Source organism: Pinus tabuliformis, chromosome 5_1 (assembly GCF_031772625.1).
Source record: "Pinus tabuliformis cultivar Carrire ecotype Pingquan chromosome 5_1, CPIR1, whole genome shotgun sequence".
Classification (NCBI taxonomy): Eukaryota; Viridiplantae; Streptophyta; class Pinopsida; order Pinales; family Pinaceae; genus Pinus; species Pinus tabuliformis.
This window is the reverse complement of record NC_142305.1, coordinates 466413614-466557792: the sequence shown is the minus strand read 5'-3', so window position 1 is coordinate 466557792 and position 144179 is coordinate 466413614. Positions and strand designations below refer to the sequence as shown.

Here is a 144179-nt window from a genome sequence, read left to right as displayed (position 1 = left end):
TGGGCCTAGACAAAGCTCAAGAAAGAGGGTCATCTAGTTCCCACAGAGTGAATTTTGCAGCTGCTCAAAGGTGGAAATAGATAGAACACGTTTAAACCCATAAAATATGAGAGGGAGTAGTAATGTTGAGAGGAAAGGAATGAATAACATGAGAAGGAAATTAATATTAACACGAGTCAATCTTTGGTAGGCCTTGTGAGGTAACCAATATTCAATATTAGTGGCATAATTCATAATGGTTCAGGTGGCTAGTGGTCCAACCTCGAGTGATGAGATAGATGACATGTTTATGGGGGACATGCTTCTACGTTCGCTAGCCACTTGGCTTAGTGGGGAAGTGCTAGCCCACACCCCCCAATTTTGTAATATCATCACCCCATTAAGGAATTATTTTTATTAGTTCTTTAATAGAGTTGATGTTATGTATTATTATTATAATTTTTTTATCTAATAATTCACCTCACACGACACTAAAACATCTCCCCCATGCTATGTCATAGAGTGAAAATTGAATAATTTTTTTACTAATTAATCATCATCATTGTCATCCATCCTTTTCGAAAATCCTAAAAAAGTTGGGTTAAATACTAAGAGAACATTCCATGAAGGAAGATATTCTCATAGAATGTTGACCTTTACACCAACTAATAATGAATATATAATGAATATTGGTGAGATGTAGATCTAGATATGAGGGCACTGAGAATGGATAAGGTTTTTCTTCACAAGGAATAATTGTCCCCCACTCTCAAACTTCAACTTGTCCCTTACACACATGACATTCACAGTTTAGGTGCTATGTGTTTTCATCAAGTGAATGGTTCATATCTTATTTCTTTAGAAGTGATTTTGGATAAGGTATGGTTGTTTCCTTGTTGTCTAGCAGTTTTCACAATCATTATTATTGTAGGAACGGAGGAGGGGCCTTTCTAGGCCGCATAGGCATGGAGGATTGCTCCCTAGCTGATGGATCACCTAATGCAGACTTAAAAAGGGGGTTTTTCCATTATTTTTATATATTCATCATATTTTCCCACAAATATAGTTTATATGTTGATTGTGCATCATTGGTTTTGTCCACACGTGGATCCTATCATTAAGCAGGATGGGGGAATTGAAGTGCTAGAAATTAATTAATGAAGAAATGAAATACATAAAATAATGCGGAAATAGAGATATAGAAACACATAAACCAAGAGAGACAAATATATATGTGGTTCATCAAATTTGGGCTACTTCCATGGAGAAATAGACAGACCTTCCTTTTATATTATCCAACAAAATGAAGAGATACAACCTATAATACACCCACTGTAATTCCCTCTTTGCTCTGACACGACCTCCTTCCTCTCTCTCTCACTTAGAAAAATAATACACAACCACAATACAATTCCCTCAGATAAACTGAGGGTTTCCCTCTAGGGTAAAAAACCCTAAATTAACATAAGTTCTATCGTCAGATCGTTCGCCTAATGAACGACCCAGATTGACTATGAAATTACAATATTTTACAAGGAAAATTTTCATCAATTTTTAGCTTTGGGAGTGCTTCCCCCGAAACCCCGCCAAGGGGGGCTTAAAAAGGTCGCCATCACCCCCCCACTCTCCTGAGACCCCATGACGATGATTAAATGAGAAATTTTTCACACCATTAGGAACATGAATCCATTGTAGCTGAAAGAAAAGACCTCTGAATAATTAGGAAGATAATTAGGCTCCACACCCAACAATCTCCCACTTGGAGACCGATTATATAAAATCCATCATTTCCTCACTTTTTGTACAATGATTCCACTTGGACTTGGCTATTTATCATCTTCACCCTCATACTTGAATACCAATTGAAACTCACCATAATGTCATTTTCTCCCTCGTTACAAATTTTGTTAACATATCTGCGAGATTGTAGCTAGTGTGTTTCATCTCGAGCTTCAACTTTCCATATTCCAATAGTAACCGTATGAAATGGTACTTGATCTGTATATGTTTACTATTGGAATGAAATGTTGAATTCTTTACAAGATGAATGACACTTTAACTATCACTTTATAACCTGCCCATCTCATGCTCCTTGCCTAATTCATCCATAAACTTTTGTAACCAAATTGTTTATTTACTAGCCTTTGTAGCATCAACATACTTTTCTTCCATTATTGAAAGTGCAACAATTTTTTACAATTTTTAAACCCAACTGAATGTTGTTCCACCTACAGTAAAAACATACCCTGTGGTGCACCTCCTATTATCTCTATCACCTACCATATCTACATCAACATATCCTCGTAGAGCAATATTTGAACCACCAGAGCATAATGCTTAATTTGTGGTACCTCTCAAATACCTTAGAATCCACTTCACTACCATCAATTTTTTTTTTACTGCATTGTTCATATATCTACTTACAACTCCCACTTCTTGTGCAAAAGTAGGCCTTGTGCTGACCATTGCATACATTAAGCTTCCAACTGTTGAGGGATATGAAACTTTACACATATAATCCATCTCTTCTTGAATATTGGGACACATCTCCTTACTTAGTTTGAAATGGCTAGAAAAAAGTGTACTAATTGGTTTTGCATTATGCATATTAAATATTTACAACACCTTTTCTATGTACTCACTTTGAGATAATGTTAATTTATGCTTTTTCCTATCTCTAGTTATTGTCATACCAAGGATTTGTTTTGCAGCACCCAAATCCTTCAATTCAAATGAATTTTGCAATTTTCCTTTGAGCACATTTATTTCCTAGATGTTAGACCCTGCAACAAGCATTCCATCTACATACAATAAAAATATAATATAGCTGCAATCATTTTTCATTTTAAGATAAACACAGTGGTCACAAGGACATCTAGAATAACCTTGCTCAAACATAAACCTGTCAAATTTTAGGTATTGTTGCCTTGGAGCCAGTTTTAAGGCATATAATATCTTCAATTTGCACACTAAATTCTCCTTCCCTTTGAACTCATAGCTTTGTTGTTGCAACATATATATTTATTCCTCCAAATACCAATGCATGAAGGTTGTATTTACATCTAATTGCTTAAGATGCAAATCTTCTCATGCCACAAGACTTATAATAGTTCTGATTGACATCATTTTAACAATTGGAGAAGAAAATTCATCAAAGTCTGTACCTTTCTCTTGTCAAAATCCCTTCACCACAAGTCTACCCTTATACCTCTGTTTACCTCCATCTTCTTCCTTCAACCTATAAACCCATTTATTCTCCATTGTTGTTTCATCTACAGGTAACTCTACTAAGTCCCAAGTCTGGTTATGCATCAAGGAGTCCATCTCTTATTCCATGGCTTGCTCCCACTTCTTCATGGTTTCTGCCTACATTTAATCACATATTTCCTATAGGTTTTAACCCTATACAAAAATTACCTGCAAATGAATTCTAAAAATAGAAAGTAAACAATGATGAGAATATAAACCAAATATACAAATATTTCCCCTAGATCCCAAAACCAGTACTACCAGATTGATTTTTCATTAGGTTTCTTTCAATGTTTCAATATATATATATATATGTGTGTGTGTGTGTGTGTGTGTGTGTGTATATATACATGTCGAAGCATTTATAAAACCCAATCCATTAACCCTAGATTAGGACATAACCATAGTTCCCTTGACCGGATCTACAAAAAACCATGGGCAAAAAACCATCATTCCCAAAAGCATGTGCAAAATCCATGCAAAAAACCATAAGTAGGTTTGCCCACATAATATAGGGTCCAATTTGTTTTGCCTAGGGAACTACCCTGGATCCTGTATAGGGGGCTATTGCCCCCCTTGAAACCCCTTGATGTGGGGGTTGCACCCCCTTATGATCCCACTCCTGCGCTCAGTGCAATGAAAATGGTGGGCTATTTCCCCCCCTGTGACACCCTCACATGTGTGACTCGTTGTAGAAATAATATAACACACAGCCAACATTTCTAGTTCACAGAATCAATCAACAATAAATAATATAATGAAGGAGATTATTTTTCAGGGGGTCTACTTATCCTGGTAGATATTCTAACACCACTTTTAGGTGTTTGAGGTGCCTATTGTTGTTGTGGTTGTTGTTGTGGATGTTGATCATTATGATTTTCAGACACCCTTCTGTGATCTCATCAAGCACTACGTATTCTTTGTTTTCGTTTTCATGTTTCCTTCCCTGCATCTAATTCTTATACAAGACCTTTTCATTGAATATGACATGTTTTCTCATAATGATTTTGTGATTTTCATAATCATATAAGTGATAAATAAAACTATTTACACCATATCCAATGAAGGTACATTTGTTTGATTTTGCCCCAATCTTTGTTCTATTTTCATTATTGATGTGGACAAAGGCTTCAAAACAGAAAGTATTTAGAAATGTGTAGTTTACCTTTTTACCTGTCCATGCCTCCTATGCAATACCACCCTCCAATTAATGAAGGCCCTCTGTTTATTAGATTAAAAACAATATCTACAACATCTTCCAAAATTGTAAGGGCAATCCTACATGAAATCTCATGCACCTTGCATGCTCCATGATTGTATTATTCATCCTTTCTAGCATACTATTTTCCTATGGTTCTCTTGGAGCTGTCTTATCTCTACAAATTCCATGCTCTAAAGAGTATTTATCAAAATCTTTTCTGCATTCACCTCCATTGTCTAACCTAAGACACTTCAACTTCTTTCCTATATCATTCTTAACCAAAGGCTTCCCTTTCTTGAAAGTATCAGATACACATATTTATTTAGAATACAATAAATCCAGGTTTTCCTAGTTGCATCATTAATAAAAGTAACATAATAGTGAGAGCCACCGAGAGATGATACGAGAGTAGCTCCCCATACATATGTATGTGAAACCTCTAATTTTCCGCTCTTTTTTTCCTTCCCAGCTCTGATAAATCTCACCCTCTTTTATTTTACATAAACACATTTTCCACAAAAATCTAAATCAGCATGCTTCGAACCTAGCAACAAATATATTGAGTGAAGAATATGCATCCCCTTCTCACTCATGTGCTCGAGACTATGATGCCAAAGTGTCGTATCTACTTGTGTGCAGGTTAAAGCATTAACATAATTATAAATACTATTGCATAAATACAATGTACCAACCTTTTCTCCTTTAGTTACCTTGCAAGTTTTGTGTGTAAAAGTATTTACACGTATTTACACAACATTCACCTCCAAACTACCCTATATTATATTTTTCTTTAGATCTGGAACATGCCTTCCCTCCTTCAATAGCCATTGGTTCTGTTAGGTTCATATACCAATAGGAATTATAATTTTAAATGACTAATGTTAAGTGTTGTAATATTGTACACACCTTTGCTTTTTGCAAATGTTTTCGATATTAAAAAATAAAAAAATGTAAAGAGGGTATATCCTAAAAGAATAATCAAAGGACAAAAAGAATAAGAAAAGGTAAAAAAAAAATGAAAATATATGAACCTCAGAAAACAAAAGAGACCATGAAAGTGAGCAAGTCAAAATGCCACTACTATTTACTTTTATGCATAATAATGATTGTGTGCAACTTTTTGTTCATGCCACAACCCATGGTAGTTAAATTGTTTAATCCTGATTATACCATGCCTTGAATTTTATGTTTATAGTTAGAGAATAAAATTTGACCAAATAGTTTAACCTTGGTAGATCATTAGATAGGTAGAGTAAATAAAAGGAGCTCATCAGTTCAATCTGAGCCCTTGGATGATATAAGGTTAGAATTAGATAGATTACTTTGTAAAATAAAAGGATTTGGTAAGGGTTTGCTAGCCTGAATGAACCCAAATAAAGTGAAGAAAAAATGGTAGGGTAAGTGAATGGGTAATTAGAAGAAAGGTTGTAGAAATATCATGTTCATTACATAGAAGCACTTATGTCATGTTTAGATACAAATTTCAATGTGCATAAACAGTAAACAAAGCAGGCACAATGGTTCAAAATATGTTTTATTTAACATCCCCTCATTCATTTCACCCCTTCACTTTACTAATTTCCCATAAATAAATTCTAGTACTTAAATCCTACAAGTCAAAGAGACTCAGAGAATTTCTATGACTTTTGGAGGGACCGTACCCTCGGCTTGATGACTTATGGACAACAAGTACTAGAACCACCTTCATGAATACACATCCCCCCTTCATAAAATCCATTTCCCCTCATTTCCCTAATAGAACCCCCTTTTCCTAAGGTTAAACTCTATTTACCTAGGAAAAGTGGAAATCCCCATGTAAATCCCTTTTCACTCAAAAACACACAAAAAACCCACAAAAAATCCTTTTTCTCCTAAGTATAAAGCTAAGTGCGTGAATGTTTTACTTTACCCTTGTACTAAGGAAAAACCCACTTCGCCATCACATTTTCATATTAATCACTAACATTATTATAAATTCCTTGAAATCCTATTATCCCATATAATAATTAAATCCCTATATAAAATACCCCAACCTTCATATTTAATAAAAAATAATAGAAATTACCCATACCCCAACATAACCTTACATAGTTTACCTAATCCTGGTAAACTTAAGTTAATCCCATTATTAACCTCACCTGACTCCCTGATCCCTCATTAAGCCTAGCCTGATCAGTTTAAACCTATGATTTATCCCTAAACTAATCCAAAACCATCGTGATTAAACCACTGGGCCCCCCCATCAACTCTCGCTCATTCCCCTCGCACAACTCTTCCCCCCGACTATCGTTTGATCATCGCCCCCCCTCATCCAACGGCGCATAGACATATCAGTTGCGCTCGATGACTGAATGTTAACCACCTGATAAAGTGGTTTCCCTGGACCCCCCATTTGCTACATGTCATGTTGTAAGGTACATTAGGTGACCCCTTCCAAAAACCATCCGCACCACAAAAGTGGTGTGATAGCCCTCCAAAACCACTTCCCCACTTATCCGAAAAACTGTTAACTTTTCATCCAAAAGTGAACCTGAAAAAACTAATCATTTTCTCCATAAAAGCCATGGATACCTCTTTCACCCTTTTTTCATACATTCTCTTTGTAAACTCTGTGAACCATTGCAACCCCTGCAAATGCCAAATTTACCAATAGAATTCCAAGTCTGCTCCAGGAGATGTTGCAGACAACCCAACTGACCTTTTAGTCCATACCAGGACTACGCCAACCACTACAGCTACCGTGAAACATCATTTTTAAAGTCCAATTTGCCCAGTTCTAGGTAGTTCATCACGAATTACCTCTTAACCCTACAAATTTAGAAACCTTTAGCTTGTGTAATGTTTTAATTTAAAAATTGATTAAGAATACTACCAATTTAAGAACTGCTTGCCTAAACCCTCTGAAAATCTCAAAACCTTTGATAAAACCCACATAGCCTAATTCAAATCCACAAGAACTGAATTATGGTTGCCCCTATCACCATGGAAATTAGACCCATTACTAGTCCACACTTAGACCCGCAGCACCTTCCCTTGGCTGACAGGGATTTCCAAATCAAAGATATAATTTGAACAGAGCTCCTACTCAGAATTCATTGCTTAATAAAAGACAAATACCTGAACCATACAGATGATATTGGCCTCCGGAATTCCAATTTAACCAACTACCAGCTACCCCAAGTTCATATCTTTCCAGAAGTTCTTCATATGTGTTATACATGCTACGTCCCCAGCCATAGAGGCATAATGTATCATGACTAGAAGGTTCTATTCACTATCACAACTGAGTCCATTATTGAGATGTTGCAATTCCAACCAAGGCCAAACCTAACCCTTCTCTCAATTGGAGACCTGTTGGAGCAATATCCCAAGCTAAGCCCATCAAGATTGTCCGAGTTGTTCCAAACCTTCATTATAGAGGAAAAACACATCCCTAAGGACCCCCCTCCATATGTATAAGCTATTTTCTCTAAATGGGGCTAGTACATTGTAACCATGATATCATGTGTTTTTGGGTTACACTACAAGTGAATACATTGACGAACTTATTCTTGCCTTCATGCCCATTTATACCACAGGGAAACCTCCTGCAACCACATATGACTTTGCCAAATTCATAGCTAATAGAATGCATGAGAAGTTCACAATAATGGGCAATGAGAAAGTATTCAAATACTCCTTTGTATTATACCATCTATTCTTGTATTATCAGTCAAATAAGTTTCCTTTTATTCTCCAGAAGCTTGACAATAGGGGCCAGCTCAGATTTGTCATTTTTTGGACCCCACTTTTCTATGAATTTAGATCACCATATAAATACTTAGACTTCATAGATTCTTTTGTGTATCCAATCATGACTATGCTCACTGGAAATCCTCCACCTAGGATAAGTCCAGAGATAAAAAGAGTCCTCCAATTTTCCAAGCAAACCAAAGTGGGAGATTGGTACCTTTAATGAAACCACACAGAAATAAAAATATACGGTTGTTTGCTTGCACCATATAAGTTGCCAAGATACCTCCCTATGAGGTTGTTTGCCTTAGAATATTACAGACAGATCATCAATGCAGATGAAGTCAACTTTGTCACTACCAAGAAGAAGGCCTATTTCAAAATCAAAGACCAGTTAGGTCCCTTCATATGCAATTCCAGAGAGGCAGGGAAAGAGGCAAACCTAATCCTACAAGGCATGAAATTCCAAAGGAGTTTTGTATGGAGATATGACCCTTTAGAATTCATTACCAAGAAAAGGAAAAAGGTCAAGCTAGGACCTTTTATCCACCACCCCATACCAGAAATAGAGGCATATGAAAATCAGACAGATTGGGTGGAAAATACCTTAGTAGACAGAGATAGCACAAGGGTAGATGTAGAAAATGCTCTGATTGATTTGGAAAAGCATCTTGATGAGAGATATTTTCTGTAGGTACCAGAAGATCACGAAAGAGCCATGAGCACCCCTCCAGTCATGTAGACTCCTCAGATCAAGGAGAAAAATCCTAAAATAAATAGAGAGGGAGCTTCCACTTCAGGAATGGACACCTCTAATTTGCAGCAGGAAACAAGTCACAACAAGAGGCAAAGGCTCAATCCAACCTTTGAACAGTAATATGCAGAAAGATCATCACAGGTAACCAACATAGAGGTAGACAGAAGTAGGCCCACAACTCCATCTGAGGACATACAAGAGCCTTCCACATCACAGACTCAAATGATGGAAAGGCATCTTAGTGTGGAATTGTATGCATTTAGTAGGCCTGCTGAGAAGGGCCAGGACATAAAATACAGGTATAAAGACATCGAAATGAGAAATGAGAAGCTTAAAGCCCAAACATATGCTCAATCCTAAATCTCACTCCCACAAATCAAACAAGGTTGATATCAGCCTTTCACATCAAGGAGGGAAAGCTGCAAATGTCCTTCATCAAACCTACAACACAATAGCTCAAGACATCATCAGATTTCAAAAGAGTTGACTTTGAAGTATTGGCAAGGGAAATTCATCCCATAGACCAAATAGAATTGCATAAACATGCTAGAGAAATGATATACTGCACCCTTACAGGTAAAGCCATAGCTTCCCATCAGCTACAAAACTCATTAAGCAACATCTCGGCATAGTTTCAGTTGGAGAAGGCCTCCTCATGCACCATGGATATGCAGATTAAGTCTTTGGAAGACTTGGTTATTGAGTTGGGACATGATCCCAAAGATATAAAGGTTACTGAGTAGTTGATAAAGAAGAATAACGATGATATTGCTGCATTGAAGAAGAAATTGAAGATACCCCAGCTGCAACATCCTCAAACACGTGAAGTCATAGAGAGCCAAAACAGACAAGAGGAGTTGATGGACTTGGTCCTAAAACTCAATGATCAATTAAAGGAAACAGAGAAAGAATTGGATAATTTAATCCAAATGAAGCAAACTGGCATTGCATCAACTTCAGCAAATGCCATCCATATAATGTCTACAATAGTCCCTTCCACACTGGCAGCTACACTAGCACCTACAGCTCCACCTGCCGCAGCATTTCCAGTTACAGCAGAGTCTAGAACAGTAGGTGCATCAGGAGAAGAAGCAGCAAAATTAGTTAGAGCCATGGAAGAGATGTCAATTCAACCTACAAAAATGAATAAACTGAAGTAAAAGGTGGCAAGTTTAGAAACTGACTACAAACTTGCCCAAATTATGCAAAAAGAAGACGCACAAAAGGCCAACAGAATGATGAAAGCTATATAGAAAGAATTGACATTAGAGAAACCCCCTGGGCAAGCCAAGGAACTGTTATGGGCCAATATCATTGACTCCGTCAAGAATATTTGGCCATATATTCAAGTTATTTTTGAGGAGACAAAATTGATAAAGATAGCTATAGTAGCTATTTAGAAAGTCAAGGAGGAATTGGGTGACATGACAGAGGATGCCAATAGACTCATCCACTTCCTTAACAACAAAAACAGATATGAGCTTCAAGAGCTAAATATAGAAGACAGGACTGAAACCATTTTGGAAATAAGGAAGGTCCTTTCCAAGAGAAACCTAATGCTGAACTTAGAAGAAAAGTGCCACAACATGCAGGTGGCCACTGATAGATTCATGGCCAAATTCGAAATTTTGAGGGAGAAAGGATTGCCCAGTCCATTGGTCATTAATGAAAAACTTATGACACAACTGGACTATGATAGCAGACTCAGGCAGTTGGCTAAAGAACGAGCTAGCACCTCATCCATAAAAGCATTGCCAACAAGAAACGTTTTGTATAACACCTTCGAGAACTTTTTTTCTCTAGCAGAGATTAAACACTTTTTCATCACTAAGCCCATTTTTTCCAGGTATACCGAAGCTGATGAGATATATAGGCGAATGACGAATGTCAAATTACCTGATATAGAATGGTGGGAAACGATGACTGATTTACTGTGAGAAATTTACAGTAAAATGTTATTGCACAGTAAAAGTAGAACAACTAGGTAAACAGATGAAAACAGGACAGCATGGTTAAAGAGTATTAGGCTTAAAGAGTATCAGGTGAAAGATAAAAGTTAAAGAAGATTCCAGTGCAAAAGACCATAGCTACAAGCCAGCATAAAGGGCTACAAACCCAACCATAAAAGCCAATAGTACCACATAGAAAGGGACATCATGAAATGGTTCAATAGCTATCTCTATCTTCTTGAAAGAAGATATTTGTATTTCCTAGATTTAATCTCAAGTTAGCTTGAGATATTTTGTAATAATTTTTATATAAATACTTCACAATTTGAAGTATGTAGGGTGGATTCTTAGAAATTTCTATAGATCTTTTTTATCAAAAGACTATAAGCTAGTGTATCACTGTTTGGACCAACATGCTGGATTAATGAATAAAGACAATACATTTCACAAGATTCATGTGTAGAGCGAAGTGAAGATAAGTATTTTCTCTTGTGTTGTTATCTTTCTTTAAAAAAAATTCCACAATATTTAATGCATCTGAAATCTGAATGCTATAATATGGAATGATATTTCAGAATCTGCTTCACTACACTCTGTTTTAACTATTATGCATTTTAATTTTTTTTGCTAATTCTTGATTGCTCCTTAGTTTAGGTAGTCTCCCTATAATCTATAGCAAATGATTCTTAATTGCCATTTGTTCATGATTATCCTCTGTTCCTCATTTTAATCTCGGTCTAAGAATTCTTAAGTGCTCTCTCACCTTGGTTAAGATCATTTCACCCATCTGGCCCAAAGACCTACACTTTACTCTACTAGCTTCCCTTTGAACACCCCCTTTAGTGAGTTAATTCCAATTCTACTACCCTTCTTTGATTCCATCTCCCAATGGTCCAAAGACATAATTCTATCCATCTGTTTTAAGGATTCCACCATCCAACCTTCAATACAAATCCAAACCCCCTGAACCTTCTGAACTAGCCTAAAGTCCTAGTAAACAAAGCTAAATCATATAGAGAGAGCCCTCTCTGAGCCATAGGTTGGCTAGAGCCTATGTTTAAAAGTTGGTTTGTGGTTACCTTGGTCCTTTCCTTCTTCTGAAAACTTATAGGAAAATTTCTGAGTGACAACGCAGTGGCGACCATATTGGGGACTTTGAATCCTCACTCTTAATAAAGCTTTAGGAAAATCCTAAATTTTTATTTTAAGCCTCTTAAAGTCATTTGTTAGATGTTCTCTTGAAAAATCTCACAAAAACAATTAAAAAAGTTTGAAATTCTGGCTTCCAGGAAGACTCATTTTACTAGGGCTAATCCATACCCAAATCCTTCCCCAGTAGTTGATAATCCCAACCTAGTTTCAATAAAATCCAAAAAAGAATAAAGTTTAGTTAGCCAAAAACCTTTAGTTAAAGCTAATTCATGTCCTGATGAGTGGTTATTTCTAGAAGAACTTCCCTTTGATGAGTCATTTGATCTTTAGCTATTTAGAACAGTATCTGAAATTGCACTCAGTGAAACTATTCTAGATCTAGAATTCATTGCAGACCTCGAAGTTCAACAAGACAACAAATCAATTGATGAGTACATTCTCAAATATCCACAATCATCTGTTAATAATTCCACAACCCTTGAACTTTCTGGACAATCCTCCATCACTTTGAGTTCACCATTGTTCCCTTCAACTTCATCAATAATACCTTGTCAAGTCCATTCTTCACCACCATTTGTACCTACCCTTCCTGTCATGCGGAAAGAGTCAATTTTGCGGACAAAACCGACCTCCCTAGAAGCTAAGGCTTTCTAGTGACAAACAAAACAATCAAGCACTATCTTTCCCTAAATATGCGTTTAAAATGCAAGCAACCAGGTGTTTAAAGCATACCTTTAGTCCAACGTTGTTTGTAGCAGTCCAGCCTCTCCGATCTAGATGAGCTCCTCCTTCTCTTTGAAACCTGCATTCACTAACAAGCAAACGACTACATAGCACCTGAATAAATCATATAATAAAACATATTCATCATAAAGACCAAGGAGTATATGAAACAAATTATATATAACAACTTGTTGAGAAAAATGAACTTAATTGCATTAATTGGAAATAAAAGAAACCATTACAACCAGTGCCTTGGTGTTGTGCAGGTCCCTCCCAGGGTCCAGCAAGAGTTCTCCTTTACTTTGATCAGCTCACCCACTTCCAAATGAAGCTAAGAAAGGATTGGAATCTCTCCTCTCAAGCTCTAAAAGGGAGTCCTAATTTCAGTAGCATCTACCCTTAGGAATGTTCAGCTTTCAACCTCCTCTCCCTCTGGCCCAATGCCTGTATTTATAATGCTTTGGAGGAAGTTAATCAGGTCCACCATCAATGGGATAAGCCCCTCTTTCAATGGGATAGCTCCCCTCTTGATGGGATAAGTTCCTCTTTCTTTGGGATGCATGAACCATCTGGAGGCGCTCAAAACACGGCAAACCATCTTCTAGAATGCTCTAGAATTGACCACAAGTAACTTTTTTGGAGTAAAACTTGTGTCTTTTGACCTTTACGGGAGTACGCACCCACCCCTTTACAGACAGAGCATACAAATACGCAGGTATTGTGAACTTGAGGTGCGTACACGCAGGTAAGGCTAAGAGAAACTGCGTACCCAGAGTTATATAGATTTTTAAAGACTTTCTCTCTTTCTTGGAGTTTGACATGAGTAGCAGAGGTATAAGACTTGCCAAGGAGGATAGTATGATGGTTGATGGAGCCATACTAACTGAAAATAGTCATGGTGACAAATTTTAGTGTAACAGATTGCCCCCTAACGTGCGAAGCCTGTAGTAGATTAGGGTTTCATATCATCTAGGAAGGGTGAAGTACTTTATCATTTCAAGGATTATCTCGTGGAGAGCCCAGTCGGAACCTGCAAATATTCAACACAAAATACATATATGAGATCATATCATCGCTGAGGTAGGCATTCCCATACTCAGATCAAAACTTTAACTAATAAACTAACTACTGCTCTGATATAGGAATGATTTCGCAGTACATCATAATCATAGACTCTTGTAGACATAGTATGGACGCAACCATCTGTTTAAGATTAGTCTACTATATAATGAATATAAAACTCCTCGCAGCCTGGATGGTGGAAACTAGATCCAGGGTCTTCATTTCTACTTCCCGAAATAGTACGATTCTATCCATGCGAATAAATGAGTTGATGTCAAACATGGTAGAAACCACTTGATTACCAGTCGATGATGTAAACTGTTAACAAGTGTGAGAGAGACCACCAGTGATGTCAATGGTTCTCAAAGTACCCAGTAAAATCCATGAGATGTGAATGAATGTGTTGATGTCGAACATGTCAGGGAATCCTTCGATCGAAAGTAAATGATGTAAACTGTCGTCAAAGGCGAGAAACCTACCATTGATGCATGCAGACTTCAAGGTACTGACGATTTCTAGATCATCTTTCTAGATAATGTGCTGATGTCGATAGAAAGCGATCCGTCGTAGGCGAACCCACAACACGAAATCATAAATCAAGTTGAAGAAATGTAGTTGTAAGGACTGACTCAGGGATGGTCAAGATGGATGACAGGTATTTTGTAGATGAATGGTTTATTTGCAGTGACCTCTTGAACACATAACGACATGAAAGATGGCTTGGTGACAATTGACCCTAAGTTAATACCCGGCTGAAGACTTTCAATGTGGTTTGATCAACTGTGAGGTAAAGGATTTCCCAACCCAGTTGAATGAAAAGTGTCGTGTTCAAGAGTGGTGATAAGGTTTCTCTGAGACAAAGGATAACAAATAGGCTCACTTTTCTCTCTTTTCCCCCACCATTTCTGGCAAGTACCTCTTTATTTTTTACAAGCTTGAGGAGGATAACATTTGCTTGATTATAAGCTCATCCTTCGGATGAGTCCAACTTAGTTTAGATTCGAAACCTAAGAAGGAGTGGTCCATTCCTGTTTGTAATCGAACAGGTCCTTTATTGTGAAATTTTAACGAGTCCAGTATAGGAGAAACTCGGCGTTTTCAATTTTAGAGAGTCTAAAAAAACTTAAGAAGACTCCAGGGTTGACCTTTTTCGTAAATTTGTGTCTCCCAAGCCCGAAAAAGTATAAAATAATACTTGAGAGAAACGCTTGATATTTACAACCAAGGAGTACTTTCATGATTAGTGTCTTTGACCTGAAAAGTAAAAAGTGATCAAGGACACGTCGTTTTATTTCCAATATCGAATTTGAAACGACAAAAATCCGGCAATCTTTTCATGTTTTTACGGTCAGAAAAGGGCTATAAGAGTACCGTCTTTTAATTCCATTTTAACGAGTGTAAAAGAAATGCTCGGCAATCTTTTCATGTTTTAGGAGTCAGAAAAGGGCTTAAAGATGACTCTGGTGTTTTTGTTTGCGAAAACATGACAGTTTTCCCTGAAAATCCTTTATCCTGCACAAAAACCAACACATTACTCATACCTGTTTAAGGATAGATAAAAATACTTTGAAAAATACCTTTTCATGGTGAAAAATAAACAAATTTACCGTTTATTTACCCAAAAAACCTACAAAAACGGCTTTTACCAATTCATTTTTACCATTTTATTGTTGAGGAGAGAAAAAGGGCTTTTAGCAAGAAACTTCCCGTGGACATTGCGGAGAATCCGACCGTCGAAACCAAACGTTGTCTCTTTCAGGTATTCTACAACATCCTCCTCTTCATTTCCATCCGTTTAGAATTTGTTTTTAGGCCCTAGATGTCATTTTTTGGAGGCTTTGGGGTTTCAAGATCTACTTTTCGGGGTACGCAGGTGCCACACTAGGGACCTGCGTACCCCGACATTTTCTCAGTTGGGAAAATGGCAGGCGTACGCAGCTTGCCTTAAAGGAACCCGCGTACCCATGCTCTGTTCCTAAAGGCGGGGTGCGTACTCCACGCAAAGGGTTTACAAACCCCAAATTCTCCAAATTGGACCAAAAATTTTAAATTTCATTGTTTTTTGGTGTGTAGATTGCCCACCATGCTTGATTGGCGTGAGAGAGAGCACGAAGATGTTGATTTCACTGCCATTAATCATCAACCTTCCATTGATGCTTTGAAGGCATGCGTCCTTTACAAATACTGGGCCATACCTGGCATGAGGGCCCAGGTGAGATTTCTAGAGTGGCTGGTAGAAAGGTGGAATGTTCAAGATCAATGTTTTTACATTGGAGGGCACCAGCTCGAGATATAGCCCTCAGATATTTACTTTCTCACTAGTTTGCCCAAGAGAGGCGAACACTTGACTCTGTTCGGGACTAGGCCGGGTGGCCAGTCCATCGCTAGTCTCCGACTAGAGTGGTGTAACACTCAGAACCAGGAGAAGGGGATAGAGATTAAAACTATATCCCGACCTGAACTTATGGTGATTGCCTTTACAGTTACCAGACTTTGCGGGGCTGTTGCTTTGCACATTGCCACCGGGTCCCAGATGCAGATGGCGATTGATTGCTATCGAGGCACCATTTTCAATTGGTGTGATGCTGTGTTGGCCAATTTAAAAGGCCAACTGACTCGAGCCAAAAACAGGCAGCTGAAGACTTTTGGTTATGGGCCTTTAGTTGTCAGTTTTGGCTTAGAGAGGGTTCCGATGCTAATCCCACAATAGCTCACTGTTGAGGCTGGGCTTCCCCGAGAGCCTAAATTGATGTGATGGGTTGCGGTTATGGCCCGTCATCCTGATGAGGGCACGGAGGTTGTTCGATTTACTCCGGAGTACATTCACTGGTTAGAGGACTAGGTCTTTTTGATACAGGATTTCCCTTATGCCGGAGTTGATTTTTTTGGAGATCCGGACATGATTCTTCCACCGGGAGAACAGTGGGATGACACAGGTAATTCATTTTTCACAAGTTTTTAAACTATTTATTTTTTTCTGTTTGTTTTTATATCGTCTCAAAACTGACAGGTAACAATTTTCAAAATGCAGATGTAGGCCCACGTCGTCCAGCCAATCTCCGGCCTTTCGAGAGGAGACTACCAGTTGCAGCGGCACCGGCCCCACGGGACGAGGCCACAAAGACCCTAGCTGAGTTGGAACAAGACCTAGAGCGTCTTACAGCAGATATACCAGAGACTACTATAGATGATATTCCTATCAGGCTTTAGCGCTATGTAGTCGCAGTCCTAGGACCTTTTAGGAGGTTCTTGTGTAGGGTGGTCGTGCAGTGGTGTCGTATAGAGAGCATCACCAGTGATTAGATGGTCGTTTTGTAGACACATGCGACATTTTGGTTTTTTGTACTTATCATTTTTGCCGATCATAAGGTGTTTTTCAACCTATGATCGAAGACGATGTATTTTTTGACACACTCCTATATATATATATATATCATTATTACCGGCTTATCTTGTTAAACATGTGTGATGAAATGTTTTTAAATTTACATGTGTGATTATTGCAAATGTCTATTTAACATTCGAGAAGCAATTGCATCTACTAATGTATTTAAAGACCTTGGAATATGCTGATATTCAATGTAATCAAATTCACGTTCCAAGAGACGCACTCTCAAAAATAACCTTAATAACACTGGATTTCTAATGGCATACACTCTATTAAGCTGTAATACAACGAGTTCAGAATCTAACCTCACTATCAAACTCCGAATCGCAAATGAAATAGATTCAGACAATAACTCAATCACTGCACTGTATTCTGCAATGTTGTTTGTTGTTTGACCGAGGCTCACCCCATGCATAGAAACTAACTTGTCAGAGGGCGAATAGATAACCCAAGCTGCGGAAGAGATATTTTGTGTACTACGGCAAGCACCATCAGCGAAACCAATGTATGTTTGGAGAGGCATCGACATCTGCATCATCAAGAGTGAAACCAAGATAAGCCAAAATAACAACGAAAACACACTTTCTAAGCTAAGCACACTGTCTAAACTAACAAACACACCAGCTAGAAAGAAAAACCTAATCCTAACTAAAATCTCCATACCCAACTTTTAAGCATAATACCTCTTTAGGTAAAGTCCATTTCTGGGTTTACCCAAAGAGTCCCCGTCAATGTCTACCAGCTCATAGGCCCCTTTTGCTAGCTTTCGCTTGACAATATAGGGCCCATGCCACATAGGAACAAATTTTCCAGCACCTAATTTATCATTAGCTTGATCATATAACAACACTAGGTCTCCTTCCGAAAAATTTCGAGGGGTCACATTTCGATCATACTGAGCTTTCATACGTTTTGCGTGAGTCTCGATCGCTAATGCAGCATCACATCGAGTCTCATCTAATTGAGCTAAGTATAATAAACGCTTTTCCTCTTCAGAAGTAGCTGGAAGTAACTCGATGCCCATTTGCAGTGACGGGATTTCGCATTCAATGGGTAACACAACTTCCAAACCATAAACTAGTTGGAAAGGAGTGAACCCTATTGATGTTTTCACTGAGGTTCGGTACGCCCAAAGAGCTGAAAATAACATGTTGTGCCAATTTGATCGATGAATACCAATGATTCATCGGATCATGATAACTAAAACTTTGTTGATGGACTCAACCAAACCATTCGCTTGTGGATAATAAGGAGTTGAGCTATTGTGATGCAAACCAAGCTAGCCTGTAAGTTCTGTCATCATAACGTTTCGAAAATGGCGCCCATGGTCAGTGATTATCGCTTGTGGGACACCAAACCTAGCAATAATGTGATTGAACACGAAAATTACAGCTGTCTTGCCGTCTGCCTCGAATGTAGGCATCGCCTCGGCCCACTTAGTAAAATAATCTACCGCAAGAATGATATACGCATGCCCCCCGACCGAGTGAGGGTTACATGTAATAAAATCGATACCCCATTTGGCGAAAGGACCAACGGAAATTATAGGGTGGAGAGGAGCAGGTGGAGCGCGCATCTTGCGATCAAACACTTGACAGTTGTGGCATTTCCGGACTGCAGTAATACAGTGTTTAAACAAGGATGGCCAGAAGTAGCCAGCGCGCAATATCTTTTGGACTGTGGCATACCTAGACATATGACCGCCACATGCTCCAGAGTGATAGTTATTCAGAACCCTTTCAGCTTCCTCGTGAGTTAAGCAACGTCGGAAAACCAAGTCTGCCCCACGACGATAAAGAGTATCTCCAATAATTTTGTACTGTTGGGACTGGAATCGAATTTTGCGACATTCTGACTTTGAAACTTCGGGTCAAAAGGATTGGGTCTAGAGATAGACGATGATATCTCCATACCACGGATCTAAAGTGCTGATGAGAAACAAAGATTCGTCCGCAATGGGCTCCTCTGCCACAGTTTCTGTGTCAGCACGCGGGAAGTCACACATTAACTCTGCAAAAACTAAAGATTTCTTAGACTTAGATTTCTCAAATTCCAAGTCGAACTCCTGCAGTATAACAATCCATTTGGAGTACTTGCCCCCTAGCAATTGTTTTGTCAAAATGTAGATCATAGGGTTGCAATCCGAAATAACAGTAGTTTTATGGAGTAGAATGTAGTGACGAAAACGTTGGACAGCTTGAACGGCTGCCAATGCCAATTTCTCCACATGTGAATATTTGAGCTCAGTTGGGTTTAATGTCCAACTAAGGTAATATATCACATGTTCCGTTCCGAATTCATCTTCTTGTACTAAGACCATCCCGATGGTGGAATGGGTGGCGGCGAGGTACAAAAAGTAATCCTGGTTGTAGTTGGGAGGATGCAGCAACGGTGCATGGGTCAACGCGTGCTTGAGTGCATCAAAAGATTTCTGAGCTATCTCATCCCAAGTGAATTGAGCATTCTGTTTCAACAACCGGGTAAAACCCTTTGTAACTTCGGCGTAGTTAGGAATGAATCGTCGTAAAAAGTTTGCTTTCCCCTGCAAACTTTGGAGTTGGCGAAGACTCGAAGGAGGAGGCAATTTAATGATAGCTTCGACCTTCGAGGGATCCACGCGAATGCCGGCTTTTGATACTACAAATCCCAGCAATCGTCCCACTTCTATACAGAGGACACATTTTTGTGGGTTCAACCGAATTCGATAATGCCTACACCTCATGAAAATTGTGCGTAAATGGACAAGGTGGTCAGCTCGATGTAATGAATGAGCGGGCAAATCATCAAGATACGGTTGCACAATGTGTTTGATGTCATGAAACGCATAAGACATCACCCTTTGAAAAGTTGCTCCGTCATTCTTTAGCCCAAAAGGTAACTTGCAATAAGCAAATTGCCCCCATGGACAAATGATCGGCAGGTAGAATATTGATTTGATTGTAACCAGAAAAACCGTCCATAAAGGAAAATATTTCACTACCGGCACAATCGTCAATTATTTGATCGATATAGGGTGTTAGGTAGTTGTCCTTTGGACAAGCTCGATTAATGTCCCTATAGTCGATGCATATTCTTATTGTTTCTTGTTTTTTGTTAACCGGAACAATATTCGATACCCAATCCGTTAACGGGATCGAATAAATGAACCCTGCTTTCAACAGCTTCTCAACTTCTGCTTTAATTGCAGCCACTTTTCGTGGGTGAATCTGATGCAAACGTTGCTGGACGGGTTTAGCGTCCGGGTAAGTCTTGATCTCATGGACAACAATTGCGGGATCAATTCCTGGCATTTCCTCATAGGACCAGGCAAACACGTCGCGGAATTCTTGAAATAGGGCCTTGTATATTTGAATTTCGTCATCTGTACACGAGGCACCTATATGAATGTTCTCAACAATTCCGAGCTTAACTGAAATGTCTATGGGAATAGTTCGAGAAATATTTCCCAAATTCAACTTTGAATCAGGATGTTTCATGGGATTCTGAGCTTCCTTGACATATTCAACTATAAAGACTGATGAGAAATCATTTTCAAAACGATCATCCTCAGGTAAAAACGAAGATCTATGATGGAGATCTTCCCATGGTAAATCGTCTACACACAGGACTTCACGAAGTTGCTCATCAGATGACACAACTTCGGGAAACGCTATTAACTCCGAGGTTGATGTGAAAAGTGACTCCTCACGGACCACATTCATTTGGTCGATTTTGGTTGAATGTGGGTCGGTAAAAGACTGCACGGCCTCATAGGCAATTTCATATGGACTCAAAGGCATAGCATCACCAAATGAGTCTATCTCAGATTCAGAAGGAACGATCCAAGGATCGTCATAAACGATAGTCTCTGATGTAATCATATGAATGGATGCAAATGAAGACAATGCGTTGATTGGAGGAAAAGGAAAAGTTCCTAGTAAACCGACATCTTTAACTAATCCTACACCAACATCCTTGTAAGGGATAGTCGTTTTACCGACATGCTGGATACTTTCTGAAGAGGCTGGGTCGGATGAAAAGTAAGCCAGCTGGTCTATTGTTACGATCTTGCCATTATATGGAAACTTTATTACTCGGAAGACCGATGAAACGATCGCTGTCATAGCGTAAGACCAACTTCGACCCAAGAGAAGGTTATAGTCTAGAGGGGCATCAACCACCTCCACATCCAGACTAACGGTTTTTCCTTCGACCCCTATAGGCAAATCCTGAAGAATGTCAAAAGGATGAAACCCACGGCCATCAAAGGCCTTAAGAATTGTCGGGGATTGATTTAGTGAAGGAGAACCAAGCGATCTCCAACACTGTATCAACATAATACACGTGGAAGCTCCCTCATCAATTACAGTCCGATGAATAGGCCTCTTTTTGACTATCACTGGGATCTGGAAGGCCATTTGATGAGGTAAACGCGGTGTAATATTTTCTAGATCAAAGATTATTAGGTTCGGGTCCTGAACATCAACAGCTCCTATAGCCGACAAAAGTAATTTGCGCTGTGCTGGGCATGATTGCAGCACTTCCAAAGCCGACATTGCTGAGGGTGAAACAGCTAAGTCCTCAACAATGTTGTAATTCTGGGCCGCTCTCACATGTGGATTGAAAGCAGACCTTCGAAGTACACCCTTGGCAGGCAGTTTGATTACTAAGTTCGTGTTAGGTTTCTCGATCTGTAGTGGATCGAAACTGGGAGCTGAGGTTGATGGATTAGAATGAGAAGATTCTGCTTCCTTGCCATCAACAGGACTTTTACTACCATAATCTTGCGATCGAGTCGCAATCCTTACATGAGACATCATCAATATGGGTTCTTCACTGGCACTCAAGGAAGAACCTATCATCTTACTCTCCTGCTTTGGAAATGGATCTATCAAAACAGCAGGAGTTGGGGAACCCTTGACGATTTTCACAACCTTGGCCCGATGAGGGCAATCTCTTGTAAAATGATCCTCTTCACAAATAAGACAAGGATATCGAGGTTTACGTTTTTCGTCATTGGTTTCCGACTTTTCAGTTTTCTCCTTTGGAGTTTTGTCTGCTTTATTCTTCTTCTTGCCTTTCGTTTCCCCACCGGTTTTTGATTTAGCCGTAGATGACTCTACAGCGTGAATATCGGCAGAAACTTCAGCAGAAGAATCTCCTGTAGGGGAGTCTGGTAAGGTTATAATAGGAGAAGAATTCTTTGAGGATTTCTTCTTACTTTTAGTGTTCACCGTACCAATCATGCCATCATCAGCATGAGATCCCGAAGGAGCAGCAACGATTTGATTTGACTTAGGAAGATCTGGGATATTTTCGTGTAACGTACCTGACTGAGTATAAACTAAGTCAAGGTACTGTGCTTGAGCAATCACTTGCTCCTTAGTAACTACCCCGGCCTTAGCTACGTCTTCAGTAATCTTCGGTAACAATGATTTAACAAACCATTCAGCTAAGATCTGGTCCGGGATAAAAACTTTCACTAATCGCCTTCGACGTCTCCATTCATGAATGTGATCGGAAATATATGTGGACGTCGATTGTTTTAATGAAGTTAATAACTCCGTGCGATTATCATATCTAACCGGCAACTGAAAATGAGTTAAGAACGAGGTAGCTAACTGGCTAAAATTATAAAAAGAGGCCCGTGGTAACTCAATGTACCACTTGGCGGCGAGACCAATGAGAGTACGCTGGAAAAGACGTAAGCGGATCGAATCATCCGAGATTGAATTAGAGGCACACCAGAGGTGGTAAGTCATCACATGATTCGACAGGTCCTCTCCAGACTTACCTTCGAACTTGGGAATGTCACTGGGCAACTTATTTGGCATTGGCGGCCAAAACGAAAGATAATTTATTGGATCGTTCGTTAGGCGCAACAAGTCTGGTAAATCCAAAGTTGCGATAAACGGTAATTGTCGATTAGGATCCCTAAAACTCTGGGTCATGAGACCAGTCCCAGGAGGAGGATATCCAGGATAACTAGGAATAGGAATCGCGTTCGGGATATTGTATCCTCCCGAAAAACCAGGATTAACCGGACCGTACTGGGGTTGTTGTGGTTGTTGATAAGTGTACCCAGGATACGGTTGATACTGGTAAACTGGCTGCTGGACAGCAGGACCGTATTGGTACTGTCCTTGGTACGGTTGATAAGTGAATTGTTGTTGACTAGTGACAACCGTACTTAGACCAGGTTGTCCTACAGGCATCTGAACCGTAGTTTGAATCGTGGATCCGGACGATGGTAAAGATGTCTGAGGAGTAGTTACAGAGACAGTAGAAACCGGAGCTGTCGATACTCCAGAAGTAAGTGTGGTAGATGAAACAGATGTTGCGATAGTTGCAGCAGTCGTTTGAGATGGAGTACGAGGCGAAATAGGCCTGGACTGAGAAACTACCGAAGGTACAGAAGTTTGAATATTAGACTGGACTGGTTGCTGGGATGAACCAGAAACTAAGGGTTGTCCAGTTTGAGATGACAACTGTACGCTTGGCTGCAATACCTATTGAACTTGCGATGGATCCCACACTATGTTCATTCTGGGGTATTGACTCATAACAGGTTGAGGATATTGAGATCCATAACCGGATTGAGGGTAGGACTGATAATTGAAAGGTACATTTCACGTACCTTGAACATAAGATTGACCTTGGGGTGGTTGGTAACCTTGACTCGAGTACTGACCTTGGGGTAGATACCCTTGAGGTAGGTACTAATACTGGGGTTGACCTTGAGGTATAAATTGATACTGAGGTTGACCTTGGGGTACATATTGAGGCTGGGGTTGACCTTGAGGTATGTACTGCACCACGGGTACATACTGTCCTTGAGGTTGCCCCCCAGACGCAATTTGTGTACCTTGAGGTTTCCCCCCAAGCGTTAATTGAGGCTGCTCCCCAGGCGGTAACTGGCCACCTTGAGGTTGAGAACTGGGAATTGAACCTGACATCATGTAAATGTCTCCTACGCCCAACGGTTTATGACCATTGTTTCCAGTTAATAACCCATGTTCAATGAGTTGAGGAGATGCTCCCGAAGAAGTACCAGAAAGTGACTGATACCCAGAGGGAACAGAAGGACCGCCATACAAAAAAGATTCAGGAGATTGAGTAAACATAGACGACTGACCTGATATATTTACAGGAGTATAAATACCTCCAGGTGGATAAGGAGCACGAGGTGGAGAAAAACTTAACCCTGAGTTGTCCAAATAATTAGTTAAAGAAAGATACCAAGTAGTACTTCTAGGTGGACTGTAAAAAATGGATTCACGCTCCCTTAGATCAATAGTAGGTTGATTTTCAAGGATAGGGACGCCTATTTCTTCTTCTGGAGCATGTTCTTTAATAGCTATCAAACCAGAAGGAAGATTTTCGGTGATGAGTCTTTCTACCCTAGGTGAATCAGGAACACTATAAGTTGGAGTAACAGGTTCAGATATCTTAGGTTCTTTGCCTATATCACTAGTAGATGAAAAACTACCAGCAAGCTCGGAAACTGCAATAGCTTTGGGATTATAACCTGTTTCTAGACTTTGGTAATCAGGATGAACTACCAACGAAGACTCTCCTTCTTCAGGTGAACCTACTTTACTGCCACTAGGAGTTACAAGGACTTTCAAACCTTCGTAATGACCCGGGACGTCTTCAGGAACTTGGCCCCGAAGTCTACGGGACTTCCTCAACAAATCGGCCATAGTTACAATCTCAGGAGACTGGCCCCGAAGTCTACGGGACTGTCTTGGTAATTCAGCCATAGTTAAAAACTTTTAACTACTGCACATACAAACAAAGTAAAATCTCAAAGCAAACCGCCTAAAGTCTCTAAAGAACCAAACAAATTCGAATCACACGCCTAAAGAATCTAGGGCGTCAAACCATACACAAACAGTAGCCTTCCGGACCGAAAACATTAGTTGGTGATGAAATCCAACATCGCCGAATTTAGTATAGAAGTGGCGGGTGGAACAGTTACCCCGGCAACCTGCTTAATGAATAGACCGGCACAAGTTCCTCCACTTTAACCGTCTCGAGTGAAGTGAACCCCCCAGAAAATCCAAGTGAGTCTAGCCGACGTCTGCTCCAGGTATAGTGGGATCTTCCCTCCACCGTCACCTTGGGTAGAACCCTAAAGATAATGGTCACTAAGGTCACCAACAGCAACAAATACACCTAGGGGAACAGTCTACGATCCGATAGCATGCAAGGGCAGAGTATCAAGCTCAATTCGCTTGCTGGCTCCTTGACAATAATTCAAGGTTTACCGACAAGTGACCCCAGGCTCCTCGACAATGGTCAATCCGAGGTTTACCGTTTGTAGTACATGCGTATCTAGCGTCATTCCCAATGAAGGAGGATTGATCCCCTCACTGGTTCGGACACGATCTCGTGCTTCTCCTTTAAGAGGAGCTTTCCCAGAGCATAAATGTAACTATTGGATTTATCCTACCACAAGATGAGCTACTTGTTTGGTTTTTTTTTCCTGGAGAGTTAATTACTCTCCTACTCCAAGACACTAGCCTGATCTATATTGGTGTTTCAGAGCCCTAGTAAATAAAAAGTTACTACGTTAATTTTACTTTAAGCATTAATTTTATGGCTTTTCTTTAGGACAAAAGGTAGTGGAGATGAAACTGATGGTGTGTAGACTCGACTCAAATCCACTAAAAAGATGCACCTAGGATGATTTATACTATCTTTCCTTTTCAATGAATTCCCTAGTTAAGAGAGTTGGAGAATGCAAAATTGATATAAAGACAACTTTATTGGCAATGAAAATCAAAGAAACAATCTCTTTATCTTTTCCAAAGCATACAACACATGACCACTAATTATTTCACGAAAACTTCCTTTCTCTTTTCAAAGACGTCAGACGCTACTAAAACAAATTTTTCTTCAAAAGAGATTTTTGTATTTTTCCCTATTTAACAAAGCATGTAAAACTACTTAACAAAAATCAATTTTAAAAAATCTATGAAAATCAAATCAATTTACCTAAAAGCAAATCTAAGAGAAATTTACCTAAAAGCAAATCTAATGAGGTAAAAAGCCTACAAAATATAATTCCAGGATGTTTTACTCAGTTACAATTCAACCAAGGACTAGTTCATGCAGAATCATAAACTAGTCAAAAACAAAATAAAAAGTTTTTGTTCTTTTTCTTAAGAATGAAATTCACAGCTTAACCAACAAGCCTTCTTGAAATTTCGCAAAGAGACAACATAATGGTAGGTTTCTCACAAAGTTGGATTTTACGAAAGGTCCGACTCCTAAGAAGACTTAAAAGACCCGGGAGATCCAAGGTGTTTACAACTTCTAAAGCCAAAGTCACTACAGGACCAATGCAAAAATCAAACCTAGGGCTAGAATCTCTATGAACTTCACTAAAACCCTTAACGCTAATGAAATAAGCTTAGATGAAAACTTTTGACAAGTAAACAGTGGATTTGGGTAGCAAAAAGAAGCTATAAATAAAATCTAAGAGGCAAAAAGGAAAAAATTGGAATTTTCTCAACTTTTGACAGGGTACGCAGGAAGCCTGTTTGCACAGGTGCGGCCATGCTCTGTGTACAAAGCTGCAGTGCGTACAGGTACGCATTGTGCTTAACACAGAGGGTGTGTACTGCTAGCAAAACCAAGAAAAATAAAAACTAACTTAACCCTAAGCTATTCCACCCAAATTCACAGTCAATCAGTCAAAAACCAGAAAGAAATTGACTTTTCTCAAACCAAAGTATCAATCAAAAGAGAAATCAATCAAATCCATGGATTCCCCAGCGGAGTCGACATTTTGTCATGCGGAAAGAGTCAATTTTGCCGACAAAACCGACCTCCCTAGAAGCTAAGGCTTTCTAGTGACAAACAAAACAATCAAGCACTATCTTTCCCTAAATATGCGTTTAAAATACAAGCAACCAGGTGTTTAAAGCATACCTTTAGTCCAATGCTGTTTGTAGCAGTGCATCCTCTCCGATCCAGATAAGCTCCTCCTTCTCTTTGAAACCTGCATTCACTAACAAGAAAATGATTACATAGCACCTGAATAACTCATATAATAAAACATATTCATCATAAAGACCAAGGAGTATATGAAACAAATTATATATAACAACTTGTTGAGAAAAATGAACTTAATTGCATTAATTGGAAACAAAAGAAACCATTACAACCAGTGCCTTGGTGTTGTGCAGGTCCCTCCCAGGGTCCAGCAAGAGTTCTCCTTTACTTTGATCAGCTCACCCACTTCCAAATTAAGCTAAGAAAGGATTGGAATCTCTCCTCTCAAGCTCTAAAAGGGAGTCCTAATTTCAGCAGCATCTACCCTTAGGAATGTTCAGCTTTCAACCTCCTCTCCCTCTGGCCCAATGCCTGTATTTATAATGCTTTGGAAGAAGTTAATCAGGTCCACCATCAATGGGATAAGCCCCTCTTTCAATGGGATAGCTCCCCTCTTGATGGGATAAGTTCCTCTTTCTTTGGGATGCATGAACCATCTGGAGGCGCTCAAAACACGTCAAACCATCTTCTAGAATGCTCTAGAATTGACCACAAGTAACTTTTTTGGAGTAAAACTTGCGCCTTTTGACCTTTACAGGAGTATGTACCCACCCCTTTACAGACAGAGCGTACAAATATGCAGGTATTGTGAACTTGAGGTGCGTAAACGCAGGTAAGGCTAAGAGAAACTGCGTCCCCAGAGTTATATAGATTTTTAAAGACTTTCTCTCTTTCTTGGAGTTTGACATGAGTAGAAGAGGTATAAGACTTGCCAAGGAGGATAGTATGACGGTTGATGGAGCCATACTAACTGCAAATAGTCATGGTGACAAATTTTAGTGTAACATTTCCTCACCAACCTATCATCTCCCATTTATCACCTACTAGTCTTGGTTCTTCATCGACTCTTCATCCACATCTTAACCCCTCCGAGCCTACAGCCATGGCAAATAGATATGCTTCTCTTGTTTTACCTGCCCAACTTGGTGCTATTCCAGCAGACTACCAAAGTAAAATTGTTCAATTTGATGGCATAGGACATTACACTATTCAGCAACATGTCAACAAGATAACAAATTACTTTGAGTTGCACGAAATTGATACAGTTAATGTTCAGATGAGACTCTTTGCCCAGACTCTAGCTGGTGATGTTAGTAAATGGTTTAGAGCAATTCCTGTTAATAGTATCGATAGTTTAGAAGCATTCCATCAACAATTTTTAATAGATGGGAAAAGAAAAAGAATCCCCTACAAATCCTTTCAGAATATGAGAAAATTAGAAGGGGACCAAATGAAATTGTTCAAGATTACTGCACTAGATTCAATAGTATATATAATGCCATCCCAGTTAATCTTAGACCCCCACCTAACTTAGCATTAATAAAGTTCCCTGATGGTTTTCACAAAGATATGGAATACCAACTTAGGGAAAGAAACCCCCCAACTTTAGAAGAAATGCAAAGTGTAGCTGTTAGTGTTGATGCTAATTTATTAGCTAAAAGGGCTAGAGTTAGAAATGAAAAGGGAAGAACTGCTAAGGACGAAGTTTCACCATCTAACGTTAAAATAAACAGTTTAGCCAAAAGTATGGAAAGACTACTGGATAGGATAGATAACAAAGAAAGGAAACCCCAATGGGATAACCAACAAGCACCTCTAGTTATAAACCCGAATTTAAAAAAAAAAAACCAAAATCAAAACATTGGGAAAAAGTGACCAGATCAAAACATTACGCCTCCTTTTCAAGAAAATTGTGCAGAAACATCCCATCTTGAAGACTCGGAACAAGACACACAAATAAAATTAATGGGAATAAATGATGAGGTCACTGTTTTTCGTACCCAAGATGAGTAGGAACTGCATATGTTGCAGTAATTACAAATCTTGTTCGGAGAGTCATTTGATTACAAATAGGGATATGATTCTCTCATTTTCGAAGTACATAAACAATATAATCTAAGAAGTAGAAAGAATGTCGATGTCCCTAAACAAGCCAAGAAAATAGTGCAAAATCAACCTAAGAAAATAAAAGAAGCCCATGTTTCAAAGATCCTCCAAACTCTCCCTAGGCAGAACCCAAATCCTTCTAATCCCACCATTGTAGATGTACCCTCTGATCATCCTTCTGCTGATCAACCGTCCACCTCAATTCCACCTAAGGACCAGTGGACAAAACTCAAAACACCAGATCTGAAAATCCACATAACAATATCCCCAATAAAAGAAAGGAAGACAAGTCTACTCAGATTCCTGCTTCAAAAATCCAAAACCTTCAAACAGAAAATGTTTCTTTACCATTCAATCTGGGAGCAAAGATAGAAAAATGAAAGATTTCAGTTCCTTTAACAAAACTAATCAAGAATGAAACTTATAAATCACAGATAAACCAGACCTTAAACATTTCTGAAAATGAGGATTCTGTTAACTTGTTTGATGACCAACCAGAACTCATATTTGGTCCAGATGTTAATGTCAAACCATTGGAAGGAGGAGTTCCACCTTTTTACACTAGCCTTAGTATGCACGATAAAATTCTACATAATGCAATGTTGGATTCTGGGGCCTGTCACAACTTAATGCCAAAATCAGTGATGAAGAAATCAAACCTAGACATCACAAGGCCTTATAAAGAATTATTCTCATTTGACTCCAGTCAAGTAAAGTGTCTAGGATTGATTAAAGATTTGTGTGTTACTCTAGTCAAATATCTTGTCAAAATCATCCTTATGGATATTGTAGTTGTTGACATCCCACCGAAGTATGGCATGCTGTTATCTAGATGGGGTAGCCAAACTTCAAGGATCCTTACGACTAGATATGTCATATGCAACAATCTCTGTTTTTGGACAACCTAAGACATTATACCTATAAACCTTAATGAAATACATGGTAAGTAGCTAGGATCGGCCTCAAAACTTTGCCATCTACTCGATACACTTAGACATTGATTCTTTTATCCTATAAAATGCTGATCAAACACCAGAAGAAATTTCAGACAATATTAATACAAAACCAAAAGAAATTGTAGTTTCTACACAAAATGAAACTAACCAAACTTCAAAATTTTTCAATGAACAAGATGGGCAAACTATTGTAAGTGATGAAAAGTTTGTTGCACCAGATAGTGAAAATTATGAGCATGAGATATTATGGCATCTTGAATTTGATGGGTCAGTCAATAAGTTTGGAGCAAGAGTAGGAGTGTGGATATACAATTTGGAAAATAATAATTCAGAAGGCCATGCATATATATTGAATTTTAAATGTACGAATAATATGGCCAAGTATGAAGAATTAATTTTAGGTCTTAAGTTAGTTAGGAATCTAGGAGCTAAGATAGTTTTTGTCAAGGGAGACTCTGAACTAATGATAAAATAGATTGTTTCTGTATATATGACAAAGGACCCTAGATTAAGTTGTTATAGAGGAACTATTGTAGAAATACTTAATACTTCCTAGAAACAAAGCTTGCAGTAATCCCTAGAAAACACAATATGCAAGCCCATAGTTTAGTAATGTTTGCCAACACTTGCAAATTACCCTTCCAACCTAACCATCAATACACTGCTGAAGTTAGGCATAGACTTGCAATTCCAGATAATTTAAAGAATGGGCAGGTATTTTCTAATGACAAATAGATAGATAACTTTTTAATTTCAGAAGAAGAGTTTGTAAATAATAATATAGATACTGATACATCCATATATCCTGACTCTACGGATGAGTTAGCAATAAATGAGATAGGAGGTGATGAACTAGATCCATTTAACCCAAACAAATTTACTAAATTAGATATAGATAACTTAAAGAAATTGAGATTGATGAAATAATCAGTGAAGAAACCGAAGTAATTAATCTCAAGGATAACTTCTTACCAAAGGGATTAACCCCTCTAGAACATTTATTTGATTCGAGTGATGTTCCTAGGAAACCTAAAATGGAACCAGTAAGGTTTGATATAGAGGAATGTAATATAGGCATCGGTGAAAATCTTAAACTAATAAAACTTCAAAAATCATTACCTCCAACTGAAAAAGTAAAATACATTGAGTTGTTGAAAGAATTTCAAGATGTTTTTTCTTGGAGTTATGAGGACCTCAAATCCTATGACACCAACATCATCCAGCACACAATTTCCATTAAAGAAAATCAAAAGCCTTTCAGACAAAAACTTAGGAGGATTAATCCTGAATTTCCATTAAGGAAAATCAAAAGCCTTTCAGACAAAAACTTAGGAGGATTAATCATGTCTTATTACCTTTAATTGAAAAAGAAATTCAGAGGATGTATGATGCCAAAGTAATTGCACCAATCCGGATTTTTTATTGGGTCTCAAACTTGGTGCCAACTATGCAAAAATTCTCACTGTAGATCACCTGATAATGTAATGTAACTAAAGAAAAATACTTGATCTACTTCTACTATCAAACTTGCAGAAGCTTAATTGATATTGAGCAAGATCAACCAGAACACATATAACACAGAAGAAGATTCAATAACACATGAAATACAAAAGAATACTCTAGGGAAAGCCTCAGCTAAAAACCCTGCTATCTATTTTATCATATAAGTGGAAATATCTTAGATTACATAAAGCTTTAGCTCACAAGCTATCCAACTCTCAATACAATCCCTCACTACTAATCATAGACAGAATAGACAACACACATGCCTTCCTTCGGTCCTCCAAGCCTCCTATTTCCTTGCGGAGTTTCTCTTGGGCCCTCAAGCTACCACCTGTGTGTAATAATTCCTCACACACTACTCAAACCTCTGAAATAACTGTGTAATCCTCAAGGAATGAATTCCTTCTACATGCAAGAGATATTCACATGGGAATATTCTAGCAATTGATAGTACATTGTCCCTTCCTTTAATCTCAACTGGGTCTCTTCCTGAACTGACATGCATGAGTTATTTATGAGATAATATTCAGTTATCTAGAGAACCCTACTTACATGCATGCATGCAATAACTGTCTGAACTCACAATTACTTCCTCAAATTGTTTCGAACTAATTTAATTGGACTTAACTTATTTAACTAAGCTAACTAATTACAACTAAAATACAACTCATCCTTATTTCCTTAATTAAGGGATAACTTCCTCAATCAAAGGGATAACTGTTGCATGTCTTCACAATATCCATTTAACTCAAGATTAATTAATTAATTATTTTTTCAAACAACTGGTGAGACTAAATTCGAATTTTAATTCTCAATTTTAATTTAGGGACAAATTATAATTGAAATATATCCTGAAATGCTATCTCTAGAAATGATATTTTTAACATTTCGTGTTCTTATTTTCAACACTCCCTCTCAACAAGAAAGGGATTATCTATGACCCCGATCCTTTCTCTGTGGAACTCAAATTTACACTTTGAAAATTCCTTAGTCAAAATGTCAGCATCTTGCTCATCAGTCAAAACATACTGCAACAATGTGATCCTCCTCACCACACAGTCTCTGAGTTGATGATAACGAATGTTTATGTGCTTGGACCTATCACGAAATACTGGATTTTTAGAGAGTTTGATACAACTATGATTATCACAATAGATCACAGTTGGATCCATCCTCTGATGAAACAAACCAACCAGAATTTTCCGCATCCAAATGGCCTCACATGTTTCCTGACTTGCAGCCATGTATTCAGCCCCTGCTGAGCTAAGTCCAACTGACCTTTGTTTCCTACTATACCAAGAAACTGCAGCTGAACCAAGTTTGAAAATTCCTCCGAATGTGCTCTTCCGATCTGATGGACTCCCTGCCCAATCCAAATTTGTGAAGCCCTGTAACTTCACTCCCTCTGACCATTTGTACCATAATCCAATCTGAGATGTGCCTCTGAGGTATCTCAAAACATGCTTTGCTGCCTTCCAAAAAATCTTGGTAGGTTGAGCCATAGCTTGACTCACTTGGTTCACCGTAAAGCACAAATCTGGTCATGTGTTCACTAAATATATCAATGAACCTAAAAGATGTCGATATATAGTAGCCTCTACCACCTCACCTGAAGTAGCATCCTCCTTCCTCCAGTTACCTGCTAGAGGAGTTTGCATGGGCTTGCACTTCCCCATGTGTAATCTCTTGAGTATCTCATTGGCATACTCACCTTGAGACACAAACACTTCACCATCCTTCTGCCACACTTTCATGCCTAGAACGTAGTGCATGAGACCCATGTCTTTCATCTCAAACTCTCTTGCAAGGTACTCCTTGTAAGACATGATCAACTGATCATCACCTGTCAATATCAGATCATGAACATAAAGAACAATGATCCACTACTTACCTTACACCCTAATGTGGTACAAAATTCCCATCCACTTCACTCTTTGTGAAGTCCAACCCGATGAAGTAGTTGTTGATCCTAGTGTACCAAGCATGAGGTGATTGCTTCAACCTGTACAAGGCTATCTTGAGTCGGCACACATGTGACTCACGATCAAAGGTATCAAATCCTTCCAGCTGCTCTATGTACACCTCTTCCTCAAACTTGCCATTGAGTAGTGCAGTCTTCACATCCATATGATGGATCTTCCAACCCATCTGTGCTGATAGTGATAACACCAATCTGATAGATGAGTACCTTGCTACAAGAGAACAAGTCTCATCATAGTTGATCCCCTCGACCTGTGAGAAACCACAGGAAATGAACCTTGCCTTATGTTTCTCCACACTACCATTAGTGGCATGCTTTACCTTGTAAAGCCAACGGGAATTCACAACTGACTTGTTCTCCGGTCTTGGAACAACATCCCAAACACTGTTGCAAACTATGGAGTCATACTCCACCATAACATCAACCCAAACTTTTTGCTACACTACTTCCTTAAAGGAAGATGGTTCGGTCTCAACACATTCCCCAACAAGGGCAATGTAACAATTGTACCGATCAAGTGACCTCCTCTGTCTGCACTGAGAAGATGGCTCTCCCACATTCTCTCTAGCATCCGACAATAATTTGTCAGCGTCCCATGTGTGTTTCCGCCCATCTCTAGAAGACTCTACATGAGTGGATGTCTCCACTCCTAGAACCTCTGCATGCAGTTGCTCCACATTAGTCTGAGGCTCCTCCTCCTTAGGAACCAAAATTTCCTCCTCTGCATGCATCTTGAGCTCCCTCTCAAGGGAAACTCACATGGCCTTCAACTCATCAAACTTAAGATCTCCACGAACCATTGTCCTTTGACAGGTAGGAAAATACACCCGATAGTTGTGGGGAGTATCACTGTACCCCACAAGTATCCCTGACTCTGCTATTGGCTTTAGCTTCTTCCGGGAATCTTTGGTCACATGGCAATAAACCGATGAGCCAAAGATCCTAAAGTGACTCACATCTGGTCTACTCCCAGAGAAAGCTTCCTTTGGTGTCTTCATCCCAAGTATGCGGTGCAAGCTTCTATTCTACAAGTAAATGTTTTATTGCATGCCTCAGCTCACAAATGAAGTGCTAGGTCTTGGTCATGTAGCATCGCCTGAGCTACTCCCACAATCATTTTGTTCTTCCTTTCGACCACCCCATTCTACTATGGGTTATGAGGTATCGTCAACTTTCGTTTAATTCCTTCTGCTGCATAGAAGTCATTAAAATCTTGAGAGACATACTCTCCAACATTGTCGCTTTGCAAGGCACTGATCTTCTTTCCTGATTCTTTCTCAACCAAGGCTTTGAACTCATAAAACCTTGAGAAGGTTTGATCCTTCTTCTACATGAAATAGATCCAGCATATACAAGAAAAATCATAAATGAAAGAAACATAGTACCTTTTCTAGTTGGTGGAGGCCGTCGAGAATGGTCCACACGAATCTGTATGAACTCGCTCCAAGATTGCTTCAGCTTGACTGTCTCGATCCTAAAAGGAAGATTTTGCATACTTACCGAAGGTACAACCTTTGCATGTGTCCACTTGCTGAAGTTTACCTCTGGGAAGTCTAGTAGAAATCTGTTGCATTATCCTCTAGGCCCCATGATGCAAGTGGTCCAACCTTCTATGCCATAACTCACCAATATCTTGGCTTTGCAACAATTCTACTTTGGAACTAAATGCAGCATAGCCATCTACCTCCAACTTGTGGAGATTCTTCACTCGAATCCCAATCCTCTTGGTCTGACCTATGGCTATGTGTCTGAGGATTGCCTTTCCTTTACCTTAGACTACATCATAACCTCTATCTTCCAACATCGTGACTGATACCAAGTTTTTCTTCAGTCCAGGCACATACTTTACATCAGTCAGGGTGAGAGGAGATCCATGCTCCCTATGAAACACAACCATACCCTCACCTAAAACAGAGTACTTTCCATCATCGCCCATATCTATGTGCATGTGGAGGTCCTTCTCCTCCAAGGTACTGAATAAACTCTTATTGCCGGTCATGTGGAATGAGGCTCCATAATCTGAGTACCAAACATAACCCACCATCGATGAAACCATGCATGTGATGAGGGTAAAATAAATTTGAACTGTGAGGCTAGTACCTCAATATTTGATCCTTTCGAGGATCCCTTCTTGGATTTCTTTTATGGATAATTTGTTGCATAATGGCCCACCTCATGACAATTAAAGCATCACACTTTAGATTTGTCAATCTTCTTTCCACCATGGGAAGAAATTGATTTGGAATGGGAAGCCTTCCCTTTCCCTTTACTCGGCTTACTTGCCAAGGCTAGATTTTCTTCATCATCATGCTTTGATGAAGAACCATCTCTGGTGCTTCTCCTGATCTTCTCTTGGATAAGATCCGACCATAGTCATTCCCAATCTGGCAGTTTATCTCTTCCATTCACTGAGTCTTGGTAGCTATGCCAACTCTTAAGAAGATCGAGGAGAGCAAGACTCACCATGTCATCATCGGCTATCATGATTCCTACACTTCCAAGCTCATCTCTGTAGGCGGTTAGCTTGTTCAAATATGTAGAGATCATGTCGCCCTTTTCACACTTGATTTTCGGAAGCTCGTCCTTCAGCGCCAGCTTCCTTTGGTCACTACTATTCTGATATAGGTCCTTCAATGTATTCCACATTGAGAATGGTGTCTCCTTCCCATGGAGACTTGAGACAATATGGTCTCGAACTCCTTCTAGAAGAATCCTCCTCGCTGTCGCCACACATTTCTTCCATTCTGCCAATTCTTAGGCATTAGTTTCTGCTGGCTTGGGCACTTCTTAATTAATGAATTCATTCAACCCGTTGTCCTCTAATACCACTTTCATGTGATCCTTCCAAGCTATGTTCGAGTTGCCATCGAGGGCATACTCGAGTCTCAAGCCATTGAACGCCATTGGTGAATTTTGAGATGTGATAAGAAATCGATTCTGTACCTATAATCAGGAACTTCAACCTTCGAGATTTTCCCTTCTTTGTATACTATTCTCTGCTTGATCACCTTTGCTCTGATACAAGGTAGAAATTCTCACTGTAGATCACCTGATAATGCAATGTAACTAAAGCAAAATAATTAATCTACTTCTACTATCAAACTTTCGGAAGCTTAATCGATTTTGAGCAAGATCAACCAGAACACATATAACAGTGAAAAATATTCAATCACACATGAAACAAATAAGAATACTTTGGGGAAAGCCTCAGCTAAAAACCCCGCTATCTGTATTATCATACAAGTGGAAATATCTCATGATTACACAAATCTTTAGCTCACAAGCTATCCATCTCACAGTGCAATCCCTCATTGCTACTTATAGACAGAATAGACAAAACACATTCCTTCCTTCAGTTCTCCAAGCCTCCTATTTCCTTGTGTAGGTTCTCCTAGGTGCTCAAGCTACCACCTGTGTGTAATAATTCCTCACACACTGCTTAGACCTTTGAAATAACTGTGCAATCCTCAAGGAAATAATTCCTTTTTCATGCAAGAGATATTCACATGGGAATATTCTAGCAACTATTAGTACACTGTCCCTTCCTTTAATCTCAACTGGGTCTCTATCTGAATTGACATGCCTGAGTTATTTATGAAAGAATATTCAATTATCTAGAGAACACTAGTTGCATTCATGCATGCAATAACTGATTGAACTCACAATTAGTTCCTCAAACTTTTTTGAACTAATTTAACAAGACTTAACTTAGTTAACTAAGCTAACTAATAACAATTCAAATAAAACTCATCCTTATCTCCTTAATTAAGGGATAATTTCCTCAATCAAAGGGATAACCGTTGCATGTATTCAGAAAGAATTCATGTTTGAATTTCCTCAACTAATTAACTCATGATGAATTAATTAATTATTTTTTCAAACAACTAGTGAGACTAAATTTGAATTTAATTCTCAATTTTAATTTAGGGACAAATTATAATTGGAATATATCCTAAAATGATATCTATAAAAATGTTATTTTTAGCATTTCTAATTTTAGCATTTCTTGTTGCTATTTTCAGCAAACTAGGAAGAAAACTAGTGAGATCAGACTCTGTGTGGATCTCAAAAACCTCAACAAAGTGTCACTAAAACACAATTACCCTCTCCCCAAAATGGATCACATTTTACAAAGGGTAGTTGGATCAACCAGAATCTCATTGCTCGATGGGTTTTCTGGTTACAATCAAATTTTGGTTCATGCAGATGACCAACCCAAGACTGCCTTCACTACTCCTTGGGGCACATTTATGTATGTAAAAATGCCTTTGGGCTAGTGAATGTAGGAGCCACTTTCCAAAGGGCTATGGATATATCCTTTCGAAAAGAAATCCATGATTTCCTTGTGATATACCTAGATGACATTACTATTTTTTCAAAACTTGACAATCAACATTTGGATCATCTAAGACAAGTTTTATTAAATGCAGGAAATATGGAATCTCCTTAAACCCTAAGAAGTCTTTGTTTGGGTTAGAGGAAGGAAAGTTGTTAGGTCACATAATTTCAAAAGATGGTATAAGAATAGACCTTGTGAGAATAGAAGCCATCTTGCAGATACAACACCCGAGGAACATTAGAGAGTTACAAGCTTTTTTAGTAAAAAATAATTTTCTTAGAAGATTTATATCTAATCTAGCAGAATTAATTAGATCACTTAACAATATGCTGAAAAAAAGTTCGACCATAAAATGGACGGTTGAGGCTAAAAATCCTTTCAAGACATTAAACTGGCCTTAACTAAAACATCTGTGTTAATCATTCATAAATTTGACAGAGAATTCATCTTGTTTTCCTTTCTTTCTGAGCACACAATACCTACAGTTTTACTACAGAAAAATGACCAGGGCTATGAACAACCTATTGCTTTCTTTAGCAAAGACCTGAGAGATGCCCCCTTAAAATATAATATACTGGAAAAACAAGCATTGGCTTTAGTCAGCCATTAAGGACTTCAGGGTTTACATTTTATATTCTCATATAATGGCCCACGTTCCTAATTAAGTATTCAAAGACATCCTAACTTAGGAAGGTCCAGATGGAAAGAGGGGAAAGTGGATTGCTACTATTTTAGAGTATGATATAGAAATCAAACCTACTAAGTTAATGAAGGGCGAAGGTTTAGCCAAGCTCATGGCTAAATCAAACTCTTAGGCCTTGGATATAAACTTTATTGTAGCAATAGATGATGGAGAGGAGATGGCGACTCCACTAATCAGCTAGGCCTTTACTGAATTACCTTGGTATGCTGATATTATTCATGGTTTATAGAACTTACAAGCTCTTCCTAAGTTATCTAGGACAAAAAGTAGGTTTTTAAATATGAAATCCTTGAAATTTTATATATTGGACAATTTTTTGTTTTGGAAAGACCATGAAGGTATTGTTCTTAATTGCTTGTTAAAATATGAATCTAATAGAGCTTTATACGAGTTTTATGTAGGTGAATGTGGAGGACACCTTTACTAGAAGACCATTATAGATAAAATCCTTAGAGCTGCTTTTTACTGGCCTACCTTGTTTTTTGATGTCAAGAAATATGTGACCTCCTATCACAAATGTCAATTTTTTAGGGAAAGAGGAAGCTTTTACCTTTACCCCTCAAGCCAATCTCTGCTGAAATACCTTTTCAAAAATGGGGTCTAGACTTCATTGGTGAAATTCACCCACCCTCCTCTACCCAACACAAATGGATCCTCACAGCCACATACTATTTCACAAAATGGATAGAGGCCATACCTTCAAGGCAAGCCACAACACTATTATCATAACCTTCCTTAAAACCAATATTATATAAAGATTTGGATGTCCAACTAAGCCCATTATTGATAATGCAATAGCCTTTAAATCCAAAAGAATGATAGGTTTTTGCAATAAGTATCATATTACCTTGGGCCATTCTACGGCCTATTACCCTCAAGGAAATGGACTGGCAGAATCCTCAAACAAAAGCCTGGTAAACATCATCAAGAAGTTACAAGAGGAAATAACAAAACTTGGAATAAAAAGCTATTCAATGACTTATGGGTAGACAGATTGACTACTAAGAAATCAATTGGTACTTCTCCCTATCAAGTAGTTTATGGGATGGAAGCTGTCTTTCCATCCTCTTTGGGAGTACCAGTAATGAAGATGCTTCAAGAATTGCTGGTTGAACCCAATAGTATCCAAAGAAGAATAAACCAGACTATTCATCTTCAACAAACCATGGAAGAGGTCTATATCAGGTCTCAAGTTGTGCAGGAAAGGGTTAGAAATATTTTTGATAAGAGAACCAAGACTGGAAATTTCTACCTTGGTGACAAGGTGCTCAAGTGGGATTGAAGGAGAGAAGACAAAGGTAAACATGGGAAATTTGTTTTCCTATGGAAAGGCCCCTATGTCATCTATGATTACAAAGGAAATAATGCTTTCTTCCCGAGAGAACTTGATGGTACAGAAGCAGAAGGTGGGCCAGTGAATGGTAGAATGTTAAAACATTACTTTGAACCTAGTTACTAATTGTCTTTCCCATTTGTACATATTCTATTTTCAAAAGTCTAGTTTGGATTGGATGGTGATCTTTGAAGTTGAAGCCTGAAGAGAAGGCCCTAAGCTTTAAAAGATCTACTATCATGAGTATCAATAATGCAAATTGCATAGAGGAACACTTTGCAAGGTAACATCAACAACAATTCAGGGGCCCTTGATCTTGAAAGTTCTTTAACATTTCACTAGAAAATTCCATCCCCAAGTGGAGCCACTATTAGGTTCCTATATCAATAGGAGTCATAATTTTGAATGACTAATGTTAAACCTTGTAATATTGTACATATCTTTGGTTTCTGCAAATGTTTTCCATATTAAAAAATTAAAAAATGTAAAGAGGGGATGTCCTAAAAGAATAATCAAAGCACAAAAAAGAATAAGAAAATGTCAAAAAAATGAAAATATATGAACCCCCCCAAAAAAAAGAGACCATGAAAGTGAGCAAGTGAAAATTCCACTACTATTTACTTTTATGCATAATAATGATTGTGTGCAGCTTGTTGTTCATGCCACAATCCATGGTAATCAAACTGTTTAATCTTGATTATACCATGGTTTGAATTTTATATTTATAGTTAGAGAATAAAATTTGACCATACAGTTTAACCTTGGCAGATCATTAGATGGGTAGAGTAAATAAAAGGAGCTCATCAGTTCAATTTGAGCCCTTGGATGATATAAAGTTAGAATTAGATAGATTACTTTGTAAAATAAAAGGATGTGATAAGGGTTTGCTAGCCTAAATGCACCCAAATAAAGTGAAGAAAAAATGGTAGGGTAAGTGAATGGGTAAGTAGAAGAAAGGTTGCATAAATATCATGTTCATTACATAAAAGCACTTATGTCATGTTTAGATACATCTTTCAATGTGCATAAACAGTAAACAAAGTAGCCACAATGGTTCACAATATGGTTTATTTAACATCCACTCATTCATTTCACCCATTTACTAATTTCCCATAAATAAGTTCTAGTACTTAAATCCTACAAGTCAAAGAGGCCAGAGCATTTCTCTAACTTTCAGAGGGACCGGATCCTTGGCTTGATGACTTATGGACAACAAGTACTAGAACCCCCTTCATGAAAACACATTCCCCTTCATAAAGTCCATTTCCCCTCATTTCCCTAATAGAACCCCCATTTCCTAAGGTTAAACTTTATTTACCTAGGAAAAGTGGAAACCCCCATGTAAATCCCTTTTCACTCAAAAATGCACCAAAAACCAACAAAAAATCCTTTTTTCCGAAGTATAAATCTGACTGCGTGAATGTTTTACTTTACCCTTGTACTAAGCAAAAACCCACTCGGCCATCGCATCTTCATATTAATCACTAACATTATTATAAATTCCTCGAAAACCCATTATCCCGTATAATAATTAAATCCCTATATAAAATACCCCAACCTTTGGATATAATAAAAACTAATAGAAATTACCCATACCCCAACATAACCTTACTTAGTTTACCTAATACTGATAAACTTAAGTTAATCCCATTATTAACCTCACCTGACACCCTAATCCCTCATTAAGCCCAACCCGATCATTTTAAACCTATTATTTATCCCTAAACTAATCCCAAACCTCCGTGATTAAACCCCTGGGCCCCCCCATCAACTCCTGTTCATTCCTCCCTCCGCGCAGCTCTTCCGTCCTACTACCATTTGATTATAACCCCCGCTCATTCAACGGTGCACATCCATATCAGCCGCACCTGATGACCAAAGGTTAACCACCCGATAAAGTGGTTTCCCTGACTGCCCATTTGCTACATGTTGCACTCTAAGGTACATCGGGTGACCCCTCCAAAAAACCTCTTACACTATTATAGCCTAAATCTACCTCAAGCTGAGAAAGGTAGGTCTAGGGTAACATCAAACCATGCTTAACCTGGTAGCTAGCCCTACCAAGTCAGGAGAGGGCTCTCTCCTTGTCAATCTTAGGAAAATATAACAAATGAGGCTTGAGATGACTAATGTAGAGACTAATTTTAGGCTAGGTATATGGTCAGGGGAGTTTGATTGAGTTTTATGTTGGTTTGTTGGATCAAATGTGAAAGGCAGTTTTGGGTTCGGGGAATGGACTCAGTCTTGCAGAGGTTTCTGTGGGGCGAGATAGGAAAATGCTTTAGTACTTTGAATTAAATGAAATTGAGATTCTTAAGACTGGTGAGGAGTTGGAGAGGGCATGAAAGTGTCATGAGCCCTCTTCAAACAGTAGAAAACATGTAAAGCTAGACAAACCCTAAGGTAGAGCACTGAAATGTCAATGATTTCCACCTTTATACTTGATTCATTTAGTTAAGCTGAAAAGAGAGAGATGATGGCATACATAAACATATGATAAGTTGAATCATATAAGTAAAAACAATACTAAATCACCTTGCCACAAGAATCCCACAAAATGCTGCAAACCCCAGTGTATTTCCTTGCCAAACTAGAGAGATGAATGTACAATAATTCTCAAAGCATTCACAAGAGTCCAACCTTGACAAATGACTAAGAAAGTACAATATATGGGCAAAAAACCACGCATGCTAGCCTTTAGGGGTCGAATTCATGATTTTAGGAGCTATTTCAATAAGATCTAAACTAGGAACTGACAAATAGGCAGTGGAACAACTTACCTCTAAAACTATACAAACTGATTCATTGAGTTCAAAACCACGTATACATGATGTATCTACCTCCTTGAGTCAATTTTCATCATTTTTACATCAAAGTAAATCAATTTACATCAATTTTCAGCATGAGTTTGACCATGAGAGAGAAAAAGTCAAACTGAGAAAAAACTAGCCGAAAATTTTGAGTTTTGAGCAAAATTGAGCAAATTGTGCTTGATGCGTAGCACCATCTGTCTAATGCGCAACACCTATTCCCATATGAATTTGGAGGCCTTTCCCTTCACCAAATTTGCTCCAAGTTGGCTTTTTAGAAAGACTTGGCTATCTACTTTCTAGGAAAAATGGAATGTTTGAATTTGGTGTCCATTTGCCCCTCCAAAAATCAGTTCTCCCAACACTATGTCCCATGGGTCCAAAAAGTGGCAGAAGGAGCAATTTTGAGGTGTTTTTTGCCGTTTTGGTGACCAAAAACTCCACCAAAATTCATGAAATTTTTTTGGTTTTCATATCTTTCCATGAAAAATTCGAAAATATAAGCCATTCTACAAAATTCCTTACCAGCTCAATGCTCAGCACCAGTGGCGTTGCCCATTAGAGGAAAGTCCCTGTGTATTGAAATTAAGAATTTGAAAATGACAAAACGTTCTCCAAACTTCTTCAAAATTGGCATGAAGCAAGATGATCAACTACTTTGCTGAGGCAAGGTAGCTTCAGGCAAGATTCTAAGTTTGTCTTGCTGCTTTTGGCCTTTAATGCTCTCCCTAGCTTGGCTTTTAGTCTTCTTATTCTTGCCTTACAAATTCTTTTTTGGGCCAAATAGTGATATGCCATGTGTCGCAACTTTTTCTTCTTGTTATTAGCCTTGTTAAGAAGCTTCTCAAGGTGGGCATTCACTCTTTCCAACCATGATTCTCGGTCAGCTTCTATTTCTTGCTCTAGTGAAGTCAGCTTGACTTTCCTTCCTTTTGCCATCTGTCAGTTTTCCCTGATAGTTTGGAGCTCCATGATCATCTATTTATCCTCCAATTTTTTGTTTTGTTGCTCAAGGTACTTAATAATCCACTTAGCCCTCTCAAGATTGGTGGATAAGGTATTGATATCCGCTTCTTGTTCTCTAATGACCTCCTTGAGCCTTGAGTTTTGGGAGATCAAATCAAAGCCCTCCTCTTGAATCAAAATAAAGTCCCTCTCCTGACCTTTAGAAGGCCCTTCATCATGCAATGGTTTCCTTCCTCTATCCTGTACCTGCTCTGCTAAAGAAGAAGGAAAATCCCCTTTCACCCTTGGTGAAGATAACATTTGCATGTTGTCCGGTGAAGAGAACGAGACCCCTTCCACCCCTGGTGGAGAAAATACTCATTTTTCAGTTGCAAAAACTCTTCTTGTCCCATTTTCATAAGTGATAAAAATAGGAATGTGAGCCTCTTAAGTTTTGCTTTCATGTTCTCTTTGTTGCCCGGAAGGTCTAGCTTCCTCTTGAGGTTCTGCAAATATTTGAGGTCCCTTGAAAATATCATGGGAAATGAAGGTTTCCCATGGCACTCCCAACTGAGTCAACTGGTGCAAAACAACAATTTTAATGACAGCAAAGTGATATATGCTATTGAGCTACAATGGGTAGGGTTTCCTCTTTGCAATTACATTCATCCTCTCTATGTTTTTGCAAATGAAGTATGGTGTATTCATCATTCTAACCCTAGTAAAATGCATAAGCAACTTGATATGATAAGCATAGAGCCAGGAGAACCTTCCCTCACATGTGAAGTATTTAATGATGAGTTTCATTAATGGCACATACTGGTTGTCCAAAAACTTGAAAGGAAACACCCTGCCCAATTGGCTATGATATCTAGCTTTAATGTAGGGTTCATAGTTCTGTTTGCTAATATTTTTTCTCTTATTCCATCTTTCCCCCACATCTAGCATCTTAGTTGCTTCTGCAATACTGGCTAGTGAAAGAGTGAAGTTGATGTTAGCGAGTTGTACCATATTGTCCTCCATGTTCATGACAAATTGTCTAGCCAATTCATGATCATACCTGACCCTCTCTACCCTCTCACAAAACTCAAAGAAAGATTGATATCTGAAATGAGTGGTGGCAAAAGGACAGGCAAGAAGTTCAGTAATATTAATAGGCTCCTCTCTGATGATATTCCCACCCTTGTGAGGTCTCCTAGGCTGCAAATTTTTGTCTCCTGAACTATCACTTTGTGTTTCTTGCTCATAGCTTGAGTCACTATTTCTTGCCATTGTGCTTGTTTTAGGGGGAATGATGAAATGAATGTATGATGAAAAATGGTGATGAAAAAGGAAAATAGTGATGAGTATGAAGAGATTTTACTCTTGGGAGATGAAATTGGGGAATGAAAGGAATGATTTTGGGAGATTAGGGTTTAGTGAGGGATTTAGGGTTTGGTGAGGGAAATTCTTGCTTTAGGGGAGTGGGGTATGAGAAAATGTGATGAATGAAGTGTATTAGGGTAGATAAAGAGTAAAAATGGGTTTGATGAAGTTTTTGTGAACGTGGAATGAAAATTGCACAATTGGATGGTGAACAATGAAGAGAAACTAGGTTTTCATTCTTCACATGCAAGATCTATGAAAAACACCAATATGACTTCAATTTCAACCTTAGGAGGATGAGTACTTACTTGTAGAGGGGAAATTTATCAAATTTGAGGTTTGTTGAGCAATGTGGCATGATTTGGGAAGATTTGGAGCAAACTGGACTGATGCGCAGCACCTCTGGCCCAATGCGGAGCGCACTCTTGATGCACAACGCCAGTTCAATTTTACACTGCAGTTCTTCCTCTGATGCACAGTGCTTGCCTGATGCACAGTGCATTGCCTCTGATGCGTAGCGCCAGGCCAAGTTCCCTTAAAAAACAGGGATTTTGCCTCTGTTGCTGTAAATCGCGATTTTTGACTCTCCAAGATAAAATTTGCATAATGAAATGACCAAGAGGACCCTTTTCACTTTAAATATGAATGAATTTAATTTTTCACTCATGTTAAGCCCAATTTTGTAATGTTAAAGTCACTTTTGGTATTGACTCTGTTTTTTCATTGAAATTGACTTTTCCTAATCATTTGACAAATTGATGCTTTGATGCTTGTGTTTTTGCTTGCAGTGGCTGGAATTAGCAAGGTTACCATGGGTAGCAATTCTGAACTTATTACATATAGGAAAACTAAAATTACATGAAATTTTTATACCTAGAACATAAAAACTCTATTTTACCTCAAAACAAGGTTTTGAGGAAAAAATCAATTACTAAGTATATCATTATTGAAATTTTGGTCTTGAGACCTTATTGTACATCTTCATCAACCTGTTTACCATTATTGAGCTTTTACATGACTATTGTGGCAAACCCTGGACCTAATGAGACCTAAAACCCTAAAAATGGCTTTTGCTAATTTAATGAAAAAGGATGACTGTAAATGACCTGAACTTGTAAAAATAGGCCAGCAGGTAAAGATCATGAGGGAAATTTGATAATGCTCCACTACCATCAAATGATCCATGATCCTAATGGAATGCAGCCGATTGGATGAGACACCTAGAATGCATGAAAAAAGAGAATTTTAATCAATAATGGAGGGATGAAGATACTGACACTAACATTGGCTCCAATGGGGATGGTAGCCCTGGGAGGTACCAAGAACTACAGATCTCTAGAAAGCAGACAGTTCCTCTTCCATTGGGCTAAATGGAGTCAATAAATTCAAAAAACCAAAACTAATATCCTCACTAAAAAATGACTTAAATACCAAAATAAAAACTGATTTAAAACTGACTCAAACAATCCACACTAAGTAATCAAAAATTGACATCAGACCTGTAGTTTTATAGCCTTCACTTTGGGCCCCAAACTGAATGAATGATGACAGTACATACTTTGCAATGAGGGAAATAATATTGTATGTACAATGATATATGTGACAACAAAAAGTATCTCAAAGATAATACCGTTTTAGCAGTCGACCATTGACTGGCCCTCATGGACAATTTTCCCTGTTCATTTCTTTTAGTAGGAAAGCATTTTGACCCCAATATGCAGCAATTTTGAATGGTCCCTTCCACAAAATCTCGAACTTGCCATGCTTTCCTTTGTCCTCGTTTCTAGCATCCCATTTCAGCACTATGTCTTCAATCTGAAACTTGTCTGCCTTTGCCTTCCGATCATAGATTTTCTTGATTCTCTCTTGCAGCCTGAAGGTATTCTGAAAATGATCTTCCTCTCTGCCAGCTTCTTATAGAAGTTTAACAACCAGGACTGTGAGAGATGTTGGGAACACATTGTCAACACCATATACAATATCAAAAGGGGACATGCCTATTGATTTCTTTTGACTTAATCTATCTGCCCTGTTGTGCTCTACAACAACCCCCCCATTTCATGTCATTTTTATTCACAAAATTATAATATGAAATGGGTCCCTTTTTATTTTTGGTATCAATTTTGTATTACTCAAAAAGGTCCGAAAACAAAGTGAAAACATTATAAAACCTTTTTGATAAACCAATTATTTGGTCTTATAATATAAATGATTAATCTTTTATCATTGCAATAAAGCGATCGCAAGATCGCATGTCGCAATGACATAGGAGGCATAATTTAAAGACCCATTGGTTTTCTCCGACGCGACAACATGCAATAGGCTATCAGATATCGGCAATAATAAGTTACCATAACAAAAGTGCCTTTCGCTCTGATGCGATGCGATATCGCTATCGGCGATCAGGGATGTACCATGCATGCTTTTCAAAGTGCTCAGTTAATACTCCCGATGCGATGCGACATCGCTATCGGAAATCGGGGATTCCAAAAGGAACCAATATAACGATTTAAGTTTTCCCCCAACGCCCGAGTGCGATAAAGCCAAAAGCGCGAACTTCAAAGAATTGTTAAAGCGGGGATATTACGATTAATTCGTATTAAAGGACGTATCTTCCAAACAGTGATTCACCTACGCTCAACCGCCAAAATATCCAAGGCACGCTTAAACAAATCATTCGGCCAATAAACGATATGATGGGCATTTAAGGGATTGGCAGGTTTTAATGGCCATTTAATGAAATAGTAAGCTTAAAAATATTTTCACAGATTGTATCCGCGGCCACTTTAAGTTAATCCTTCATCGTGCATTGATCAATATATCTCGCTCGTATTTGGTTTTCGATAGCAATTCTCTGTATTACGTTCATTTTCACTCCTGTGCAGCACTCTTCCGAAGTAATAGATTCAAGAAGAATGGGGAAGAAGTCTAAGAAAAATGAAATCGCTTCTGCTTCACCAGCCACAGGACAACTCGTCGCAGATCCAGGAACTAAAAAAAAGGGATTGATATCCGATACTACATGTCTAGGACTCGGCAAAACTACTTGGCAAAGTACCTATAATTTGATTGAGGCCGAAGAACCAGAGGTGATAGCAGTACAAGCCACAACAGATACCAATCGAAAATCTGATGCTACTTTAAAGGACTTAGCCGACTCTTTCCTTCATCGGATAGCAGCTCGAGAACAAATTCTCCCATATACGGATGTAGTGAGGTGGGAAATTGAGGAAATCCCAATCTCAGACAGAACCTTCTGCACCAGAGATGGGAGAATCTTCAGTTCATTTCAGGCTAATGATTTGAGGCAAATGTATCATTTGCCTGTGCCAGAGAAGAAGTACAACAAGGAATTTCTGAAGAAATTCCGAAATGAGAACGAAACTAAATCCGAACCCATTCAGAATTGGAGGCAAAATCCGGCAAAACACAAGCATGAATCTTCCGGTAAGTACTCTGTTGATTCCCTATGTTCTCCTTATTGTTATGTTGGGATAATGATGTGTAGATTGTGGGGGTTGCACGATTCCGCTAATTTCACTATAGAAATGGTTCCCTTGATGGAAGCGGCATGTAATAGTGAAATAATGGATTGGGAAACTATACTGTCAGATAAGCTAGCAACAGCAGTTCTTGATTTTAGAACCAAAACCCGCGTCACTGAAAGGCTTATTCCCCCATTCTACTACAGTGCTTATATACTAGACACCCTGTGTTTTAATTCTGAATTTCCCGTGCTCGGCTGGAGGTGGACTTCACAAGACCCCATGCCTATTCACATATACCATCAGAAATTGTGGAAAAATTCTTATAAGCACCATTTATACCAAGTCTGCAATGGCTTTATGTTACCCATTCATTACTCTATTTTTGATAAACCTGCTCCCAAGATTTCCTACCAAGTAGGGATTGATTTGACATCAATAGGAAGATGGTTCGGAGAGGAAAAATTTACTTATATAAGAATTTTCGGCAGCCAAGCCAAACCTCATGTCCTTCCTTTGTACATACCTGATAAACTGCTGGCGAGGGAGATAGCCTATTAGATTATCTCCGAAGGAGTTACACAAACTCTAAAGAAAAATAAGAAGCAGGTCTGGCCCCCTTTTCTTCTAAGATGTGGTGTCTACACTTTGCATGATTTCAAACATGCACAGAAATAATCTACAAGGATGAAGTCATTAACTCTAGAAACTCTCCCTAATAGGCGATTTGATCCAAACAAAGTCACCTATAATGCACTTGAACAGGCCAAATTGACAAAGTTTGATCATAAAGAAGATAAGTTTGATGACCTGTTCTCCTCAACTAAGTCGATGTCCCAAGTTAAATCACTGGCCAGAATGGAATACAAAGATGATGGGTTAGTTGAATTCAACAGACTTAGAGAACAAAGGTTGCAAACTCTGCCTCTAGATCTGTTAGCAACAACCCCAGCAATAGAATCAAGCAAGCCTGAAGAGTGACTTACTAAGGAACCTCCAGTTACATCAAAAGAACAGGAGGAAGTGCATATGAAAAGACAAGAGGAAACCTAGACGAAAGAGCAGGAATAGAGAAGCATAGAGGTGGATGTAGATACTCAAATTGACCCGAAATTTCTCCAGGAATGGCAGCAATTCGATTCAATTATCAGTAATCTTGAATGCTCTAAGGACGCCGAAACATCAAAAGCGGCAGATACACAGGAGACCATTTCAAAACAGGTTCCAAGTGGAACCAGTGGCCTACCCAGTTCGAAAGAAGTAGAAATAATCCCAAAGGATCCCTCCGATCAGATTATTTTGCAAATAGAAGAAATTCCTCCCTTAGATGTCTTCTATAGCCCAAGACACAAAGTTGTGGTAAAACGACAGAGGAAGAGAAGAAGGACTGATCAACCTTCCCTATTCCCAGAACAAACGGTGACGGGCAATGTGGTTTGGAAGGAGGAATTTGACCCCTCTGACGACCTAACAAAACTATCACAATATGTTGGAGCCTATTCGACGGCAACAATAGATAAGGCATCATAGGTGAGTCTTTTATTAAAAACAAAAGACCAGGAGACCTTTTCATTGCAAGCACAACTATCAGAAGCACAACAGAAGGTGGAGCAGGAAGAACGACAATTGTTAACACAACAACAAATAAATAATCAATTAACTCAACAATTGCAGGAAGAGAAACAGAGGATTGATCACAGTGCAGTCCAAAAGCAGAAAGAGTTGTCTGAGGCATTGGCACAATTGAAAGCAGCGAATGAACAAATGCTGAAGTCAAAAGATGAGCAGATTGCTCAACTATCGGCCCAGCTAGAGAAAACAAAGAATCTTCCATAGATAGCCGAATTCAAGGTAGAGGCATTACAGATAAATAAGGCATTAATAACACAGATAAAGATTTTATGTCAACAAATCGCCTAGGTGGAACCATTATGCGATTTGACGACATCAATAAGTGAAAAATCAGAAAAAGCTAGAACAGACTTGGATCAAGCCGATGAAACATTAACTAATTTTCTTGAGTGGCAAGATATTGATTAGGGACAGGCGGCTAATTTACCAAAGATTTTAGAATCACATAAGGAAATATTATTTACAGAATGGCAGTCCCAGTTAATGAAAGCAGAGAGAGCAATTTCAAGATGCAAATCAACCACAAGTAATTTGGTTGAATTGGTTAATAATATTCTCTACTTGTTTAACATGATTTCCCAATGTACTCCAGGTAAATTGATAGCGGCGAGAACATTGGAGCAGTCATGTTATCCGGAACTAGAGAAAAATGGGAGATTAATCGCAGGAATTAACAGTTTGACATGGGATGCCTATTGGTTCTTCTTAGTCAAACCACACAGCCAGAGAGCCGCCCTCAAATGCCTTACAGATGCAATCCGGTATATCATTCCCGATATTCAAGATGCCACCTATGCCGCCCAACTCAACTCTCGCCTCAACAGACCACCCAAAGTGGAGCCAATGCTTGCGATATGTCAGCTCTGGTTTAAAGGCAAACAACCTAAATGATGATTCATGCCACCGACTTGCCAGATTGCTGTGAAGGAGATATTCAAGATCAATTGATACCAATTAAGTAGGATTTCAGTTTCATAGATAGTTAGCTTAATTAAGTATTTATAGACCATTTCATTGTATTTGGAAAGGGTCGTAAGTTTTGTACATGACTTAAAGCCTGAAGTTGCACTACTGTACTTCAGGCATATTCTTTTATAAAACTGGACCAAAAATATTTTTATTCTGACAAAGGAGCTTTTATGCAAATGTGCACTACTGTCTTTGTTTGAAAGTATTTCTGCGTTGGAAGAAGAATTTCAAATAGCGATTGATATTGGAAGTGCTAAGCAGCTCATATGGTACTATTATGTATGTCTGAATTCATTCTTTTTATATGAATTGTCATTTGATCACTTTTTTCTATTATCGAATATATGTATGTGTTTTAACAGCATTCTTTATTCTTTCCACTATTGGATGTTTATATTATGCTTTTCTTTTGATCATATATGTATCGATGATATAAATGATAAGTGTAGCAATATTGTGTTAATCACTTTGTTTAACTATTTAAACAAAGTAATCATTGAATGAATAAATGTCTATATTTATTAGATAGAGTCATCTATATGCCTGTCAATAGACATAGATCATCAAGCACTACATTTCAAAGTACAATAGTTCTCGGGATTAGTAGTAGTTCTTTTATTTTTCTGATAAATTATGTTATTCGCCTATCATTAGATTAGATAATCAATCATTCATCCACCCCTTTTTTTTCATTACTGGGAAACTGGTCCCATTATCCCCAGTTGGAGCCACCATTCCAAACGGAAAAGGAGTTGTATTAAGGTTCGGACCAGGTGGTTATCCCCCAATGTTGATACAACGATTTTCGGGGCAAGTAACATTTTTGGTGCTAGAAGGAGGGCCATCAACTGTGAATGGCAAGCAAACCCAAATCTACAGACCATTCTAAGAGTAATCCTCCCTTCGCATCACCTTGTACTTCCCAATTGCATGTTGGTTCTCCAGTATCCAAACAAGAAGAAGAGGAATCAACTACCACTGCTCAAACCCATCATACTCCAGAACAACTAAGTCTTGAATCTCCTGAAGTCCAGTCTCTTATCCACAAACTTCAGAGTTTCTCGATATCACCATAGAAATCTGAGGTATCTCAAAGTAGTGCGACTTCGCAGTTCAATTTACCTCACCCTCTCACCAGACTTCAGAGTGGAAAGCTCGGTATTGAACCTACTGAGTTCCCTTTACCCAAAAGGAAAAAGGCGAAGAAAAACACTGAAGGATCTGACAGTGAAGAACTTTCATCCACATCCTCCATCTCACCTTCCCCAGTGCAAAGTCAACCATCCACTCCCTCATCACACATTGTTGTTCATCAGGGATTAGCAACTTCAACATCCCAACCTGCGCAATCCTTAATATCAACTCCATCCTAGACTTCTGGAAGTTCAACAGTAATATCATCCCCTACTATGGTTACAATGGCAGATCCATGGACCAGGCCTGGTGTAGTCAATATGCCTGCTCCATTGCATGCATTACCTGATGCACCTGAGAAATGGCTACCCAAGTTTAATCCAGATGATGGAACACAAGCTGAGGAACATATTAATAACTTCATGTTGGCAGTTAATTTGAAGGGAGTAACGGAGCAAGATGTTGTCGTTAGGCTTTTCCCTTATACTTTGCAAGGATCAGTAGGATCCTGGTATTTTTCCTTACCTTCTGGTTCCATTACTAGTTGGACGACTTGCCAAGAACAATTTCTTACTAAGTATGGTGATGATAGGTCTTTGGCTACACTAATAAGTGATCTCTCCAATCTTAGGATAGAGCATAGGGAACCAATTCAAGAATTTAATGCACGATTCAATAAACTCTTGAATAAAATCCCAACGGCCTCTAAACCAAGTGAGAAAATCTGAAGTGAATGGTATATAACTGCCCTACCTTCCAATATAGCTATTTTTGTAGACAGGGCTGGAAAACCAACTTTAGCTGAAAACATGAAAGAAGCACTTGCTGTGGAGAAACGTATTAATGCTCTAGAGAAGAAAGCTGCTCTTGAATATAGAAAAACCAAAAAAGTTTCTTTTAAAGATGATTCAAAGAAGAAAACCCCTAAAGATCCATATGACATGGAGGGTCTACAAAAGGTCCTCAAAACTATGTCAAATGAAATGGTTGAAATCAAAAAACAGGTAGCTGAAACCTCAACCAAAAGACCCTTTAGGAATTAGAAGAAAACTGAATCAAAACCACCAAATGTTATATCTAATGTAGATTCAGATCTTGAAGAAGGAGAAGAAGAAACAGCTTCACCAACTGATGAAGAAGAGGAATTTGTTGAATGTCATGGAATGTGGGATTTTATATTGCCTAACTCTGATACAAAAAATGAAGAAGAAGCGTTACCTGTCACTACCAGGAGTAAAGGTACCTCCGAACCTGTTCAGACAACTTCGAAGAAAAGGAGTGCAGGTGCTGCTGCAACAAAGGAAAAGGTACCCCTGAAGAAGCCACCTGTAACAGTTCCACAAAACCAACCTTCAACCTCAACTATCCCATCAACATCTAAGACATCGGTAGTGTCCGATTCAATGGATTACAATATTGTTGATGACATGAAAAGGACTAAGGCAAACATTACTATGTTTGAACTTAGTAAATTGAAACATCAGCAAAAATTACTTCTCAAAGAATTAAATGTTGTTCCTACTTCACCCCTTCCCAGTGCTAAAGCTGCAAATGATACAGGTCAACCACCTTCTGGTATGGTCGAAGCTACTGATGCAGTTCTGATAGGAGATAGATCAAATTCTCATACTCCACCTTTCCTTCTAACCTATGAGATCTACAATAGAAACCTGCACAACTGTTTGATTGACTCAGGGGCATCCTCTAATATAATGCCAGCTTCAGTTTGTTCCAAACTGAACATTGAACCCCAAAAGTCCGCTATTCATATTGTGCAGTTGGACAGGACTAAAGTACAGGTTTTAGGAGAAATCAACTCAGTAACTATCAGGCTATCAGCTGATCCTAGAGTAGTACAAAGAATTGATATCTTGATCACCGATATACCTGAATTTTATGGTTTGATCTTGAGTAGGGATTGGTCTGAAAAACTACATGGGTATATTTCTACCGATTGGTCCCATATGTGGCTTCCCTATAAGGGAAAGCCAAATCAAATAAAAATCGATCGGGAAAAACACATGACCCATACAGTTACAGAATTTGAACAAGAAAACCAACCAATAGCATTTAATAACAACATTTTGGGGAATTATTCATCAGAGTCATTCTTTGGCAACTTCGCTGCCCAACCATCTCCTTTCTCAGTAAACCATTCTACATCTCAGATCAAAAATTATTCACAAACAGATAGGTCAAGATGTTTTAATGATACTGAGGAAACTGTAAATAAAATTGTTAATACTTCTTTATTTTGATCATTATATTTCGATGGGTCCAAGTCTAGCGAGGGCTCAGGAGCAGGATGTATTTTGATTAGCCCATAGGGAGAAAAAACAATGCTATCCTGTAGGTTAGAGTTTGAATGCACGAATAATACAGCTAAGTACGAAGCCTTAGTCCAAGGACTATATAAAGCTATTGGCCTCAAGATCCAATATTTGAAAGTGTTTGGAGATTCTGAAATTATTATTAAACAGGTAAGGAATACAATTCATTGTCTTTCCAGCCATCTCAAACATTATCAGTCGCTGGTACAGGAACTCACCTCCCACTTTTCGGCATCCAATATTTCTTCCATTCCCAGGTCTCAAAATTCAGCAGCCGACCTGCTAGCCAATGTTTCTTCCAAGCTCCTCCCTTCCGAATATTATAGCCCAAATAGATTTTCAGTAGAATTACTTTTTAGGCCATCAATTCCATACAATATCACTAATTGGAGAGTATTCAACCACGATGAAGACATTTTATAGTTTTTAACTTCCGAAAAGTCCTATGATGATCAAATCATTGAGGAAAATGAGCATGACCTTCAAATGAGAGGTAAACACGAGGAAAATTCAATCCCAAATTCTGTGGTGAAGCTTGAGGATCTTTATGATATTAAAGACAGGTTTAAACCTGTGACCAATACAAAGCTCCAAAGTTCTACCTTAAGGTTTGAATTGATAAACCTTGGCACTGAGCAAACTCCTCAAAACATTAATTTAGGATTAGGACTTTTCGTGGAAGAGAAGGAAGCATTCATTAGACTGTTACGGAAAAATAAACATGTTTTTGCTTGGAAATATGATGATTTAAAGACATATGATACATCCATCATCTAGCATACCATTCCAATGCTTCCCGAACAGAAACCAATTCAGCAGAAGTTGAGGAAAATACATCCGAACTTAGAGAGTCAAATAAAATCTGAACTCAATAAACTCTTGAAAGCTAAGATTATTTTTCCCGTTCGGCACTCAAATTGGGTCTCCAATATGGTGCCAGTCAGAAAGAAAAATGGCGACATCAGGATTTGTATAGATTTCAGAAATTTGAATAAGGCGAGCCTAAAAGATAATTTCCTATTACCTACTATGGAGCAGATACTCCAATCAGTGGCAGGCTCTGAGTTAATGTCCTTTTAAGACGGTTTTTCAGGATATAACCAAGTTTTGGTCCATCCTGATGACCGACTCAAAACCACATTCAGAACAAAATGGGGAACATATGCGTATCAAAAAATGCCTTTCGGACTTATTAATGCAGGAGCCACGTTCCAAAGAGAGATGGATATAGCTTTTAAAGGGTTGATTAACAAAACAGTAGTTGTCTACTTAGACGATATTACTATATTTTCTAAAGAGAAATCCAATCATTTGCATGATTTAAATCAAATCTTTCAACGCTGCAAAAGGTACGATATTTCACTTAACCCTTAAAAATCCTTCTTCGCTCTTGACCAAGGAAAGCTCTTAGGCTTTATTGTTTCTAAAGATGGCATTTATATTGATCCCAACAGGATCAAAGAAATCTCTGAAATCCCTTTCCCTCATAATAAAAAATCCATGCAGTCATTTTTAGGCCAAATCAATTTTGTCAAAGGATTCGTTCCAGTGTTTTCTCAAATTATTTTGCCACTTCAAACTATGATTAAGAAAAATTCAGTCTTTAGATGGGGATTAGCAGAAAAGGAAGCATTTGATTTAATCAAACAATCAATAATTAATGCCCCCGCCTTAAATACTCCTAATTTTTCTAATCATTTCACATTGTATACTATCGCATCCGATTTGTCTTATGCAGCAGTACTCACACAGATTAACGATCACAATTTGGAAGCACCCATTTCATTCTATAGTTCAAATCTTTAGGGTGTTGAATTGAATTACTCCGAAGTAGAAAAACAAGCCTTTGCTGTATATAAAGCTGTCAAACATTACAGATCCTTCCTTTTAAAAGCCCATACAAAAGTTATAGTTCCTTTCCCTGCAGTAAGGCAACTATTAATCCAAAGGGAACTAGGTGAAAAAAGCGCAAATTGGGTTACAACACTTCAAGAATATGACTTAGAAATTAAACCAGCAAAGATTGTTAGAAGCCAAGGTTTTTGCATGTTATTGGCAGGAGCATCCAACATTCTAGAATCAGGTGATACAGATCAAAACGAAGAAATCAACCAGATAAGTATTACTGATTCTGAATCACAATATGCTGACTTAATCTTTTATTTGAAAAATGGATATGCACCTCCTAACCTCTCTTACAAAAACAAAAGGGCCATTGGATTAAAAGCAAAAAATTTCACAATTATTGATGATGTGCTTTTTAGGCAAAATTATGATTCAATCTTATTAAGATGCCTAGAAAAACCTGAAGCACAAAAGGTTTTGCAGGAATTACATGATGGACCAGCAGGAGGACATTTTGGAGCTGATACAACAGCCCACAAAATCATTCATGCTGGATATTATTGGCCCACTCTGTTTAGAGATGCTCATGAATATGTAAGGAAATGCCGAAATTGTCAAACTTCTAGTGGAAGACAAAGAAAACCATCTTTCCCTTTGCAACCAGTTAACATTGAACAACCATTTGAGCAATGGGGATTGGATATCATTGGAGAAATTACTCCACATTCTTCCAAACAGCATAAGTATATCCTTACTCCTACTGATTATTTTACTAAGTGGGTTGAAGCAATTTCTTTAAAGACAACAAATTCTAAGGCAACTATTGAATTCATAGATCAATTCATCATTACCAGGTTTGGTGTCCCAAATGCTCTTGTTTTCGATAATGCATATTACTTCTCAGGTAATGCTATGTTTGATTTCGCTATTAAAAGAGGATTTAAATCAAAATATTCTGCTAATTACTATCCCCAGGGTAATGGTTTAGCAGAGTCTACAAATAAAAATCTGATTAAAATTATTAAGCGAACTATCGAACAGAATCATAAAAAATGGCACAAATCCTTAATATTCGCACTATGGGCTGATAGGATAACACATAAGGCTTCTATAGGTTCTTCCCCATTCAACCTTGTATATGGAAAAGAAGCAGTGCTACCAACAAATCTTGTCCTTCCTTCTCTAGCCCTAGTTCAGTTTATTGAGGAAAGCCCTTCTTCTTCTATTCAACTTAGACATGACCAAATTTTAAAATGAGAAGAGGAAAGAGAAAAAGCCAAGGTTATTCATGCAAAACATCAGCAAATCATCAAGTCATCCTTTGATTCTGTCTCATCCGGTTCAAAACAATTTTAAGTCGGTGATTTAGTTCTGAAATGGGACAAAGCCCATGAGGACAAGGGAAAACACACCAAGTTCCAGAAGATGTGGCTTGGGCCATTTCAGATCTATGAGAAGATAGGCCATTCGACCTTCATATTACAAGATTTATCAGGTTTGAGAGATTCTCTCCCTGTTAATGGCCTTATCTTAAAAAAATTCTTCAATTGAGGAGGTAACCTCTTCTCATTTTTAATAGAATTTTGTAGTTTGTAGGACCATTAGAAAATAAAGTTGTGAGGTATCTTCCATTGACCTTTGCTATACTTAAAAGTTGCTCAAAACAAGTAGGGTTGATATTTACTTTTAAAATAATAGAAGTCTTAAACAAAAGGGATAATTTCTAGGAAACTAGGTGTAATTGCATTCTGAAACCACATTTCAATTTTGTGAACGCTTATCAAAGTTTAGAAATATTGTAAATCATTTTATGTTTTCAGATTGGTCACAAAAAAGGTTATCAATATCAAAATAGGAACTAATCCAAATTCAGCATCTTTAACTCTTACCTTGTCATCCATTTACTCTTAAGGAGAAAATTGTCCATCCCACTCACCAAAGCTTATGATTACTCAGAGTGTAATTCTAAAATATTTGATATAAAAGATAAGAGGTCTTGTTATAAGCCTGCTTACCATGATCATAGGGAAATAGTTTAACCGACATTACCAATACTGCATACCAAAACAGGGTAATGGCTTAGAATTATAAGACAAGGGGTCTCATCACGAGCCAGCTTTTTCGGTTAAATTACTACCAGTGAATTGCATTGTCACTCAGTTGGTCACCAAACCAGGACAATGGCTTTTTATCTTACAAAATAACATAAAGGTAGAAAAGAAATGCAAAATATGAAAAGCATGTTTTGAATTCATTCTGTTAATCATACTCTGAAATGAATGGGACAATGGACAAAAACCCATTATCCTGTATAATAATCAAATCCCTATATAAAATACCCCAACCTTTGGATTTAATAAAAACTAATAGAAATTACCCATACCCGAACATAACCTTACTTAGTTTACCTAATACTGATAAACTTAAGTTAATCCCATTATTAACCTCACCTGACACCCTAATCCCTTATTAAGCCCAACCCGATGATTTTAAACCTATTATTTATCCCTAAACTAATCCCAAACCTTCGTGATTAAACCCTTGGGCCCCCCCATCAACTCCCATTCATTCCTCCCTCCGTGCAGCTCTTCCGTCCTACTACGATTTGATTATCACCCCCCCTCATTCAACGGTGCACATCCATATCAGTCACACCTGATGACCAAACGTTAACCACCCGATAAAGTGGTTTCCCTGACTGCCCATTTTCTACATGTTGCACTCTAAGGTACATCGGGTGACCCCTCCAAAAAACCTCCTGCACTATTATAGCCTAAATCTACCTCAGGCTGAGAAAGGTAGGTCTAGGGTAACATAAAACCATGCTTAACCTGGTAGCTAGCCCTACCAAGTCAGGAGAGGGCTCTCTCCTTGTCAATCTTAGGAAAATATAACAAATGAGGCTTGAGATGACTAATGTAGAGACTAATTTTAGGCTAGGTATATGGTCAGGGGAGTTTGATTGAGTTTTATGTTGGTTTGTTGGATCAAATGTGAAAGGCAATTTTGGGTTCGGGGAATGGACTCAGTCTTGCAGAGGTTTTTGTGGGGCGAGATAGGAAAATGCTTTAGTACTTTGAATTAAATGAAATTGAGATTCTTAAGACTGGTGAGGAGTTGGAGAGGGCATGAAAGTGTCATGAGTCCTCTTCAAACAGTAGAAAACATGTAAAGCTAAACAAACACTAAGGTAGAGCACTGAAATGTCAATGATTTCCACCTTTATACTTGATTCATTTAGTTAAGCTGAAAAGAGAGAGATGATGGCATACATAAACATATGATAACTTGAATCATATAAGTAAAAACAATACTAAATCACCTTGCCACAAGAATCCCACAAAATGCTGCAAACCCCAGTGTATTTCCTTGCCAAACTGGAGAGATGAATGTACAATAATTCTCAAAGCATTCACAAGAGTCCAACCTTGACAAATGACTAAGAAAGTACAATATATGGGCAAAAAACCACCCATGCTAGCCTTTAGGGGTCGAATTCATGATTTTAGGAGCTATTTCAATAAGATCTAAACTAGGAACTGACAAATAGGCAGTGGAACATCTTACCTCTAAAACTATGGAAACTGATTCATTGACTTCAAAACCACGTATACATGATGTATCTACCTCCTTGAGTCAATTTTCATCATTTTTACATCAAAGTAAATCAATTTACATCAATTTTCAGCATGAGTTTGACCATGAGAGAGAAAAAGTCAAACTGAGAAAAAACTAGCCGAAAATTTTGAGTTTTGAGCAAAATTGAGCAAATTTTGCTTGATGCGTAGCACCATCTACCTAATGCGCAACACCTATTACCAGCTGAATTTGGAGGCCTTTCCCTTCACCAAATTTGCTCCAAGTTGGCTTTTTAGAAAGAATTGGCTATCTACTTTCTAGGAAAAATGGAATGTTTGAATTTGGTGTCCATTTGCCCCTCCAAAAATCAGTTCTCCCAACCCTATGTCCCATGGGTCCAAAAAGTGGTAGAAGGAGTAATTTTGAGGTGTTTTCTGCCGTTTTTGTGACCAAAAACTCCACCAAAATTCATGAATTTTTTTGGGTTTTCATATTTTTCCATGAAAAATTCAAAAATATAAGCCATTCTACAAAATTCCTTACCAGCTCAATGCTCAGCGCCAGTGGCATTGCCCATCAGAGGAAAGTCCCTGTGTATTGAAATTAAGAATTTGAAAATGACAAAACGTTCTCCAAACTTCTTCAAAATTGGCTTGAGGCAAGATGATCAACTACTTTGCTGAGGCAAGGTAGCTTCAGGCAAGATTCTAAGTTTGTCTTGCTGCTTTTGGCCTTTAAGGCTCTCCCTAGCTTGGCTTTTAGTCTTCTTATTCTTGCCTTACAAATTTTGTTTTGGGCCAAATAGTGATAGGCCATGTGTCGCAACTTTTTCTTCTTGTTATTAGCCTTGTTAATAAGCTTCTCAAGGTGGGAATTCACTCTTTCCAACCATGATTCTCGGTCAGCTTCTATTTCTTGCTCTAGTGAAGTCAGCTTGACTTTCCTTCCTTTTGCCATTTGTCGGTTTTCCCTGATAGTTTGTAGCTCCATGATCATCAGTTTATCCTCCAATTTTTTGTTTTGTTGCTCAAGGTACTTAATAATCCACTTAGCCCTCTCAAGATTGGTGGATAAGGTATTGATATCAGCTTCTTGTTCTCTAATGACCTCCTTGAGCCTTGAGTTTTGGGAGATCAAATCAATGCCCTCCTCCTGAATCAAAATAAAGTCTCTCTCCTGACCTTCAGAAGGCCCTTCATCATGCAATGGTTTCTTTCCTCTATCCTGTACCTGCTCTGCTAAAGAAGAAGGAAAATCCCTTTTCACCCCTGGTGAAGATAACATTTGCATGGTGTCCGATGAAGAGAACGAGACCCCTTCCACCCCTGGTGGAGAAAATACTCATTTTTCAGTTGCAAAAACTCTTCTTGTCCTCTTTTCATAAGTGATAAAAATAGGAATGTGAGCCTCTTAAGTTTTGCTTTCATGTTCTCTTTGTTGCCCGGAAGGTCAAGCTTCCCCTTGAGGTTCTGCAAATATTTGAGGTCCCTTGAAAATATCATGGGAAATGAAGGTTTCCCATGGCACTCCCAACTGAGTCAACTGGTGCAAAACAACAAATTTAATGACAACAAAGTGATATATGCTATTGAGCTACAATGGGTAGGGTTTCCTCTTTGTAATTACATTCATCCTCTTTATGTTTTTGCAAATGAAGTATGGTATGTTCATCATTCTAACCCTAGTAAAATGCATAAGCAACTTGATATGATAAGCATAGAGCCGGGAAAACCTTCCCTCACATGTGAAGTATTGAATGATGAGTTTCATTAATGGCACATACTGGTTGTCCAAACACTTGAAAGGAAACACCCTGCCCAATTGGCTATGATATCTAGCTTTAATGTAGGGTTCATAGTTCTGTTTGCTGATATTTTGTCTCTTATTCCATCTTTCCCCCACGTCTAGCATCTTAGTTGCTTTTGCAATACTGGCTAGTGAATGAGTGAAGCTGATGTTAGCGAGTTGTACCATATTGTCCTCCATGTTGATGATAAATTGTCTAGTCAATTCATGATCATACCTGACCCTCTCTACCCTCTCACAAAACTCAAAGCAAGATTGGTATCTGAAACAAGTGGTGGCAAAAGGACAAGCAAGAAGTTCAGTAATATTAATAGGCTCCTCTCTAATGATCTTCCCACCCTTGTGAGGTCTCCTAGGCTGCAAATTTTTGTCTCCTGAACTATCACTTTGTGTTTCTTGCTCCTATCTTGAGTCACTATTTCTTGCCATTGTGCTTGTTTTAGGGGGAATGATGAAATTAATGTATGATGAAAAATGGTGATGAAAAAGGAAAACAGTGATGAGTATGAGGAGATTTTACTCTTGGGAGATGAAATTGGGGAATGAAAGGAATGATTTTGGGAGATTATGGTTTAGTGAGTGATTTAGGGTTTGGTGAGGGAAATTCTTGCTTTAGGGGAGTGGGGTATGAGAAAATGTGATGAATGAAGTGTATTAGGGTAGATAAAGAGTAAAAATGGGTTTGATGAAGTTTTTGTGAAGGTGGGATGAAAATTGCACAATTGGATTGTGAACAATGAAGAGAAACTAGGGTTTCATTCTTCACATGCAAGATCTATGAAAAACACCAATATGACTTCAATTTCAACCTTAGGAGGATGAGTACTTACTTGTAGAGGGGAAATTTATCAAATTTGAGGTTTTTTGAGCAATGTGGCACGATTTGGGAAGATTTGGAGCGAACTGGACTGATGCGCAGCACCTCTGGCCCAATGCGGAGCGCACTCTTGATGCGCAGCGCCAGTTCAATTTTACACTGTAGTTCTTCCTCTGATGCACAGTGCTTGCCTGATGTACAGTGCATTGCCTCTGATGCGTAGCACCAGGCCAAGTTCCCTTAAAAAACAGGGATTTTGCCTCTGTTGCTGTAAATCGCGATTTTTGACTCTCCAAGATTAAATTTGCATAATGAAATGACCAAGAGGACCCTTTTCACTTTAAATATGAATGAATTTAATTTTTCACTCATCTTAAACCCAATTTTGTAATGTTAAAGTCACTTGGTATTGACTCTGTTTTTCCATTGAAATTGACTTTTCTTAATCATTTGACAAATTGATGCTTTGATGCTTGTGTTTTTTTTTGCAGTGGCTGGAACTAGCAAGGTTACCATGGGTAGCAATTCTGAACTTATTACATATAGGAAAACTAAAATTACATGAAATTTTTATACCTAGAACATAAAAACTCTATTTTACCTCAAAACAAGGTTTTGAGGAAAAAATCAATTACTGAGTATATCATTATTGAAATTTTGGTCTTGAGACCTTATTGTACATCTTCATCTACCTGTTGACCATTATTGAGCTTTTACATGACTATTGTGGCAAACCCTGGACCTAATGAGACCTAAAACCCTAAAAATGGCTTTTGCAAATGTAATGAAAAAGGATGACTGTAAATGACCTGAACTTGTAAAAATAGGCCAGCAGGTAAAGATCATGAGGGAAATTTGATAATGAGCCACTACCATCAAATGATCCATGATCCTAATGGAATGCAGCCGATTGGATGAGACACCTAGAATGCATGCAAAAAGAAAATTTTAATCAATAATGGAGGGATGAAGATACTGACACTAACATTGGCTCCAATGGGGATGGTAGCCCCTGGGAGGTACCAAGAACTACAGATCTCTAGAAAGCAAAAATTGCCTCTTCCATTGGGCTAAATGGAGTCAATAAATTCAACAAACCAAAACTAATATCTTGACCAAAAAATGACTTAAATACCAAAATAAAAACTGATTTAAAACTGACTCAAACAATCCACACTAAGTAATCAAAAATTGACATCAGACCTTTAGTTTTATAGCCTTCACTTTGGGCCCCAAACTGAATGAATGATGACAGTACATACTTTGAAATGAGGGAAATAATATTGTATGTACAATGATATATGTGACAACAAAAAGTATCTCAAAGATAATACCGTTTCAGCAGTCGACCATTGACCGGCCCTCCTAGACAATCTTCCCCGTTCATTTCTTTTAGCAGGAAAGCATTTTGACCCCAATATGTAGCAATTTTGAATGGTCCCTTCCACAGAATCTCGAACTTGCCATGCTTTCCTTTGTCCTCGTCTCTAGCATCCCATTTCAGCACTATGTCTTCAATCTGAAACTTGTCTGCCTTTGCCTTCCGATCATAGATTTTCTTGATTCTCTCTTGCAGCCTGAAGGTATTCTGAAAATGATCTTCCTCGCTGCCAGCTTCCTATAGAAGTTTAACAACCAGGACTATGAGAGATGTTGGGAACACATTGTCAACACCATATACAATATCAAAAGGGGACATGCCTATTGATTTCTTTTGACATAATCTATCCACCCATAGTGCATTAACGAATTTCTTATGCCAACTCTTTTTGTTTGTTTCCAGCTGCTTTTTAATGATGTTGACCAATGATTGAAGATTCCACCAATCCGTTACCTTGTGGATAGTATGCAGTAGAATTCCCCAAGGTGATTTGATATTTGTGACAAAAATAAATCATCTTGTCAAATTTGAAAGTTGATGCATTATCTATAATCAACTTATTAGGACAACCAAAACGTGACAAAATATTATTTTCAAGAAACTGAATTATTACCAAGTCGGTGGCCTGCCGAGTGGGAATCGTCTCAATCCATTTTGTGAAATAATCTGTCACTGTGAGGATCCACTTGTGCTAAGCTGAAGATGTAGGATGAATCTCGCCAATAAAATATAGACCCCACTGCTGAAATGGAGCACGAGCTTCCACTGGCTTGAGAGGTAAAGGCTGCAACATTCTCCTTCCTTGAAAAATCTGGCATTCGTGACAGCTTGTGATAGTTTTATATACATCAGCAAAGATGGTAGGCCAATAATACCCGGTCTCAAAATATTATTGGCTGTTGTCTTCCAAAATAGGTGACCTCCACAGTCTCCTTTGTGACAGTCATCCATGACCTGTTTTGCTTCCTCCTCAACCAAACAATTCAGCAAAATACTGTCGAGATCTTTCCAATAGAGTGCATTATTCATAATACAAAATTTGGCAGACTTTAATTTTAGAGTTCTACTTTTACTTATAGCCATCCCCAGTGTCAGTGAAAGATGCTGGAGCACATATACAACATCTGAATACCAAGGAGAATGAAGAAAGATTTCAGATACCTGAACAAGCGAACTTTTTTCATCTTCTTCGGACATAGCAGTAATCAGATTTATGTCCAAGGCATGCAAATTAGACTTCGCCATCAGTTTTACTAGCCCCTTCCCCTTGATGAGCTTTGTTGGCTTTATCTCCACATCATATTCTAACAAAGCTGTGATCCATTTGCCTCGTCTCCCTTCTGGATCTGTTTGTACTAAGACATCTTTAACGGCTGCATTAGGAACATAAGCAAGAATACGAGAATGCATAATATATACCCAAAAATCTTTCAAAGCTTTTACCAAGGTAAGAGCTTGCTTTTCAATAATGTTATACTTTAAGGTTGCATCTCTTATTGTCTTGTTGAAAAAGGCAATTGGCTTCTCAAGTTGATCTCTTTTTTTCATTAAGACCGCTGCCATAATATGATTTGAAGATAATGAAAACAATATAAAATCTTGAGAATAATCTGGGCTGATTAAAATTGGAGATGAAGAAAGAGCCAACTTTACCAAATTGAAAGAATTGATAGCTTCTTCTGTCCACTTTACTACACTATCTTTCTTTAACATGTTTGTGATTTCCCTCAAATGTTCAGCTAGATTTGGCACAAAATGACGTAAGAAGTTCGTCTTACTGTTGAATGCTTGGATCTCCTTTTTACTATGTGGAAATCAGTTTTCTGAATGGCTTCCAATCCAGCAGAATCGATGTAGATGCCCTCCTTGGATATGATGTGACTGATAATCTTCCCTTCATCCATGGAAAACAAGCTCTTTTTTGGATTAAGAGATATGCCATACTTTCTACATTGCTGAAAAACAATCTTCGAATGGTAAAGATGCTCCTCATGTAAATTGGAAAAAATTGTCAAATCATCAAGATAAAGTACTAAAAATACATCTTTCTCATTTGCAAAGGTGATATCCATAGCGCACTGAAAAGTTGCACCAGCATTCTTTAATATGAATGGCATATTGGGATAATGGAAAGTCCCCCACGGAGTGGTGAATGCTGTTTTGTCCCTGTCATCCTCATGGACCAGAATTTGATTATAGCTGGAATACCCATCGAGCATCGACATACGAGATGCTCCAACTACTCTTTGAAGTATGTGGTCCATTTTTGGCAATGGATAGTTATCTTTCAAAGACACCTTATTTAGATTTATGAAATCAATAGATAATCTAATCTCACCTGTCTTCTTCCGCACAGGCACCAAATTGGAAATCCAATCTTAAAATCTTATTGGAATGATTATACTAGCCTTGTACAATCGATTCACCTCTTTCTCTATTGATGGCAACAACTTTGGATTTATCCTTCTTAACTTTGGTCCAAATGGCTTATGGTTTGGCATGATTGGAATGATGTGCTGAATTATACTCTTATCGTACTCCTTCAAATCTGAGTAGTCCCATGAAAATACATCAGTAAATGAAGACAATAAACTAATGTATTTTCCCTTTACCTGAGGAGGAAATTCCTTTGACAACTTCACCATCTTTGGATTTTCTGCTGTTACAATATTCACATCCTTAACTCCCTTCTCGGTCGGCACCAAGCTTGGTTTCTAGGCTACATCATCTTGATCAAATAACTCCTAAGGTATTAGGCCTTTATGAATGACATTATCCTTCAACTGCAAAACTTCCATCTAATTTACCTCTATGTCTGATTCACCATCATCTTTCTCTCCATCAATAGAAGTATCTTTGTATTTGCCTTCATTTTGCAGAAATTCTTCAATCTCTTTGTCATCCTGAAACACCTGCCAATATCTTTGATTATTAGGGACAACTGGGTGATGTTTCACATGAATTTCAAACTTATTGTTTGAATTCATACGGATTTTCAATTTACTTGCAGCTGTTGCAAGGGAATCTGCAATTACATTTTGTACACGAGGGACACATGTCAAAGTATAATCTGGAGACAACCTCAAAATATCTAAAACCACGTTACAGTAAGCCTGCATTCGAGGATGTTTGGCTTGGTATTCACCCTTGACTTGCTTGATTACTAATTTAGAGTCACCATAAACTGAAATTCTTTTTGCATTCAACCTCTTGAGGATTTTCAAACCAGCAATTAAAGCCTCATATTCAGCTTCATTATTGGAACAGTCAAAAGCCAATTTATACGAACAAACTCTAACATTACTCAGGACGTTATTTGGTAGGAAAACAGGGCTGCATACCCAAATACCAATTCCAGTACCATCCTTACCTACTGGTCCATCAAAGTCCATACTCCACAAACCGGCTTCGTCCTCCAAGTGCTAAAATTTTGCCTACTCTTCTACCTTTGCTTGTTGTCCATTAATTTTCTGCCACTGGCAGAAGGTTGATTGTTCAGTACTACTATCAAGCCTTTGTCTTTCTTGATCAAGTATGGCTCTGAAATTTTCTGTAATCTCTGGAATATCTTCAACTTCAACTAATTGACTATTTACATAATTAAAACTATCAGAATAAAGAACAAAATATTCTAACCCTGTACGTACATAATTGATTAGATGACTCAAAGGTTTCTCCTTGCTTGTGATCATATATTTCATCTTTTTCTCTTGATATAATTTCCTCAACTGACCAAACACTGGAATAGTGGCATAGGAGAAATCTAGTTACAATGTCCCTTTGAGTTTTGCACCCCATGATCTAGATAGAATCATGCCAAATCTAGTGGGAATGTCAGCCACAACCACATCCAAAAGAACATTCTTTGCTGGAATCTGATCTAAAGTGACAACCAAATATTTAATGAGACCAATAAATCTAACCCTACCAAAATCAAAGGAATAAAGATCATGGTACTTGCGAGTGATATCTAAACCCAATTTTTCCATAATTGCCTTTGGCATCAGATTATGAGATGCTTCTGAATCAAACATGGCGTTGTGCAAGACAAAATCATGCAATCTAAGGCTGATGTTAAAAGGAGCTACATCACTATCCTCAGATTGACCTTCTAATGCCAAACTAAGGATAAGCTCAGGCTGGTCATCCTCCACATTAACCATATCAGATAATGGATCTAAATTCAAAATCTTTGACACGTGACCTTTGTAGTTGCTATTCTTCATTAATTCATTCAAAGTTATTGAAACTTTTAACTTAGCAATCTCATTCTCTAAGCTAAAGGATGTATTTTTTTCTACCTCTTTGAGCAGAGCATCTTTCTTCTTAGTCTTCTCCTTTGATGAACTTGGTTGATTTGACTTTTCATTTGCTGATTGTGTTTTGTTGGTGGTAGGATCTGCTGCCTCCTTTCCCTTTTTTTTCACATTTGGAGAATCATTCTTTGGTGGTGTTGCTTCCTTCTTCTTTTGAATTGGATTGATGGGTACCTCTCTATGCCTGAGTGAATATTTTTGTTGTTGGGCTATTAAGGCATTCATGTATCCCCTTTGATATTCATCAGATTCTTCTTCTAGGAATGTTTCATTTGCTAAGATAAAATCTTCATCCTTTTGTATAGCTGGGATTTCTGAATACTCTTCATCCTTCATGATATAAATTGGAAAATCATTAGGTTTCAAGAAATGATTCTCCTCTCCTGCTATATTCTCATCATCATCTGATTGCAGACCATGTATAAAATTTTATTGTAATGGTGTTTTAACTTGCTGTTGTGCTTCTTGGTCTTGTGCTCTTTGTTCCCGTTGTTTGATTCTGAATTGTTGTTGCTACTGACCACGGAAGTTTCAATTTATAATCTGTGTCTTAGGTTTATCTAAAATAGTGAGTCTATCAAACATCTTATCAATCTTGTGAAGCAAGTGATCTGAGGAAGAAGCTTCCTCCTTTATGATCACTTTCTTCTCGGTCTTCATTCTATCTCTCTTAGCTAGCAAATTTGCCTCCACACTCACTGCAATTTTCTGCATATCCTCCAATGTGGCCATGACTCTTTCTCTCAATTGATATGCCATGTCGGGATCAAGCCATTGAGAAATTTAATCAAAACTAGCCCCATTGGTGGCTTTATATCAACTGGAATTGCGTTATAAACAGTATTGAATCTAACACAATAATCCTAGACACTTTCACCAACATTTCTCTTTATGTTTTCATATTCGGAAAGAATTTGAAATGGATTTTTCTTTACCTCCCAACGATCCAGAAAATGTCTATGAAGAATTGCCAATGTATTAATATTCCTATCTAGAAATGCTCTGAACCACTTCCGCACTTTGCCTCCAAAAGTTTGCACCAATAATCTCATGGTCACATTTTCTTCATCTATCTCATGAAGGTCAAAGAAATTTGTCATCTTATTTGCATGCTACTATGATGTGATACCTTGGGTACCATCAAATAATGGAATTTTTCTTTGGTAATCAATAGGCATAGCATCCAAGTTTTGTGGAAAAATGAGAGGTGCATATCGAGTAGCCATTGCTCTAGGTGGATTTGAAACTGGCCTTGGGTATGTAGGAGGAGTCATAACAACACTAACAGACAATGTGATGGGTGTATGAGGTGTAGAAGGATGGGATGAAATATGAGATGTTTGAGGTGTTGAAGGGGTTGATGGGGGAGAAGAGACAGGGGGTCTCTGATCAGATATGGTGGGTTGCACGGGAATGGTGGGGATAAAAGGAGTTTCAGTAGGAATTTCTGAACTAGTGTCACACGGAATAAGTCGATCTTGCGGACAAGATAGACCTTCCAAGAATCTAAAGAAGACCTAATGACAAGCAAACCAACCAGACACTATCTTTCTCTAAATATGCTTTAATAAACAATAGCAAACAAGTGTTTTAGGGCCTACCTTAGGTCCAACGCTAGCTTGTGGATGCCTTCGCTCCTTTGATCCAAATGAGCTCCTCTTCGTGAATCTGCAAACACAAACAAGGCAAACGAATTAAATAGCACCTGAAAAGCCAATTTCATAAAACATATTTAACATGAAAGTCAAGGAGTCCATGAAACAAATAACATAAGATACTTGTTGAGAAAAATGAGTTTGATTGTATTAATTCAAAAGAAGAAGAACCTTACAACCTTTGCCTTGACACTGTACAAGCTCCTCCCAGGGTCCAGCAAGAAGTCTCCTCTACTTTGACAAGTTTCACTCACTCCCCAATGAAACCAAAAAGGTATGTGATCTCTCCTCTTTAGGCTTAACTAGGAAGTCTTGATTTCACCAGCATTTACCCTAAAAAAATTTCAGCTTCTACCCTTTCTAGCAACCAGCCCAATGCCTGTATTTATAGTGCAATGGAGGGAGGTTACTAGGTCCTCCTTCAAAGGGATAAAGCCCTCCTTGAAAGGGATATCTCCTCTCATCAAGGGATTAGCTCCTTCTCTTTTGGGATGCATGAACCACCTCAGAGCAAACAATCCACATCAAAATTCCTTCTAGAAACCTCTAGAATTAACCCAAAGTGAGTTTTTTAAGATAAAACTTGCACCTTTTGACTTTCACAGGGGTTCGCACCTACACCGTTAGGGACAGAGCGGGTAGGTCCGCAGCTTTTGTACACAGAAGGTGCGGGACCGCAGGTGAGCATGAGAGAAAGTACAGAACCAGAGTTACATTGATTTTTAATGTCTTTCTCTCATTTCCAAAGCTTGATTTGAAGAGCCGAGGTCTGAGACTTGCTTAAGAGGACAGTACAAGTGATGATAGACCCATATGAAATGAAAATAATCATGATGACGATATTTTTGTGTAATAGATTGCCCCCTAAAGTGCGAAGTCTATAGTAGATGAGGATTTCTTATCATTTAGGAACAGTGAAGTACTTTATCATTTCGAGGATCATCTTGTGGAGAACCCGGTTGGAACTTGTAAAAACATTCAATGCAAAATATATATATGAGATCATATCATCGCTGAGGTAGGCATTCCCATGCTCAGATCAAAACTGACTAGAAAAACTAACTACTACTCTGATACAGGAATGATCTTGTAAAACATCACAAGTATAGACTCATGTGGACAACGTATGGGCACAACTATCTGTTTATGAATAGTCCATTATATAATGAATACAAAATTCCTCGCAGCCTGGATTGTGGAAACTAGATCTAGGGTCTTCATTTCTACTTCCCGAAACAGTACGATTCTATCCATGCGAATGAATGTGTTGATGTCGAACATGGTAGAAACCACTTGATTACCAGTCGATGATGTAAACGGTTAACAAGTGTGAGAGAAACCACCAGTGATATCAATGGCTCTCAAAGTACCCAGTACAATCCATGAGATGCGAATAAATGTGTTGATGTCGAGCATGTCACGGAATCCTTTGATCGAAAGTCAATTATGTAAACTGTCGTCAAAGGCGAGAAACCTGCCATTGATGCATGCAGATCTCAAGGTACTGACAATTCCTAGATCATCTTTCTAGATAATGAGTTGATGTCGATAGAAAGCGATCCGTCGTAGGCAAGCCCACAACATGAAATCATAGATCAGGTTGAAGAAATTTAGTTGCAAGAACTGACACAGGGATGGTCAAGTGGATGACAGATATTTTGCAGATGAATGGCTTATTGGCAGTGACCTCTTGAACACATAAGAACACGACAGATGGTTCAGTGACAATTGACCCAAAGTTAATACCCAGAAACCAGCTGAAGACTTTCAATATGGTTTGATCAACTGTTAGGCAAAGGATTTCCCAACCCAGATGAATGAAAGTGTCGTGTTCAAGAGTGGTTACAAAGTGTGACAAACAGGCTCATTTTCTCTCTTTTCCCCACCATTTCTGGCAAGTACCTCTTTATTTTTGACAAGCTTGAGGAGGATAACATTTGCTTGATTATAAGCTCATCCTTCGGATGAGTCCAACTTAGTTTAAATTCGAACCCTAAGAAGGAGTGGTTCGTTCCTTTTTGTAATTGAACAGGTCCTTTACTGTGAAATTTTAACGAGTCCAGTATAGGAGAAACTCGACGCTTTTCAATTTTAGAGAGTCTGAAAAACTTAAGAAGACTCCAAGGTTGACCTTTTTCATAAATTTGTGTCTCCCAAGCCCGAAAAAGTATAAAATAATACTTGAGAGAACCGCTTGATCTTTTACGACCAAGGAGTACTTTTCGTTATTAGTGCCCTTGACCCGAAAAAGTAAAAAAGCGATCAATGACACGTCGTTTTATAACTAATATCGAATTTGAAACAACAAAAATCTGGCAATCTTTTCATGTTTTTACGGTCGGAAAAGAGCTGTAAGGGGACCGTCTTTTAATTTTGTTTTAACGAGTTTAAAAGAAACACTTTGCAACCTTTTCATGTTTTAGGAGTCAGAAAAGAGCTTAAAGATGACTCTACATGTTTTTCTGTTGAAAATGGTAGATTTCGCCTGAATAATCCTTTATTCTGCACAAAAACACAAACATTACTCATACCTGTTTGAAATGGATAAAAATGTTGCAAAATACCTTTTCAAAGTGAAACAAAAATAAATTTGCGATTTATTTACTCAAAAAGCCTATAAAAAGGGCCTTTGTAAATTCATTTTTACTGTTTGAGTTTGGGTGAGAAAATAGTGCTTTTGCTCAAAAAACTTCCCGTGAAGATTGCGGAAAATCCAATCGTCGGAATCGAGCGCCGTCTTCTCCAGGTAATCCACATCATCCTACTCTTCATTTTCAACCGTTTAGTTTTTTGTTTTAGTCCTTTATTTTCACTCTTGGGAGGGTTTTTAGGCGCAAAACCCGCGCGCGGGGGTCCGCAGGTTTACCATTGCGGACCCGCGGACCTCGACTTTTTCTCCGTTGGGAAAAAGCTCGAGGTACGCACCTTCCGTGTAGACAAAGTGCAGTCCCACGCACTGTGTCAAACCCGGAGGGTGCGTACCCTGCCGCAAGGGTTTTGAACCCAAAAATTCTGAAAAATGGACCAACCAAAATATTTTCTAGCAATTTAATTAATCTTTATACTTGATGCAGAGAGTACATCATGCTAGATTGGCGTGAATGAGAGCACGAGGACGTGGATGCTACCGCATGGAATCATCAGCCTTCACTTGATGCTTTGAGGGCGTGTGGACTGTAAAAATTCTGGGCCATTCCTGGCATGAGGGCTCAGGTGGATTTCTTACAGTGGCTGGTTGACAGATGGAGCATACAGGACCAGTGCTTCTTCATTGGTGGCCACCAGCTCGAAATCGAGCCGGCGGACATTTATTTCTTGATTGGTTTGCCTAAGAGAGGCGAAGACTTGACTCTGCACGGGACTAGGCCAGGTGGCCAGTCTGTCGATAGCCTCTGGCTAGAGTACTGCAACAGCCAGGCTAGAGACAAAGGGATAGACATAAAGATGATATCCCGTCCTGAACTCATGGTGATTGCATTCACTGTCACCAGACTTTGCGGAGCTGCTGCATTACATATTGCCACCGGATCCCAGATGCGTATGGCAGTTGATTGCTTTCGAGGCACCATCTTCAACTGGTGCGATGTCGTGTTGGCCAATGTGAAAGGCCAACTGACCAGGGCCAAGAACGGACGACTAAAGACCTTTGGTTATGGGGCTTTGGTCATGAGTTTTGGCCTGGAGAGGGTTCCTATGTTGATCCCACAACACCTTACTGTTGGAGCTGGGCTTCCTCGAGAGCCCAAACTGATGCGATGGGTCGTAGTCATGGCCCGTCACCCGGACGAGAGGACAGAGGTTGCTCGCTTCAAACCTGAGTATTTCCAATGGTTGGAAAACCAGGTCTTCTCCATTTAGGATTTCCCTTACGCTGGGATAGATTTTCGTGGTGACCCAGACATGGTTCTTCCACCAGGAGAGCAGTGGGACGAGTCACGTAAAATCCTTTTCAACATTTTTCCTATTTTAAATTTTTTTATTTTTCCATCGTTTCAAAACTGATAGTAAAATTCTAAAATGCAGATGTGGGTCCACAGTGACGAGCCGCTCTCTGACCTTTCGAGAGGAGGCAACCAGTTGCACCCGCGCCAGCCCCACAGGACGAATCGGCAGAGGTTTTGGCCGAGTTGGAGGGTCATCTTGAGTGCTTGATAGGAGATATTCCTGAGACCACTATAGACGACATTCCTCGCCGACTTCAGCGCTATGTGATTGGAGTCCTGGGACCTTTTAGGAGGTTCCTTTGCAAGGTGGCACGTCTAGTGGTTTCTTATAGAGATCATCACCAGTGATAGGATGATTGCCTATTGTGGGCACATGTGACATTTTTGTTTTTTGTACTTATCATTTTTGCCAATCATAAGGTGTTTTTCAACCTATGATCGAGGACGATGTATTTTTGACACACTCCTATATATATATCACTATTACCGATTTATCTTGTTAATCATGTTATGGAATGATTTTAAATTTACATGTATGATTATTGCAAATATCTATTTAACATTCGAGAAGCAATTGCATCTGCTAATGTATTTAAATATCTCGAAATATGCTGATATTCAATGTAATCAAATTCACGTTCCAAGAGACGCACTCTCAAAAATAATCTTAATAACACTGGATTTCTAATGGCATACACTCTATTAAGCTGTAATACAACGAGTTCAGAATCTAACCTCACTATCAAACTCCAAATCCCAAATGAAATAGATTCAGACAATAACTCAATCACTGCACTGTACTCGACAATGTTGTTCGTTGTTTGACCGAGGCTTAGCATAGATACTAACTCGTCAGAGGGCAAATAGATAACCCAAGCTACGGAAGACATGTTCCATGTATTACGACAAGCACCATCCGCGAAAACAATGTATGTTTGGAGAGGCATCGACATCTGCAATATCAAGAGTAAAACCAAGATAAGCAGGAGTAATGATGAAAAGACGCTCTCTAAGCTAAGCACACTGTTTAAACTAAAACACATCAGCTAGAAAGAAAAACTATCCTAAATAAAAATCTCCATACCCATTCTTTTAAGCATAATACCTCTTCAAGTAAAGGCCATTTCTGGGTTTACCCAAAGAGTCCCCATCAAAGTCTACCAATTCATAAGCCCCTTTGGCTAGCTTTCGCTTGACAACATAGGGACCATACCACATAGGAACGAATTTTCCAGCGCCTAATTTATCATTATCTTGATCATAAACTAACACTAGATCCCCTTCCGAAAAATTTCGAGGGGTCACATTTCGATCATACTGAGCTTTTATTCGTTTTGAGTGAGTCTCGATTGCCAATGCAGCATCACGTCGATTCTCATCTAATTGAGCCAAGTATAACAAACGCTTTTCCTCTTCGGAAGTGGCTAGAAGTAACTCGATGGCCATTTGCAGTGACGAAATTTCGCATTCAATGCGTAACACGGCTTCCAAACCATAGACTAGTTGGAAAGGAGTGAACCCGGGTGATGTTTTTACTGAAGTTCAGTACGCCCAAAGCGCTAAAAATAGCATGTTGTGCCAATTCGACCGATGAATCCCAATGATTCGTCGGATCATGATAACTAAAACTTTGTTGATGGACTCAACCAGACCATTCGCTTGTGGATAATAAGGGGTTGAACTATCATGACGTAAACCAAGCTGGCCTGTAAGTTCGGTCATCATAACGTTTCGAAAATGACGCCCATGATCAGTGATTATCGCTTGTGGGACACCAAACCTAGCAATTATATGATTGAACACGAAAATTGCAGTTGTCTTGTCGTCTGCCTCAAATGTAGGCATCGCCTCGGCCCACTTAGTAAAATAATCTACCGCAAGGATGATATACGCATGCCCCCGGCCAAGTGAGGGTTACATGTAATAAAATCGATAGCCCATTTGGCAAAAGGACCAACGACAATTATAGGGTGGAGAGGAGCAGGTGGAGCGCGCATCTTACGATCAAAAATCTGGCAGTTGTGGCATTTTCGGACTGCCATAATACAATCTTTAAATAAAGACGGCCAGAAGTAGCCAGCGCGCAATATCTTTTGGGCTGTGGCATACCCAGACATATGACCGCCACACGCTCCAGAGTGGCAGTCATTTAGAACCCTTTCAGCTTCTTCGTGAGTTAAGCAACGTCAAAAAACAGAGCCCGTCCCATAGCGATAAAGAGTATCTCCAATAATTCTGAATTGTTGGGACTGGAATGAAATTTTCCGATGTTTCGACCTTGAAATTTCTGGCCGAAAGGATTGGGTTTGGAGATAAACGATGATATCCCCATACCACAGATCTAAAGTGCTGATTAGAAACAAGGATTCGTCCACAATGGGCTCCTCCGCCACAGTTTCCGTGTCAACACGCGGGAAGTCACACATAAATTCCGCAAAAACTAAAGATTTCTTAGACTTAGATTTCTCAAATTCCAAGTCAAACTCTTGCAGGATAACGATCCATTTAGAGTACTTGCCCCCTAGAAATTGCTTGGTCAAAATGTAGATCATAGGGTTGCAATCTGAAATTACCGTAGTTTTACGTAGTAGAATGTAGTGACGAAAATGTTGGACAGCTTGGACAGCTGCCAATGCCAATTTCTCCACATGTGAGTATTTTAGCTCAGTTGGATTTAATGTTCGACTAAGGTAATATATCACATGCTCAGTTCCTGATTCATCTTCCTGAACTAAGACCATTCCAATGGTAGAATGAGAAGCAGCGAAATACAAGAAGTAATCCTGGTTGTAGTTGGGAGGATGCAACAACGGTGCATGGGTCAACGCGTGTTTGAGTGCATCAAAAGATTTCTGAGCTATCTCATCCCAATAGAATTGAGTGTTTTGTTTCAACAACCGGGTAAAACCCTTTGTAACCTCGGTGTAGTTAGGAATGAATCATCGTAAAAGGTTTGCTTTCCCCTGCAAACTTTGGAGTTGGCGAAGACTTGAAGGAGGAGGCAATTTGATGATAGCTTCGACCTTCGAGGGATCAACGCGAATGCCGGCTTTTGAAACTACAAATCCCAGCAATCAACCCATTTCTATACAGAAGACACATTTGTGTGGGTTCAACCGAATATGATAATGCCTACACCTCATAAAGATTGCTTGTAAATGGACGAGGTGATCAGCTCGATGTAATGAATGAGCAGGAAAATCATCGAGATACGGTTGCACAATGTGCTTGATGTCATGAAATGCATAAGACATCGCCCTTTGAAAAGTTGCTCCGGCATTCTTAAGCCCAAAAGGTAATTTGCAATGGACCCGTTTTTGGTTGATTGGTAGGTAGAATGTTGATTTGATTGTATCCGGAAAAACCATCCATAAAGGAGAATATTTCGTTGCCGGCACAAGCATCAATGATTTGATCGATATAGGGAGTTGGGTAATTGTCCTTTGGACAGGCTCGATTAATGTCCCTATAATCGATACATATTCTTATTGTTCCCTGCTTTTTGTTAACCGGAACAATATTCGATACCCAATCCGTTAACGGGATCGGATAAATGAAACCTGCTTTCAACAGTTTTTCAACTTCTGCTTTAATTGCAGCAGCTTTTCGTGGGTGAATCTGACGCGAACGTTGTCGGACGGGTTTAGCATCCGGGTAAGTCTTGATCTCATGAACAACAATAGCGGGATCAATTCTTGGCATTTCCTCATAGGACCAGGTAAACACGTCATGGAATTCTTGAAATAGGTCCTTATATAATTGAATTTCGTCATCTGTACACGAGGTACCTATATGAATGTTCTCAACAATTCCGGGTTTAACGGAAATGTCAATAGGAATAGTTCGAGAGATGTTTCCCAAATTTAACTTTGAATCGGGATGTTTCATTGGATTCTGAGGTTCCTTGACATATTCAGTTGTAAAAATTGATGAGAAATCATTTTCAAAACGATCATCGTCAGGTAAAAACGAAGATCTGTGATGGAGATCTTCCCATGGTAAATCATCTACACATAGGATTTCACGAATTTTCTCATCAGCGTGAACAAGTTCAGAAAACATAGTTAAATCGAGGTTGATGTGAAAAGTGATTCCTCACGGACCACATTCATTAAGTCATTTTCGGTTGAAAACGAGTCAGCAAACGACTGCACAGCTTCATAGGCAACTTCATATGGACTAAAAGGCATGGAATTACCAAATGAGTCTATCTCAGATTCAGAAGGGATGATCCAAGGATCATCATAAATAATAGTGTCTGATGTAATCATATGAATGGTTTCAAATGAAGATGATGCGTTGATTGGAGGAAAAGGAAAAAGCTCCTAGTAAACCGGCATCTTTAACTAATCCTACTCCAACATCCTTATATGGGATAGTCGTTTTACCAACATGCTGAATACTCTCCGAAGAGGCTGGGTCGAATGAAAAGTAAGCCAGCTGGTCTATTGTTACGATCTTCCCATTGTGTGGAAACTTTATTACTTGAAAGACCGATGAAACGACCACTGTCATAGCGTAAGACCAACTTTGTCCCAAGAGAAGGTTATAGTCTAGAGGGGCATCAACCACCTCCACATCTAGACTAACGGTTTTTCCTTCAACCCCTATAGGTAAATCCTGTAGAATGCCAAAAGGATGAAACCCACAGCCATCAAAGGCCTTTAGAATCGTCGGGGATTGATTTAGTGAAGGAGAACCAAGCGATCTCCAACACTGTATCGACATAATACACGTTGAGGCTCCCTCATCAATTACAGTTTGATGAATGGGCCTGTTTTTGACTATCACTCGAATCTAGAAAGCCATTTGATGAAGCAATTGCAGTGTACTATTTTCTAGATAAAAAATTATTAGGCTCGGGTCCTGAACATCAACAGCTCCTATAGCCGACAAAAGTAATTTACGTTGTGCTGGGCATTATTGTAGCACTTCTAAAGCCGACATTGCTGAGGGTGAAATAGCTAAATCCTCAATAATGTTATAATTCTGAGCCACTCTCGCATGTGGATTGAAAGCTGACTTTCGAAGTATACCCTTGGCAGGCGGTTTGATTACCAAGTCTGGATTAGGTTTCTCGATCTGTAGTGCATCAGAATCGGGAGCTGAGGTTGATGGATTAGAATGAGAAGATTCTGCTTCTTTACCATCAACAGGACTCTTACTACCATAATCTTGTGATCGAGTCGCAATCCTAACATGGGACATCATCAGAATGGGTTCTTCATTGGCACTCGAGGATGAACCTATCATCTTGCTGTCTTGAGCCGGAAAAGGATCCTTCAAAACAGCAGGAGTTTGGGAACCCTTGACAATCTTCGCAACCTCTGGACGATGAGGGCAGTCTCTTATAAAATGTTCATCGTCACAAATGAGACAAGGATAACGAGGTTTTCATTTTTCGTCATTGGATTCCGCCTTTTCAGGTATCTCCTTTGAACTTTTGTCCGTTTTGTTCTTCTTCTTTCCTTTCTTCTTCCCACCAGATTTTGATTTGGCTGTAGATGATTCTACAACGTGAATATTGGTGGAAATATCTGCAGAAGAATCTCCTGTTGGGGAATCAGGCAAGGTTATGGTAGGGGAAGAATTCTTGGAAGACTTCTTCTTACTTTTAGTGTTAATCGTGCCAATCATACCATCAGCGGCATGAGATCCCGAAGGAGCTGTAGCGATTTGATTTTGCTTGGGAAGATTGGGGATTTTTTCATGTAACATACTTGACTGAGTATAGACCAAGTCAAGGTACTGTGCTTGAGCAATGACTTGCTCCTCAGTAACAACTCTGGCTTTAGCAACATCTTCAGTGATCTTTGGCAACAAAGATTTTACAAACCACTCAGCCAAGATATAATTCGGAATAAATACTTTCACTAAACAATATCGACGTCTCCACTCATGAATATGATCTAAAATGTACGTGGATGTCGATTGTTTTAGCGAAGTTAACAATTTCGTGCCATTGTCATATCGGACTGGCAACTGAAAATGAGTTAAAAATGAGGTAGCTAACTGACTAAAATTATAAAAAGTGCGTTGCGGTAACTCAATGTACCACTTGGCCGCGAGACCAATTAGAGTGCGCTGGAAAAGTCTAAGACGGATTGAATCATCTGTGGTGGAGTTAGACGCACACCAGAGGTGGTATGTCATCACATGGTTTGACAGGTCCTCTCCTAATTTACCTTCGAACTTGGGAATGTCACTGGGCAACTTATTCGGCATTGGCGGCCAAAACGGAAGATAATTAATGGGATCATTCGTTAGGCGCGACAAGTCAGGCAAGTCCAAAGTTGCGATAAACGGTAACTACCGATTAGGATCCCTAAAACTCTGGTCATGAGACCAACCCCAGGAGGAGGATATCCAGGATAACTAGGAATAGGAATCACGTTCGGGATATTGTATCCTCCCAGAAAACCAGGATTAACCGGACCGTACTGGGGTTGTTGAGGTTGTTGATAAGTGTACCCAGGATACGGTTGATACTGATAAACTAGCTGCTGGACAGCAGGACCGAAATGGTAATGTCCCTGGTACGGTTGATAGGTGAATTGTGGTTGACTTGTGACAACCGTACTTAAACCAGGTTGTCCTACAGGCATCTGAACAAAAGTTTGAATCATAGATCCAGACGGTGGTAAAGATGTCTGAGGAGTAGATAAAGGAACAATAGAAACCGGAGCTGTCGATACTCCAGCAGTAGGTGGGGTAGATTGAACAGATGTAGCGGCAATTGTAGCAGTCGTTTGAGGTGGAGTACGAGGTGTACTGGGCCCAGACTGAGAAACTACCAAAGGTACAGAAGTTTGAATGTTAGACTGGACTAGTTGCTGGGGTGTACCAGAAACTAGGGGTTGTCCAATTTGAGATGACAACTGTACACTTGGCTGCAACACCTGTTGGGTTTGCGATGGATCCCACACTATATTCATTCCGGGGTACTGACCCATAACTGGTTGAGAATATTGAGGACCATAACCGGGTTGAGGGTAGGATTGATAATTGAAAGGTACATTTCCCGTTCCTTGAACAAATGTTTGACCTTGGGGTGGTTGGAAACCTTGGTTCGAGTACTGACCTTGGGGTTGATACCCTTGAGGCACATACTGATACTGGGGTTGACCTTGAGGTATAAATTGATATTGGGGTTGACCTTGGGGTACATATTGAGTCTGGGGTTGACCTTGAGGAACGTACTGTCCCGTAGGTATGTACTATCCTTGAGGTTGCCCCCCAGATGCAAATTGTGTACCTTGAGGTTGCCCCCCAGGCGTTAATTGAGGCTGCTCCCCAAGCGGTAACCGGCCACCTTGAGGTTGAGGATTGGGAATAGAACCTGACATCATAAGAATGTCTTCTACGCTCAATGGTTTATTACCATTGCTTCCAGTTAATAACCCTTTCTCAATGGGTTGAGGAGATGCTCCCAGAATAGTACCAGAAAGAGACTGATACCCAGAGGGAACAGATGGACCACCGTACAAAAATGATTTGGGCGATTGAGTAAACATGGATGACTGTCCTGACATATTTACGGGAGTATAAAAACCTCTAGGTGTTGAGTGATAAGGAGCACGAGGTGGTGAAAAGCTTAACCCCGAGTTTTCTAAATAATTAGTCAAAGAAATATACCAAGAACTACTCCTAGGTGGACTGTAAAAAATTGATTCACGCTCCCTTAGTTCAATGACAGGTTGATTTTCATGGATAGGGATGCCTACTTCTTCTTCTTCCGGAGCAAGTTCTTCAATATAAATAAGTCCAGAAGGAATATCTTGAGTGATTACTCTTTCTACCCTAGGTGAACTAGGACCACTAAAAGTTGGTGAAACAAACCCTGATGTGGGAGTAGCAACAAATTCACTTTGGGGCTCGGATATTTCAGGTTCTTCACCTATATCACTAGTAGATGAAAAGCTACCAGTGATTTCGGAGACAGACACTGACTGTGGATTATATTCCGCTACTGGCGTTTGAAAATCAGGATGTAGTATTAGAGAAGATTCTCTTTCTTTCGGTGACCCAACTCTACTGTCTCTAGGAGTTACGAGGACTTTTAAGCCTTCAAGTTGGCTCGGTACTTCCTCAGGAGGTTGCCCCGAAGTCTACGGGACTTCCTCAGTAACTCAGCCACGTTTATAATCTCAGGAGACTGGCCCCGAAGTCTATGGGACTGTCTTGTAATTCAACCACAGTTAAAGACTTTTAACTACTTCACACGCAAACAAAGTAAAATCTCAATAAAAGTCACCTAAGGTCTCTAAAGAACCAAACAAATTTGAATCACACGCCTAAAGAATCTAGGAGATCAAACACACACAAACAGTAACTTTCCGGACCGAAAAAACTAGTTGGTGATGAAATCCAATGTTGCAAAGTTCAGTACAGAAATGGCGGTTGGAACAGTTACCCCGGCAACCTGCTTAATGAATAGACTGGCACAAGTTCCTCCACTTAACCGTCTCGAGTGAAGTGAATCCCCCAGAAAATCCAAGTTAGTCTAGCCGACGTCTGCTCCAAGTACAGTGGGATCTTCCCACCACTGTCACCTCAGGAAGAGTCCTAAAGAATATGGCCACTAAGGTTACCAACTGAGACAAATACACCTGGGGGAACAGTCTACGATCCGATACGCACGCAAGGGCAGAGTAGCAAGATCAATCCCCTTGAAGGCTCCTTGACATAATCCAAGGTTTACCAACAAGTGACCCCAGGCTCCTCGACAATGGTTAATCCGAGGTTTACCGTTTTTAATACGTGAATATCTGGCATCGTTCCCAATGACGAAGGATTGATTCCCACACTAGTTCGGACACGATCTTGTGCTTCTCCTTTAAGAGGAGCTTTCCCAGAGCATAAATGCAACAATTGGATTTCTTCCCTACCACAAGATACATCTACTTGTTTGTTTTTACTGTCTTGGAGAGTTAATTACTCTCCTACTCCAAGACACTAGCCTAAGCTAAGTTGGTGTATCAGAGCCCTAGAAATAAAAATGTTACTAGGTGAATTTTACTTTAAGCGTTAATTTTAGTGGTTTTTGTTTAAGTCCAAAGGTGCAGAGATGAAATTAGTGGTATGAAGACTCAACTCAAAATCACTAAAAATGCACCTAAGATGATCTAAACAATCTTTTTCTCTTCGATGAATTTCTAAACTAAGAAAGAGTTTGAGAATGCAAATACTTTAGAAACACAAATCTTTCTCAATTAAACAAATTAAAAGAAGAGCTTTTCCTTTCCAAAGCACTCAAAAACGAGACAACTAATTATTTCACAAAAATTTCCCTTCTTCATTTCAAAGCACTCAATCACTACAAAAACAAACTTTTCCAAAAGAGATTTTTTTATATTTTGTAAATAAAAAACTCAAAACTAATGAAAATGACTAACTTTGAGAGCTACAAACTATAAAAACCTATTTGAAGTCAAAGCCTACTAAAAGTCTTTTTAAGGATGTTTTACTCAGCTAGATGCAAGCTAAGGACTAATTTATGCAGAATCACAAATCAGTCAAGAACAACCAATTTCGTTTTCTTTTTGAAAATGAAAATCCAAACTCTCAAACACAAGCTTTTCGAAGTTTTGTAAAGAGAAAACTCAAAGCGGATTCCTCAAACAAGGGGAGATTTCATACATGGTCAGACTCATAAGAAGGCTGGTAGACACTAAGGTGATCTGAAGTCCCTACAGCTTCTAAGCTCAGAGCCACTACACAACCAAAATGAAAAACAAACCCAACAAGCAAAACTCCTAGGAATTTCACCTAAAACCCTAACGCTAGTGAAATTAAACCAAGGAAAGTTTTTGACAGGGTACATGCAGGTCTGGGCAATGGATAAAACCTATAAACAAATTCTAAACTGATAAAAAGGAGAAAAATTTAAAATTTCTCAAAATTTTGACAGGGTACGCAGGCAGCCTATTTACACAGGTGCATTCACGCTCTGTGCACAAAGAAAAAGCGCGTACAGATACGCACTGTGATTAACTCAGAGGGTGTGTACTTCTCCCAAAACTATGAAAAATAAAAACTAACTCAAAATTAACTTAATCACCCAATCCCACAATCATCAAGCCAAAAACAGAAACAAAAAATACAGTTTCTCAGGTCAAAGTATAAACAAGGAAAACAGTCAAGTCCCCAGTGGAGTCGCCATTTTGTCACACAGAATAAGTCGATCTTGCGGACAAGATAGACCTTCCTAGAATCTAAAGAAGACCTAATTACAAGCAAACCAACCAAACACTATCTTTCTCTAAATATGCTTTAATAAACAATAGCAAACAAGTGTTTTAGGGCCTACCTTAGGTCCAACGCTAGCTTGTGGATGCCTTCGCTCCTTTGATCCAAATGAGCTCCTCTTCGTGAATCTGCAAACACAAACAAGGAAAACGAATTAAATAGCACCTGAAAAGCCAATTTCATAAAACATATTTAACATGAAAGTCAAGGAGTCCATGAAACAAATAACGTAAGATACTTGTTGAGAAAAATGAGTTTGATTTTATTAATTCAAAAGAAGAAGAACCTTACAACATTTTCCTTGACGCTGTACAAGCTCCTCCCAGGGTCCAGCAAGAAGTCTCCTCTACTTTGACAAGTTTCACTCACTCCCCAATGAAACCAAAAAGGTATGTGATCTCTCCTCTTTAGGCTTAACTAGGAAGTCTTGATTTCACCAGCATTTACCCTCAAAAATGTTCAGCTTCTACCCTCTCTAGCAACTAGCCCAATGCCTGTATTTATAGTGCAATGGAGGGAGGTTACTAGGTCCTCCTTCAAAGGGATAAAGCCCTCCTTCAAAGGGATAGCTCATCTCATCAAGGGATTAGCTCCTTCTCTTTTGGGATGCATGAACCACCTCAGAGCGAACAATCCACGTCAAAATTCCTTCTAGAAACCTCTAGAATTAACCCAAAGTGAGTTTTTTAAGATAAAACTTGTGCCTTTGGACTTTAACAGGGGTCCGCACCTACACCGTTAGGGACAGAGCGGGCAGGTCCGCAGCTTTTGTACACAGAAGGTGCGGGACCGCAGGTGACCATGAGAGATAGTGCGGAACCAGAGTTACATTGATTTTTAATGTCTTTCTCTCATTTCCAAAGCTTGATTTGAAGAGCTTAGGTCTGAGACTTGCTTAGGAGGACAGTACAAGTGATGATAGACCCATACTGACTGAAAATAATCATGATGACGATATTTTTGTGTAACAGATTACCCATACTGACTGCAAATAATTATGATGACGATATTTTTGTGTAACAACTAGATACAACAACAAATGAACCAAGAGTTGCAGATGCAGATTCTAAGAACTTGGGAATGTTTGTAGCCACAATGGAAGTTTGAAGATTCAAGATATAATCATCAATTGATATTTTATCCTTTTTAGTTTCAAGATCTTTGACAAACTCTGGATTTAGAATAGTAGAACCAACTTCACTTTCAGATTTAATTTCAAGCAACGATAGATCAAAATGTTCATCAAACTCAAGATCTTCAAGGTATTCAAAAACAAATGGACATGAATAAGATCTGAAATGGGAATCAGAAAACTTTCTTGTTGGAGAATTCTTGGGATGAGATTGGGGTTTTCATACACGAGAGGAGGATTAGGATTAGGATTGGCCCTGGGGTATCATTTGGAAGCCATTATGTTCAATTATTCCCAAAAATAAAATGGACATTATCAATTTGTCAGCCTATCAAATTCTAAACTCGTCATCCAAAGTCTAGATTTGCTTTAAGATACCGAGGTAATAGTTTTTAGTTCAGATGTTTAGTTCATAAACTAAACCGGAGATTCCCTAAAGTAGCATTCATCTACTTATGCACTTGCAAAGCAAGAGCAGTTCAAAGGCTACCTGACTAAATTCGGGCGCCATCTGTAGTCTACAAAGCAAACAATAGTAAATAAACATTTCTTCCCTAGTATGGTGGCCAATATGTTATTACCTAAATCTACCTCAGGCTGAGAAAGGCAGGTCTAGGGTAATATCAAACCACACTTAACTTGGTAGCTAGCCCTACTAGGTCGAGAGAGGGCTCTCTCCTTGTCAATATCAAGAAAATATAGCAAATGAGGCTTGAGATGACTAATGTAAAGACTAATTTTAGGCTAAGTATATGCTCAAAGTAGTTTGATTGAGTTTTATGTTGGTTTGTTGGATCAAATGTGAAAGACAGTTTTGGGTCTGGGGAATGGACTCAGTGTTGCAGAGGTTTTTATGGGGTGAGATAGGAAAATGATTTAATACTTTGAATTAAGTGAAATGGAGAGTCTTAATACTGGTGAGGAGTTGGAGAGGGCATGAAAGTGTCATGAGTCCTCTTCAAACAGTAGAAAACATGTAAAGCTAAACAAACCCTAAGGTAGAGCACTGTAATGTCGATGATTTCCACCTTTATACTTGATTCATTTAGTTAAGCTAAAAAGATAGAGATGATGGCATAGATAAACACATGATAACTTGAATCACAAAAGGAATAATAATACTAAATCACCTTGCCATAAGAATCCCACAAAATGCTTCAAACCCTGGTCTATTTCCCTGCCAAACTGCAGAGATGAATGTACAATAATGCTCAAACATTCACAAGAGTCCAACCTTGACAAATGACTAAGAAAGTACAAGATATAGGCAAAAAACCACCCACGCTATCCTTTAGGGGTCGAATTCATGAGTTTAGGAGCTGTTTCTATAAGATCTAAACTAGAAACTGAAAAATAGGCAGTGGAACAGCTTGCCTCTAAAACTATGGAAACTTATTCATTCAGTTCAAAACCACCTATACATGATGTATCTACCTCCTTGAGTCAATTTTCATCATTTTTACATCAGAGTATATCAATTTACATCAATTTACATCATGATTTTGACCATGAGAGAGAAAGAGTAAAACTGAAAAAAAACTAGGCTAAAATTTGAGTTTTGAGCAAAATTGAGCAAATTGTGCTTGATGCGCAGCGCATTTTCCCAGCTGAATTTGGAGGCAGTCCCCTTCACCAAATTTTCTCCAAGTTTTCTTGTTGGAAGGGTCCGTATGTCAACTTTCTAGGACAAGTATAATTTTTGAATTAGGTGTCCATTTGCCCCTCCAAAAATCAGTTCTCGCAACACTTCATCCCGTGGGTCCAAAAAGTGGTAGAAAGGGAAATTTTGAGGTGTTTTTTGGCGTTTTGGTGACCCAAAACACCTCCAAAATTCATGAAATTTTCTGGGTTTTCATATTTTTTCATTACAAATTCAAAAATATAAGCCATTCTTCAAAATTCCTTACCATCTCAATGCGCAACACCACATCAAAGGAAAATCCCTGTGTATTGCAATTAAAAATTTAAAAATGACAAAAAGTTCTCCAAACTTCTTCAAAATTGGCATGAGGCAAGCTGATCAACTACTTTGCTAAGCCAAGGAAGCTTTAGCCAAGATTCTAAGTTTGTCTTGCTCCTTTTTGGCCTTTAAGGCTCTCCCTAGCTTGGCTTTTAGTCTTCTTATTCTTGCCTTACAAATTTCGTTTCAGGCCAGATAGTGATAGGCCATGTGTCGCAACATTTTCTTCTCCTTATTAGCCTTTTCAAGGAGCTTCTCAAGGTGGAAATTAACTCTTTCCAACCATGATTCTTGGTAAGCTTCTATTTATTGCTCTAGTGAAGTCAGCTTGACCTTCCTCCCTTTTGCCATCTGTTGGTTTTCCCTGATAGTTTGCAGCTCCATGACCATCTGTTTATCCTCCAATTATTTGTTTTGTTACTCAAGTTATTTAATAATCCACTTACCCTCTCAAGGTTGGTGGATAAGGTATTGATATTAGCTTCTTGTTCTCTAATGACCTCATTAAGCCTTGAGTTTTAGGAGATCAAATCAGTGCCCTCCTCCTGAATCAAAATAAAGTCTCTTTCTTGACCTTCAGAAGGCCCTTCATCATGCAACGGTTTCTTTCCTCTATCTTGTACCTACTCTGCTAAAGAAGAAGGAAAATCCCCTTTCACCACTGGTGAGGATAACATTTGGTTGTTGTCCGGTGAAGAGAACGAGACCCCTTCCACTCCTGGTGTAGATAATACTAGTTTTGTAGCTGTAAAAAGTCTTCTTGTCCCCTTTTCATAAGTGATAAAAATAGGAATGCGAGCCTCTTTAGTTTTGCGTTCATGTTCTCTTTGTTGCCCAGAAGGTCCAGCTTCCTCTTGAGGTTCTGTAAATATTTGAGGTCCCTTAAAAATCTCATGGGCAATGAAGGTTTCCGATGGCACTCCCAACTGAGTCAACTGGTGCAAAACAACAATTTTGATGACAGAAAAGTGATATATGTTATTGAGCTGTTGTGGGTAGGGTTTCCTCTTTGCAATTACAGTCATCCTCTCTATGTTTTTGCAAATGAAGTATGGTATGCTCATCATTCTAACCCTAGTACAATGCATAAGCAACCTGATATGATAAGCATAGGTTCTGGACAACCTTCCCTAACATGTGAAGTATTTAATGATGAGTTTCATTAATGGCACATACCAGTCCTCCAAAAACTTGAAAGGAAACACCTTGCCCAATTGGCTATGATATCTAGCTTTAATGTAGGCTTCATAGTTCTGTTTGCTGATATTTTGTCTCTTATTCCATCTTTCCCCCACATTTGGCATCTTAGTTGCTTCTGCAATAATGGCTGATGAAAGAGTGAATTTGATGCCAGCAAGCTGTACCATATTGTCCTCCATGTTGATGGCAAATTGCCTGGCCAATTCATGATCATACCTGACCCTCTCTACCATCTCACAAAACTCAAAGCAAGATTGGTATCTGAAACAAGTGGTGGCAAGAGAACAAGCAAGAAGTTTAGCAATACTAATAGGCTCCTCTCTTATGATCTTCCCATCCTTGTGAGGTATCCTAGGCTGCGAATTTCTGTCTCCTGAACTGTCACTTTGTGTTTCTTGCTCATAGCTTGAGTCACTATTTCTTACCATTGTGCTTGTTTTAGGGGGAATGATGAAATGAAGGTATGATGACAAATGGTGATGAAAAAGTACAATAGTGATGAGTATGAAGAGATTTTACTCTTGGGAGATGAAATTGGGGAATGAAAGGAATGATCTTGGGAGATTAGGGTTTAGTGAGTGATTTAGGGTTTGGTGAGGGAAATTCTTGCTTTAGGGGAGTGGGTGTTATAGACATATTTGGGCATTGTGACCCCAATCAAATATGTCCATAAACCAAGGGCTTCTAAACACCTAAAAGTGTTGTTTCATACCCTAAAGAAACAAGGTCAGCTGATTACATCATCTCCCAGAAGTTCTCCATGAAAATCTACTCAGAACTGGTCGAAACAGGACCGTATAGACTACTCCATGCATAGGGTGCAATGCATCTCACCTATTACACACAGGGGGTGCGATGCATACTAGAAAGCCCTTCTATAGGGTACAATGAGTGAGAGCAAACAAATGGCAAAAGCAGTTTGCTAGGTGGAAACCCAGAGAATCTTCTAGAAACTGTTCATATGACACTTGCCTCCCTAAATTCGCCCAGGGATGAGTAAGAGATCTGAAATCTCTAAGTGGAACCAAGAACTATCAGTGAAATGATACTAATCAAAATCCCAGAAGCTGACTCACTCTCCCGTAAACATCTATATATGGATCCCTCATCCAAGAGATCCAAAGGCTAGAATTGCAAGGAAGTGTTGTTGGTTTCTCTCTGAAGACATTGTTCGGTGATCTTCATTTGTATGAGGTGAAGAGGGTTTTCATGTTGAGAGGATGATGTTGGATTAGACAGCCTGGTTGTAATCCACTCTTCTACTACTTCTATCAATAAATCTATTTGAGTTTTCCTCCATATGCTTGTATATTTTTGAATCTTGTTTGTGTATGCATTTATATGGTTAATGTACATATAATCCTACATTATTTTGGTTGTATATCTCTATGCTTTGATGGTATTTTTCTACCTTGACTCTACAGGTGTTCTTTGAAGCGGGACAAGCGAGAAAGGAGTGGTGAAAGCTCTATCAAAGGAGAGAGAAAACAAGCAAGGAGACTAGCAAAAGACTGAGGTTGGTGCTTTCTGCTTCTCTCTCATCTATCTCTCATAAAGGAAAACACAAGTAACTTTAATCTATTTGTTTCTAAGATAGTTACCTGTCTTAGTGGGACTAGCAACACTGAATGGAAACTAGTTTTCCCAATAACAAAATGGTGACTCCACTAGGGATGTTATAGTTTGTTTGTTTTGTTACTGTTGTTTTCTTTATAAACCACAGACAGAGCCTGAAGTTAGGCCAGCTAGCCTTCGAACTGCTTTTGCTATGCAACTGCAAAGTAGATCAACGCTTCTTCAGTAAATCTCTGGGTTAGTTTATGAACTGAAAATCTAGCTTTCAAACATCCTAAGTGCCCTGGTGGTAGCTGAAATAACCTCATTATATCAGCCCCTATACTTTGTGTTTACTGACTATCATTAGCTAAGCTTAAACCCCTAAACTCAGCTGCAAACTGTGAGTGAAAACCATGCACAATCTTGTCCCTAGTCCATCGCACTATCTCTTCTTGGCAACCTAGATGCATCGCACCTCCCATGTGTTTCAAGTGAGATGCATCCCTGTTTCCCTGTGTTACAGGCGCAATGATTGAATGAGACTGTTTCTGCCTCCAAATTTTGGTTTTTTCTTCATTGTCTTCAACTTTATTCAGAAGTTTTGCTATCTGTGATTAGTATATCTCTATTGAAACCATCTTCGTTTGCATTATTCAACCTCCATCAGAAGGCATTGTGAATGTTTCTTAATGTATTTTTCATCATTTACAGTTCTCCTTTGTAAATAGTTGCTTAATCAAACTATCGTCTTTTGATTTGAAAGTGTCGCAAGAGTCGTTTCCAGTCAAGAAAAAGAGTGTTGCAAAGAATTCCTCTTTTATATAGTCGATTACACTTTTGTAATTGTATTTTATTTGAATAATTAGTATTTCAAGTGTCGAAGGTAGTTTAAAATTCAAAATTGCAAAGTGTTGTCTTGACCTTAGTTTCGTTTTTTGAAAAGAAAATTGTTAATATTATCGCTTTGAAAAAAGATAATTCAAATCTATACTTTGTTTTCTTTTTGTCATTCTCACATTAAGGAAACTGAAAAACAATACATGCATGTGAATTTTAATTAAGACTACATGCTGAAGTTGATTTAGGAAAAGTGCTTCTAGTGTGTGCTCTTTGCTCTATGTTGAAAGAATTTCATTTCTCTTTCCTTAGTAGCTAGGATTTTCATTGCAAAAAGAAAATAAACAACTATTTATCATCTTAGATTGCATATTTGGCAATTTTTTATTTACATCACAAGGTGAACCTTAAAAGAAAACTTCTTAAGAAAGATCAACTATAAAATAAACTTCAATGAACATAAAAACGCTTTGCAACCTAAAGCACAACATTTAGAAGTCTAGGCTAGAGACGTATTTTGGCATCGTAAAGCCTGGTAACTATAACTTTCATCGTAGGTTGGGTGATTCCTCCTCTTTGAGACGACAAGTTCTAGTACAGACTTGTGCTCCAATGTACCATCGAGTATATATTGGGAGACCATAATAGGCTACATACTTTATCCTTAGGAAGCCATGCCTGTCGCCCTATCGGTTAGAGTCGGTCTTTGTAGCCCTCCATCAGAGATAAAAACTCTTTTTGCATTTCATTTTCAGGTGTCCCATTCTACTCGATCACCTGCATTCCATTTAGGAGCATGCCATAATCTGATAGAAGGACTTTGTCATTTATTCCCCTCATGTCTTGTACCTGCTGGCTTAGGTCTTTTCATCAATGTTTATTAAAATCCATGACAGTCAATGTTTGATCTTTTAATGTGTAAAGAGTCATGCCAATCATAGGTCTAGGGTTTCATAAGTTGTGTCTTCAAAGTGCCCAATCATGCCAGCAGGCCAGAGGGAGGATCAATAAGTTTTCATTTCAAGATTGCCATCGTCAATAATGCTCAAATTTGATTCCTCTTCAAAACTCTTTTTTGAAGAGGAAATCGTCAAATAAATGGTTTTTAATAGTGTTTTTTTAAGTTTTCCGCCATGAAGAATTTCAAATGCAGGCCTTGGTCACCTTATTATCTTCAGCAGCTTCAGCGACCCTGCAACAGATAGACGAGATTCATCATTCAGTCCAAAAAGTCAAAGACATGTAAAACATAGTCATTTCAAAATGAGAAAGTACCAAAAGTCCGGCAGCATTGTCAGGACAGTTTCTGTTGAAGTGCCTACTGACTATGTTGTGGAAATTAAGGACACAAAATTCTTGTTGCACAAGTTTCCACTGCCTTCAAAGTCTGGTTGACTGCAGAAACTAGCTGCTGAAACTCATGAATCCATGAATGACAATGTGTCCCTTAATGATATTCCAGGAGGTGCAGAGGCATTTGAGTTTTGTGCTAAGTTTGGATGTGGGATCATAGTCACTGTAAGTGTCCAGAACATCGTGTCTACACGTTGTGCTGCAAACTATCTTGAAACGATTGACGGAATAGAGAAAATAAACTTAACATTGAAATTGGATACCTTTCTCAATTCAAGCCTCCTTAATGGCTGGAAAGGTTCTATCATTACATTGCATACTACAAAATCATTCTTTCTCTGGTCTGAAAATCTGAAGATTAATGGTCGATGCATTGATGCTGTAGCTTGGAAAGCATTGACAAATCCAGTAAATGTAGGCTGGTCATTCAATTATACAAGAACTTATATGATGCACGATAAAAAATCTTTCAAAAGCATATTGAACTCTACATTGAATGAAATTCATAGCTAGCATTATCACCTTGTACCTAAACATTGGTGGGTTGAAGACATCATTGAAGTCATGACACATTGTGGAGGAAACAAAAGTCAATGTGAAAATCGAAATTGTTGGTGAAATTGCAGGTGTGACACATAGAAGGGAGGTCACGGCGCATCCACAGCGCGTGCGCATAGAGCCGTATACAGCAGTGCAAATTTGGTCTTGCGTGGCGCATCCAGCCTGCGCGGCGCATTGGGCTGGGGCACGGCACACATCGTCGACACACTAGAAAAAGTCATCATCAGTGTTCCAAAATTAAATAGTTCATCACAGATCGTGGGCACAAGAAGCAGACGGAGGAGGACATTATTGTTTGCAAATATGTACATGATGATCCAGAGAGTTTGTGTGGAGAAAGATGCCTAAATTTATTGACAAATACAGAGCGCACACCTGAGTATTGCCTTTGTGGAGATCACCGCAAAAACTAGCGATTTAAGTGATATGTGAAGACAAAATTATTCCAGACAGATGGACATGGAATTTTTATTATTATGATTAATGAACAGCTGGACATGAAGACTTCTAAAGAAATGATCTTTGGAAAACCCACACCGTTAGTTAGTACCTTCAGGTTGAGCTATTTGAAATTTAATGAGTCACGCCGAGGGACAATTTGAAATTGAATGGTTTCCATCAATTTCAACATGATAAGGCACTACTAGAAGTTGAAAGCATTGGAGCAAAAGTTGCTTGCTCATCCCTGTCATAAGTCTGAACAGGATGAACACCAGTTGAGGTCTTTTCAAAGAAAAGAAGAATTAAATAGCGCAGCTCAGCAACTTCAACTGAAAATGCGTGACTCTCAGCTTCACAAATTTAGGGAAGAGTTAAAAAATCACTCAAGATTGCTTAAGTGACTTGGACACATTGATTCTAATGGTGTGGTGCAAGTGAAAGGTCAGGCTACATGTCTCATTGACACAGGGGATGAACTTCCGGTGACAGAGTTGATGTTCAATGGCACATTCAATGAGCTGGATCATCATCAAACAGCAGCACTTGCAAGCTGTTTCATTCCATATGATAAATCATCTGAACAAATACATTTGACTAATGAGCTTGTGAAGCCATTATGTCAACTTCAGGATAGTGCATGTTGGATTGCACAAGTGCAGCGTGAGTGCAGTTTAGAGGTTGATATAGAGTAGTATGTTGATTCAACAACCCGTCCATTGGTCCAAGGGTGCCCCATTTTCAGAGGTTATCAATCGAGCCAGATATATTTGTTCTAGGTTTCTCAGGTGATGTACTACAAATCAACTTTGCTATTGGAATACGAAAGCTTTGGGATGGCTTATGGTGATTTGGGAAAATCCCCACTATATGTCTATAAAAGTACTTTTGATGGAAAGTTACGTAGCTATATGAGTGAAGATATAGTCTTTGGGGTCTTTTCATTAATCTTTTGGATGTTGACCTTAATCCCTGTTGTTAAGTATGTTGTCATAGTTTTGAGTGCAAGCAACAATGGTGAAAGGGGAACATTTGCATTGTATTCACTTCTTTGTAGACATGTGAAGTTGAGTTTGATTCCAAATCAACAAGCAGCTAATAAGGAAGATTCTACATATTATAATACACGGCAGACAACTCAGAATATAGGAACCTCTCCTTTGAAGAGATTTCTGGAAAAGCATAGAAGACTGTGCACAAGTTTACTAGTTGTGGTTTTATTAGGCACTTCCATGGTAATAAGTGATGGTGTTCTCACGCCTGCAATATCTGTTCTCTCATCAGTATCTAGACTTCAAGTACACACTTCAAAGCTTCCTGACAATGTGGTGGTGGTTCTTGCCTGCATTATATTGATTTACCTTTTTGCTCTACAACATTTTGGCACTCATAGGGTGGCCTTTACATTTGCACCTATTGTGATTGCTTGGCTATTCTGCATTTGCGTAGTTGGCATATACAATGTTGTTTATTGGAATCCTAGTATATTACATGCCCTCTCTCCTTATTATGCATACAAGTTTTTTTGGAATAATGGTAAAGATAAATCGATTTCTCTCGGAGGGATACTCATATGTATTACAGGTACAAAGGCGATGTTTGCAGATCTTGGACACTTCACTCCTTTCTCCATCTGGACTGCCTTTGCAGGAGTTGTCTAACCATGTTTGATACTCTCTTACATGGGACAAGCCGCCTTTCTTTCGAAAAAATTTCGTTTTGTTGACAGAACGTTCTACGATTCAATACCTGAGCGTGTTTTTTGGCCTGTGTTTGTAGTGGCCACCCTTGCTGCTATTGTTGGAAGCCAGGCTATTATTTCAGTGACCTTTTCAATCGTCAAGAAATGCCATGCTTTGGGTTGTTTTCCACGTATCAAGATAGTCCACACTTCGAGGCATATCTGTGGTCGAATTTACATACTAGAAATAAATTGGATTCTCTTGGTTCTATACCTTGCCGTCACTGTAGGATTCATGGATACCACCTTAATTGGGAATGCTTATGGAATTGCTGCTATCACTGTTATGCTTGTGACAACATGCCTTATGTCACTTGTTATAATCATTGTATGGCGAAAGAATTTTGTATGGGCTATTGCTTTTCTTCTCTTCTTTGGATGGATTGAAGGATCCTACCTCTCAGCCTCTGTTATGAAGGTGCCACAGGGAGGCTGGGCTCCTCTTGCTTTGGCAGCAATATTTATGGTTGTCATGTATGTATGGCATTGTGTTACATGGAGAAAATACATGTTTGACTTACAAAACAAGGTTTCTATGAAATGGATTCTCACACTTGGACCAAGCCTTGGAATTGTGTGGATTCTTGGTATTGGATTAATCTATACCAAATTGGTCATAGGGGTTCTAGCTATATTCTCACATATTGTCACAAATCTTCCTGCATTTCATCGACTACTTGTGTTTGTGTGCATCAAATCAGTTCCTGTTCCATTTTCCCTACTCAAGAACGGTATCTTATTGGTCGCATTGGCCCAAAAGTATACCATATGTATAGATGTATTGTGAGGTATGGGTATAAAGATATCCCGAAAGATGATAAATGATTTTGAGAATCGACTTATTCTCAGTATTGTTGAATTTATACATATGGAAGCTGAAGAATCACAGTCTACAACTATGAAAATACTTTTCTCAGGATGGCCGTGACTTGACAAACCAATCAGCACAGCTGCAGTTACAAAGAAATCAAGTGTTCCATGCTCCCCGTGTTAACACGATGCTTTTGTGTGCCAGAGCCTAAAGGTTTCAAACTGACAATTTTTATTCAAACGGAAAAAAGGAAATGAACGGTCGAAGATCGAAACACCTAAATCTAAAACGAAGAACATCGACTGTATGTAGTGAAATAAGCTACGTGGTCTACTTTTGTTTTCAGTTGCGAATTAAAGGGAGTTACAACTACAGTTTTCGCCTTCCCAGTGGTCATCAATAGAATAGAGTAAAAAATGTAACGCTGCTCCTTTAGCGATGGTTGGCTTTTCATCTTCAGTTAGTAATCATTAAACAATCCCCTATTTTGGGTTGATCCATTTCCTGAGGGTAGAGTTATTTATTGTATCAAAAATAATTTTGTAAGGGTTGGAGTTTCTGGGATACAGCGTGGAGAAAAAACTCAGTGTTTCATTGTACATCTTGGCTAGGAATTTAATAAATGATGCAGCTTTGATTCATGAGATTCATGTGGTATGAAGTTTAGCAGATGTTTCCTCTTTCAGTTTCATATGTGCCTTGTTATGTTTTACATTTCCTTCAAAATCATTTCCAGTTGAATGATCTTAAGTAGGAAAGGTAGAATCCATCTTTATGCTCTGCCTTGTAAAGCATTCATACTTTGTGTGTTTTCCTCTGTCTGAGAAGGATTCATGTATATGCCCTTTTCAGATTTCTTAAATGTCTTTCCACTACATATTATTTCAGTTTAACTGCTAAACCTCCTGCCTATCTTGCCCTATGAAATACTCCGCGTCTTTGATTTAATTTCCCATCTCAGGCTGCCCTTTGTCCCCATATAGCCCAGAAAGTTCATTCATTCAATAAATTTCCTTTTTCATATCCATTTACTAGCCTAAAATCAGCATTCGTTTTGAGTCATCTCAGATCCTATTGTCTATTTTAACTAAGTGTGACCTGGAGAGAGCCCTCTCCTGTTCTGGTAGGGCTAGCTACCAGACTGAGCGTGGTTTGTGGTTACCCTGAATTTTGCCTTCCTTCAGCCTAAGGCAGATTTAGGCTCTAACATAGTGGCGACTCCAATGGGGAGGAAATTGGTTTGCTTGTAGATTGTCTTGCCCCAGTACATATCTCAAGTTCAGAGCTGATTGTTGATGGTGGACAACGATCAGACATAAGCAGGCTTACATCATTCACCTGGCGCCACCATTCACTAAAGAATCCAGTAATCGGTGCTTCATGGTGACTCCACTACAGAGAGATCAGTAACTTTGACATTTTCAAGATGGAATGGGGTTCAAGAAGATACACTCCCATGAGCCGAGATCACATCCCAGGTTTTCAAAATAAAATGCCCAAGGTGGATTGGCTTCAGAATTTGCCTATGTTCATAAATGTGGAAGGTAAGGACGCCGCTCTTCATTTGGTGAAATTTCACATTCATGTGCATAAATTAAAGATCAATTTTCCTGAAGACTGTTTGATGAAAATGTTTATGGCTACTCTGGAAGACGAAGCCCAATCTTGGTATGAAAGTTTGCCACCTGCTTCTATTTATTGTTTAAATGATTTTCATGCAATATTCTTTGAAAGGTATAAAGAATCATATCCATCCTTGGCTTTAGTTCAATACAGTTGTAGCCATGTTCATAGTTTTATTGAAGATCTTGAGAATTTTTATGGGCGTGATGACTTGGTGGATGGAGAAATCATGGAAGCATTGTATGAAAATTCATTTTAGCAGCATAAAGACGATCATGAAAATTTGCAGCATGATCAAGATCTTAGTACGGTGGAAGATGAAGGAATTTTTCATCTTGATAGTCAACAGGAATTACATGAAATGGATCAGCTGTATGAGGAAAATTTGTACACTCCTTCACTTGAAATTAATGAAGACAATCACTGTTTGAGCAAGAGAAAACAAAAAGTATTATCTCCTCTATCTGAAGACAAGATAGATCAACTCTTGAACGGTCATGTTCTAGCTCAAGTTAACGCAGATCTGCAGTGTGCACATGGTCAAGAAGGTGATGGTGAATCTTCTTCCTCTTTCGAAAATGATGACAGTCCTGTAAGTAGCTTTATAGATCAGCAGGTTGAAGATTTTCATATGGCTGAAAGTGATGAAAGAGAAAGTGTCATTTCAGATCTGTCCATAGAAGAAGACAACATGCAGAGAAATCAAGTGTCAAATTTAGAATGTGATAATGTTAAGAGAGCCATTTCAGATGTAGATTCAGATTGTGATGACCAAGAAAACCTTGTACTAAGTCCCATGAAGGAGAACCCTGCTGTTGAAATCATCTGGAATGAAGAAGACAGAGTTATGGATCCAAATGTTCTCATGCCATCAGAACAAAGCCTTCATATAGAGGAAATACAGTCAGCTCATGAACAGCAAGATGAGATCTTTGTTCAATTAAGTGAAACAGTTTCTCTGGATGAATTTATGGTAGATTATATAACTTTTAGTGTCAGGTTTAAAGAATCATCTAAAGTTGCTTTTCTCATGATTGATGAATGTGATGAATGTAATGAGAATCTGGCTATCATATCATATGAAGATGACCTACAATATATTCAGACTATCGAAGACCAGATCATTCAGGATTCCATTTTAGATTCTTCTTCCTATGTTTCATGTTTTGAATTGTTCTTTGAAAAGGAAATCTGCTCATCTATTTGTTCAGAATCTTTTGAGGACCATGAACATACTCTTATTAAAGTACATTATGAAGAAAGACCAGAATCAAGAGAAAATGATACCTTGTTTTTCCAGCAGGAGGTCAATCTTCATGCTTTTCAGGATCCAATGGCAAATCTGTTGCAATCAGCAGTGAAGTTGATTATTGCAGTATTCAGTGATGAAGGAGATCATGGTCAATTATGTTTTTGGATGCCCAGTTACCAGTGTCTGTTGTTGACCGGAATATCTGATTAGGAGAATCAGTCAGCAAGGCATCTACTTGATTGGTTACATTGGCATTTTGATATAGTTTGATCATATATTGCCTTGTAAGAAACATAGGTGGTCATGTACTACCACCAAGCTTTAAGTTTTAAGTTCAGGTCTTAGTATTTTGAGTTATTTTGTTAGAGTCAAGTTTTTTCAGTCATTCTAGTTTGCATCAAGTTAGTTTGAGTGAAATTTTCAGTCAGTAAAGTAGTTAACAGACTGGTGTTGATTTGGACTCCATTGCCCAATGGATAAGGCACTGGTCTGCTCTCCCAAAGCTCTGCGGTTCTTGGCACCTCCAAGGAGCTACCATCCCCATTGGAGCCAATGTTAGAGTCGGTCAGTAGCCCTCCATCAGAGATCAAAACTCTTTTTGCATTTCATTTTCAGGTGTCCCATTCTGCTTGATCATCTGCATTCCATTTAGGAGCATGCCATAATCTGATAGAAGGACTTTGTCATTTATTCCCCTCATGTCTTGTACTTGCTGGCTTAGGTCTTTTCATCAATGTTTATTAAAATCCATGACAGTCAATGTTGATCTTTTAATGGGTAAAGAGTCATGTCAATCATAGGTCTAGGGTTTCATAAGTTGTGTCTTCAAAGTGCCCAATCATGCCAGCAGGCCAGAGCGAGGATCAATAAGTTTCCATTTCAAGATTGCCATCATCAATAATGCTCAAAGTTGATTCCTCTTCAGAACTCTGTTTTGAAGAGGAAATCATCAAATCAATGGTTTGTAATACGTGTATTTTTAAAGTTTTCCGCCATGAAGAATTTCAAATGTAGGCCTTGGTCACCTTATTATCTTCAGCGGCTTCAGGGAACCTGCAACAGATAGACGAGATTCATCATTCACCCCAAAAAGTCAAAGATAGGTAAAACAAAGTCATTTCAAAATGAGAAAGTGCCAAAAGTTTTGCAGCATTGGCAGGATAGTTTCTGTTGAAGTGCCTACTGACTATGTTGTGGAAATTAAGGACACAAAATTCATGTTGCACAAGTTTCCACTGCCTTCAAAGTCTGGTCGACTATAGAAACTAGCTTCTGAAGCTCATGAATCCATGAATGACAATGTGTCCCTTAATGATATTCCAGGAGGTGCGGAGGCATTTGAGTTTTGTGCCAAGTTTGGCTATGGGATCATAGTCACTGTAAGTGTCCAGAACATCGTTTCTACACATTGTGCTGTAGACTATCTTGAAATGATTGACGGAATAGAGAAAAGAAACTTAACATTGAAATTGGATACCTTTCTCAATTCAAGCCTCCTTAATGGCTGGAAAGATTCTATCATTACATTGCATACTACAAAATCATTCTTGCTCTGGTCTGAAAATATGAAGATTAATGGTTGATGCATTGATGCTGTAGCTTGGAAAGCATTGACAGATCCAGTAAATGTAGGCTGGTCATTTACTTATATAAGAACTTATATGATGAAAGATCAAAAATCTTTCAGAAGCATATTGAACCCTACATTGAATGAAATTCAGAGCCAGCATTATCACCTTGTACCTAGACATTGGTGGGTTGAATACATTATTGAAGTCATGACACACTGTGGAGGAAACAAAAGTCAATGTGAAAATCGGAATTGTTGGTGAAATTGTAGGCGCGGCACATAGAAGGGAGGTTGCAGTGCATCCACAACGTGCGGCGCATAGAGCCGTATACAGCAGTGCAAATTTGGTCGTGCGCGGTGCATCCAGCCTGCGCGACACGTTGGGCTGGGGCGCGGCACACAGGGTCAACACACTAGAAAAAATCATCATCAGTGTTCCAAAATCAAATAGTTCATCATAGATCGTGGGCATAAGAAGTAGACGGAGGAGGACATTATTGTTTGCAAATATGTACCTAATGATCCATAGAGTCTGTGTGGAGAAAGATGCCTAAATTTATTAACAAATACAAAGTGCACACCTGATTATTTCCTTTGTGGAGATCGCCGCAAAAACCAATGATTTCGATGATACATGAAGACAAAATTATTCCAGACAGATGGACATGGAATTTGTATTATTATGATTGATGAATAGTTGGACATGAAGAATTGAAAAGAAATGATCTTGGGAAAACCCGCACCGTTAGTTAGTACCTTCAAGTTTAGCTATTTGAAATTTAATGAGTCGCGCTGAGGGACAATTTGAAATTGAATGGTTTCCATCAGTTCCAACATGATAATGGACTACCAGAAGTTGAAAGCATTGGAGCAAAAGTTGCTTGCTCACCCTTGTCATAAGTCTAAATAGGATGAACACCAGTTTAGGTCTTTTCAAAGAAAAGCAGAATTAAATAGCGTAGCTCAGCAACTTCCAATGAAAATGCGTGACTCTCAGCTTCACAAATTTAGGGAAGAGTTAAAAAATCGCTCAAGAGTGCTTAAGCGACTTGGACACATTAATTCTAATGGTGTGGTGCAAGTGAAAGGTCAGGCTACATGTCTCATTGACATAGGGGATGAACTTCTGGTGACAGAATTGATGTTCAGTGGTAGATTCAATGAGATGGATCATCATCAAACAGCAGCACTTGCAAGTTGTTTCATTCCATACGATAAATCATCTGAAAAAATACATTTGACTAATGAGCTTGTGAAGCCATTACGTCAACTTTAGGGTAATGCATGGTGGATTGCATAGGTGTAGCATGAGTGTAGGTTAGAGGTTGATATAGAGCAGTATGTTGAGTCAACAACCCGTCCATTGGTCCAAGGGTGCCTCATTTTTAGAGGTTATCAATCGAGCTAGATATATTTGTTCTAGGTTTCTCGGGTGATGTACTACAAATCAGCTTTGCTATTGGCATACAGAAGCTTTGGGGTGGTTTATGGTGGTTTGAGCACATCCCCACTATATGTCTATAAAAGTACTTTTGATGGAAAGTTGGGTAACTATATTAGTGAAGATACAGTCTTTGGGGTCTTTTCATTAATCTTTTGGACGTTGACCCTAATCCCTATTGTTAAGTATGATGTCATAGTTTTGAGTGCAAGCGACAATGGTGAAAGGGGAACATTTTCATTGTATTAATTTCTTTGTAGACATGCGAAGTTGAGTTTAATTCCAAATCAACAAGCAACTGATGAGGAAGTTTCTACATATTATAAAACACAGCAGTTAGCTCAGAATACAAGAACCTCTCCTTTGAAGAGATTTCTAGAAAAGCATAGAAGACTGTGCACAGGTTTACTGGTTGTGGTCTTACTAGGAACTTCCATGGTAATAGGCGATGGTGTTCTCATGCCTGCAATATTTGTTCTCTCATCAGTATTTGGACTTTAAGTACGTAGTTGAAAGCTTCCTGACAGTGTTGTGGTGGTTCTTGGCTGCATTATATTGATTGGCCTTTTTGCTCTGCAGCATTTTGGCACTCATAGGGTGGCCTTTACATTTGCACCTATTATGATTGCTTGGCTATTCTGCATCTGCGCAGTTGGCATATACAATGTTGTTTATTGGAATCCTAGTATATTACGTGCCCTCTCTCCTTATTATGCATACAAGTTTTCTTGGAATAATGGTAAAGATAAATGGATTTCTCTCGGAGGGATACTCCTATGTATTACAGGTACAGAGGCGATGTTTGCAGATCTTGGACACTTCACTCCCTTTTCCATCCGGATTTCCTTTACAGGAGTTGTCTATCCATGTCTGATACTCTCTTACATGGGACAAGCCGTCTTTCTTTCGAAAAAATTTCATTCTGTTGACAAAACTTTCTACGATTCAATATCTGAGCGTGTTTTTTGGCTTATGTTTGGAGTGGCCACCCTTGCTGCTATTGTTGGAAGCCAGGCTGTTATTTCAGCGACCTTTCCAATCGTCAAGAAATGCCATGCTTTGGGTTGTTTTCCACGTATCAATATAGTCCACACTTCGAGGCATATTTGTGGTCGAATTTACATACCAGAAATAAATTGGATTCTCTTGGTTTTATGCCTTGTCGTCACTGTAGGATTCAGGGATACCACCTTAATTGTTGTTATAGACATTTTTGGGCCCTATAACCCCAAGCATGAAATGTCCATAAACCAAGGGCTCCTAAGTCCCTAAAAGTGTTGTTCTAACCCCTAAAGGAACAAGGTCAACAGATTACAGCTTCTCCCAGAAGTTCTCCATGAAAAACTACTCAGAATTGGTCAAAACAGGATCATTTTAGCTGCTCCACTGGATAGGTGCGTTGCATCTCACCTAAATAAACTGTGTGGGTGTGTTGCATTTCAAAAATCCCTTCTGTGGGGTGTGATGGGTGAGAAATGACAAATGGCAGTATCATTCCGCAAGGTGGAGAGGCAATGGAAGCTTCCAGAATCTTCTCCTGCGACACTTGCCTCACTGAATTCGACCAAGGATGAGTAAGAGGCCATCAGTCTCCAAGTGGAAGTAAGAACTATCAGAGAGAAGACACTAATCAAATCACAAGATGACTCATCCCCCTTACAGATATCTATATATGGATCCCTCATCCAAGAGATCCAGAGGCTGGAATTTTGCATATTGTAAGGAATTGTTGTTGGTTTCTTGAGACAAACATCAGATTGTTGGGTGATATAAGCTTTGTTTGAGGAGAAGAGGGGCTTCTTTGCTGGGAGGTTGATGATGGGTCAGAACAATTGGTTGTAACTCCTCCTGGCTCTTTTCTTGTTTATCAATAAAAGCTATTCGAGTTTTCCTCCATGCTTTTGTATCGTTGATGCTTGTTACATTTGTATGGTCAATTTACATCTGATCCTAGATTGTTTATGATTATAGATCCATGTATTTGTATAGTGCTATGCTTCTGTGATCTTACAGGTACTTTGTGAAGTTGGGCGTGCAAGTGAGTAGGTGGCTGAGGACTATCAAAGAAGAGAGGGATCAAATCGGGAGATTAGCGCAAGACAGAGGTTCGTCTTTCTGTTCCTCTCTATCTATAATTCATAAAGGAAAAACTAAACTAGCTTTTCTCTGTTTGTTTCTAAGGCAGTTGTCACACCTTAGTGGGATAGAGCAGTTCTATATAGACACTTTTCCCTATAACAAAATGGCGACTCCACTGGGGAGATAATTAGTTTGTTTGTTTATCATTCTTTGTTGTTTGTTTCATAAGCTTACAAGTAGCATTCGAACTGCATTTGCCATAACAAATGCAAAGTAGATAACTGCTACTTCAATCCATCTACTGGATCTGTTTATGATTTAAACAACTGATTCACAAACTATCTGATTTCCCTTGTGATAGCTCTTAGATCCTCCTTAGATCTACCCCTGATTGTTGCATTACTGATTGCTTTTTGCTCGGCCAAAACCCAAGAACTGAACTGCAAACTGTGACCCAGAACCCGAACAGAGTCTCGTTTCTGGCCCAGCATAGGTACTGTTCAGAGATTCTGAATTTCAGCGCACTTCCCAAGTGGACAAGTTGCGCTGCATTTCAGATTCTCTGTGTTACATGTGCACTGATCAGACTAGCTCTGTGCAGTTGTGGCTTCTGGGATTCATTCTTTCCAGTTCTATTCCTAAATTTTGCTGCCTGTGATCAGTATATGTCTGTTTGAAACCCCTTTTCCTTGCTGTTATTCCGCCTCCTTTGTACAAAAGAACTGTAGATGTTTTTGTGTGTTTGTTGAGTCATTTACAGTTCTCCTTTGCAAAAGTAGCATAATCGTATTGTCGTCCTTTGATTAGAAACTGTCGCAAGTGTCGATTTCAATCGTAGGAAAGAGTTTGATTGCTGTTGATGGTCGATTATCCTGTTACTATTGCTTTTGGTCTGAATTTGTAATTTTCTAGTGTCTAGAACAAGTATTCATTTCAAAATCGTAAGGTGTTGTGATCGTCTCCATTTTTGATTTCGAAAAGAAACTTGTTGATATTTGCTGCTTGAAAAGAAATTCAGATTTGTGCATCAACTTTCTTTTTAGCATTCATGTACTAAGAAAGTCGAAAACAAATACATGCATGTGCATTTGCATATAGACAGTCTGATTGGCTTGATTTAGGAAAGTGCATTTCGAGTGTGATCTTTGCCCTTTGTGAAAAGATTCTGTCTTTCTTTCCCCTAGTAGCTAGGATTTTCATTGCACAAAAGAGATAAAAAGTTTGTTTATCATCTTAGACTGCATTTTAGGAATTACATCTACATCTCGTGGTGAACCTAAAAGGAAAACTTCATAAACAAGATCAACTTAAAATAAATTCAATGAATCTAACAACGCTTTGGAACTTAATGCACAACATTTAGAAGTCTAGGCTAGAGACGTATTCCGGCGTCGTAAAGCCTGGTAACTGTTGTTCTCACTGATGGTTGGGTGATTCCTCCACTTTGAGATGATAAGTGCCAGTACGGACTTGCACTCCCACGTACCGTCGAGTATATTCTGGGAGACCCCAATAGGCTTAATCCTTTATCCATAGGAAGCCGTGTCCGTCGCCCTATCGATCGCAATGCACTGAACACAGCATTCGGGAAGATTGACTGCCATACCGTAAAAAGTATTCTGCAGTTTTGTGATTGGTTTGGTAGTCCCTCTACCTAGATTTCCAGAGCAGTCCCTTTCATTCCTTTTCAGACTCCTTAACGGAAAAAGTCCATCTGAGCACTTGTCACTTCAGGCTCATTAAAAATCAAACGAGACTAGAGTCATCTTTTATTTTTTCTCGACTCTTAAAAACTGAAAAAACAAGTTGTGTCAAAGCGTCTAAAATTTATTTTAAATGGAATATTCATTACCCCTTTCCTACGTTGATCTTGGGTTGAGAAAATGGAATCCACCAACCAAGGAATTCCCCTTGGAGGAAATCCTAGTCCCTTCTCCTCTTGGGGAGATGTTGGTGCACCCCATATGGCCACATTGTCACTTCCAGGACTGACAATTGGTTTGCATGTATGGCTCTTCTCAACCTCTGTCGTTCAGAACACCACAATTCCTAAACAATCGAACCAGCAACTAGACGAGTCCAGAGTTACCCACCAACCTTCTACTTCCTCTAATTCTTCCTCTCCTCCTTCCTCTTCGCTTGATGGGGCTAGTAAAGCCAAAAATCAAGTACCTAAGGAGAAGAAGGAAAAGAAGAAGAAAGAGAAAAAGAAGAAGGAGCCAAAAGCGAATGGGGGCAAACGAGTGTCATCTAGCGAAAATCCAAACACTGCACCGACCAGGCCTAAATCGCCATGTGTCATTTGCAAAGGAGACCACTATCACAGAGATTGTTCTTGCATCCCTAGGATCTTAAGGGACTGGTCTCCTTGTTTGCACAACCCGGTGTTGTCAACCTCTGATGATCATGTTGAAAACACACCGTCAACTAGTGAAAGTGAAGCCCCAGGACAAAAAGGAAAATATAGATTTCCTTGCAAACTGTGTGAAGGTGATCATGCCGTCCACCATTGTCCCTTCTTAGATGAGGCTAAAAGAGTTTTGGACGATCGTCCGGTTTCACCGTTACGACTTCCTCCTGGATATAAAAAACTCTTGCCGAGTCCGTCACTAGTTGAAAATCTGGCTGGCCCGCTTAGGTGGTCGGCTAAAGAATCTGTCATTGAAGATAAACCATCTGAACCCATACCGGATGAAAGTCAAAAGGTCGAGGCGGCAGTTGACCTGGTCTTGCCATCAGAGGTTCCATCTTCAGATGATACAGTCACTGAAGAGAACAAGGATGACACCGTCCAAATTCTTTTCATAAGCACAGACTCCAACGAACATGGGGACAATTTACCCGTTCCTTTACCGCAGGAAGGAAGCTCGTCAGAGTCGTACCCGGCCGTCTATTCGGTCCCACCTCTAAGCAACCTAGTTGTCTCCTTCAACTGGAATCAACTAGGTAGACCCCGTTTACCAGCTAGCATACCATTCCTAATCATTGTTCAAATATATAGAATGGTTATGGCTGGTACCATCATAGATGAGGGGGTTTCTGTGAGTATCCTTTCCTCAACTGCTTGGAAAGCGCTTGGCTCGCCATCGCTTTTGCCTGAGATGAGAAATCTGATAGGCTTTGATAAAGGAACCAATCGACTGTTAGGGATCCTTCCCAATGTGCCCATAACATTGAGAGGGAAAACCGTTCACATGAACATGATGGTAGTTCAAGGACCCCTAGATTACAATCTACTCCTTGGATGAGACTATATTTATTGCATGGGAGCAATTGTCTCCTCACTCTTTAGAGTAATGTGTTTTCCGCACGAAGGAAGAGTGGTCAAGCTCGTAGACCAGCTTTCATTTCCTGGATCACGCATAGCAAATAGTCATGTACGATCCCTGAATGGTCTTTTCACGCAAGAAATGTCTCAATCCCCAGTCCGTCCACCCGATGAGTGCGAGTGATTTGGGAGACATGACTGAAACCCAGGGGGCATGCGTCCTGGTCTGCTTTGGCAGGAAAGCTTCGGGTATAGGGTAGGTTTCCACGAGAAAATATGACTACTCTATACTCCCATCCGTGATTGGAAGAGGACGTTATTCTAGAACAAGATTCTCTTGTCAAAGTTACGTGAGTGGAGTAACCTCCTCTACTCATCTTTGTCTATTTCGATAGACATCGTCGAAGAAGTGTTTTGTTTGCGTTGTGAATAGAGCAATCTTTGGGTATCCTGAAAGAGGTATACCTTTCCTGATAAAACAAATGTTTTGTCAGCTCGAACAGAAGGCGACCTTGAAACTCTGTTTTATACCTGGGGGCATGCAAAGCTTTTGGCGTGCAAGCGAAGAACGACTATTTATTTTTTAAATTTGTAGGTCCTCTAACCCTTTAAACTTGTAGGATTAGTCGTTTCCTAACTTGCATAAAGAAAGGATGTGGGGAAAAACTCTAAAAATTGCCGTTTTTTATATGAGACATTCTTATCATACGACTGGATTGATCGAGCAGTGTTACTGTAAGGTTCAAGCTCGTTAAAAAATAAACCCACATTGAGCAATTTTAGCACATAGTTCAAGCTCGTTAAAAAATAAACATAAGCCATGAGCAAATGTTTCCCCCCGCGTTTAAGCTCGTTAAAAAATGAACTATTCCCCGGTAAATAACCATCGTGAATGTAGTACTTCAGCCATTAAAGCCTTGGTCGTGTTTGCACCATCACCTCCACTTTTGCATTGGCCGATCATTCACCCCAATTTGATTGTTTACCCATTTTGAGGAACAGCTGCGAAGAGTGATTTCACTAGCCATCCTTGTAACACTGCCGTGATTGGAAAATTCCAAACCTTACCTGGAATCAGCTGCTACCCATTTTGTCACTCGTTCCTCAAAAGACGAGTCTCCTTTAAGCTCTTTTCAACTGACTCGTAAAATATGAAAAGATTGCCGAGCCATTGGCCTCTCTAGCTCGTTAAAGGGACAGGAAGTGATATCCCTCCTCTAGATTTTAATCTTTTTGGACCTGAGGGATTATTACACAAAAAGATCGAGCGCTTGTTTTGTTCGGCTCGTTAAAAGTATCGAAAATTCATCCCTTCTGTATTGTTTTATACTTTTTCGAACTTAAGGGATTAGATGACGAAAAAGGAATTTTGGAGTTACCTTTACGTTCCTTTTGAGACTCTCTAAAATTGAAAAGGACCGAGTTATTTTTGTCGTTAAACTCGTTAAAAGTATAATAGCGACAAACTTGTCTATAGACGAGAACGAGTTTCACTATCGCTAGGCTCGTTAAAACATAGCGATGGGTTTGCCTGAAGGGAAAATTATAGAACAAGCATATGTTATCCTCCTCAAGCTTGACAAAAATAAAGAGGTACTGGTCAGCAATGACTGGGGAAAATTGACAAGAAAACTTGAAGAAACTTTGTTGGTAGCAAGTCGCTCTTGAACATGACACTTCCACTCCATGTCCGAGTCAGGTTGGGTTATTTCATTCACCGGTCACATCACCATGGTCATGCCATACCATCCACATTTGGGGTTAATGCTACCAATCCATCACATCAGTGTCACCGATATGTTCAAGAGAAGCCATTCAGAGAATTCACCTGTATCTCACCCACTACCATACATTATACTCCATTCTTTCATGACTGCCACCCTGAACCTTATATCACCAGATCGTTTTCACCTCCATTAAAATCATTTGCTCCGTTCCGTGTCATTGACGTGGGATTCATTAAGGCCCTCCTGTGACGGATCACTTCTTGATGACATCAGCTCATTATCCAAGAAGTTGATCTAGGAACACCCCATTCAGTACTTTGAAGCTTGCATGCCTCAATGGCAAGTTTCTCACTTCCGGCGACAGGTTTACATCAATGGCCTTTGACCGAAAGATTTTGCGTGGTGTTCGATGCCAAGTCCTTTATTCACACCACGTGAATTGTACTGCAGTACCTTGAGGGTCATTATCATTATCGGTGATTCCTCTCATGCTTGTTAAAAGTTTACATCATTGGCTGGTAATCAAGTGATGTCTTTCCATGTTCGACTTCAGAACATTTCTCACATGGATCAACTTGTACTTTGAGTGAAGATCGAATGAGATTGAAGACCCCAGATCTAGTTTCATCCATCCGGGCTGCGATATATATTCAGGGAAATAAAGACATTAAATGTACATCATTGCTGCACAGATAATCATCCACTCAAAAGGATGATGGCTCTATCAGAATCATCAGTCTACACTTAGACGATTCTCTGTCCTATGTACATGAAAATGAATTTATAAAGTTGAGCATGGGAATGCCCGCCTCAGCTAGATCATGAAAATATTATGAAGATAATGTATTGTATTGTATCTTATTACAGGTCTCCTCCCAGCATTGAAAGAACTTCGGATCCTCATAATAAAGCATTTCACCCGACATCAAAAGATTAACCACCTCATGCTTTAGGGGGCAACTGTTATAGACATTTTTGGGCCCTACAACCGCAAGCATGAAATTTCCATAAACCAAGGGCTCCTAAGTCCCTGAAAGTGTTGTTCTAACCCCTAAAGGAACAAGGTCAACAGATTACAGCTTCTCCCAGAAGTTCTCCAAGAAAAACTACTCAGAATTGGTCAAAATAGGATCATTTCAGCTGCTCCACTAGCTAGGTGTGTTGCATTTCAAAAATCCCTTCTGTGGGGTGCGATGGGTGAGAAATGACAAATGGCAGTATCATTCCGCGAGGTGGAGAGACAATGGAAGCTTCCAGAATCTTCTCCTGCGACACTTGCCTCACTGAATTCGACCAAGGATGAGTAAGAGTCCATCACTCTCCAAGTGGAAGCAAGAATTATCAGAGAGAAGACACTAATCAAATCACAAGCTGACTCATCCCCCTTACAGATATCTATATATGGATCCCTCATCCCAGAGATCCAGGGGCTGGAATTTTGCATATTGTAAGGAATTGCTGTTGGTTTCTTGAGACAAACATCAGATTGTTGGGTGATCTAAGCTTTGTTTGAGGTGAAGAGGGGCTTCTTTGTTGGAAGGTTGATGCTGGGTCAGAACAACTGGTTGTAACTCCTCCTGGTTCTTTTCTTGTTTATCAATAAAAGCTATTCGAGTTTTCCTCCATGCATTTGTATCGTTGATGCTTGTTACATTTGTATGGTCAATTTACATCTGATCATAGATTGTTTATGATTATAGATCCATGTCTTTGTATAGTGCTATGCTTCTGTGATCTTACAGGTACTTTGTGAAGTTGGGCGTGCAAAGGAGCAGGTGGCTGAGGACTATCAAAGAAGAGAGGGATCAAATCAGGAGATTAACGCAAGACAAAGGCTGGTCTTTCTGTTCCTCTCTATCTATAATTCATAAAGGAAAAACTAAAGTAGCTTTTCTCTGTTTGTTTCTAAGGCAGCTGTCACACCTTAGTGGGATAGAGCAGTTCTATATAGACACTTTTCCCTGTAACAATTGTGAATGCTTATGGCATTGTTGCTATCACTGTTATGTTTGTGACAACATTCCTTATGTCATTTGTTATAATCATTGTATGGCGAAAGAATTTTGTATGGGCTATTTCTTTTCTTCTCTTCTTTGGATGGATTGAAGGATCCTACCTCTCAGCCTCTGTTATGAAGGTGCCACAGGGAGGCTGGGCTCCTCTTGCTTTGGCAGCAATATATATGGTTGTCATGTATGTATGTCATTATGGTACACGAAGAAAATACATGTTTGACTTACAAAACAAGGTTTCTATGAAATGGATTCTCACACTTAGACCAAGCTTTGGAATTGTGCGGGTTCCTGGTATTGGATTAATCTATACCAAATTGGTCACAGGGGTTCCTGCTATATTCTCACATTTTGTCGCAAATCTTCCTGCATTTCATCGAGTACTTGTGTTTGTGTGCATTAAATCAGTTCCTATTCCATTTGTCCCTGCTGAAGAACGTTATCTTATTGGTCACATTGGCCCAAAAGTATACCATATGTACAGATGTATTGTGAGGTATGGGTATAAATATATCCCGAAAGATGATAATGATTTTGAGAATCGACTTATTCTCAGTATTGCTGAATTTATACAGATGGAAGCTGAAGAATCGCAGTATACAGCTATGAAAATACTTTTCTCAGGATGGCCGTGACTTGACAAACCAATTGGCACAACCGCAATTACAAAGAAATCAAGTGTTCCATGTTCCCTGTATTAACAATATGCTTTTGTGTGCTGGAGCCTAAAGGCTTCAAACTGATAGTTTTTATTGAAACGGAAAAAAGGAAATGAATGGTCGATGACCGAAACGCCTAAATCTAAAATGAGGAACATCGACCATATGTAGTGAAATAAGCTACACGGTCTACTTTTGTTTTCAGTTGCGAATTAAAGGGAGTTACAGCTACAGTTTTCACCTTCCCAGTGGTCATCAACAGAATAGAGTAAAAATTGTAACGATGCTCCTTTAGCGATGGTTTGCTTTTCATCTTCAGTTAGTAATCATTAAACAATCGCTTGTTTTGGGTCAATCCATTTCCTGAGGGTAGAGTTATTTATTGTATGAAAAATAATTTTGTAAGGGTTGGAGTTTCTGGGATATGGTGTGGAGAAAAAACTCAGTGTTTCATTGTAGAACTTGGCGAAGAATTTAATAAATGATGCAGCTTTGATTCATGAGATTCATGTGGTATAAAGTTTAGTAGATGTTTCCTCTTTCACTTTCATATATGCCTTGTTATGTTTTACATTTCCTTCAGAATCATTTCCAGTTGAATGCTCTTAAGTAGGAAAGGTAGAATCCATTTTTATGCTCTGCCTTGTAAAGCATTCATACATTGTGTGTTTTCCTCTATCTGAGAAGGATTCATGTATATGCCCTTTTCAACTTTCTCAAATGTATTTCCACTACATATTATTTCAGTTTAACTGGTAAACCTCCTGTCTATCTTGCCTCTCTAAATACTCTGTGTCTTTGATTGAATTTCCCATCTCAGGCTGCCCTTTATCCCCATACAGCCTAGAAATTTCAGTCATTCAATGAATTTCCTTTTTCATATCCATTTACTAGCCTAAAATCAGCGTTCATTTTGAGTCATCTCAGATCCTATTGTCTATTTTAACTGAGTGTGACCTGGAGAGAGCCCTCTCTTGTTCTGGTAGGGCTAGCTACCAGACTGAGCGTGGTTTGTGGTTACCCTGAATTTTTCCTTCCTTCAGCCTGAGGTAGATTTAGGCTCTAACGCTATCGATCACAATGCACTAAACACAGCATTCAGGAAGATTGATTGTCGTACCATAAAAATTATTCTACAATTTCGCAATTGGTTTGGTAATCCCTCTATCTAGATTTCCGGAGTAGTCATTTTCATTCCTTTTCAGACTCCTTAAAAGAAAAGTTCCATCTGAGCACTTGTCACTTCAGGCTCATTAAAAATTGAAGGCGACTAGAGTCATCTTTAGCTTTTTCTTGACTCTTAAAAATTGAAAAAGCAAGTTGTGTCAAAGCGTCATAAAATTTATTTTAATCGAAATAACGTCATTGTTCCCTCGTTGGTCTTAGGTTCAAAAAATGGATTCTACCAATCAAGGATTTCCCCTTGGGGGAGATCCTAGTCCCTTCTCCTCTTGGGGGATTTTGGTGCTCCACACATGGCCACATTGTCCCTTCTAGGACTCACAATTGGCCTGCCAGTATGGCTTTTCTCAACCTCTATTGTTCAAAACATCCTGATTCCTGAGCAATCAAATCAACAACTAGATGATACTAGAGTTACCCTCGAACCTTCTACTTCATTTGTTTCTCCCTCTCCCTCTTCCTATCTGCTTGGTGAAACTAGTAAAACTAAAAACCAAGTAACTGAGAAGAAGAAGAAAGGGAAGGAGAAGAAGAAGTAGAATCCAATGATGAAAGGGGACGACCGAGCATCATCTGGCAAAAATCCAGACACTACACCTCCCAAACCTAAATCTCCATGTGTCATTTGCAAGGGATACTACTATAATCAAGATTGTCCCTGCATCCCACAGATCTTAAGGGACTGGTCTCCCCGCTTGCACAATCCAGTGTCCTCAACCTCTGTAATCATGTTGAAAGTACACAGTCAACTAGTGAAAATGAAGTCAATGGACAGAAAGGAAGATCTGAATTTCCTTGTAGACTGTGTGGAGGTGATCATGCCCTCCATCGTTGTCCCTTCCTAGACGAAGCTAAAAGAGTCTTGGATAACTATCCTGCTTCACCGCTACGGCTTCCTCCTGGATACAAGAAACTCTTTCCGAGTCCATCGCTAGTTGAAAATATGACTGACACACCTTTGTTGTCAGTCGAAGTGATTATCATTGAAGATAAACCCTCTTACTCCACACTAGACCAAAGTCAACAGGTCGAGACGGTAGTCGACCCAATCTTGTCTTCAGAGGGTCTAGCTTCAGATGATATTGTCACCAAACAGAATGAGAACGACACCGTTCAAATTCTCTTCGTAAACACAGACTCCAATGAACATCGGGGAAATATACCCATTCCTTTACCACAAGAAGGAAGTTCATCAGAGATTTATCTGGCCATTTATTCGGTCCCACCTCCAAGCAACCGAGTTGTTTCCTTTGATTGGAATCTACTAGGCAGACCCCACCTACCATCTAATGTACCATTCTGAATCATATTACAAGCCTATAGAATGATTATGGTTGGTAGTACTATAGATGAAGGGGCTTTTGTGAGTATCCTTTCCTCCACTACTTGGAAAGTGCTCAATTTGCCATCACTTCTACCTGAGATTCAAAATCTGTCAGGCTTCAACAAAGGAACCAGTCGACCATTAGGGATCATTCCAAATTTTCCTATAACTTTGAGGAGGAAAACTGTTTATCTGAACGTGATGGTAGTCAAAGGGCCACTAGATTACAATATACTCCTTGGACGTGACTACATTTTTAGCATGGGAACTATTGTTTCCTCACTCTTTCGAGTGATGTGTTTTCCACATAAAGGGAGAGTGGTCCAGCTCATAGACCAACTTTCATTCCTTGGTTCGAACATAGCTATTAGTCAAATGCCATCCCTAACTAGTCTTTTCTCACAAGGAATGTCTCATAAATCTCCATTCAATCCACCTGATGAGTGCGAGTGATGCAGTGAATGTGACTAAACCCAGGAGGCATGCACCCTGGTCTGCTTTGGCAGAAAACCCCAGATATAAGATAGGTTTCCGTGTAGGAATATGACTAGTCTGATACCCCTGTTTGTTTAGGAAAATGGATTTGGACTAGAAAAATATTCCCTCATCAAAGGTTATGTGATTGTGACTGAAAACAGTCACCTTTGTCTATTTTGATGGACATCACCAAGGAAGTGTTTTGTCTGCGGTGCAGGTGGAACAATCTTGCTAATGCAAGAACTTCCATATGGTGACCTGGAAACTCTACTTTATACCTCGGGGCATGCAAACCTTTTTGTACGTAAGTGAAAAATGACTAGCATAACTCTAACCTCGTAATTTTTACTAACTTCAACTGCATAAGTTAGGTGATTGGTCTGATCAACCATTCACCTTTGCCGGGACCAGCGGAAATGGCAAAGTAAAGGAGATGTTTCCCACCAAGAAGCTATCCTACCTAACCTTAGTAGTTGTTTAACCCTTAGGATAGTAGTTGGTCATTCCTAGCTTGTATACAAAAGGCTTCAGAGCAAAGTTGTGCATGGGGCAAGATCCCTAAAAAATGAACCTACTAATGAAACATCCTTACTATACGACTGGCATGAGTAGTTTTACGCAAAGTTCAAGCTCATTAAAAAATAAACCTCGCCACGAGTAGTTTTACGCAAAGTTCAAGCTCGTTAAAAATTAAACCTCACAATGAGCAGTTTTACATGAAGTTCAAGCTCGTCAAAAAATAAACCTAGCAATGAGCAAGTGTTTCCATAGAGTTTAAGCTCATTTAAAAAATGAACCTCGCCTCCAGTAAATAACCATTTTGATTGCATGACTATTAGTTTTTGAACCTTGGTCATGTTCTTACCATCACCTCCACTCTCTTTTTGCCGATCATACACCTCCATTTGATTGTTTACCGTTTTGAGGAACAGCTATGATGAGTGATTCTATTAGCTACCTTCTTTACACTGTCATGATTGAAAAGTTCCAAACCTTACCTGGAACCAATTGTTATCCAAAAACATCACTCGTTCCTCAAAAAACGAGTCTCCTTTAAGCTCTTTTCATCTTACTCATAAAATATGAAAATATTTCCGAGCATTTGGCCTCTCCAGCTCGTTAAGGTGATCGGAAGTGCCATCCCTCCTCTAGATTTTAATCTTTTTGGACCTGAGGCATTATTGCACAAAAATATCCAGCGCTTGTCTTGTTCAGCTCGTTAAAACTATCAAAAAGTCATCCCTTTCGTATTGTTTTACAATTTTCTGGACTTAAGGGATTATATTACAAAAAAATGACCACTGGAGTTGCCTTTACGTCACTTTTTAGACTCCCTAAACTTGAAAAGGACCGAGTTATCTTTGTCTTTAAACTCGTTAACACAATAGTGACAAACTTGTCCATGTAGACAAGAGCGAGTTTCACTGTCACTAGGCTCGTTAAAACATAGTGACAGGTTTTCCCGAAGGGAAAATTATAGAACAAGCATATGTTATCCTCCTCAAGCTTGACAAAAATAAAGAGGTACTTGTCAGTAATGACAGGGGAAAAAGGGAAGAAAACTTGAATAGCTTCATTGGTAGTAGGTCGCCCTTGAACATGACACTTTCAGTCCGTCACCATGATTGAGTCGGGTTGGGTTATTCCATTCACCAGTCATATCACCATTGGTCCACCGTACCATCCACCTTGGGGTTAATGCTACCAATCCATTTCAGTGTCATCGGTATGTTCAAGAGAAGTCGCTTAGAGAATTCACCAACCTAGCCAATGTCTCATCCATTGCAATACCTTCACTCTCCATTTTTTCATGACCACCACCCTAAACCTTGTATCATCAGATTGTTTTCACCTCCACAAAATCATTTGCTCCATTGTATGTCGTAGATGTGGGATTCATTAAGTCCCTCCGATGAGGGGTCACTTCTTGTCGGCATCAGCTCATTATTCAAGAAGTTGACTTAGGAACAACCCTTTCAGTACTTTGAAGCTTGCATGCCTCAATGGCAAGTTTCTCACTTCCGGCGACAGTTTTACATCAATGCCCTTCGACCAAAAGATTTTACGTGGTGTTCGACATCAACTCATGTGTTCAAACCACGTGAATTGTACTGGAGTACCTTGAGGGTCATCATCATTATAGGTGATTCCTCTCGTGCCTGTTAATAGCCTACATCATTGGCTGGTAATTAGGCGATGTCTTTCCATGTTCGACATCAGGACATGTTTTCACATGGATTGACTTGTACTTCAGATGAATATTGAACGAGTTTGAAGACCCCAGATCTAGTTTCATCCATCTGGGCTGTGATATATTTAGGAAAATAGAGACACCAAATGTATATCACAACTGCATAGATAATCATCCAAACTAAAGGATGATGGCTCTACCAGAATCATCAGTCTACCACACAGACGATTGTATGTCTTATGTACATGATTATGAATTTATAAAGCTGAGCATGGGAATGCCTGCCTCAGCTAGATCATGAAACTATTATGAAGATAATGTATCATATTGTATCTTATTATAGGTCACCTTCCAGTTCGAAAAACCTCAGATCCTCATTATAAATCATTTCACCCGACATCAAAAGGATTTACGACCTCATGCTTTAGGGGGCAACTTGTTGGGTCCCTATAATACTAGTGATTACCCCATTACTATTGTAGTTATACCCCTTATTTATATTGATGTACCCATTTAGTGCCCATATTGTTACTATTGTGCCACATAGAAGCCCACTATTGTTATTGTTGTGCCCTACAATATTATTGTTATGTAGGCTCTGATTGTATTGGGACCACTTAGACTCCTATATATAGAAAGGAGGTATTTTCATTTGTATCATCCAAGAATTGTTCATTTATGTAATGTAAAGGAGGTTGCCCCCTCGAAGAGGCTGAATTCTAAGGCGTGGATCTCTCTTTTCTATATTTTTGTGAGCTGGTTTCATAACATTTGGTATCAGAGCTTTGGATTCTAGGGTTTCGCTGCTCCAAACAGGTCATCGTGGCATTTGCGCTATAACTTTTTTTCTGTGACGTTTCAGAAGTCGCAAAAAAAACCCATTTGAGAAGACATCGCGCTGAACCTTGGTTCCGAATTTCAGAGCTTTTCGCGTGATATTTTCGGAGATATGATCTCAGGAAGTTGGTCTTTTTGATGACTCCTGAATTACACTCAAAACAGGTGACCTGGGGAAAATGTCATAACTTTCTTTCTGAGCATCGGATTGAAGTTTCGTAAGAAGGTACAGAAAGAGGACAGACTGTAGTTTCTTGTGGGTGTTTTTCAGATCCAAAGGTCGAAACAGTGACTCGTGGCACGTCGTACAACTTCGCTCTACTGAACCAGTCTAAAAGCAAGTCACTGTGGGAGATTTCACATAACTCTTCCTTGGAGAATCCAATTTGGCTCAGACTTGTGGCATTGGAAAGAGGACGCAGAAGGGTACTACAGGTAGCAATTTCAGAATTGGATGATCCGAAATTACAGAGATACATCAGATTCAATATCAGGCTTCTATAAAGTGAAAAAAGGTGTGTAGTTTTTTTTTTAATTTTTGTGTAAGCTTGGTTTAACGGAATTCAAAGGGCATAGTAAAGCATTATTATCGGTAACTGATGCCCCGAGGAAAGAAAATGCAAACACCTAGTAAGGAACCTGAAAGCTCTAGCATGACTCATGAAGAAGAGGAAGAAATGCTACATGATATATCAAAATTACAAGAACAAGTGCAACAAATGTCACGCTCACAAAAGCTAACAGAAGCTAAGATAAGTGGCGTGGAATCTAAGGTAAATGGCGTGGAATCTAAGATAAAGGGCATGGAAGCTAAGATGGAGGATTCGATGGCAAATTTGAAGATAGATTTGAATACAAACATGGAAGAATTGAAGAAGTTGCTACAAGAAAGGGTCACTAATGGTGAAAAGGTAGTAAAGGAAACTCATGATGAGAACAAAAGAAATGTTAATCATGATTCCATAGACTCTAATGTTGGATCAAAGACTCACCATGTTCCAAAAATCGATATGAGGAAGTTTGATGGCAAGGATCCCGCCACATGGATATTACAGATGGAGCAATTCTTCGATCTCAATAATGTGCAAAACACACAAAAGGTACGTATGGCAACTTTATATTTGGAACCAAATCAGTTTGTATGGTATCAATGGCTTTGTTCTCGTAAACAATTTATCACTTGGGCAATTTTTACGGAAGAATTGATAGCACATTATGAGGATACAAAAAGCAACACTTTTTTTAGCCAATTGATAAGTCTCAAACAAAAGGGTTCAATAATGGAGCACATTGAGGAGTTCCAAAAATTGAACATAAGGGTAAAAGATATTCCAGAGGAGCATAGGATTGATGTGTTCATAGGGTCTTTAAAGGATAATATCCAACATGATGTGCGCCTTTGGGAACCTGATTCATTAGAGAAGGCATTCAGGTTAGCAAGAAAAATGGAAAGCAAAATTATGGCAACTAGGAAGCATACCATTCACAACTATAAAGACGGAAGTGTTGTTGCCCATAGTCTTCCACAACCTACAAGGTTGACACCACAACAATTGGAAGAAAAAAGAGCAAAAGGGCTTTGTTACAATTGTGATAGCAAATACACAAAAGGTCATAAGTGTGCTGAGAAGAAATTATTCTACATAGATTGTGAAGAGGAAGAAGAAAAGGAGCAAGAAAGGTCAAAAGAAGAGGATATATTCCAGGAACAAAGCCTAGATGAAGAACAAATAAATCCGACCATATCTTGTAATGCATTGGCGGGAATTACCACTCCTCAAACCATCAAGATAGAAGGACAAATCAAGAAGAAAAAGGTAATAGTGTTGATTGATTCAGGAAGCACCCACAATTTTATTCATTGTAGGGTAGCAAAAGAATTGAATTGCTTCCTATATCCAGCACCAGAGTGTCAAGTGATGATTGCAAATGGAGGAACAATAAATTGTTCTGGAAAGTGCCATAATATCAAGCTATCCATGGGAGAATATGTATTGACTAGCCCAATGCTTTCCATTCCAATGGGAGGTGCTGATGTTGTACTAGGAGTCCAATGGCTACAATCCTTGGGTACAATAGCTTTTAATTTTCAAGAACTTTTCATGAAATTTTCTGTGGAAGGAAAGGAAGTTGAATTAAGGGGTATTGCAGGGAAACCAGGAAAGATAATCAGCTCTAATGGTATGACAAAGCTTCTAAAAAAGGAGCAAAGAGGTGTAATTGCACAATTATGTTCGCTAGATGTTTCCACATTGGAATCATCTATTTCTCCAGATCTCCAAAAAGTCCTGGACAATCATTCCAAGGTATTTGAGACTCCCAAAGGTCTCCCACCTATGCGTGATCATGATCATGCTATTCATCTGATTCCAGGAAGTGTTCCTCCAAACATCAGGCCGTACAGATATCCCTATGTCCAAAAAAGTGAAATTGAACGTATGGTTGCAGAAATGCTAGAGGCTGGTATAATTCAACCGAGTCAAAGTTCTTTCTCAGCTCCAGTAGTATTGGTGCACAAGAAGGATGGATCATGGCGCATGTGTCCAGATTATAGGGAGCTCAACAAGCTCACTATTAAAGATAAGTTCCCCATTCCTGTCATTGATGAATTACTGGATGAATTGCATGGATCAATTTACTTCACCAAGTTGGATCTTCGTTCGGGATATCATCAAATCAGAATGAAGATTGAAGACATTCCGAAAACAGCATTTAGAACTCATGAGGGTCATTATGAATTTTTGGTCATGCCTTTTGGCCTTACCAATGCACCTTCAACATTTCAAGGTTTGATGAATTCAATTTTCAAACCATTCCTTAGAAAATTTGTGTTAGTATTTTTTGATGATATACTAATCTACAGCAAGTCTTGGAAGGATCATGTTGAACATGTTGACAGGGTGCTACAACTATTGGAGGAGAAACAATTATATGCAAAAAGATCCAAATGTTTCTTTGGAGTCCAGGAGGTGGAATATTTGGGTCATATTGTATCTCATGAAGGAGTTAAGGTAGACCCTAGCAAAATTAAAGCCATTAAGGAATGGAAAATCCCCACATCCATAAAGCATCTGCGAGGATTTCTTGGGTTGACAGGGTATTATCGCAAGTTTGTTAAGAATTATGGGAGAATAGCAGCACCTCTAACAACATTATTGAAGAAAGATTCATTTTCATGGACTTCGGAAGCAACAAAGGCCTTTGAACATCTTAAAGAGGCAATGTGCCAAGCACCGGTCTTAGCTACACCGGACTTCACAAAAACCTTTATTGTGGAATGTGATGCTTCAGGAAATGGAATTGGTGCTGTTCTAATGCAAGATGAAAGACCCATTGCTTTTGAAAGTCGTCCAATCAAGGGAAAGTTTTTAAGCAAAGCTATTTATGAGAAGGAAATGTTGGCAATACTCCATGCACTTAAGAAATGGCGACCCTACCTAATGGGAAGACACTTCAAGGTAAAAACGGATCATGATAGCCTTAAATACTTTTTAGAACAAAGATTATCCTCTGAAGAGCAACAAAAGTGGGTCACAAAGATGTTGGGTTATGACTTTGAAATCATCTACAAAAAAGGGAAGCAAAATGTGGTGGCAGATGCACTCTCAAGAAAGGATGAGGATGTGGAAGCATTGTTGTGTGCCATTTCTATTATCCAACCAGATTGGATAAACGAAGCAAGGGAGGAATGGAAGAATGACGAAGAAGTGTGGGCACTTATTCGAAAGCTACAACAAGATTCCAGTACTTCTGATACATTTAGCTGGAAAAATGATTCGTTATGGTACAAAGATCGCTTATACCTCTGTAAGAATTCCCAGCTAAAACAAAAGATTCTTATGGAATTGCACACTTCTCCCTTAGGAGGGCACTCAGGATTTTTAAAAACTTACCACAGGGTTAAGAAGGAATTTTTTTGGGATGGCCTTAAATCAGATATTCAAAAGTTTGTGGCGGAATGTTTGGTTTGCCAGCAAAATAAAGTTGAAACAATTAAGACACCGGGTCTATTACAACCTTTATCCATTCCAAGCCAACGTTGGGAGGAGGTTTCAATGGATTTTATCACAGGTTTACCCAAGTCTGAGGGAAAGAGTGTCATCATGGTGGTAGTTGACAGACTTACCAAGTATGCACACTTTTGTGCATTATCACATCCATTTAAAGCCAGTACAGTTTCTACTGCATTTATGGAAACAGTTCAAAAGCTACATGGAAACCCAAAGATTATTGTAAGTGACAGAGATCCCATTTTCACTGGAAATTTTTGGACAGAATTATTTTCTTGTCTTGGTACTCAGTTAGCTCATAGCTCATCTTATCATCCTCAATCTGATGGGCAAACTGAGATAGTAAACAAATGTTTGGAAGGATATCTTCGTTGCTTTGTATCTGATAAACAGACACAATGGGTCAAATGGTTGCCTCTGGCTGAATGGTGGTATAACACTTCCTTTCATACAGCAACAAAAATGACCCCATTTATGGCACTTTATGGGTATCAACCACCATCCATCACATCATATTTAAGAGAAAATTCTAAGGTTCAGGCAGTGGAACATCACATCGAACATCAACAACAAGTCCTCCAACTCTTAAAGGATAACCTCGTGTTGGCACAGAATAGAATGAAACAACAGGCAGATCAACATCGCAGTGAAAGAAGTTTTGATGTAGGTGATTGGGTATTCCTACGGCTACAACCATATAAGCAAATGTCCCTCAAGCAAGCTAAGAAGGATAATAAATTATCACCAAAGTATTATGGTCCGTACAAGGTGTTGCAAAAGATTGGTACTATGGCATACAAATTGGAGCTTCCTGCAGCTTCTCGATTGCACCCAGTTTTCCATGTTTCATGTTTAAAGAAGGTTATAGGCGACAAGCTCCCAGTTCAAACAATATTGCCAGAACTTGACGAGGAAGGAAAAATTATATTGGAACCGGAAGCAGTCATAGAAACAAGAACTCGACAGCTACGAAATCGATCAATTTCAGAGTATCTTATCAAGTGGAAGAACTTATCCGCTGAAGATTCCACATGGGAGGATGAGAATTTTATGCAGAAGTATCCAGAACTACTCAAGCGTTGAGGACAACACTTTTTTGAAGGAGAGGGGCATGTTGGGTCCCTATAATACTAGTGATTACCCCATTACTATTGTAGTTATACCCCTTATTTATATTGATGTACCCATGTAGTGCCCATATTGTTACTATTGTGCCACATAGAAGCCCACTATTGTTATTGTTGTGCCCTACAATATTATTGTTATGTAGGCTCTGATTGTATTGGGACCACTTAGACTCCTATATATAGAAAGGAGGTATTTTCATTTGTATCATCCAAGAATTGTTCATTTATGTAATGTAAAGGAGGTTGCCCCCTCGAAGAGGCTGAATTCTAAGTCGTGGATCTCTCTTTTCTATCTTTTTGTGAGCTGGTTTCATAACACAACTGTTATAGACATATTTGTGCACTGTGACCCCAATCACATATGTCCATAAACCAAGGGATTCTAAACCCCTAAAACCTAAAGGAAAAAGGTCAGCTGATTACATCATATCCCAGAAGTTCTCCATGATAAACTACTAAGAACTCGTCAAAGAAGGACCATACAGACTGCTCCATGCATAGGGTGCGATGAATCTCACCTATAACACACGGGGGGTGCGATGCATACTGGAAATCCCTTCTACAGGGTGCAATGAGCGAGAGCAGACAAATGGCAGAAGCAATTTCCTAGGTGGAAGCATAGAGAATATTCTATAAACTGCTCATATGACACTTGCCTCTCTAAATTTGCCTAGGGATGAGTAAGAGATCTGAAATCTCCAAGTGGAACCAAGAACTATCAGTGAAATGACACTAATCAAAATCCCAAAAGCTGACTCACTCTCCTGTAAACATCTATATATGGATCGATCATCCAAGAGATCTAGAGGTTGGAATTGCAAGGATGTATTGTTGGTTTCTCTCTGAAGACATTGTTTGATGATCTTGCTTTGTATGAGGTGAAGAGGGCTTTCATGCTAGGAGGATGATGCTAGATCAGACAGCCTAGTTGTAATCCTCTCTTCTACTACTTCCATCAATAAAGCTATTTGATTTTTCCTCCATATGCTTGTATATCACTGAATCTTGTTTGTGTATGCATTTATATGGTTAATGTACATTTGATCCTACATTATTTATGGTTATAGATATCTATGCTTTGATGGTATTTTGCTGCCTTGACTCCACAGGTGTTCTCTGAAGTGGGACAAGCGAGAAAAGAGTGGAAAAAGCTCTATAAAAGGAGAGAGGAAACAAGCAAGGAGACTAGAAAAAGACTGAGGTTGGTGCTCTCTAGATCTCTCTCATCTATCTCTCATAAAGGAAAACACAAGTAACTTTAATCTATTTGTTTCTAAGATAGCTACTTGTCTTAGTAGGACTAGCAACTTTGAATGGACACTAGTTTTCCCGATAGTAGTGGGGTATGAGAAAATGTGATGAATGAAGTGTATTAGGGTAGATAAAGAGTGAAAATGGGTTTGATGAAGTTTTTGTGAAGGTGAGATGAAAATTGCACAATTGGATGGCAAACAATGAATAGAAACTAGGGTTTCATTCTTCACATGCAAGATCTGTGAAAAACACCAATGTGACTTCAATTTCAACCTTAGGAGGATGAGTACTTACTTGTAGAGGTCAAATGTAGCAAATTTGAGGTTTGTTGAACAATGTGGCACGATTTGGGATGATTTGGAGCAAACTGTACTGATGCGCAGCGCACTCCTGATGCGCAACACCAGTTCAATTTTACACTGCAGTTCTACCTCTGATGTGTAACATCTGCCTGATGCGTAGTACACTGCCTTTGATGTGTAGTGCCAGGCCAAGTTTCCTTAAAAAACAGGGTTTTTTCCTTTGTTGCTCCAAATCGCGATTTTTGACTCTCCAAGAGTAAATTTGCATAATGAAATGACCAAGAGGACCCTTTTCACTTTAAATATGAATGACTTTAATTTTTCACTCATTTTAAACCCACTTTTCTAATGTTAGAGTCACTTTTGGTTTTGACTCTGTTTTTCCATTGAAATTGACTTTTCTTAATCATTTGACAAACTGATGCTTTAATGCTTGTGTTTTTCCTTGTAGTGGCTGGAATTGACAAGGTGACCAAGGGTAGCAATTCTGAACTTATTACATATAGGAAAATTAAAATTACTTGAAATTTTTATACTTAGAACATAAAAGCTCTGTTTTACCTCAAAACAGGGTTTTGAGGAAAAAATCAATTACTGAGTATATCATTATTGGAATTTTGATCTTGAGACCTTATAAGACCTCCTCATGTGCCTATTGACTATTATTGAGCTTTTACATGACTATTGTGGCAAACCCTAGACCTAATGAGACCTAAAACCCTAAAAAATGGCTTTTGCAAATGTAATGATAAAAGATGACCGAAAATGACCTGAACTTGTAAAAATAGGCCAAAAAGTAAAGACCATGAGGGAAATTTGATAATGAGCCACTACCATCAAATGATCCATGATCCTAATGGAATGCAGCTGATCAGATGAGACACCTAGAATGCATGCAAAACGAGAATTTTGATCACTAATGGAGGGATGAAGATACCAAGACTAACACGCACCACAAAAGCGGTGTGATAGCCCTCCAAAACGACTTCCCCACTTAACTGAAAAACCATTAACTATTCATCCAAAAGTGAACTCGCCAAGACTAATGATTTTCTCCATAAAAGGCCTTGATGCCCTCTTTTGCCCTTTTTTTCACGCATTTTATTTGTAAACTCTATGAACCATTGCAATCCTTGCAAATGCCAAACTTATGAACAGACTTCCAAGTTCGCTCTAGGAGACATTGCAGACAACCCAGCTGACCTTTTAGTCCATACCAGGATTATGCCAACCACTGCAGCTTCTGTGAACCATGATTTTTAAAATCCAATTCACCTAGTTCCAGGTACTTCATCATGAATTACCTCTTACCCCTACAAATTTGGAAACCTTTAGCTTGTGCAGTGTTTTAATTTAAAAATTGATTAAGAATACTACCGATTTAAGAAATGCTTGCCTAAACCCTCTAAAAATCCCAAAAACTTATAAAACCCGAAGAGCCTAATTAAAATCCACAAGAGCTGAATTATGGTTGCCCCTATCGTCATGGACATTAGACTCCTTACGGGTCCGCACTTAGACCTATACCACCTTCCCTTGGCTGAAAGGGATTTCCAAATCAAAGATACAACTTCAACAAAGCTCCTGCTCAAAATTCATTTCTTAACCAAAGACAAACACCTAAACCATATAGATGATATTGGCCTCTGGGAGAACAATTTAACTAGATACCAGTTCCCCCAAGTTGATATCTTTCCAGAAGTTATTCATATGTGCTATACATGCTACGTCCCTAGCCATAGAGCCATAATGTCTCATGACCAGAAGGTTCTATTCACTATCACAGCTGAGTCCATTAATGAAATGTTGCAATTCCAACCAGGGCCAAACCTAACCCCACTCTCAATTGGAGACCTGTTGGACCAGTATCCCAAGCTAAGCCCATCAAGATTGGCCTAGTTGTTCCAAACCTTCATTGGAGAGGAAAAACACATCCCTAAGGACCCCCCTCCATATGTATTAGCTATTTTATCTAAATGGGGCCAGTACATTGTAACCATGATATCATGTGTTTTGGGTTACACTACAAGTGAATACATTGATGAACTTATTCTTGCCTTCATGTCCATTTATACCCCAGGGCAGCCTCCTGCAACCACATATGACTTTGCCAAATTCATAGCTGATAGAATGCATGAGCAGTTCACAAGAATGGGCAATGAGAGAGTATTCAAATACTCCTCTGTATTGTACCATCTATTTTTTTATTATCAGTTAGATAAGTTTCCTTTTACTCTCTAGAAGCTTGACACTAAGGGCTAGCCCAGATCTGTCATTTTTTGGACCCCAGTTTTCCATGAGTTTAGATCACCATTTGTGTACTCAGACTTCATAGATTCTTTTGTGTATCCAAACATGACTATGCTCACTAGAAATCCTCCACCTAGGATAATTCTACAAAGAAAAAGAGTCGTCCCACTTTCCAAGCAAACCAAAGTGGGAGATTAGTACCTTTACCAAAACCACACAGAAATCAGAATATATGGTTGCCTTCTTGCACCATATAAGTTGCCAAGATACCTCCCTATCAGGTTGTTTGCCTTAGAATATTACAGAAATATCATCAATGCAGATGAAGTTAACTTTCTCACTGTCAAGAAGAAGGTGTTGGCATTATGAGACAAGTGTTGTCCTTGATGGCAAATCACACTGATGACAAATCATAGTGCAGAAGGATAGCAGCAAGGAATTGATGATCAGACTACAAGTATGAAGAGAAAATATATATACGCAGGTTCACTATATACCAAGTAGGGTATACATGCAGGTTCACTATATACCAAGTCGCGTATACGCAGGTTCGCTATATACCAAGTAGGGTATACAAGCAGGTTCACTATATACCAAGTCGCGTATACACAGGTTCGCTATATACCAAGTAGGGTATACATGCAGTTTCATGCACTGAAAAGCGCGTACATGTAGGAAAGCTTACTTTTGGTCCGTGGTAGTTAGTCCTCGGTATTTGAACCTATGGTTTCGGACCATGGTATCTCAACAAGTGTGTTGATCCTAAGTATTGGGCTCTTGGTATTGATTTATTATGGTTTTGGACCGTGGTATTGAGCAAGGCCTAAGACTATAAAAGGAGAAGAAGATCATTAGGCAAGAGTACCCGAAAAGTCTTGAATATCTGAGGAAGGATGAGATCCAGTATGCAGGTTATGGGTTGATGATGCATTGCTTGATCTGAGCTAAGGAGGGATCTCACCGGTTGATGGAGAACAAGATCTAAGGAGAGATCGGGATCAAATGGTTTGAAATGAACTATCTTTATGATGCTTATTCTAGATCTACATACTGACGCATGTATTGTTCTGTAAGTGCTATGAGTATGACTGATGTCTGGTACAGCTGCAAGTTATGAGAAATTATTTTTAGATCTGTACGCGGGTTGTCTTTGGCAAAAGCGCGTATGTACGTGGGTTTGATTCATTATAGTAGTGTATACATTATGAAGGATAATATTTGAAGTTGCAGATGGATTTGATGGTTATGGCAGAGTTCAGTTATCTGCTTTGTGTTCTGGCGACTGTGTTATTGACAGGGTTTCAGTGTTTCAGTGATTCAGAAATTGATGATGCTAGTATTGACTATTTTGTGCTTCAATGATCTTTATGGGTCCAGTGTGAAAATTTGATGAAACGTGGCCTTCAGATTATGTGTTGTGCTTCAGGAGTATCCAGTCTGAAAATTTATGAAACGTGGTACCTGGAGGAGAGAATATTGTAGGTCGGCACACCTACGTACTAGTATCTTAGCTAGTACAAGAGCAAAGGGGGTTGGAGCTCCCTTCCAGGAGAGTCTGGAGAAAGAGAGAAGGTTGTAGCCTTCTGCAGGTTGTAGCCTGTGTGCTGGTAAAGGATTGCACCAGTACATTGTAAAAGAAGTTTCTTAATAAAGGAAGATAGAAACGAATTGCAGCAGGTGGTTTTCACCCACATTGGGTTTCCACCTTATATCATGGTGTTCATGTGTGCTTCTTGTGTGTGATGATATGTTCTGTTTTTACTGCACCTGCTTACTGTTCATATGGTTAATGAAGTTCTGATACACTAACTAAAGATCAACATTTAATGGATTAACTGAATCATAAGTATTTTGGATATACGCTAGTTGCTTTAGACACAGCTGCGTATACACGCAGGTTCCCTTGAATGAAGTAGCGTATATGTATCTAAGTATTGAAATGAAAAAGTTTTATTGATCTGATAATACTGATTCACCCCCCCCTCTCAGTATTATTTCCAACAGAAGGCCTATTTCGAAATCAAAGACTAGTTAGGTCCCTTCATATACAATTCCAGAGATGCAGGGAAAGAGGCAGACCTGATCTTCCAAGGCATGAAATTCCAAAGGAGTTTTGTATGGAGATATGACCCTTTAGAATTCATTACCAAGAAAAGGAAAAAGGTCAAGCTAGGACCTTTTATCCACCAACCCATACCAGAAATAGAGGCATATGCAAATCAGACAGATTGGATGAAAAATACCTTAGTAGACAGAGACAGCACAAGGGTAGATGTAGAAAATGCTCTTATTGATTTGGAAAAGTAGCTTGATGAGAGCTCTTTTTTAAGGTACCAGAAGAGCAGGAAAGAGCCATGAGCACCCCTCCAGTCATACAGACTCCTTAGAATGAGGAGAAAAATCCTAAAATAAATATAGAGGGAGCTTCCACTTCAGGAATGGACACCTCTAATCTGCAACAAGAAACAAGTCACAACAAGAGGCAAAGGCTCAATCTGGCCTCTGAAGAGGAATATATAGAAGGATAAGCATAGATAACCAACACAGAGGTGGACAGAACTAGGCCCACAACTCCATCTGAAGACATACAAGAGCCTTCAACATCGAAGACTCAGATGTTGGAAAGGTAGCTTAGTGTGGAAATGTCTTGATTAAGTAGGCCTATTGACAAGGACTAGGACTTAAAAGACAGGTATAAAGACATCAACATGAGGAATGAGAAGCTTAAAGCCTAAACATATGCTCAGTACTTAAATCTCACTCCCACAAATCAAACAAGGCTGATGTCATCCTTCCACATCAAGGAGGGAAAGCTGCAAATGTCCTTCATCAAACCTACAACACAGTAGCCCAAGACATCATCAGATTTCAGAAGAGTTGACTTTGAAGTATTGGCAAGGGAAATTCATCCCATAGACCAAATAGAACTGCATAAACAAGTTGGAGAAATTACATACTCCACCCTTACAGGTAAAGCCATAGATGCCCATTAGCTACAAAACTCATTAAACAATATCTCGGCACAGTTTTAGTTGGAGAAGGCCTCCTCACATGCCAAGGATACGAGGATTAAGTCTTTGGAAGACTTGGTTATCGAGTTGGGACATGATTCCAAAGATATAAAGGCTATTGAGTAGATGATAACGAAGAAGAATGATGATATTGCTACACTAAAGAAGTAATTGAAGGTACCCCAGCTGCAACATCCTCAAACACTTGAAGTCATAGAGAGCCAAACCAGACACGAGGAGTTGATGGACTTGCTCCTAAAACTCCATGATCAACTAACGGAAATAGAGAAAGAATTGGATAATTTAATCCAAATGAAACCAATTGACATTGCATCAACTTTTGCAAACTTCATACCTACGATGTCTACAACAGTCCCTTCCACACTGGTAGCTTCACTAGCACCTACAACTCCACGTGTCACAACATTGCCAGTTATAACAGAGTTTACAACAATAGGTGCATCAGGAGAAGAAGCAGCAAAATTAGTCAGAGACATGGAAGAGATGTCAATTCAGGCTACAGAAATGAACAAGCTGAAGGAAAAGGTGGTGAGTTTAGAAATTGACTACAAACTTGCCCAAATTATGCAAAAATAAGAGGCACAAAAGGCCAATAGAGTGAGTGAAAGAGTTAAATATATGGAGAAAGACTTGACATTAGAGAAACCTCTTGGGCAAGCCAAGGAACTGTTATGGTCCAATATCATTGACTTCGTCAAGGATATTTGGCCATCTATTGGAGTTATTTTTTAGCAGACATAATTGATAAGGATAGATACAATAGCTATTCAGATAGTCAAGGAGGAATTGGGTGACATGCTAGAGGATGCCAATAGACTCATACACTTCCTTAACAACAAAAAAAAATATGAGCTTCAGAAGCTAAATATAGAAGACATGACTGAAACCATTTTGGAAATAAGGAATGTCCTTTCCAAGAGAAACCCAATGCTAAACTTAGAAGAAATGTGCCACAACATGCAGGTTGCCATTGATAGATTCATGGAAAAATTCCAAATTTTGAGGGAGAAAGGATTGCCTAGTCCATTGGTCATTAATGAAAAACTTATGACACAGCTAGACAATGATAGCAGACTTAGGCAGTTGGCTAAAGAACAAGCTAGCACCATCCCTAAAAGCAATGCCAACAACCAAAGTTTTGTATAACACCTTGTTATAGACATATTTGGGCACTTCAACCCCAATCTTATATGTTGATAAACTAGGGCTCTTTCATCCCTAAAAGTGTTTTTTCATACCCTAAAAAATCATGGTCAACTGATTACATCATTCCCCAAAAGTTCCACCTGAAAAACCATCCAGAACTAGCCTAAATTGGACCATAATAAGAGCTCCACTATCAGGGTGCGATGCATACTGACTTCTACACTATCCAGGTGTGATGCATACCCATGAGGCCTTTTGTGGGGTGTGATGAGCAAGAATGGACAAATGTCCGAGACAGTTTGCTAAGTGGATGCTCATGGAATCTTCTAGAAACTTCTCATACGACACTTGTTTCTCTGAATTCACCCAGGGATGAGTAAGAGATTCAACAAATCTCCAAGTGGAACCAAAAACAACAAGTGGAATGAAACTAATCAAAAACCCAGAGATGACTCACACCCTTGCAAACATCTATAAATGGATCCCTCATCTGAGAGATATGGAGGCTGGAATTTTTTAATTTGTAAGTAAGTGCCGAAAGTTTGTGTCTGAGAAAGAGCATTATACTGTTGGGTGATCTTGCTTTTCATGAGGTGAAGAGGGCTTTGACGCTGGGAGGATGATGCTGGATCAGACAACTGGGTTTTAATTCTCCCTTCTATTTAATAAAGTTGTTTGAGTTTTCCTCCATACAATTGTGTATTTGTGAATGTTGTTATTTATGAATGCCATTGCATGTTCATTATATTTCTGATTCTGTAATGATTATGATATAATAGATCGAGATGCCTTGATAGTTCTTTGTTGCTATGTTTGTACATGTACTCTCTAAGTGGGATAAATACGTAGAGGAGTTGCAAGCTCTGTGAAGGGGGAGAGAGATCAAGAAAAGAGTTAAGCAGAAGATCTAGGTTGGTTCCTTTGCCTCTCTCTTATCTATTATACATAGAGGAAATCACAAATTTCTTTAAACCATTTGTTTCTAGAGTAGCTGCCAATCCTAGAGGGCTAGTCGATCAAAAAGACACTAGCTTTCCTAGAAACAAAATGGCGACTCTACTGGGGATCGAATAGATGTTTGTTTGTTATTGATGTTTGTTTTATAAACTATAGACGGAACCTGAAGTTAGCCAGATAGCCTTCGAATTGTTCTTCCTCTGCAATTGCATAGTAGATGAATGTTGCTTCAGTCAATCTTTAGTTTAGTTTATGAACTTAACTTCTAACTTACAAACAGTATAGATGCCCTTGTGGTAGCTTAGTAACCTCTCAAGATCATACCTCTATATTTTTCCTTTTACTGTCTATCATAGCTCATCTTAACTCACTGAAATCAACTACAAATTTGAGCCAAAACCCATTTCAGTTGCGCTCCGTGGCCCATTGCACTGTCTGTCACTATTTGCCAGTATGCATCGCTCCTCCTGAGTCTAAAAAGTGCGATGCATCCTTGTTTCTTTGAAGCTCAGGTGCGATGACTGACTAAACCTATTTCCCTTCTTGAAATTTGGGGTTTTTGTCCTTGTTTTTAGCTCTGTTGAGTTGTTTTGCTGCTTATGAATAGTACCTCATTACTAAAGCATCCTTGCATCAGATAGATCAGCTTCCATTGATTAGGATTAGTAAATGTTTTTATGTATTTTTCCATCATTTATGATCCGTTGTCGAAAAGTTTCTTAAATCAAACTGTCGTTTTGATACAAAAAGTGTCATAATTGTCGTTTTGTGTCAAAGAGAGAAGTGTCACTGAGTCTTCCTTCCCTAGACAGTCGATTGAACTTTTTGTCATGTATTTGATTTGATTTGTTGATATTTGAAGTGTCGAAAGCATTTCCTTTTTGAAATCGAAAAGTGTCATTTAGTCTTTCTATTTTGATAAAGAAATTGTAAAAATGTCGCTTTGAGTAAAAAAATATTTCAGATCTTTGCTCTACTTAATTTTCCTTTTTTGCAATTTCTCACGTTAAGGGAACAAAAAACAAATACATGCATTTGCGTTTGCATTTAGACTGTGTGTGAAAAATGATTTAGGAAAAGTGCATTTAGTGTGTGCTCTTTGCTCTTTGTTTGAAAGAATTGTAATCTTCTTTCCTTAGTAGCCAAGATTTTCATTGATCAAATTAAACAACGATTGTTTATCATTGTAGACTGCATATTTAGGAATTTTAAATCTACATCATGTGGTGAACCATTGAAAGGCAAACTTTGAAACAAAATCAACTCTAAAATAAATTTCAATTAACTTAACAATGCTTTGGAACCTAATGCAACACATCTAGAGGTCTAGGCTAGACATGTGTTCCGGCATCGTAAAATCTAGTAACTATTGTTTTCATTGAAGGTTGGGTGATTCCTCCTCATTGATACGTCAAGTGCTAGCACGGACATGTGCTCCCCATACCGTCGTGTATATATTGGGACACCACAATAGGCTTATATCCTTTATCCATAGGAAGCCATGTCTGCTTCCCTATCGATCACAATGCATTGAACACAACATTTGGGAAGATTGACTGCCGTACATAAGTCCTTGGTAATTTCTCTTTAACTTATCACTAGGGTGTAGATTGCAGTTTTGTGATTGGTTTGGTAATCCCTCTGTCTAGAACTCCAGAGTAGTCACTTTCGTTCCTTTTCAACTCTTTAAAATAAAATTCCCATCTGAGCACTTGTCACTTCAGGCTCATTAAAAATCAAAGGGGATGAGAGTCATCTTTAGCTTTTTCTCGACTCTTAAAAATTGTAAAAGCAAAGTTTTGTCAAAGCGTCATTAAAATTTATTAATTTTTGATAACATCCTTGTCTCCATCGTTGATCTTAGGTTGAGATAATGGAGTCCACCAATTATAGAATCCCTCTTGAGGGGAATCCTAGTCCTTTTACATCTTGGGGAAATATTGGTGCTCCTCAAATGGCCACTTTATCCCTTTCGGGACTTACTATTGGCCTGCCAGTATGGCTATTCTCAACCTCTGTGGTTCAAAATAACATGATTCCTCAACAATTGAATTAGCATCCAGTTGATGCAAAGGTTGACCCCTCGCCTTCTTCTGCATTTGTTTCTCCCTCCCCTTCTTCCTCTTCACTTGTTGAAAGTAGTGATGTTAATAACCAAGTGGCTAAGAAGAAGATGAAAGGTAAGGAGAAGAAGAAGAAACCAATTCAGTAAGGGGGCAACCAACCAACCATAGATTTGGATGCATCAACAGGTGAAAATCCACGCATTAAAGCTCATAAACCCAGATATCCATGCATAATCTATAAAGGAGACCATTTTCATCGAGACTGTCCATGCATTCCTTGGATCTTGAGAGAATGGTCCCCCCATTTGCACCAACCAATGTCATCAACCTCTGCTGATCATGTTGATAATACACCATCAACTAGTGATAGTGAAGTCCATGGACAGAAAGGAAAATTCAAAGTTCCATGTGAGTTATGTGAAGAGAATTATACACTTCCTTATCCTTTTTTGGGTGAGGCGAAAAGAGTCTTGCATAACCGTCTTGCTTCACCACAACAGCTTCCACCTGGATATAGGAAACTCTCCCCTAGTCCTTTACTAGTGGAAAATCCGATTGACTTAATTTAACCGTCGGTTGAAACACTTATCATTTAAATTGAATCTTCTGAATCCATATCAGACCAAAGTCAATAGGTCGAGATAGCAGTTGACCCAGTTTTACCTTTAGAAGATCATATCCATCCTCAAGAGAGTGAGAATGATACCATTCAAATTCTCTTTATTACTTAAGAGTCCGATGAACTTGGGGGCAATCCACCCATTCCTTCACAGGAGGAAGAGGATCCCCGAGTTCCCTCTACTCAAAGGGTTATTTCACCTGTTTATTCGGTACCCCCTCCAAGTAGTCTAATCACTTCCTTTGATTAGAATCGACTAACAAGATCTCGCATTCCTTCTTATGTACCTTTCCGAATCATATTACAAGTTTACAAAATGATTGTGTCAGGAACTATCGTAGATGAGGGTGTGTCAGTGAGTATCCTTTCCTCAACTGTTTGGAAAGCGCTTGGTTTGCCATCACTTACACTTGTTACATAGAATTTGTTAGGGTTTAACAAAGGAACCAGTCGACCATTAGGAATCCTTCCTAAGTTACCTATAACTTTGGGATGGAAAACCGTTCACCTGAATGTGATGGTAGTCCCAAGACCGTTAGATTACAATCTACTCCTTCGACGTGACTATGTTTACAACATGGAAGCTATTGTCTCAACACTCTTTTGAACGATGTGTTTCCCACTTGAAGGCAAAATCGTGACCGTTGACCAGCTTTCATTTCTCGGTTCAAACATAGCTCCAAGTCAACCATCATCCCTAAATTATCCTTTTATATCCAGAGTGTCTATTCAACCTTCATTCCATCGACCTTATTACTGCAAGTAGTCTAGTTAATGAAATGAAGCTTAGGGGGCATGCACCATTGTCTATTTGGTGGATGAACCCAACAAAAAAATAGGTCTCTCTGTAGGTTATTTGATTGGTCTGGGATACCGTTCACCATTGTCTATTGTGTGGACGAAGTGCAGGAAGTATTTTGTCTGTTCCACGGACGAAACCATCCTGCATAACCATGGTAAGTTTCCATATGGTTACTGGAGGCTCTCCTTTTCATCATGTTGGGGGCATGTAAACCTTTTTATGCAAACTAAAAACGACCAATTTCATTTCCTAGTTTTTTTTAACTTTTTAGTTTTTTAACTTTTTGCTTTTTTTCTTTTTAGTTTCTTTTAACTCCTAAGGTCAGGTGATTGCTCTAACACACCATTCCCCTTCATCTATTCTATAGACGAAGCAAAGGATGTGTTTTGTCTAACCACTGATGAAACCATCCTACCTAACCTTAGTAGGTCCTTAGCTTTTTTAGTTTTTCTAGCTTTTAGTTTGACCATTTCTAGTTCGCATAAAAAGGTAAACCCACTGAGCATATTTTTCGCAAGGTTCAAGCTTATTAAAAAACAAAACCACACCAAAAGAGAGCATATGTTACCCCAGAGTTCAAGCTCGTTAAAAAATGAACCTACCTTCAGTAAATAACCTTTGTGATTGCCATTACATCAGCCTTTTGAAGCCTTGGTTGTGTTCCTACCATCACCTCCATTTTTTTGGCCGATCATATGCTTCCACTTGATTTTCTACCTTTTTGAGGAACAACTGCGACGAGTGGTCCTATTAGCCACCCTCTTCACACCACCATGTCTTGAGAAGTTCCAAGCTTGCCTGGAACCAGTTGCTATCTTAGACACCACTCGTTCCTAAAAAATGAGTCCTCTTTAAACCCTTTTCAGACTCGTTAAATATGAAACTATTGTCGAGCGTTTGTCTATTTCAGCTCACTAAAGTGATCGAAAAGTCATCCCTCCTGTAGATTTTAATCCTTTTTGGACTTGAGGGATTATCTCATGAAACAGTTCTAGCGTTTATCTATTTCGGCTCGCTAAAGTGATCGAAAAGTCATCCCTCATGTAGATTTTAATCTTTTTCAGACCTGAGGATTTATCTCACGAAAAATTTCGAGTGTTTGTCTATTTCGGTTCGCTAAAGTGATCGAAATGTCATCCCTTTTGTATTATTTTAATATTTTTCGAACCTAAGGGATTATGCTATGAAAAATAACCACTGCAGTTTTCTTTTCACCCCTTTTCAAACTCTCTAAACATGAAAAGGACTGATTTATCTTTGTTGTTAAACTCATTAAAACAATAGCGGAAAAATTTTCCACTAAGACAGGAACGAGTTTCACTATCGCTAGACTCGCAAAGAACATAGCGACAAGTTTGCCTGAAGGGAAAATTATAGAAAAAGCATATGTTATCCTCCTTAAGCATGACAAAAATAAAGAGGTACTGGTCAACAATGACTTGGGAAAAAGGGAAGAAAACTTGAGGAATTTTATGGTAGCAGGTCGCTCTTGAACATCACACTTTCACTCCATCACCATGATTGAGTCAGGTTGGGTTTTTCCGTTCACCGATCATTTCACCATTGGTCTTTCACAGCATCAATTTTTGGGGTTAATGCTACCAATCCATCTCAGTGTCACCAATATGTTCAAGAGAAGTCATTGAGTGGAGAATTCACCATCCAGTTAATGCCTCATCCACCACAACACCATCAACCTCCATTTTTCATGACCGCCATTCCTTAAGCTTGTGTTGTCGATCGTTTTCACCTCCAGAAAATCATTTTCTTCATTTAATATCATAGATGTAAGCTACATTAAGGTCCTCCTATGACGAGTCACTTATTGTCAACATCATCTCATTATCCAAGAAGTTGACTCAGAAACAACCCTTTCAATACTTTGAATCTTGCATGCCTTAAGGGCAAGTTTCTCACTTCTGGCGACAAGTTGACATCAATAGCCTTCGATTGAAAGATTTTGCGTGGTGTTCAACCTCAAATCATATATTCACCACATGAATTGTACTATAGTACCTCGAGAGTCATTATCATTATCGGTGATTCCTATCGCGTCTGTTAACAGCTCACATTATTGGCCGGTAATCAGGTGATGTCTTTCCATGTTCGACTTCAGAACATGTTTTCACAGGGATTGAATTGTACATCGGGTGAAGATTGAACAAGTTTGAAGACCTTGGATCTAGTTTCATCCATCTGGGCTGTGATATATTCGGGAATATAAAGATAGCAAATGTACACAAATGGTCATCCAAGCTAGGGACGATGACCCTACATATGAAGAATCACCAGTCTGCAACTGCAGACGATTATCTACACTATGTACATGGAATGAATTTATAAAGCTGAGCATGGGAATGCCCACCTTAGCTAGATCATGAAAACTATATGATGATGATGTATTGAATTGTATCTTATACAGGTCATCTTCCAATTTCGAAAATCTTGGATCCTCATGTTAAAGCATTTCACCTGACATCAAAGATTTAAGACTTTATGCTTTAGGGGGGAACTGTTATAGACATATTCGGACACTTCAACCCCAATATTATATGTCGATAAAATAGGGCTCTTTAATCCCTAAAAGTGTTGTTTCATACCCTAAAAAATCATGGTCAACTGATTACATCATTCCCCAAAAGTTCCACCTGAAAAACCATCCAGAACTGGCCTGAATTGGACCATACTGAGAGCTCCACTGTCAGGGTGTGATGCATACTAACATCTACACTAGCCAGGTGCAATGCATACTAATGAGGCCTTCTATGGGGTGCGATGAGTGAGAATGGACAAATGTCAGAGATAGTTTGCTAAGTGGATGCTCATGGAATCTTCTAGAAACTTCTCATATGACACTTGTTTCTCTAAATTCGCCCAGGGATGAGTAAGAGATCCAATAAATCTCCAAGTGGAACCAAAAAAAACAAGTGGAATGACACTAATCAAAACCCAGAGATGACTCACACCCTTGCAGACATCTATAAATGGATCCATCATTTGAGAGATATGGAGGCTAAAATTTTGTAATTTGTAAGGAAGTGCTGATAGTTTGTGTCTAAGAAAGAGCATTATATTATTGGGTGATCTTGCTTTTCATGAGGTGAAGAGGGCTTTGATGTTGGGAGGATGATGCTAGATTAGACAGCTGGGTTGTAATTCTCCCTTCTATTTAATAAAGTTCTTTGAGTTTGCCTCCATACAATTGTGTATTTTTGAATGTTGTTATTTGTGAATTCCATTGTATGTTCATTATATTTCTGATTGTGTCATGATTATGATGTAATAGATCGAGATGCTTTGATAGTTTTTTGTTACTATGTTTGTATAGGTACTCTCCAAGCGGGATAAGTGCGGGAGGAGTTGCAAGCTCTGTCAAGGGGGAGAGAGATCAAGCAAAGAGTTAAGCGGAAGATCCAGGTTGGTTCCTTTGCCTCTCGCTTATCTATTATACATAGAGGAAATCACAAATTGCTTTAAACTATTTTTTTCTAGGGTAGCTGCCAATCCTAGGGGGCTAATCAATCGAAAGGACACTACTTTTCCCAAAAACACACCTTCTAGAACTTGTTTTTTCTCTAGCATGAGATTAAACACTTGTTCATCACTAAGACCAACTTTGCCACGTACACCAAAGCTGACGAGATATACAAGTGAATGATGAATGTAAAATTACCTGATGCAGAATGGTGGGAAACAATGACTAATTTACTATGAGAAATTTATAGTAAAACGTTATTGCACAGTAAAAGTAGAATAGCCATGTAAATAGATGAAAACAGGACAACATGCTTAAAGAGTATTAGTGTCAAAGAGTATCAGGTGAAAGATAAAAGTTAAAGAAGATTCCAGCATAAAAGACCACAACTGCAAGCCAGCATGAAGGGCTACAAATCTAACCATAAAATCCAGCAGTACCACATAAAAAGGAATAGCATGCACCAATTCAATAGTTGTCTCTATATTCTTGAAATAAGATATTTGTATTTCCTATATTTAATCTCAAGTTAGTTTGAGATATTTTGTAATAATTTTTGTATAAATACTTCACAATTCAAAGTATGTAGGGTGGATTCTTAGACATTTCTATAGACCTTTCTGATCAAAAGCATGTAAGCTATTGTATCACTGTTTGGACCAGCAAGCTAGATTAATAAATAAAAACAACACATTTCACAAGATTCATGTGTAGAGTGAAGTGCAGACAAGTATTTTCTCTTGTGTTTTTATCTTTCTTTAAAAAAATTTCCACAATCTTTAATGTATCTGAAGTTTGAATGCTATAATATGGAATGATATGTCAAAATTTTCTTCATTGCACTCTATTTTAACTATTATGCGTTTTAATATTTTCTGTTAATTATCTAAGTTAAGGAATTCTTGATTGCTCCTTAGTTTAGGTAGTCTCCCTATAATCTATAGCAAAGGATTCTTAATTGCCCTTTGTTCATGATTATCCTCTGTTCCTCATTTTAATCCCGATCTGAGAATTCTTAAGTGCTCTCTCACCTTGGTTAAGATCATTTCACCCATTTGGCCTAAAGACCTGCACTTTACTCTGCTAGCTTTCCCTTTGAACACTCCCTTTAGTGAGTTAATTCTAGTTATGTTTCCCTTCTTTGACTCCATAGCCCAATGGTCCAAAGACATCATTCTATCCATCTTTTTTAAGGATTCCACCATCCAACCTTCAATACAAATCAAAACCCCCTGAACCTTTAGAACTAGCCTAAAATCCCAACAAACAAAGCTAAATCATATAGAGAGAGCCCTCTCTAAGCCATAGGTTGGCTAGAGCCTATGCTTAAAAGTTGGTTTGTGGTTACCTCGGTCCTTTCCTTCTTCTGAAAACTTCTAGGGAAAAGTTCCGAGTGATAATAGGTTCCATTCTATTTCTTTATTAAAATCTTACTCATTCCAATGATTTCACAAGTTTTATCATCACCCATGCAAACATGTACAAAATCTCCTTGAAAATAGTTATGAAAATGTTTCCTATTAGGCATGGCATAGAATGAGGCCCATAAATCTACCACCCATGCATCAATGATATTCTATAATGAAAGAATCAAAGCATCTTGCAGCACATCACCTGTCACATTCACTTCATGATTGTTCTCTTGTTGTCAATCTCCTTATTTTCCCTTCCAAGATTTGCAATCTTTATTTAGGTGTCTTTTCTTCCCACATTTCCAGTGTACGATCCTTGACCTAGATTTGGATTTGCCTTTTCTTGTCTTACTGCGATTTATTGTGCTCCTTCCTCTTTCCATTTTTCTTCCCATAGTTTCTGTAGTCAAATCATTACTTGATGTCTCACTCAAGGTTTCCCATCACATTTCCTCGCTAAGGATGGCACCAACAACATCATCAAATTTTAAAATACTAGATCCAAAGATAGAGTTAATAACAACCATAACTAGGCCATTCCATTTTTTTGGCAATGAGCACAAATTAACAAAGTCCTAATTTCATCATCAAGATATAGCCCAACAAAACTTAACTAACTTGTAACCATGTTAAATCTATTTAAATGATCAACAAAAAATCCACCTTTTGACATATTTATATTAAATAAATTCTTCAGAAGAAATACCTTATTTGAAGCCAAGGGTTTTTCATATATTTTGGCTAATTCCATCATTAAACCTTCTATTCTCATTTCCTTTGAAATGCTGAATGCCATCGATAATTCCAAAAGCAAATTTATTGTTCCTAGTGCATTTTCGTCAAAAATCTCCCATTCTATGTTCGCCATACTGGTTGAATTCTTTGATTTTCTAGTCAATGGTAGGTATATATATTTTTTATACGTATAATATTCCATCTGCATCTTCCACAACTGGTAGTTTTTTTTTTAATTTCTCAACCCTAAACCTACCATCTTCCTCCATTGCTCCGACTTGTACCATGAACCCTTCTCTCTTGTCTGTTTATTAGTGAGATAAACCTTTACCTCTGATACAAGTTGTTAAAAGGTATCTCATGGAGCAATGAGATACATAAAATATTGTAGAAACACAAATACATAAATGCATAAACCATGATAGATAGAGATATATGTGGTTCACCCAATTTACATGACGTCCACAGAGAAATAGTCAGTCCTTCCTTTTATATTATCCAACAAAATGAAGAGATACAACCTACAACAAATCCACTGTAATTTCCTCTTCGCTCTTGCACAACCTCCTCTCTCCTTCTTATTCAAAATAATAATACACAACTGTAATAAAATTACCTCATATAAACTGAGTGTTTCATTTTAGGGAAAAAACCGTAAATTAACGTAACTTCTACAGTCACATCCTCTGCCTAAGGAACAACCCATATTGACTACAAAATTACAATATTTTACAAGGCAATCTTTCATCTATTTTTAGCTTCAGGAGCACTGCCCTTGAATCCCTACCCAAGGGAGGGGGGAGGGTCATAAAATTTCCCTTCTCCCCCCTTGTACACCCCCCTCCCCCCAGACGATGACTAAATAGGTGGTGTCACCACCTCGTTAGGAATAGGGATCCAATGTGTCTAAAACAAAAAACCCGTGACAATTAGGAACGTAATCAAGCTCCACACCCAACATGAAGAATGGTTGAAACCATGAATAATGGATCTATATTCCTTTGTCAATCTAAATGGGGATAGGAATGTGAGGATTTTTGGGGACTTGAAACCATAGCTTATAGCTCCTTTTATTCTTGGAGATATGTACATGGTGTAGTCTGTCAATCTAGACTTAGTTTTGGGCTAGGTGATGAAACAAAAGAAGATGGAGAAATTTAATATTTTCATAAAAACCCTCAGTGGGAAGAGATTTGTCTATTGGATATGAGGTGGGGATCTAGTGATCCAAAATGGATTTATTATAGACTTCTAAGTCTAAAGTGTTCCTTACAGAGGAAAATGAAAGTCAAGGGATGCTCCTAGAAACAGTCCCATTGCATAGATATTTTTATTCTGAATATACTACAACTTGAGTGGGGTGAAATAGCCTTAGGATGAAGAAGCTATTGCAGAAAGAAGTTTGCCATGGTCCTTTGAAAAGGAGGCAAATTCTTATGAAAATGGCATAAAAGGCTCATGGAAGAAATCACATTGCAAAAAGCCAAAGCGAAGGACTTAACACAAGGGTGGAAGGACCGCTGATCAGTAATCTCCAATATATTTGGTTGGAGGTAGGTTGCATGCAATATCAGGACCTAGACAGAGTGATTGCCATATGCGATAATCAGTGATTGGAACAATTGGGGCGATTGACGAGGAGCAGAGGCATAGACCTCGTCGATGCAATATGTGATGTGCGATATCAGCGATCGGCGGATTGGAAGATCGACATCGGCGTGATCCATGGTATATGGAAAGAACCCCTGAGCTGTTGCAATAGTGATATGGAATGTTCAATGACATGACATCCCTCGAATCGGGGAACAGAATCAACGGTCAGGATATGATCAGGGTGATCGGGGCTCAGGCGATCGGTGGATCCCTGATACAAAGGGCTGTTACATGCGATTGCGATACACTGATAAGGGGCGGACCCAATGGGATTATAGACCCAATTTCATAAGTTTTGAAATCCGAAAATTCAGAATTTCAATGTATTCCCGTGTATTGAGGTTTTTTGACCTCCTTCCTATGCGATTGTGATATGCTGATAAAAGGCAAATCCAATAGGGTTTATAGGGAAGATTCGATAATATTTGAAGTTCGATATTTTGTGCCCGATATTGTATTTTTGATACATCACTTTGTATTGGGAAATATGGTCACTTCTGGGTTTTTTCCTGAAGAAAGGTCCCCGATTCCTTGTAACTATCCCTGATCATTGTGCCACGCTATAAGCGGGTGTTTTGTAACAATGATGCATTTGTAATGCACAGAGAGCCACAAAGCTAGAAGCCAAAGGGCCAGACAAAAAGAAAAGGACAAGAAGAAGCCATAAAGCCACAGGGGAATGATGGCACAGAGAGGAATGACTAGGGAAGTTGCAAAGCTGAAAGGATGCCTCACAAAATCTAGAGAGCATGATTGAGAGGTAGTGCAGAGAGTTTTGGAGTCAGTTGGAGGTCGAGCGAAAACCCAAGAGCTCAGAGAAGCCAGAGCTAGAGCTAGAGCTGGGAGCAGAAGCAGAGGCCGACAGAGGTTGGAGGTAGTTGCAGAGAATAGAGCTGGCGTTCATTCTCAAGTTTCCAATAGTTGAGGTGACTATAGGGGACCGCTGAACCCATTGAGATGGAGTTCAGAAAATCCTAAAGACTTCTAAGAGCCATGGAGCAGTAATGAAGCTTTAGAAGAATAAAGAGATCAAATGATCTAATTGTTTCTAGTGTCCAAAGTGTGCTCTAGATAGAAGAAGATATTCCTGAGACATTAAGAGAATTCTAAGGGAGTTGGTGCAAGTTAGAGCTCAAGATAGCTCAGAGCGCTGATTGAAGGAGTCAACTCCAGAGAAGGCTAGATCTGTTTGCAGAGTGAGGATAGCCAGTAGGATAAGATGGCATTCTAAGCCCATAGGTTCAGTTGTAAACCAATGGAGTTTAGTGTGGAACTTGTAAAATAATTGAAGCCATAATCCCAAAGAGCCTAGTCGAGTTGATTAGAGCTCAATGAGACATAGCCCAAGAGGTTTGGGTGAACTCCTTATTATATTGTTGTCTTATGTGTTTGCAGGTTTGTTGCTTTATTTACTGTTACGTGTGTTTTACATCAGCATAAGCAAATGTACATAAGCACTTGAATAGTCTAAAAACAAACATAAGCATACACCTATTTTCAAGAACTTCTTAATTCTGCAATTGGTTAATCATAAGGTCTTGGGAATATATAAGCTTTGGAGTGGGAGATGTTTTTGTAAGTTAGACAAAAAGCCTTTGGTGCCCCATTTCAGATCAAGTGGTATTAGAGCATTAGGTTGATTAACCACACCTTCAAAGAAGGTTATATTAGAGTAGAATGCTTGATTGACAGAGCAAAAGATTGCTTGTCTGAAAGGTGTTTGAGAAAGTCAAGGATTGATTGTATGCTTGTTTATAGAGTGACTATTGTATGAGTTTGTAGAGGTGAAGGGAAAGCTAATGATAGCTAAGTCCTGGAGAGGATAAGAAGGAAGAAGGGCCGAAGGCATTCTTCTCATCCCAAAATACCACAAGGCAATCCTTGAAGCATAAGAGGTTTGTTGCAAAAGGT

The 144179-nt window shown here is 38.8% G+C and overlaps 2 pseudogenes; both read left to right on the top strand.

Annotated features, from left to right (window-relative positions):
- Positions 1-28116: 28116 nt before the first annotated feature.
- LOC149165518 (potassium transporter 7-like) lies at positions 28117-95903 on the top strand (annotated as a pseudogene).
- Positions 95904-101666: 5763 nt separating this feature from the next.
- LOC149165517 (potassium transporter 7-like) lies at positions 101667-111393 on the top strand (annotated as a pseudogene).
- Positions 111394-144179: the final 32786 nt, after the last annotated feature.